Raw genomic sequence first — 144,179 nt, 5'->3', positions numbered from 1 at the left:
ACTGATATTGATATAAGAGCATGCTTCATTTTATCATGCTTTAAAAGTACAGTGGTACTTTGGTTCATGAACTTAATTCATTCCCTGATTCTGGGGAAGATGGCCTCATTTATGTTCATGCAGGGAAGATGGCCAGGGTCATGTTTGTCATCTGATGAGGCGTTCTCAAATGGAAGCACAATTTGGCACAATGTTTCTGTTTGCAAACAACTGTTCACGAACAGAAGCATTTGTGAATGGAGGTACCAGTGAATTTTTTTTTTATATAAATTGCCGATTTGTGATAAACTTGTACATTGCAAGACTATTGTGCAATTGTTCCAATAGTATGTGTCTACATGACACTGGCAATTCTCATAATATTTAAAGTTTTTCATTACTCTGTGGCCTATATTATGATCTTTTCTGTTACTGTTGTAACTGTGGGGGCTCCATGACTGGCAGCCATGTGAATCAGCAACCCTAATAACTGTTATATGTCTCTGACTGCTCCAGGAATCCCTTCTCTATTCCCTGAGATGACAATATTGAAATTAGGCCAACAAATCCCACAGTGACCCCTAAGTGTTCAAATGAAAGAGAATTGCATTCTGTAACTTCACATCAAAGGCTAGAAATGCTTAAGCACAGCAAATAACACATGTCCAAAACTGAGACTGAGTGACTGAAAGGGAGGCCTCGTGCATCTTTCAACAGTTAGCCAAGTTCTGACTGCCAGGAAAAGTTCTTGAAGGCAATTAACAGTGCAACTCCAGTGAATAGACAGGTGATAAGGAAGTGAAACACTTACTGAGATCGATAAAGTTTTAGTGGTATGGATAGAACGTCAAATTAGTCCCAAAGAGCTCTTTGTTTAAAGTTTAATCAAGAGCAAGTCCTAATTCTTCAACTCTATCAAGGCTCAGAGACAAGGAAGTTGCAGAAAAAAGGCTTGAAGCCAGCAGAGGTTGGTTCATAAGGTTTAAGAAAAGAAACTGTCTCCAGAACATGAAAATGTGTTAACAACGCTGATACAGAAGCTCCAGCAAGTTATCGAGATTTAGCTAAAATCATGGGATAGGGTGGCAAGACTAAACAATAGACTTTCAGTGTCGATAATGCCTAGATAATGCCATCTAGGACTTCATAGGTGGAGAGAAGATGCTAACGCCAATGCCTGGCTTCAAAGTTTCAAAGAACAGGCTGACTTGTGTGGTAGGGGCTAATGCAGCTGGTGACTTTCACTTGAAGCCAACACTCATTTACCAGTCCAAAACTCCTAGGGCTCTTAAAGATTACACTAAATTTACTCTGTCTGTGCTCTATAAATAAACCAACAAAGCCCAGATGACAGCACATCTGTTTACAACATGGTTTACTGAATATTTTAAGCCCACTATTGAGAGCTAATGCTCAGGAAAAAAGATTCTTTCCAAAATATTACCACTCATGGACAATGCAGTTACCCAAGAGCTCTGATGGAGATGTATACAAAGATTAATGGATTAACGTTGTTTTCATGCTTGCTAATGCAACATCCATTATGCAGTCCATTGATTGAGGAGTGACTTTGACATGCAAGTCTTAATATTTATGAAATACATTTCATAAACCTAAAGCTCCCATAGATAGTATATCCATCTGATGGATGTGGGCAAGTTAAACTGAAAAATGTCTGGAAAAAAATTCACCATTCTAAATGCCATAAAGAATGCGATGGCTTATGTCTAGATGTCCCCGCTAAAGCTTCATGCTCTCATAGGTGAGACTTGTGGGAGGTGACTGGATCATGGGTGTATGACACTCATCCCTGGATTAGTCCACTCATGGGTTTATAGCTGTGTGTGATGTTGGGAGGTAAAGCCTGCTAGGAAAAGATGGGCCACTGTGGGTGTGGCCTGGAACCATATTTATCCTTCTGCCTTCCTTTATCACTCTCTGCTTTCTGCTTGCCTTGCCACCAGTTCTTTCTCCTCAGTCATGAAAATCTGCCATGACTCCCCTGCCTCGGAACCAGGCAATTATGGACTGAAACCTCTACAAACTATGAACCTAAATAAACATCTCATCTTTAACTTGTGAGTGTCAGGCATTTTGTCCTGGCAATGAGAAAGTAACTAAAACAAAGAATATTTGTGGTTCATGGAAGAGGTTCAAAATATCAACATTCACAAAAGTTTGGAAGAAGTTGATTCCAAACCTCAAAGATGATGTTGAGGGATATAAGATTTCAGTGAAGGAAATAACTGTAGAGGTTTTAAAAACAACAAGACAACTAGAATTAGAAATGAATCCTGAAGATGTAACTGAACCAATGCAATCTCATGATAAAACTTTAAGGAATAAGGAGTTGCATCTCATGGATGAGCAGAGAAAGTAGCTTCTTGAGATGGAATCTACTCCTGTGAATGCTGTTAAAATGACAACAGAAGCTTTACATGAACCTAGGTGACAGAGCAGTGGCAGAGTTTGACTCTAATTCTGAAAGAAGTACTACTCTGAGAAAAACACTATAAGATAGTATGGTATGCTACCAAGAAATCTTTTGTGAAAGGAAGAGTCAATGGATGTAGCAAACTTCACTGTTTTCTCACTTTAAGAAACTGCCCCAGCCACCTTAACCTTTAGCAATTATGACCTTGATCAGTCAGAAACCATCAACATTGAAGCAAAACCATCCACCCACAAAACAATTACAATTTACTGTAGGTTCAGATAATCATTACCACTTTTAACAATTAAGTATTTTCAATTAAACTATGCACATTTAAATAAATGACACTACTGTGTACTTAATAAACTTGTAAAAGTAACTTTTATATGCACCAGAAATAAAGAAAAAAATAGTATGACTCACTTTTTTGTAAAATTTGCCTTACTGAAGTTGTCTGGAACCAAACTCATAATATTCTCAAGGTACACCTGGGTTATGCAACCCATAACATTTACAAAATTTTACTATCAAAACTTTCCAATCCAGAATCGTGTGTGTGTGTGTGTGTGTGTTTTGTATTTAGTCATTATATTTTACCAGTTTCCTTTAATATTCACTAGTTCTTTTTTCTCTCTCCTTTACTGTCTTTGAGAGTCTTAACTGTATGGTGACTTTCAAACTTACTCCATCTGAAGTTTCCATTTGAACAAATCTTTGAGAAACCATAGAATTTAATGCTGTGCTCCTATGATGGTCTGGATAGTGCTTTTCCTCCCAAGATATCTGTGTATTAATTTCTGAAACCTGTAAACATGTTACCTTACATAGTAAAAGGGACTTTTCAGATGTGATTATATTAAAGATAAGTTTGAGATGAGAAAATTGTCCTGTGTTCTCTCAGTGGGCTCTATGTCATTGCAGGGGTCCTTTTAAGAAGGAGGTACGAGGATCAGAGATGTGTTTACAGATATGGTGGTGGAAATGAGGTTTCAGAGACACAAAGAAGGGTTAATGGGTCATGCAGTGCAAGCAGCCTTTGAAGCTAAAAGAGTTAAGAAAAATTCTGATGCCTTGAAAAGAAACGCAGCCCTGGCCTTGTACTGACTTTAGACTTCTGAAAATAAATTTGCGTTGCTTTAACAAGCAAGCTTCTGGGTATATATTATAAGAAATCTGTACTAGGAAACCAATGTATCTCTTTTCAGTTAATTATAATAGGAATCATTTTACCTTAACCTTTCTTTGCATATTTGTACATATATATGCAGAATGATACCTTCTATGGACAAGGATCGACTCTTTTCCTAGTTGAACGTTGTATGGAATGTGAAGACAATTAAGATTGACATAGACTGTGTCATAGCAGAGAGCAGCAGTGTTTATGTAGCCTGGGGCAAGTCTGTGAAGCTGTATTATTAATCATACCAGATAAAAGCTATTTGTTTCTGATGTTCATTCCAAAATGGTATGGAGAAAATTTATTTGCCAGATCATAGTTGCATGCCATATATCAGGGACTCGTACTGATTTATTTCAATGAAAATATTATATCTGGAATAGAAGCTTCAATTGGAGTCACTCCCTTACCAAGTCATAATCTACAGTTTTCCTGTAAGATCCTTTTGCTTAGGCCAAACATGGGATAAGAGAGCTTAGATGGGGGTAAGACAGTTGTTAACACCCTTACATCTTTCCAATTTTGATGGTGATGCTAACTTCTAACGTTCTCCCAGGAATCCACTACTATTATGGTGTCTATCTTAAAAAGAGAGTTTCCATGTGTTTTTGTTTGGCTTTTCCTGTAATTATGCTCTTTCTATTGGTCAGAAATACAGTGTGAAGAATCTGCCAGCTGCCAATATGTCTTTTTCAATTTTATAGTCAGGAACCAAGGTCAAAGTACAAACTTGATCAAATTCCATGTATCACATGACCTTCCTAAGCCCACAGTTAAACCAGTGGAACTCAAAAGACGGTGTCTAGTAGTCTCTAAAATATCTATGTACTTGTTTTCCTTTGTGTATACTTATTTCATAAATAGCCAAAGGTCCCCTTGGAGAAATCTTGGGAAAATATTTACAGGTTATACTAATGACAAAATCACAAGGACTCCTCTCAAGGAGACAGCTCTAACTCAGAGCACTCTGGGATTGTAAACATGATTAGGTGTACTGGGTACTGGGTAAAAAAATATGATTCTTCATTGAGGTGACATAAGTCAGGTTCGTGGACACCAGAAATGGACCTTTTTCATGTTACACAGATCAAGATTTTAATGGGCTGCTTCTCTACTTCCTAAAGATCAGTTAGCCACTACAAAGCATTCTGAGTGAAGAATTCTGATTACCACTTTGTCCCTACTGCTTGTTACAATAAAAGCACCTACCTTTCCTACGTGATTCAGTATAGTTAATTGGCTCATTAATACTGCAGGATCCCAACACCTTTGCTGATATCTTTTTTATTTATTTATTTATTTATTTGGTTTTTCTCCGGTACTGGGAACTGAACTCACGACCTTGCGCTTGCCAGGCAGGCGCTTTTTGCCGCTGAGCTAAATCCCCAGCCCCTCACCTTTGCTGATATCAAAGTCCATCTCAATAGTACCTAGAATCTTCCACTGCCATAATGGGGTGACAGAAACCGCTACAGCTTAACTTTTCAAGTGTGCTAGAGCTCCTTCCACTAATATATTTCTCAATACCACAGAGAATGGTAGCTATCTGGACTTAATCTGCGAATCTACAATGTAGTGATGGAGAGGTGGTCACAAATATCAGTCTATTTCTGCATTCCTGTATCTCCAAACCTTTATCCTCCTTCTTCTACAATAACTTAGAGGAAGATCTAACATCTCAACTTCATTTTATATAGTTTCAGCTAACTCACCAAATAAATTATTAAAGCTACTTCCAATAACAAGCCAGAATACCTGACCGGAGCACTCATGTCAATAAGTTGAACCCAAGCTAAGGTTACTTTCACTTCCTTTGATCTACTTAGAATCCACCCCACACATAGTCTTTCAATTTAAATTCTATAAATTAGTAAAAACTTACAGGTATATTAGAATATAAGTTATTTCCTTCCTGGCCAGACTGCATTATTTGGCCTTCCTTTCCCCCAAATATACTGAGATCAAACTCCAGTCATGGGTTGAGAGCAACAAGGGGTCACTGTGGTGGTTTTATGAAGAATGGGCATTTAAGTAAAGCCATTACAAGATCTTTAAGCAAAAGAAAACTAGATTCCTCAGACACAGAAGGCTCACACTTTCAAGAGAGGCTCAGGATGAGGCAAAGTTTCCCTTAAGTCCAGCATTGTCCATTATTGTGGATCTATTCCATCCACATAAATGCTTAATTTTTTACATGAGAACCATGAGGAGGCTACCATACTTCTGCAACCTATATAATTAAATATCATATTTGATTTTTAATGACATTGACATATGGCTACAAAATTAAAGACTTTTAGAGTTCTCTCGCCATGACTTGAAGTAGAGGGAACACTTGGATCTCTGAGACACTTGCTTCAGTAGGAACATCAATCACAATTCATAATTTGAATAAACATGATGTCACTGCATTCTATAAGTTACTAACATCCCATTTTCCATTCCAGGAACGGAACACTGAGTTCAAGGCCAAGAGATTACCAAACCAATGTCAAAATTCTGTCTTTGAAGAACGGTTACCTGGGACAATATGGTTCAAATTTCTAATTCAGTCAGGCTCTAGTTAGGAGGTAAAAATCAGAATTTTTAAATGAAGTATTTAATATAAAGAATGGCTAATTGCATATGAAAGTTATTCACTAGGTACATTTCAACATACAAAAGGGAATATAACATTTTCATGAAGGGAGAAAATGGAGGAGGCAGCTACTACCTCTAATGTTGAGAGAACAAAAGGATTAGGTTAGAATTGATTTAAAAGCTTAGGTGAGTGGTCCCACGGACCTACTACCTGAGTAGGAAGCACTGTTCAACTGATGCCAGAGTACCTAGCTGCCAAAGAGTAGCATGTTGGAGATGGCACCAAAGCATTTGAAAGTGAGCCTGTCTCATGAACCTACTGTGGTTTCTGACATGCATCTTCACCCTAGTATGCTCAATACCTTGGACAAAGAATATTCCAGGACTTCTCTTTGTTTATAAAACAGGGGGCTGGGGATTTAGCTCAGCAGCAAAAGCGCCTGCCTCGCAAGCGCAAGGTCGTGAGTTCGGTTCCCAGTACCAGAGAAAAACCAAAAAAATAAAAAAAATAAAAAAATAAAAAAATAAAACAAATGCTAACTGTGTGTACAAAGAACAGCTAAAGTGAAGAATTACTACCCTCTTCTAACCACCAACAGAAAAAACAGATACAAATACGGCTAAGTTTTGTGTGGTATGTGAATCCTTGGAGATAATTGATGTCCTATCTAGCTGAAAATAGAGTTTCAAGGGATTAGGGTTTTATTGTCATCTATAAACAACATGTTTGCTTATTCTGTTATTACCCTTCAAGGCCAAAAGTCATTTTACATTCTTTAACCATTTTGGTTTTTAACAACCATTACTCTAAACATTGGGAAATTATACAAGTGACGTACCAAGATACAAGTGGTGATGGTCTTAAGAGATAACCAGAATAAACCATGCTCACTCCCTCCACTGTTGACAGTCTCATAAGAGCCACCAGCATCTCTCATTTAAGTAAATGATTTAGCCTCCAAACTACCCTCCATTTCTATATACTTTTCCTTTTGGTTTATTCTTAACACAGGCATCAGAGTGGTCAGTTTCAAAGCTAAGTCACAGTACAATTTTATTTTTCTGCTCAAAACATCCCAATGACTTCCTATGTTACTGAATAAAAAGTAAAGTAAAGGTAAGACCATTCAAAAATCTCACAAGACTCATATGCCCCCTTTCAGGCGGAATAATTCATCTTTTGCTCTTCTCTACTCACACACTGTACTAATCACGATGGCCTCAGTTAGATACTCCTGCACCTCAGGGGATTTCCCCATGTGGTTCTTTCTTTCTGGAATGCCCCCCTATATATTTGCTTGACTTTCTCCCTCATCACCTTCAAATTTTTAAACATTATCTTTTCAGTAACACTTTCCTATTGATTCTAAATTAAAATCCAACATATACACAGATACTCTTTCCTGCCCCTTTCTGCTTTATTACCTGATTCTTGCTAATTATATCCGATTCCCATAATCAGATTCTGATTACTATAATTGTTCATTGCTGAATGTTCAGCACCTTGCAGATGCCTGGCTTACAGTAGGTCACTGGCAAATACTTATCAAATTAATAACAAAGTGAATGAATGATATAAATATATCTAAATCATTGGCTCAGTGAAGACAATCCTATCTTAATCTTTTGTATCTGAATTCATTCCTCTGTAAAACAAAGGTCATAATATTGTGATCTCATTTATTGCTACATGGCTGTTGGCTGTGAATTTGTTTATAAAGACCTTTAATTTCTGAATAAAAGCCATCAACAGATGAGATGTTCATATTTAGAGGTAAAATTGTAGACAGTGTTGCTCTGGGAGTCAAAAGACTTGAGATCAAGGAATGGATGAGATACCTTGGGCAGTACTTGTACTTTCTGATAACATAATTAAGGCTGCCCTTTCTACCTTTTATATTACTGTGAATTTTGAAAAAAGGCATAATAGTGGGTATAAAATCAACATTAATTTTCTACTTTTTCCTTCCCTATCAGTTAAACCACAAAAGTTACAATGTTAATGCCAATAACATCAATAAAAGCTATTATTATTTTGCCTCCAGGTAGTTACCTTAGTTCTAAGATATTAAAGTGTGGGTAGATTAGATTAGATGGGCTGCTTTGCTTAACTAATGTTGTCACTATTGACTATGCTCACATCTAGCCATACATTACTATCAGTACAGCTGTGTCATTCCATATTTTTTCTTATACTACTTTAAAAAGTAGTCTAAAGTTTATGCTGTGATGATAATTGGTTCAGTGACAGTATCCTGTCACTAAATTACTTTTACCATTAACTCTCTGTGGGATAAAAGACTTGTTACACCTGATAACTGACCTTTAGGATCTCATGGTATCTGGGAAACCATATACAAAAAGATGTGCATGATAGATTGCTTTGTTGTACTAGAGTCCTTTTAAAGGTAGTGTGGTTATTTAATTACATATGGACAGGTTTACCTATGCTACATTACAGATTTAGTAGGATTTGCTCTTTGAGAGTCCTTTGAAAAATTCCATTGAGATTGGCACACCCCAAGAAATTTAATCTCATTTATAATCATTTTTCCTATTACTGGATATAAGATGGCAACTCTGCATTTTAAATAGACTTTGTACAAGTAATTGGCATTTGTTTCACTGGCAAAATCAAGTCAGGACCAATTCTCTGGCCAACACAGCAGGAAAGAGGTGGGGATAATGGAAAATGAATGCCTATCAGATCCGCGGTAGACCACAGGCACAGACTGAAAGTATACAACAATCATTTAGAGAAATCTTCCCAACATTATGGGGTTTTTTTAGCATTAAATCCTAGTAGGCAGTGTTGAAGAAATTTACTTCTCTGTGGTCCTAACAACCATAATAAGCCTGTGCGTTTTCAGTGTTTCAAACTTTTCAAAATGCCATTACACATATTTATGTAAACACAGGCACAGAGATGATAGTAGGCTTGCTGAAGTCTTCCGACTGATAAAAAACAGAGCTTGTGTTTCTATTATGAGAGACTAGGAGGGAAATCTGTTTTGCAGCTTTAATTCCAGGAGAACCTTAGTTTTTTATGATCTTCAAATGTAATCTCTTGGGAAAACCACTTTGCCTAGAGAATTTAACAATAGTAAACCAAACAATGTTCCAGGAATAAATGTTGGGTCTATTTTTAATACAGTGGTACGCACAAGGTTGGAGTAACCCTGCAGGAATGTGTTTTATGTGACGGGGAATAAATTGAACTTATTTGGTATTGTTTCCTTTTCTCCACAGCCTCATCATAGAGCCCCTCAGAACTATTTATGCTTATTAAGGCTCTGTCATCTGGTGCACTGGGAAGAAACAGGTACCAAAATCAAAAGAAGGCTACATAGAAACTTTCTCCTCTTCAAGGTTGAAACTGCTGCCTTATTCAGAGCACTTGGGGAACACCAGGGTGCCCATCTTTCCTTATGCAGAAACAGAGTACTCTCATAATTATAATAGTTACAACCTACAGTTTTCTGGATTAAAATCACAGAGGCTGAAATCACACAGGCTGATGTGTAGAATGAAAAAAAAAAAAAAAAAAAAAACGAGTTATGAGACTGGGACCCTAGAGTCATTTTTTCCCTCTGCTTGCTCTTAAGTGATTAAATTACTCTTATATCTCCATTTATTTTATTTTCCTGTAAAAAATGCAAAAGTGGGTGATGAATCCAAGCAATGCTTAGTTTAATTTATGATTGTAATATGACAATTTCCTAATTTTTTTTCTGGGAGACTATGAAACAGAAAGTGTTCAATTTGTGTAAAATTCACAGTAGGGGCAATTTTCTAAATTGGCCATTTGCTGTGAGGACAGAAGCAGAGTTTTGGTATCTCCTCACTGTCCATGCTCAGTGAAAACTTCTGGCACCTTCTGAGAACAATGACACATACCTGATATATTTCTGGTATTGTCGATGCCAAATTGTTAAAGATCAGTTCAAACTGGTTCTAGATGGCTCACTATATCCTGAACATGTCTGGGTATAATACTGACTGTATTCTGAAGTGTGGTTGGAGGTTGCTTCTTGAGACATGAGGGGTAAGCAAGGTAAAAAGGGGTCAAAAAAATCACAGAAGTGAATATCATCACATAGAAGCCATGTCTAAAACTGAATCCTTTGTCCTCACCCTGTTGAGATAAAGTGACTTCCACTTCATTAACTTATCAATCGGCACAATGATATGTTACATACAATTAATATTTTAAGAGTTATAAGAAGAGACAGTGAATATGACTAGCTCATCTGGAAAGTTCATAGAGAAGTAAAATTGTAGAAGCAACCTACAGCATAGGAGAAAATTCAGATAAAAATATAATAGAGTTTAAATGTAAAGGACAGCGTGAGCACAAATGCAATATACAGAATGTCTCTGTACACTGATCAAATTCAGAAATTTAACATCCTTACAACAACATTCTTATAAAATCTATGTTCCAATTTTGTGTCCTCTATATAATTTTTTCCTCTTGTTGACAATCTAATCTAAGATCCCTGGGTTAGCTATGCGTTATTATAACTACAGTATACTATACTATAAAAAATATCTGAAATATTCTATTTATAAAGAGTAAAGTCCTACTTTGGCTCACGGTTTCAGAATTTCCAGTCTATCATCAATTTTCCATGTTGCTCTGGGCCTGCGGTGAGGTAACATATTTTAGCAGAAGTACATGATGGAGCAAAATTGGTCACTTCACTGATAGGACACGAAAAAAGAAGATATGGGGGCTGGGGTCCCACAGTCTCCTTCATGGGCACACACCCAGTGATCTAAGACTTAATCAGCAGGCCCAGTATCTTTTTAAAGTTTCCACCATATCCCAAATAGCATCATGTATTGGGAACGAAGTGTCAAAATGAGCCTTTTGTGACATGTACAAATTATAGCATCCTACCCCTGGCCTCCAAAGTCTCACCTCCATCTCACAATACAAAATGCATTCAGTCCATCTCCAAAAGTCTTAGCTATTTTGGTATTGCTCAAAAGTCCAAATCCAAAGTGTCCACTCAGACTCAAGGAAAAGCTCAAGGTGTAAGACACTGTAAGAAATCAAGCAAGACCCTATCTCAAAATAAAAATAAAATTTAAAAAGGGGCTGAGGATGCAGCCTAATGCGATATACAGTTCTATGGGGAAAAAATACAAAAATAAGTTTTCCACTTCCAAAATCCAATGGCACGGGGGAGAAAGTGCTACTCCAAAAGACAAGAATCTTAGAGTACCAAAAAGGCATCAGACTGGCTGCGAATGTAGCTCAGAGGCACAGCGCCTGCCTGGCAAGCACAAGGTCCTGAGTTTGATATTCAGTACCAAAAAGAAGAAAAAAAGGCATCAGACAAAAGAAAGACTGAAACCCAGCAGGGCACACATTACATTCTATAGCTCTGTGTCTACCACCTGGGGCACACTGTGGCAGGATGTAGGCAATAAAGGCCTTGGGCTGTCCTGCTTCTATGCCCTGACTGCTAGGAGCTTCTTGCAGGAACTCTGATTCTTCCACACATTGCTTGGCCTCCCAGGCTTTCCCTTAAAACCTGAGTGGGAGCCTCCATGACCTCAAAAGCCTTGCAGTCTCTCATTCCATTTAGTTACCATGAGCCCACTTCCTTATCCTTTATAATTTTACTATTTTTGGAAAATGAAAGTCAGATTTTAGAATGCCCCTTAATGTAGATTTTAAAAAAACCTTTTCTGGTTGGATTTATGGATCTTGGACAGGAATTTTACATAGATGACATTTTTGTCCTTCTTAATGAATTCTATCAGGACATACATGACTGTTGACATTAACTTTGTCACATTCTGTGTCCCACTGTTGATGACATTAGCTTTAAGCATTGAATTAAAATGATGTCTGCGAAGTTTTTTCACTGGAAATTTAGTCTTCTTTCTCTTTGTCATTAACAAGTGGTTTGTAACAAGGAAATGTTGCAACAATCCTGTTCTTCATGGAACTTTCAGTAAGTAGTTTGACCACCCATTTTTAATCTGTGAGCAAGCTATTTTTTTGTCTTACCAATTCTCAGAGGGAGTCAGATTCTTCAGAAACTTCTGCATAAACAACAGTGTTACTTTAAAATAAATATTTAAAACAATCAATCAATATTCAGTTTTAGTCCAAATCTTTTATTTCTCTCCTCTAACCTTTTACTGGCCTCAAGTACAATGTTAAATAGAAGGGATAAGAACAAATTTCCTTGCAAAATTTGATCTTGTTTTTGATATTAGAGAGAAAATACTCAGTTATAGGATTTTCGTAAGTGTTCTTTATTAGTGGACACTCCACTTCACTCCTACTTTTCTGAATATTTCTTAATTATAAATGGGCACGGAGGGGCTGGGGTTTAGCTCAGCGGCACAGCGCCTGCCTGGCAAGCGCAAGGTCGTGAATTTGATTCCCGTTACTGGAAAACAAACAAATAAATAAATAAATAAATGGGCACTGAATTCTTAAATTTTAATTATCTATAAAGATGACCATATTTTCCCCCTTCTTTTATTAAAACAGTGAATTATTGGCTAATTATTCTCAGGCCACCTTTGCCTTCTTGAAATAAAATTCACTTGGTGTTCCTACATTTTCCAGTTTATGTCTTTTTTGATTCAATTTTTTCCTTAGGGGCATTTGCACCTATATTCATGAGAGATATGGATATAATATCTTTTTTGTTTATAATAAATAATTATGTCTTTCTGTTATTTACATTGTAGTTTTGTTGATCTCACAAAAGTAGATGTAAAGTCTTCCTCCTCTATTTCTAGGAGGTGTTTGTGTAAAATGTGAACATTACTGAATTAATCTAGGAGTTCTCCCTGGGGGAGGATTTTTGATAACAATGTCAATTTCTGCTTCAGTTATCCATTATATAACAAAGCAAACAAAAATTTAGTGACTTACAACAACAATTTATAGTACATATTTCTGTGAATTGGCTCGTTTTGTCTGGGCTCACTCATGAGGCTGAATTTGCCTGGAGGGCTGGCCGAGCAGTGAGCCCCGAAATGGCTTCACTTGAAAGCTCGTGAGTTGGTGCTGGCTAATGCCTCAGCCTTTCTCTTTCATGAGTTCTTCCATCCAGGTAAATCTCAGAAGAGTACTCCAAAAGATGGAAGTGAGCACTTCAAGGCAGGCTTCAGAAATTATGCACCTCACTTCTGCCACATTTTCTTGTTCAGAGCAAGTCATGGATTCAGAAGGATGGAGACATCTTGAATAGAAAGAGGGATATGAAGTCACTGAAGTCAGCTTTGCAAAGAATCTACTATAGCCATCTTAGGACAGAATAATGCATATGTACATGCTCTTTCAAACTTCCAAACTCTCTTACAAGGAGAGTATTAAATCAGGTTAAAGGTTAAAGTTCATGATTCTATTATATAAATTTGGTACAGATATAGATAAGACACTCTGGATAAAAGTTCTCAGGTATATCTACTGTGGTACTGCTCTCTTTAATTCAGACCTGTGAACTAAAATGACAGCATCTCTTCCTATGTATACAAGGTGTAAAGGGAGGATACTGGCTAGACATTCTTATTCAGAAGGGGAAAAATAAGAAATGCACAGTAATATTGCTCAGTAGCAGTTCTCACCTCCAGCCATACACATTGCTGATTCCTTCTATAAAAGTAGAAAATGTCCTTGGTTAGGGTCCAGTTCTAAACCCAAAAGTAGGCTCCTAACCCATTATTCTTCTCATCTGTCTTTCCTCCCTGGGTAACGGTTCTCAGACAGAAAGGAAGCATCTAATTTTTGCCTGCTGGATGGATAGGGTGTGGCTTACCAGACCTACCTACTTACCCCTCCCCCTTGCTTCCTTTTGTTTGTCCTCCCACACTAGTGGACTGGGACAGTTTGCTTCAGCGTCCCAGTCCTGGCCAAGTCACATCTCTCTGCAGCCAGTACAGGGGTAAATGAGAGTCAGATGCTTCTCCTCCATCTCATGCTGTGGCTATGTAGTGGTGTCTTCGCCGGCTATCAAACTAACTACCATTTTTCTCTTCAACATGAGTGCAGCCAGACAGGCAGCATGGTGGCCTTTACTCACTCCAGCCACTTCAGACTATACGATTGCATCTTGCAGAGTGGACAGGGCTGTCTGAAGTGCAGTGAAAGCCCGGCAATGTTCAGCCAAGAAGATAATATACTTCTAACGAAAGCCACAGGGATATTCATTCCTTCATTCAGCAGGTGTTTCATGGGAACCTACATTTTGCTGAACACTGTTTAAGTACTGAGGGAATCTGTGATAAGCAACAACAAAAAATCCCTGCCTCATTAAGCTTATGTCCCAGTGAGAGAAGAAAGTGAATAAAACATAAATAAAATAAAGCAAATCAGGCATTATAGGAGGGAAATAAAAGGAAAGACATGTAGCACTTGGGGATGTGAGGAAATTGATAGAGCTTCAGGGACAGTGGTCCAGGGTCTTTCACCTGATGACAAGAGAGAAGAAACCTGAATGGAATAGGAAGAAAACTATGAAGAGGTCTTGAGGAAAATGTTTCAATTAAAGATAACAGCAAGTACAAGTGAGAGTGGCAGGTGGGTTTCAAGAACAACAAGGAATCATGGGGCCTGGGCATTGTAAGCTAGGGGTAGGGCTGGAGAATATGAGATCAAAGAGGTCACAAAGAAAAAGGACACACTGGACCTTGGCAGATTCTTTTTTAACTGAAATAAAATTTATATGCAAATGGAATAAGACGTTTAGTGAAGAATTAGATAAATTTTGATGAGTATATTCATCTATATAATTATCATCTCAAGATATAGAATATTTCTATTATATCTATAAGTTCCTTCATTTCTACTTCTAGTCAATTTCCACTCTGCCTCCTGAAACAGTCTAATTTTCTTCTACATTGGATTCATTTCATCCATTCTAGAATTATATATCAAGGGAATCACAGAGTGTGTCATTCTTTTGGAAAAGCTTTTCTTGCTCAATATATTTTTGAGATTTATTCATGGCATGGCATGTTGTATTAGTCTAATCTTTTTCTTCACTGCTGATTAATTAGTATTCTAATGAAAAAATGCATCATAATTATCCCTTTTACTCTTGGTATTTATTTGAATTGTTTCCTGCTTCTATTGCAAATAAAGTGTTATGTACAAATCATTGTATTTACATCTCTTTTCATTTCTCTTGGGTAAATATGGAGTACTATAATATAAATGTTGCAAATATTTATATTTGGTATGCAGGACTCTAAGAAAGGTATATGTTTTAAAAATTTTAATTAGTATATGTGTGTAGCACATAATGTTTACATTCTTTATGGGAATTTGGTACATGTACATAACACACGCTAATTCCTTTTTTGTGGTATTTACACAAAACTCATGCTAAGACTTACTTGTTAATGCAGCAACATTGGAAAGTAAGGTCTAGTGGGAGGTTTTAGGACCTGGGAAGAGGAGTCCGTATGAATAGATTAATGCTGTCTGGTGGGAAGGAGGGAATTCTGGCTCTTAGAAGACTGTATTAATCACAACAAGGACAGATTCTTGTTTGGCTACCTCTACCTCATCTTTTTCTTGCTTCCTCTTTTGCCATGTGACATTTTTGCTGTTTAATTTCTATACAAGGCCCTCAGTAGAGTTAAGGAGATGTTTATACAATACCTTTGGACTCCAGGACTGTAAACCAAAGTAAACCTTTCTCCTTTACAAATAACCTGGGCTTGGGCATTGTGCAAAAGGGCTGGGGACCTAGCTCTATAAAAAGGCCTTGAGTTCAAGTCTTAGTACACCACCAAAATAATAATAATTGTTACTATTATTATTTCTTTGTGATAAAGGTTACGATAAAATTGTTCTTCTAATCTATATTAGACTATAGTTTTCCTGGTTGGCTGGGCCACATATATGCAACTCAAGGCCATATACCTTCATATCATTGGAATTTCAAACCAGTGTTGTAATTTAAATCAGATCACTAAATTGTGACTAAATTCATTTGCTAAATTAAAATGACTGAAATGATCAGGTTGACCAGATTTTATATGACCATTCCAGGCTATTCTCAGTTTAAGATAGAAAATGCTGACACAAATGGACATCCACATATGAAAATAAGTTAAAAATATTTACAATAGAAAAGGACCCAATGTTTTCACTGAGGATGAAGGTTTGGCTGATTGAAAACTTCGGCTGACCTTCAGGGGATATGATCAGTCACTATCAGGAAAATGAAGGGCCATTTAAGTACAGTATTTCCAGGAAATATTCTATGCTCAAGATTAAACTAGATGAATGTTCCATACATTATTAAGCACTTCAGGCTAGTTCTTTCCACATCATAGCTAAGTCTGGAAAAAGAAATGAGGAAACTTAATTGTGTGAGACTCTTCATTATGTAGAATGAGCCTTCACGAAAAATAACTTTTCTTTAAAATGTTTGATACTTGCCTCATAAATTTTCTAAAAGTTTTGCCTTAAACACCTGAGTTAGTTTCTTCATGAAGCTAGACAGATAATGGATCAACATGGCATGTTGTTTAAATATATCAAAAACTATTTATACTGTGGTCATTTTGTGGCATAAGTACATTCTGTGCACTGTTTGAGTGAAGTAGTTATAGAAACAGAAATAAATAGTGAATATTTGATTCCACTTAACTAATTTTTTTTTCTGAGCATGTGTTAAGCATTATGCAAGGCAGTGTAAACACAAATGAAGCAGATGTCCCTGAGCTTGAAAGGAACACACATGGAAGCGAGTTGTGAGACAAGACAAAGACAGCCATAAATGAATATTATACTCTAAGGTAAACTTTAAAACATAAGCTCTTTGAGAGTACTATCAGAAAATGAGAGGGTAGATTGTGCCTTAAATGTTTTCACTGAGTCCTTTTTATTTTATTTATTTATTTATTTATTTATTTATTTATTTATTTTTGTCATTTGAGACAGGGTCTTGCTATGCAGTTCAGGCTGGTCTTGAGCTCACTTTGTAGCCCAGGCTGGCTTCGAACTCACAACGATCCTCCTGCTTCAGCCTCCTGATTGCTGGGATTACAGGCATGTGAGTCTTAAAAGATGTTTAAAACTTGGGATGCATAGGGAATTTTAGATAAAAGAGACAGCATGGAAAAACACAGACAGGCAGGAAAGTGCATGTATATTGGTTTTCCAACTCTAAGAAAAACTTATAATTGGAGGCGAGACTTAATGAGATGTAAGTTTAGAAAGTTCCGCATGGGGAATATTGATGGAGAGCTGAATTTCCAGTTGGAGCTATTACTGTTTTCTGAAGGTTGAAGTAACATGGTTAAGTGGTTTTCAAGTTAAAAAAAAAAAAAAGATATTTCTGTAGCTATATTAGGGGTACTGCAGGCAGTCTCCACCGTCAGCTGCTCCTCACTAGGAATGGAAAGAGTGCTACTGTGTTTACCAAACATTTTGTAGTCAAAGGAGAAGAGATCCATTTGTTTGGGGGTCTTTATACACAGGAGGAGTATGTGCATGCACAGTGCTTTGAAAGAAACTCAGAGAATCTGGGAGGCAGAATATTACACTGGCTAAGGTAATGGACTATTGAATCAAAAAAGGCCTGCATCCTTATAGATGAACAGTATAACTTTGCTTAAGCACTTAAGATCTCTAAAATAGGGTTAAATACTTACTTCAGCCTTGTTAAGCATTGAATATAACTATATTATACAATATAGTTCTGGCCTATTGTACATGCACAGTAGCAGCGAGCAAACATTACTGCTGTCATCCTTTTCTCTATTGTTGTCAATTTGATACCTACCCCAACTCACAGAATAATTTGATAATAGCATTTACCAGAAGCAGCTTGGGGAAGATGTTTTCCACAGCCATGGTTCTGTATTTTTAACAAAGATCTAGGCACAGAACACAGAATTCTTCAAAGTCTGTTCCAAACTCCTTTCTCAGAAGTTACTTTGATGAACGAACATTTCCCATCTCTCTTGCTGTTTCCCCGTGTATTTAGCAATTCATTATGCTACTCCTGCTCAGGAACCATCTTTAAAGCATTTAATGAAGCAAAGTTAATCAAACATATTGTTCCCAACTGCTTGGAGTTTATTCTATAACAGCTTCTATGATTTGCAGAGAAAAGCTGGAAGGCTAACAAGTGATTTTTTATTTTACTTTTGATGGAGATTAAAAACATCAGCAGAAACAATGATATTAGCCAAAAATGAGAAAGTTAAAGCACTCAGAGGAGACAGTGAAGATAATCAGTCCTTGATTCCACTTTTGACTCACTGGGTACATGGTATCAAAAAGAATAAACAACCAAACATATTCACTGAAAAAAGTAAACCATGTGGGCAAGACTGCAGACTTGTTCAACTTAGCTAACACAGAAATCATTGCATGGCTTATTTAACTAGAAAGCTTTCTTACAAGAGCTCACCTATAACAAGTTCAAATATGACATGGAAGAGAGCATTGTCCCAGGCTGCACTGTTGTTGTTGGGGGCAGAGGCACTTGGATCCATAATGGACATCTAGAGCTCTGTTCCTTAAATACTTCCCTTTTCCCATACTCCACAGGGGCTCATCAACCTTGGATTCGTTCCTTCCTGCTTCCCATGCTATCTAGGTAAAGAATGGTGAGGATATAATGGAGAGAGAAGATCTGAGACATAAAATCTCAGGTTGCATTATTGAATGTGTTTTGCCGATAGATTTTCCCCCCAAAGAAGACAAAAGGATTCATATTTGCTAAAAAGTCATGAAATCCAATCACAACTTCTGAAACTTTGTAATTCTTCCAATTTTGTGGGGGAGCGGGAGGGCTTGTGGTCTTGTTCTTGTTGCTCTTCTCTAGTTTCCAAGCCTTATTATCTCCTATAGTTCCTCCTCCTGCATCATGAGTTCTACATCCTCATCTTCCCATTGACTCTTGAAGATAATTATGTACTTCCACAAGTAAACAACTTTTGCCCAGAACTCTCTTTTCCCTATAATGTGTAGAAATAATTTTCATTGGAAATTTCACAAGACTCCTGTTTCAAGAAATGTTTAGATATCTTTTTTATTTTAAACACTGCTATACGACTTTGCTCCTAACACCTCAGCACTGACATCACTTTGCTTTAATACTGGTTCTACATGCATAGTGTAAGATCCTAAAAACCAGGAACCAAGACTTTTATGTTATTACATCTTCTGAAATGCCTGACATAGCACAATTGAGAATGTAAACAGGAATCCTAGTTTTCCTACTTACTACCTGGATAAATTCAGGTATTTTACCTCTTGGGCTTTGTTCATAGATTTGTATAAATGGGTAAACAACACCAATTTCAATGGTCTGTTGTAAGAATCAACTATGACAATACATAACATGCACTTAACAGAGTACTTGATCTATTGCATATGCTCAATAAGCAGTAGTTTAAAAAAGGTTCTGTTCTCTGCCATTATGAGTTATAATAATTATACAGAAAAATCGTCTAGACTCTGCCCTTGACTTCACCTTCAATTTAAAATAAAACAGCCATTTGTGAAAAGGATCAAGGCACAAAATGACAAATCTAATGCACAGGAAGGACAGTTCTCACAGTGACATATTAGTGACCACCTCACTTGTGTGGACAATTTGCAATAAGTCTAGAATCACTTACTAATCCCCCTGGGATTTACCACAATGATAACTTTTCCAAAAACTGGAAAAGCTTTCTAAGATACATTAGCCATTTGAATAATTTTAAGAAAATGTTTGATAGGAAAATTTGAGTTTTGTTCTAGTAAATTGAATTGGTGAGCTTCCAAGGTTCTTAGCCCCATGATGTAGTGCTATTCTTATTCCTAACTATATTATCTGTGACATGGGTTACTTCTAATTTAAATCACTGTAATATATAGTGAGTAAGTATTAAGATTAACTATCAGGCAAACAAACCCAATTAAATTGGATTTAACTCTACTAACATAAATTATAAATCATTCATATGTGTATATATATATATATATATATATATATATATATATATGCCTCTATAGTCATAGATATTTAATTGCGACTGGATTGAAGTTTATATGTAATATGTAAAAAAAATTATATAATATGTAAGGAGGTTTTATGTATGTAATATGTAAAAAGGTCATAACGTTTTTGGTACAGCATTTCTCACTTTCCCTTCCAATAAAATGGTCATTTTCTCTCAATTGATCCCACTGCATATTCAAGCTAAGTGGATAGGAACTAATATTTACTCATTTTTTAAATCTTAGTCTTTGAATCTAGCACAATGTTGGCCCATAGTAAATGATCAATGAATGTATCTGTTTTTCCTACTTTATCACTAACTTGCTATATGATTCTGAGCTCATTATAATCTCTGTGGGCCTCGCTTCTTTTTCCTCCATGGAAAAGAGACATTAGACAATGGATTTGTCCTTAAGGCACTCATACATCTATCCATGGGACAATCCAAGACAGCAGCTCTCCACTTTCCTCTTGCTCATGTTACCACCCTCAGTACAGAGAGTGACTGTGTTAGTAAGAACAGAGATCAAAACACCTTTTTATTAGATCTGGATGAGTCCATTAAGCCCTTGAAACATGAAGGGAGTCAGATCTGCTTTGGTTTTAATATGGTTACAGACCGTGACTGAACCTCACCCTCTATTTTTTTAATGGACTGATTACCAAAGCCAGGGATCAAAGACTCCTGTTGTTTATCTTTACTCATTTACTTTAATGACTTCTGACACTCCATCAGAGTGTCCTAGAGGCCCAGGGGAAGTTTTGATTTCCATTCAAGATGACATGATAGAAAATTCAGCAGGCTCTATGTACATCCTATCTTGAACTTAACCAGGGAGAGGAACAAATAAGGAAAAGCACTATCCTTATTTAAAATGACCTATTGCTAATCCTTATTTTACAGATAAGGACCCTAATGCTCAGAAATACTAATTGGTTTCCTTGTTCAAGTAGAAAAGCAAAAATATCACAAAACAGAGTGTCTGGAAAAATACAGCTTGGTGAACACAAACTTTTAATTTCCATCCTCATTCATGTTTCTCTCAGAATCTCGGAGGCTAGTAACTCCTCCTTTCCCTACGACCCTAGCAGCTATAGAGGGGCCGAAAATAGAGTCACCTTTATTGACAGCTATTCAGTAAAACACAAAATGTAGTTTCTTGCTAAACCTAGATGTGAGAACATAATCATTTTAATGCCTCGTCCTAAATATGGACATTGACACCTGCCAGTGGGAAGAATCGTCAGTTTATTCATCTGAATGTCAAGAGAGAAAGAGAATGGTTCACCTCCAATACCTGAGCCAACAAATACCCCCATTTGCCTGCTTCATAAGGAGAGGAAGAGGTGAGAAAGTCCTATTCCCTCTTACTAAATAAGGAGCAGCAAATATAAGAGGTAGGGAGAGAAATACGCTCATATTGCCATTAAATTAAATAAATGTACCTTAAGTGAATTAACCCTCCAATAGGGCAGGAAGGGATCAAATGTCAAACTACCTACTCTTGTTGCTGAGTTGGAACAACAACACCTCTCCTAAAACAAATCTTGTTGATGTCAAGTATGGTGGGAATGGAGAAAGTCTCATGGTAGATGATGCAAGGGTAAAATTTCAAGATTTGGCCTTTGGAGAGGAAATGCCTTTTCATGCATACCTCACTACTTTTTAAAGATCTTGGCAAAAACTCTGAAAAAAATAAAAAATATTATTAGTGCTAAAATAGTGCCAGTTTTGGCTAAGCTCTGTTGAATCAGTAATTCAACACAAGAGCATCGGTAGAAAGGGCAAGAATAAATAACTTTTAAGGTTCTCCAAGCATTTGAATTTATGTTTTATAAAATTCCACCCATAAAAGGGAAAAATTGTAAAATTATGAACAAATTCTGTCCAGGCCTTACTCATTAACAAAGAAGTGTCTTAAATATAAAAAATTTGGATATTTGGAGGTTCTCAACAACCTATGGTTCAAATACTATGGAATTTTACTAAGAGAAAGACACTGTGCCAAAAACTAAATAGATTCTGTGCTGGACCTTACAAAGCTTAGAATCTGGAGCAGGAAGGTCTTAGTTACTTTCTTCATTGCTGAGATACAATACCCAACACCTGCAACTTAAAGCAGAGCTTTATTTTGGCTCACATTTCAGTCCATACTTGGTTGGTTCCAAGACAGGACAGCATGGCACAGGAGCACAGTGGAGGAATGGCAGACAGGAGAGAGAGAGACAGACAGACAGACATAGTGACAGAGAGACAGAGACAGAGATAAAGACAGAGACAGACAGAGACAGACACAAGAGGAGGACCAGGTAAGGAGATATACCCTTCAATGTCATGACCATAGTGTCCAGCCTCTCCCAACCAGACCTCACCTCCTAGGAGCAGATCAACTACAATATCCCCCAAATACACTCACTTTCCAAAAGCCCTGCCTATAAGTGCATGAAGATCTGGGGAGACATCTGGATATAAAACCTAACAAGCGCAAACAACACTGAAAGTTATCAGTAATACATGTTTGATTTGTTTTCCTCTATATTCATGTAAAACAGCACAAATATACACTAGATAAACTCAATCCTGCATCATGCCTACGAAGTGCCTTTGCTAACACCTTCCTCAGGCTGACATGCTCTTTCTTTGTGAAGAATATTGGTTCTTCACTAGAATTAAGATGACATGAAGGATTCCAGAACAAGCAAGAAAAGGTTGGTTCTGTCTTCAAGAATTTTTCAAACACATCAAAAGAGAATTATCTATACTTTTTCCCCCTCATTTTTAAAGTTCTAGAGGCACAATGAAGAAATTACAATGGAGAAAAGCATCATCTTGGAGGTCACCACTCTTAGTACTCTCAGGCCATACACACTTCATTTCTCTTGCTGATTCTTAAATGTGGTTGGATTCAGGGCTTGATCCTTGAACTTATCTTTTCTGTCTTTACTTACTCCAAAATATTCTCATCCAATCTCATAGCTTTCAATGCCATATGAATGTTATTAGCTCCTAGGCTTATAACTCTAGCCTAGATATATGCTATTTCTTTACAGTGGCAACCATCTGTGGTTTTAGTCTTCTGCAACCACTATGTCCAGGCTCTATAATTTTTTCACTCTGAGAATGTTATATAAATCACATCACACACTATACAGCCTTTTGAGATTACTGGTTTTTTGCTTTAGATAATTTCCTTGAAATCCACCCACATAACTGCACTTATCAATTGTTCATTCATTTCTGTGCTGTGTATGTAACACTGCTTATTTAAACATTTAGCCAGGTGTGGTGGCACATACCTGTAATGTAAGCACTCAAGAGTCTGAGGCAGGAAGGTTGCTTTGAACTCAAGGATAGTCTGGGTACAAAGAGAATTGAAGGCCAGCCTGAACTGCAGAGCAAAACCCTGTCTCAAAAAAAAAAAAAAAAAAAAAGACAAAAGAAAAACCCTTTCTATTTAAACATTTACCTACTGAAAGACATGTAAACTATTTCCAACCTCAGGCTATTACAAATAAAGCTTCTAAGGATACTCATATACACAGTCTTGTGTGTGAATATATTTCTATTTGTTTGGAATAAATACACAGGAGCGTGACTGTTGGGTTGAATGTCAAGTATATATTTAGTTTTTTAAGGAACTGTCAAACTATTTTCCAGTGTAGCTGTAGCATTTTACATTCTCATCAGCAATATGTGAGAGAGCTAGTTTCATCCTTGGTAACACTTAGCATCAAATTAAAAAAAAAAAAATAGCCATTCTAGAGTACATGTAATGGTATCTCATTGTGGGATAATTTCATTTCTTTAGTGATCAATTATGTTTGAATATATTTTTCTATTTGGTTTTTTTTTGTTTTGTTTTCCTTCCAGTACCAGGTATCGAACTCACAACCTTGCACTTGCCAGGCAGACACTTGCTACTGAACTAAATCTCCAGCCGCTGAATATATTTTCATGTGGCTATTTACTCTGTATTCTCGATGACTTGTCTTTGTATATATTTGCTCATTTTCCAATTACATTTTTCTTTTATTATTAAGTTTAGAGAATTCTTTTTATATTCTCCGAGTCTTTTATTAAATACATGGTTGGCAAATATTTTCTGTAGATTGTCTTTTCATAGTCTTTACAACATCTTTTACAGAATAGAAGTAAAAAGTTCATTTCTTTTACTCAGTCCAATATTTCTCAGTTGATTTGACCCAAATCACTTTTTGCCTTATAACTAGCATGTCCTACATCACAAGTATTCTGCAAACAAGAGTTAGAATGTCATTTTAGTCATTTCCTGACTTCTACTCCTAACATCTAAGTGTACCTGCCTGATGGATCCAATTTTCTCAGGGTTCTGCTTTCTACTACAAACCAGGAGATCAGGAACTACTTTGAAAACAAAATTTATGGCAGTGAGTGCTATGAGAATGAATCCTATTCCTGAGGTGCATATTACTATGAGACCTGTTTTCTGGAGACAGTGTAAACCAAATAAATAATGGAAGCAGGCAGGAATTTTAGTTTACATAGGAGCTGACTAGAGGGGAAAAAAAACTACATTCCTAACAGGGAAGCACTACATGTAGCTTCTAATCTCGGATTTACCACTAATTGTTTCTGTGACTTTGGATAGGCTACTCTACACTAGGCTTGAGTTTTCCTATCTGTAAAAATCTAGAGAATGGAACAAAATTAATTGCTACAATTCTAAGTCATATAAATACATCACCCTGGGACAGGGATATAACTTAGTGGCATAAGCACTTGCCTGGCAAGCCTGAGGTCATGAGTTCAATTCCCAGTACCAAAAAACAACAAACAAACAAACAAATAAATACATCACCCAATTGCAGATACGGATCTCATCTGTTATTTAAAAACGTGTTGTATGATTTTTATGGGGAACACTCAATGATAGGGACAATTTGAGCATAGAGTATGTTTAAATGATTCTGAAAATCCCACTGGAGCGAGCCAAATTTTGCACCAACTTCCTTATAAAGACACAGATGTTTTCTACTTCTTGTAGGATCAAAGAATTGAAGGAATCCTCAACTTCTCTAGGTTTCCTGTGTTAGAGTACTGGGAAGTCTACATACTGCTTCTCTGATTTTTTAAAATTTCTAATCTAAATCCACATTGAAAATCAGTGCTCAGGAATAAATTATTAAGAGGAGCATCATTCTTCCTAAAGTTAAGTGGGAGATAGGGGAAGGAGGGAACAGAAGTGAGAGAGAAAGAGGAAGAAGATGATGAGTAGGCTAGTGGTGATTAATTAGTCAGGAGGCAGATCCAAGAAGAAGAGTATCAGTAGGGCTGGTTTGTGATTAATTACAACAACATCTTGCTTAAAATGAATTTCACAAAGAAAAGTACATCTCCTAGGTGATTTGAGAATCAGTTCAAAAGATTCTTTTCTCCCAATCTGTCATCCCAAGAGTAAAGAACAAAAAATACTATACACATAAAATGGGAAGAGAAAGACAAAAGTAACAGCTCAACAATGCTGATATGCTGATACTAGAGGAGAGACCAGTACATACTTAAGTGCCTCTCTACAGATAATGAAGGTAAAGAGGAAAATTCAAATTGTTATTCAGAAAATCTACTTGCTTAATTCGATCAAAAATGTTTAACAATCTCAGATTTGAAAAGTAATCTGTCCAACCATCTTTTTCTTGTTTCTATGCTCAAATTCTTTTTCCAAGGTAGTCATTCATTTTCCCAAATTTCTTTTCCAAGATAATCATTCATCTTTGCATTTACCTAGAAGTTTTTTTGGCCTTTTACTATGGGCCATGTATTACTATAGATCTTGAGGAAATGACATTCTAGTGCAGTCTAGTTTAGCAGGGCAACAAAATGAACAGATAATGTGATTTTTTTTTCAAATATGTACTCTGGGTTATAGAAAGGAAAAAAGAAGGATGCCTATTTACCTGAGAAGTGGGAAATTCACAGAGGGAAGATTTGTGATTGGGGACTGTAAGGCTCAGAAAGGCTTTATAGTCAAAGAGGAGTTCCCTTAGGGGATCCCGTATTGCCAGTCTTGTTTTCTTGGAGGTAGAGAGCTGGTGAGGAGGGTGAGCCACCAGCTAAAGTGCACTTAAATCGGGAACTTGAGATTGCCAGCTTGTCACCAAAATCTTCCCCTTTCCAGTTCTATGTCATTTCTCATACCTTCAAAACTAATCCGGTTCCTTTTCTTTTTACTTATTTTGCTTTTTACCAAAGGGAGATACTTGAAAGCAACTTGGCAGGATGTCAGCCTTAGACAGTATCACACAATGTAACTACAGGTAACATTTCCAGGAAGGAAACAGGTTCAGAGAAAGAGAAAAATGCACAGTATTCTAACACAGCTGGGACTAAACTTCTAATCCAGCTCTCTTTTTCTTTTTTCCATCATCTTTTCTCACCCCCACCCCTTTGGGGCTATACTTATAATCTCCCTAGGGTGCCAGATAATACTTGTATATTCCAGCTATTTTCATTTTCACATAATTTTCCCATGAAGATTTTGTTGTTTCCTCTTTCAGACATGACCCGGGAACCTCAGGCTGGCCTCATCATCTGATCCCCGAGGCACCTTAAAAGACAGCGATCCCCAGAGAGATTTATGATTGGAGATTGTTGGGCTTCAGCTGCTACATTCCCACCAGCCGTGGCCGTCTCCACAGTACTAGAATATAAGCAAGCTCCATTCCATGTGCAGGGAAATATTTATGCCCCTAGCCAGTCTGGTTTCTTCCAATGCCATTTGCAACCTTTGTGGTTTGAATCTGTTAATAGAAAAATTAATTGTTGGTTTTGAATGTTACTGGACAAGAAACCCAACTAGTTTCTCAGGCCACTGTTCTGGGAAAATTTTAGCTTCAGAAAGATTATGTTTCAGACATTCTCTAGGAAACAACTTACAAAGTAAGGCCATTTTCAGAATATAGTTGTGGGTGGTAAGAGATGGATATAAATCAGGAATAAATAAAGACAGCTTAAACAAGTCAAGGTCCTTCTGTCTTTCCACAAGGGCTTATTCAGGATCCCAAAAGCGAAGCAGGTATTACAGGTACTACATTTATATGTGATTTGGGAAAATGAAAAGTTCTCATGTGGTAAAATGTTTCTCTCTCTACAGACATTCTTTCCAGTTTGACTAGAAGTTTCTCTATGAGATATATACCTTGAGATACTTAACTAAAACTCATCACTTTCTCTTTACAGGGAAAACAAAGAAATTATATAATACATATGATAATATAATTATAATACAATATGTATTATATTGTATATTATATAATATACACATATTATAATTATATATTATGTAATGCATATTATATAATTATAATATGTATTATATAATATATACATGCATAATGTTAGGCAATGAGCCAAGGTACTCTATGTATATTACATGATGATGATGGCTGTTTCATTTCTTGAACAAATATCTGAACTTGGTTTATGTCAAGCAGTGCAGTCAAAAAGTATTGTAAGACACAGTTTCAGCCTTCAAAGAGCTCATAGTCCTTGAGGAAAGACAGGACCAGGAACACCCACCCAGTACAGTGTAGTTAGTGATAATAATGGGAGAATCATTAGTATGACAAAAGAACTCAACACAGTTGGGGACATGGAGGGGTATAGGATGTTTGATTTCTAAAAGCTAGGACCTACTATATAACTGCTATGAACTGCAGCAGTTTTTTCCCCACTCACTAGTCTTATAGTAACTGAATGAGTTTTTCCGTCCAGTCTCTTGAGAAGCTAATTAGAAGGAAGGACTTCGAGGAGAGGAAAGGTGCAAAGGGTGAAGGGGGACCAACCAGTAAATACATCAGCAACTCTGAAGTGGCTAACGGAGAGCTGTGTTCGGGAGGCTCACAGGTGGGACAAGTGCCCTGAGCACTGGGCATTCATGGAACAGGCTGACTGTATCCTTTGACAAGAAGGGAAGTCTTAAATAAACGCTGGGGGAGGGAGGCCAAATGCGCACTCCAAAAGGGAACACTGAAAGCTTACTGAAAAGCTTACTTCCAAATATCCCTATGTTTCACTCTGTTCATAAAGCAATGGTACATTCAGTGTACACCATTTCCACTCCCATTTCGGCATGCAGTCCAGGCATATAGAAGGTATTTCAAAATCATTACCATTTACTCAATGCTTACACTATCATAATATGTTTAAATAATTACCATTAGATATATCTTTCAAACAACAACCTAGTCAGCCTGGGGTTCCTAATTTCCCTTTACAAAAATAAAATTGAGGCTCAAAGAAGTAGAGAAAAGCTAAATAATTTTCCCAAATTAAAATAGCTAGAAAAATCTAAAGCAGGAGTTCAAAACCAAATCTTATGCTTCTTTTTATGATGCCATAACATTTCATCAGTTTTGGAACTAGATATATTTGGATTTGAATTAATTAATAAAAATAAATTTTGTTCTTGTTTTGGGTTATTGTTTTTTTCCATTTGCTTGCAGTTTATTAATGAGGCCTTTGGTTGGTTTGTTGGTTGCCTTATGAATCCTATCTAAATATTTGCTTTACTCATTTCCCTATATGCTTACTTAAGAAAAATGTTCTCAGTACATTGAAAATATTGTTAGTGCCTCAGAGAACTGGATTTCAACTCAATTCAGTTCAATAATTTTACTGAGAAAATATGCATTTGAAACTAGGAAAGACCCTAGATAGCTTTCTTGCCTTGATTCAGATTTTTACTGTACTTGTCATCTTGCATGTCATGTATTTGCTTTTTTTAATATTACCCATCTTGTGCACCATGAGGTTTGTGAGATGAGAAACATCTTCGTTTTTGTTCAAAGATACATCCTTAGGAGCTATGTCATCCTAGAAACTTGTAGTGTTCTGCCAGTATCTGCTAAAATGACAGAGTGACCATTAAATACTAAATGAATAGGATGAGGCATAGGACAGTTACGGTTTCAGCAGATATACTAGGCATAAATGCATGAAACTGAAAAACAGGAGCTGAGGATTTAGCTCAGCAGCACAGGGCCTGCCTGGCAAGTGCGAGGTCGTGAGTTTGATTCCCGGTACTGGAAAAAAAAAAAAAAGAAAAAAAAAAAGGAAGAAACTGAAAAACAGCCTATGTGGCAGCTTAGCTAACATAAACCTGAAGCCTCACATCTGAAAGAATTTTAACTTTTATATTTTTTTAAGTCATCTTACATTTGATTTTAAGTCTGTATTTTTCTAGCGTGGCACAAACTTTATGTTTTCTTTTCTTTTCTCCAGTTTGAATCAAAGATGCAATGGGAAGTTTATGTAGCTGAGGCCTGTGGAAAGGATGCTATCTGGACTTTCACCTGTCCATGTTAGTCATCAATGAAATACCTTCTGGTCCCCCCTCAGTAGATCCTCTCTGCCCCTTCCTTCCCACACATACAGGCACAGGAATTCTGATGCTGCTTTTCAGCTGTCTCTTGAAGAATGACTTTGCCTAAGTGCATCTCCCCACTAGAATTTTGTCACCTTTCCCAGTCCCTGTGTAGAAAACCAGGTTCATCCTCTGTTCTTGGGACCACCACAGATCTCAAAGCAATTTCCCTGGGATTGTATTAAAGATAAAAGATCTAAGGCCTTTTTCTCTTTCAGATGGATAGAACTAATTCTAAACTCCCCTTTACAGCCTGGAGGATAGTTTTCTAATGTAGGATGGAAGACACCTGACTCTTCAACCATAGGTTTCACACACATTTTTTATTTCTTCCAATTCTTTCCTGAAAGGCTTTTAGAAAACAAAGTTAAAATTAAAAAAAAAAAAAAAACACAAAAAACTGACAAGCTTTTTGCCCTCCCTGGAATGATGAACATAGATAAAACTATGACTTATATAGAAAGGAAATGGGGAAATATCGAAGAAGAAAAGTTAATATTTGAAAAACATTTTACTATATATTTTCTTCTAGTAAATCTGCATTCTTATGAGGGAGAAAGGTGGAAAGGTGTTTCTTATCCAGTTGTTTGATCTCTTTTCTCTCCCCAAGATGGTTGGGGCTGAGTCTGTCCCTAATAGTGCTCTCAAAGAAAATATCTCTGAACAAAGCAATTTAAACATCAAAATTCTTTCTTCCCCTAAGCATCTACAAGGATCGGAGATTCTTATATTTCTTTGAGTAAATTTCACACTTGGCAGGGAGCAGCCTTTGATTCCACAAATGGGTCTCAGTGGCATCTGACTGCCGCTCACTTCTTTACTCAGCTTCCCCCCTATATGCCACCTAAACCCATACCTTATGGGAAGAAGAATCTCAGAAACTGGACCACCTGAATTTTACAGTTCAAATCCTTCTCAGAAAGTTTGGAGTGGAAGCAGCTTGTTCAATACATTTGCATTTCACTTATATCTGGGGTTCCACTTTTCTCTTGCCTTGCCATCTACTTAAAAACTTCAGAAAGAACTGGATGGTTCATATTTTATTGTTCACACCACTCAATGGGACAAGGATGTCTCATAACCTCTCAGGCATAAAAGTACTGATAATTGCTTAAGCAAAATGTTTCTAAAGCATCAACGTTTCTGTGATTAAGAATCAGAATCCCTGTCATGTTATAGAACATGAAGCTGTTTATTTCTTCTGGTTAACTCACTTTATCTATTAAAGCAGACAATAAACAATAAATAAAATTAATTCTTCTTTCCCATTTCCTATCATTTTTCATCTAGACTTTATCCATAACATAATGAGTAAAGTGAGATTGGTTTGGGAAGGGGTTGGGCTCCATCACTATCTAGTAGTAGTGTCTAGAATATAGCAGGTGCTAAGAATGGTTAACTGTTATACTTAGCCTAAGAACTAACTGAGGGGATGTCCATAATAATAAACGTAAGTACCCCAAACAATTTTTGGAGAGTTTGAAATGGAAAAAGCCAAGTTTAAGAATTTCAAGAAGCATTTGGAAGACTAAGGAAACAGTCTTCTTTTTTAGGGAAATGCCTTGTGGGCAGATTGTCATGGATGATCTAGGATAGATGTACCATGACTTCTTTTCAGAGCCACTTTACCTGATGTATCAGTCAGCTTTGTGCTACTGAGACCAAAGTATCTGAGAATAATAGTTATAAAGAGGGAAGAGTTTATTTTGGTGCAGAGAGTTCAGTCTATGGTCACTTGGAGCTGTTGCTTCCGGGTCCATGGTGAGGCACAACATTATGGCAAGGAGCAAGTAGTTGAGCACAACTGCTCATATGAGGGACAAGAGGCAGAGACACAGGGAAAGGGCATATGCTGGAGATGTAGGGGTTGCGGATAAGATAGCATCCCCACATCACTCCCCATGACACACTCCCTCAAGTGGTTCCACTCTTAACAGCTTATTCAGCTATGAACTGAAAAACAGATGAAACTGCTAATGAACATAATGCCATCATGACCCAACGGCTTCTCAGAAGCCCATTACCTGGCCTTTGAAGAACATTGTATATCCAAACCATCACACCTGACCTTCTTATCAAGGAATACTTGAAATTGTATCTCAAGAAGCACCTACAGTATGCCAGAGGGTAAGTTCTACACTGACCTTGGAGAAGGGAAGATCTGATTAATGTATGTGCATAGCCTTCTGCTTCCTTAGTACAAACTGGAGAAAATTCTTTCTTCTCTTTCACTAGAGACTTCTTGGAAAGAACCACTTACTCTACTAATCAGATTTAAATTTCACATTTACGATGTCATTTGTTTGGACTAAAGTACTTCTGTGAAACGTGTGCTCCAAGGGATAAATGTTTATCTCAGCTAAGAAAGCATGTTTTCCTGGAAAGAATTCGAGATCTACCGTTAAAAAATAGCACTGGTTCAGGGCACTGGTTCAGGGATCATTGTTTGACAAGTTTCAACTTAAATCTCTGTTTCTTTGTCTATAAAGTTACACTAATAGTCACTTCTACCCTCATAGGTTGTGAAGATTAAGTGAAATCTTCTCTGTGAGTAACATACATTGTAAGCTCCAAATTGAATAAAAGCTCACTGATTCATTATTTACACTATATCCTACACCACACCTGTCATCACTGAGCATTCTGTCATGATTCACATCTTTTTTGCTTCAGCTTACACAGAGATGACCCATGACTTCATCAGGCAAATGGATGTCCCTTTGACCTCAAAGTCTTTCTATTTCAATAATGCAAACACATAGCTGAATCTGGACCTTGGATTACCCTCATCTTTGCAACAGTAAATGCCAGTGTTCCCAGATCTGACAAATCATCTTCCACCCTTAGTCATCATATTTGCCAATACTGACCTGCTCTTCAATCTCACTGAACTTCTTTCTCAAATCTTTTTCTCTCTTCCCAGTTTATTACTCATTTATTTCCCTACCCAACCTAGATCCATGGTGAATCTCTCACCAGCGCTTCCAAGATACAGATCTTACCCATCTATATCTGCCATTCACCATCACTGACAAAACCACCCCCACGCCTTCTCCACTCAAGCATTTGAATGGATGAGATTTGGTAAATGATATTACATTTTTCTGTGTAACACTGCAGTTAGAAATGTGTTGTCTCCAGCTCAGCGAAATGCCCTATACTGTTTAACACTTTCCTACTACTGCTTAGGTTTTATAGAGAGCCCTTCCCAGTCCTCGTCAAGGCCCAGGTTTATATTTATAATCCAAAGAAAAGCTATTGGAATTCTAGCAAGTTAATTCCAATCTACCACTTCCAGTGCAATCAATCCATGGTGAAAATAAAAACACTAAGGCATATTTGTTGTTATGGGGAGCCAAGGGGCCCTAAGTCCAGCCACAATGACGGATATTGGGAACAAAGGCCTTGACCCAAGGCTGAACTCAGGTTTTATTCATTCATGAAGAAGGGAGTGGCTTGAGGATGAGTGACTGTGAGAACCCTGGGAAGTAGGTGAGTGAAATGAGCTGGGCTAGGTAGGAGGCCTGAAATCACCTCTGTAAATGCAGAGAGAAGAATAAGCTGAAAGAGTAATCTGCATAACACAACTGAGATAGTATCTAATGTTTTAGGGTTGGTGCTTCAGCTCTGATGTGTTATCTTTCAAGCCCCAGAAAACCATAGCCTCTATCTGAGGCTGGTGGCTCAATCCCAGCTGACAGCATGGAGCACTGGCTCACACATCCTGCCTCACTCGTGAGAACAACAGGGATTGGGGAAACACATCTGTCATCTTCAAAGACTACCTTCAGCACCTCAGCTAGACTGATATACATTGCTTAAAGCCAATTGAAGGGATAAGGAAAGGGTCCCAGCCAGCTCTGTACACATCAATACATGGAAATAGGGTTAGGCTCAGCCCAGACGGAGGAAACTGCCCCTCTTTCAAGGAGAGTAGTCCAGGTGGTCCTCCATAGGTTTCTCTTCTGTTCCTCACAGGGGACAGCCCTTCCCTCCTTTAAATTTCACAACACAAAATGTAAAGATGGATCCTTAGTCCATTGCTACAGAAATTTCAGTGATGATCATGTTTCTTAATTTTATAAAAAAAATAAAGCTATCAGACATGAACTTGTATCACCCTACCTCTGAGCCTGCAGAATTACAACTCATTCAAATACACTCATCCTTATTATTTCCACTTTTTTATCAAAGAAAGAGATTTCTCAATATCAATGTTAATTTCTTTGCTGTTTTCCACATCTGATATTCTGTTCCTGTATGGCAGCTTGTACCTTCATTATCCTCTTCTAAGCTGTGCATTTATTCTCCTTTCATGTTCTTACACCTTTCAATTAGGCTATAAACATGGCTGAGGCCATTTAATAGTAATAATAATAATAACCCTCAATCTTGCATCCTTTGCTAACTTTCCCCCATCTCCTCCTTTCATAGCTAAACGTCTCAAAAGATTACATATTCTTTTGTCTCCGCGACCCAATCGGGTTCTCTCCCTACTACACCACTGAAAGTGCTACTCATCTGCAAATCTATGGATGTTTTTCTGTTTCAATTTACTTTTGTTTCCTTTTCCTCTGAAAGCCTTCTACATAATTATCTTTCTTGTTGCTGTTGTTATTGTTACCTTACTGTATAATCACTTCTTTTCCTTTTCTTTCTTCTCATCTTCTTCCCTATTCATTTACATTAGTCCCTTTCCTGTGGCTGAGACCCAGTACTCCACACCCCAATTTGAAGGTAGAGGTTTATTTAGCTCACAGTTTCAGTGGGATCAGTCACTGTTTGGCAGGCGCCAAAGCAGAAATGCCATGATAGAAGGGTATGGTGGAAGAAAGCTGCTCACCCCATGGAGGCCAGGAAATGGAGAGAAAGGAGGAGCTGGGGACAAGAATACATCTTTCCAGATCACGCCCCCAGTGACCTACCTGGTATGACCTGGGCCCCACCTCTTAGTGAGAGGGAATTTAAAATTTTAGACAAAGGCCTGCTAAGAAAACCCACCAAGAATGCCCTCCAAACCCACTGGCCTTGTTTGAGCAAGTCTGATAATAAGACATCCTTTCTTTGTGTCACCCCTGTTTTTACTGCCTTTATGTAGCAGATGGCCTTACAATGTAACATGAGATGTTCTTTACTGCTTTTGTGTAACTGATAGCTTTAGGATGTAAGTTGAGATTCTCAGACCCCCTAACAAGCCATGATGTCACCCAACCCTCCAATCATATGTACCAAATATGCCTATATACCATCTCTACTCACTCTCCCTTTAAAAGCCCTGAAAACCTCGCTGGGTGGGACTCTGGCTCTTTGGGAGAAATCCTAGTCAGAAGCCCACCAGTGTAATAAACTGCCTCCTAAACCATCTTAGTACCACTTCTTCCTGTGTTTGGTCTGCTTTTCTGCAACAGTAACAGTACATTCAGGTATGAACTCATCAAAGGATTAATCTACTGATGAATATGGTACCACCATAATACAATTACCTTCCAAAGCCCCAACTTTGAATACATCAGACTTCTGATGCACATTTTAAATCTGAACCATAACAAAATTTAATAATTGATGTCAAGTATGGCAGTACACATCTACAATCCCACATATTCAAGAGGCTGGGGCAGGAAGGTCACAAGTTTGAGGCCAGCCTGGGCAGCTTAGTAAGACCCTGTCTCAAAGGAATATAAAAAGGGCCAGGGATATAGTTAAGTGGTAGAGCATCCTGGTTTCAATCCCTAGCACCTCAAAAAGTAAAATAAAGTAAAAGTTAATAATTCAAAAGGCTTCATATTGAGTAGTCATTTATTTTAGTTCTTTATGCATTCTTTGGGCTCAATCAATCCCAGAATATATGACTATGAAGATAAACTTCTAGCCCAAACTATCTCTGCACCGTAGACTCATCAGCCCAGCTGCTGTCAGGCTTTATCAGGAGACTGTAGCATGTAAGACAATATTGGTTTAATGTCAATCTTACTACCTAGCATCTGACATATCATCCACTCAGACAGATCTGCACCAACAGTTTCATTATAATCCTGGTGTTATGGTTTATATTTAGATGTTCCCCAAGAGTTTTATGCTCTCATAGGCAGGGTTCTTTTGGAAGAGGGCTGGACCACGGAGATACTACTGCTGACTTGCTGTTAGGAGGTAGGTCTTGTTCAGAGGAAGTAGAGGGTGCTCAAGGCATGACCTGGAAGCATATACTGGATCCTCCCTTTCCTCTGAGCTTCTGACCTCCACAATGTAAGCAGCTTTCCTCTGTCCTTCCATGATGCTGCCAACCATCAAGAGCTGCAGCTTCTGAAACATGAGCCAAAATAAGCTTTTCCTCCTTTAAGTTGCAGGTATCAGGTACGGTGTCTTAGAAACGGGAAAGTGACTAAGGGATTCAGTTTATGGCAAGACCTAGTGATCTAGGCAGGAAACTGGGAGTTGCTCTAGTCTCCTCCCTTCTACTTATCTGCTCATATTAAATCTTCCATCAAACCCTATAGATTTTAGTATTCCTCATATACGCCTCACAGCTACCTACGTGGTTCAGGCATGCATCATTTCTTTTTGGATTCTTACAATTATATAACCTGTCTTTAAAATGCTGGGCCTACATCTCTCAAATTCATTTTTCTCTACAAATTCTTATTCTATAGTTGATAGGCCACAGCATACTTTAATTTTCTCAGGTAGAAAGACTCACTGTCTCTTTTGCATAGCGAATTTTCTTTGTCTGGGCTTACATCATTACATCTTTGATATTTTATTGCAATTAGCACTTATCTCCTCTTCTAGATTGTAAGGGACAAGGAAGTAGAGGTGTATCTTACTCACTGATGTACTCCCAATACAGATGTCTAGAAAATTCCTAGTTCTCAATAAGTATTTTAAAAGAATAAGTGGAGGATTACATGAGTCTTAAGATGAACAGAATAATATGGTATAGTAAAAATAAGGTTAAAGTATATTTTGGGGGGTGGGAGAAGAATAGTTGTGAAAATGTGTGCTTCATAATTCTAAAAAAGTGCCATTCACACAGTTTTACATACTGAATGTTTTTATTTCACACAAATTCATATTTTGAAGCCCTATCTCAAAATGGTGGCATTTAGAGGCGAAGTTTTTGGAAGATATTTTGAGGCTTAAGGCAGATAATGAATACTGCAATGTACACCTCCAGACGGGATTAACACCCTTATGAGAGACACCAAAGAACATTGCTTTTCACATGGTATCAGCAAATGGAGAAAATAGCTGTCTGTAGGCCAGAAAGAGATCCTCATCCAGTATCTAGCAGCTAGCACTTGATCTTACTGAGGAAAACAAATGTCTGATGTTTAAGACCTTGAGACCATGGTATTTTGTAATGGCAGCATCAAGAGACAAAGGCATAGTGTTCTTGTTTTGGACTTGGAGCGTCTTTGGTCATCCCACTACAAGTTACTTATCCATACTCTGAATTCTTGCAGAGCCCTTCCTCTCACAATTTCTTACACTCACACACTGCACAGTGCACTTATCATCTACACTAAAAGCACCTGGAGGGCCAGCATTGAATCTGGTTAGGAATTGTGCTTTCAACAGTTTGGAGTTCACAATGTGCACAAACACACACACGGCACTCCTACTCTGAATCGTCTCTAAGTTGTAACATACACAGGTTAACATCACTGGAAGGTAACTGAATCATGTAAGAGAGAAGAAAACTAAAGGTTCAAGAGCATAGAATAAAAATCAAGCCTGTTTTCTGAATGTTTTTGTAGAAGTATTGTGAATGGTAGTCTGAAAAGAATATTTCTTAAATTACCTAAGTGGTGCCTACAGTCTATAAATTTCATTTACTTGCAGACATGCATGTGACCATATTTGGCAAATCAATCCAAGAGTTGAATATTAAATATTCTCCAAGAAAAAGTTTGTAACCAGATGATTTATATAAAAATAGCTATACTTTATCTGATTCCAGGGGTTCTCATTCCGCTAGTTATTATGAGTGAGATTTGTCAGACACTTTTCCCACTTCCTAAAATTTCCACGGCTTTATCAGATAACTGAAATGTTTTATTGGCTCAGCTCCTGTTAAGGAAAAAAATTTTAAATGAGACACTAAATATTTTGGTTGTAGGGTTATTAGTCCTATCTCCTTTAAAAAAAAAAAAAAACAGTTTTCCAGACATAAACAATACCTTCTATATGGGACAGAGCCATGGTTTTAACTATAGCTATTACTCACTGGCACAAGAAAACCATTACTCATTGGCACATGATCCTGAACCAAAGAATTTACCCTGAGAACTAGGGAGTCTTAGAGAGACATCAGAAGTCACTTCGCTTAATGTTTTCATTTTACAGAAACTGAGGCCCCTAGAGTTGAAGTGACTTGAATAAGGTCTACACTGACCATGTTGTTTATTTGTTGTATATGTGATGCTCTGACATTAGATAGCTTGATCTTGGAGATACTGGCCTAGCCAGAGCTAGCTAATTCTTAGATAAGGCAAACTGCCCTGGATATTGCCTTTAGTATATGACCTACCAACCAGAACCCATACCTCCAACTATCGGTTTTAGGAAACTTCTTCCTTCATGAAGATAAACTTCTCTACCACGAAGATTTTCAAGCCTGTTCTGACCATACTTGATTAAAACAACTCCTCACTGCACTTCTTACAAGTTCATATAGACTAGCAGTAAAAGATACATGCTAGGAACTCAGACTTCAGATAGCAAGACCTCTGTGTTTTCCACTACACCTAAAGCGGCATCTTTTGCAGTCCTATAATGATGAAATCAGGACATTTATCTGCGGACAAAGTAAGATCACAAAGATAAACTGCTGTTGGAATATAAATTTTAAAGAAGGTTCTATACAAAGTTACTGTTATTCTTGCTTCTAGGAATTTTAAAGAAATTTAGAAAATATGTTACTGCACATTAGTTCTGCTAAATGCAGGAATGGACTGACATGAAATTGGGCTGGTGCCACAGAAAGGCCTCTCAGTTTGCTCATCTGTGTTAACTTCTTCGCTAATGGGAATCTGTGGAAGTCACTGCGTGAAGCATAGTGCAAATAAGAGCATGAATGAGTCCAATCCTTGTTTCTAGGTACTTTCAGTCTGGAGAACATATGTACATACCAGAGTCAGAAGAGTATATTAGGGAAGACATGATAGGATTGCATGGGAAAGAAAAATCACTTATGGTTGCAATAATCAAAGAAGGCTTAATGCTCAAACAATAAATTCACATATTTCATAAACATACATCACGGGGTCATATGAGTACTTGCATTAGAAATCAATCTGGCTGTTTCACATACTTGCAAGAATGATGACATCCAAATGATGTCACCATAAGCTACCTGCATATGGCCTTGACATGTATGCATGGGATGAGGGAAATGTTTGTAGTTTGAGTGAAATGTTTGTAGTCAATGCCTGAGAAAATTAAGAGATGGTATCTCTTTCCTAATCATACCCAAGAAGGCATGACACTATATTTTGCTTGTTATTATTTTTCTTTTCTTTCATCATGTCGGAGATCAACACAGGGTCTTGTGTATGCTAAACAAGCTCAGTTTATTACTGAGCTACATCCCCACCCCCCAGTATTTATATTCTCAATACAGTTGTTTTTCTTGGCCTGTAAAAATTTTTTTTTTGTCTTTTTAAGACAGGGTCTCCCTATGCAATTTAGGCCGGGCCTGAACTCACTTTGTAGACCAGGCTGGTCTCAAACTCACAGCGATCCTCCTGCCTCAGCCTCTCGAGTGCTGGGATTACAGGCATGTGCCACAATGCCTGGCTTTTGCCTTTAAGAATTCACAAAGACTTTCAAGTTGACTCTTGTTGGTGGAAACTTTCAAAAGTGATACCCGTCTTGAGGAAAAATTACTGGGAAAATAAGCAATTGGTAACTATCCTGCAAAAATATATATATTTTAAATTTCTACAGTTTTCATCATTGGTGAAATTCATGTATTTGTTATTTAGATATTTCTCCTCCAAGGATAATAGAAGTTTCAAAATCCTTCAGGGAATTAACATTTAAATATACCATAAATTTGGCCTTTTGAAAGCAGAATTTATCAACATGGACAATGAGAAACAAAAAGAATGACTGTGTGACTGAGTCTTCATCTAAATATGTAAGCCAGACTTAACCAAAGACCTTGTTCTTTCTCTTCCTTGTGATATATATATTCTATGTTCTATATATATCTTTATTGAAGTATAATTTAAATGCTATAAATTTTATCCACTATAAGTGTACAACTCAATTTTTAGTAAATTTATCATTTTATTAACATGGTCAGTCTTAGAACTTTTTGTAATCACAAATTTTCTCTCAACCTTATTTGCAATGAAACTACTGTCTTACTGCCAAAGCCCCATTCCCACACTCTTAAATCAAATGCTCCTTTCTGCCTCTATGAACTTGACTTTTCTGGCCAGTTTATAAAAATGGAGGTGGGGCTGTGGGGAAAAGGAACCCTTCACTGTTGGTGGGAGTTATGTAGATTGATGCAACCCCTGTGGAAATCAGTGTGGACATTCCTCAAAAAAACTAGGACTAGAGATTCCATTAGACCCAGCTATGTCCCATCTTGGTATCTTCCCAAAAGAATTAAAAGCATTATACCACAGCAGTACATATATGCACACCCATGTTTATAGGGCACTGTTTGTAATAGATAAATCTTGGAAACAGCCCAAATGTGTATCAACCAATGAATGGATACAGATGTGATTTTTATACAATGGAGTACTACTCAGACATAAAGGATAAACTTGAGATATTTCTAGGTAAGTGGATGCACCATGACAATATACCACTAAATGAAATAAATCAGATATGTGGGTAAATACTGCATAGTTTCCCTGGTGTGAGAAACCAAAAGTGTAAATAAAGACCAAAATGTGTAACAGATATTGTGAAATAGAAAGAAAGTATTCAAAATGGGATGGGGAACTAGGCAGGAGAGAAGGGGAAAGGAAGGAAAATGAAAATAAATAAAAAGGAAAGAATGGAAACATAAAATATATAGATTTTATCTGGCGTCTTTTACTTAACATTATTCTCAAAGTTAATCCATTGTTATGGACTGAATGTTCTTGTATGCCCTAAACTCAGTATGTTGAAATCCTACCTTTCAATAGTACAGTATTGGAAGGAAAAGCTTTTGGGAAGTAATTAGGTTTAGGTAAGTTCTTAATAGTAGGCCTTTGATGATTGATTAATGTTGTTTTGAGTGGTGGGAGAATTAGTGCTCTTTTAAGAGAAAGAGACCACACTATACTCTGTCTGCCGTGCAATCATGAGAAAATTATTCTCTGCCAGCCAGGTAAAGTCCTCTGCAGATGCAGAATCTCTTGGCACCATAAACTTGGCCTTCCCAGCCTCCAGAACTATAAGAAATAAATTGACATCATTTAAGCCACTCACTCTGTGGTACCTTGTTATATCACAGTTCCGGTTGACTAAAACATCCATGTATTGTTCTTGTTCTTTTTACAACTGAGTAGTATTCCATTGTATGGACGGATCTTATTTCATTTACAGGATGATGGGCATTTGGATTGTTTCTAGCTATAGGCTGTTAAGAATAACATATTATGAATATTTACACATAAGTTCTTTTGTTGGCATATGCTTTCATTCCTCTTCCTTAGATTCCTAAGGGTAAAACTGCCTGGTCATGTAGTAAATTTGTATTTAATGTTTTTAGGAAACTATCTATACAATGCATGAGGGCTCCATCTGCTTCTCCTCACCAATATTGTCTGCTTTTCTTTATTATATAGCCTCTCTTGTGGGTATGTAGTGGTATCTCATTGAATTTTTAATTTTCATTTCCCTGACAATGAATGATGTACAAAATATTTTTTCATATGTCTCCCTGAGTAATTTGTCCTATTTCTGCCTTTAGCTAATTTAAAAAATTTCATTGTTTATCTTTTTTATTGAGTTATACGAATATGAATGCTAGATACAAGTAATTTTCAAATATGTAATTGGCAAATAGAGTTTCCCACTCTGAGATTTATTTTTCCTTTTTCTTCATTTTTTGTTTGTTTTCCGTTTGTGGTATTGGGATTCATGGTATTATTTGAAGGACAAGACTTTGTCTTTGTTTGTATTGAGAAAGGTGTCACTGCATGTTCTAGACCAGCCTTAATCTCACTAGGTAGACCAACTGGCCTCAAATTAGGCAGGATTCTTCTGCCTTACCTTCCCAAGTGCTGGGATTTACAGGTAGGTGCCACCATGTCTGGCTACAATACTTAATTTTAATGCAATCAAATTTGTCATTTGTCTTTTAAAACTTGTGCTTGTCTCATTTGAGGACTTTTTTGCTACTCCAGTACTATAAAAATGTTATATATTTTATGCTTGAGTTTTATGGTTTTAGTTTTTATAGTTAGGTCTACAGTATATTTTGAACCAATTTTTGCATAGGGCATAAACTCTTTAATATTATATTGTTATTATTATTGTATATTGTATGCAACTGTCCCATCACCAGTTGTTGAAAAACAGTATTTTCCTCTTTAGTTGTTCTACTTCCTGGCTCATGCTGTGACTTGCTCTACCACAAGCTGTTTGCTGCACTTGCAAGAGGCCCAAAGAAAATAGATTGCCTGATCTTGGACCCAACCCTTTGAATCTATGAGCTAAAACATCCTGTTTTGTTTATATCCATTGCCTTAGGTATTTCATTACAGTAACATCAAACATCAAGCTGACTAATACAATATCTTGTGCCTGGTTTTGCAAACATGGTAATAAAACCTCACAGTTGGGAAACGTTCCCTGTTTTCTGAAAGAGTTGATGGATTGATACAATTTCTTATCTTAACATTCAATAGAATTCAACAGATAAAAAACACTGGGTTCTGGGATTTATATTACAATTTTAAGTATTAATTCAACTTGTTTACCTGGTAGATAGCTATTGAGGTACTTTTTTTTTTAAATTAAATTTATAGTTTCTGTCTAAATGTCCTCCCAAAACCTCAAGTGGTCATTGGTGGGGCTTTTCAGAGATGCCTGGATCTAGTGTGATGCTGGAATCAAGGGTGTGTGTGACTACTAAATTAAGCCACTAATGAGCAATGGTTTGGTATAGTTCTGGGTAGGATTAAAGGTAGACCATAAAGGACAGAAAGGGCTGCTGTGATCACTTGCTTCTTGTTGATGTTGCTTCTTCACTACTTTGCTGCCTTTTTGCCTGCCAGGAATTGTCTTTCCCTTGTGATGCCCTTCTGCCATACCATCATGCCTCTGAGCCAACTATGAACGGAAACCACTACAAAATGAGTGACAACCAACATTTTCTCCTTTAACTTTGGGTTTGGGGTATGTTGTCTCAGCAGTGAGAAATGTAATTAACACAAGTATTAGATGTTCTAATTTGTTTTTTTAATTGTTCATGTTATTTAAATTGTCTAATTTGCCGGAACATTCATAATTGTTTCATAATCATTTCAATTTCTTTAGGACCAATATTGCTTTGCTTCTGACAGATTGTGCTTCTTTTACTTTTGTGTTCAGTCTAGCTAAGAGTTGTCAATTATGTTAGCCTTTTCAAAGAATCCATTTTTCCTCTTCTCAGGTTTTGACGTGCATCATTATTATTACTTTGTGTTTGATTCTACTTTTCTAATTTTTAGGGTATGAGCTTAAGGTTGTTGATGTGATATGTTGCTTCTTTTTTGATAACTGTTAGAAGCAAACCACTTTTCTCTAAACATGATTTGAGCTGTTTCTTATAAATTTTGATATGCCATTTGTTTCCATTCATTTAAAATATTTTGAAACTTTCTCTTGTGATTTCTTCTTTGAATCATGAGTTATTTACAAGCTTGACATTTAATTTTTAGATATTTGAACTTTTCCCAGATTTTTTCTATTGTGGATTATTATTTAATTTTATTGTGGTTAGGGAGAATAATTTATATAATTAAAAACAGTTTAAATGTATCAGGACCTATTTTGAGGACCAGCATATTATTCATCTGGAGAATGCTCCAAATGATCTTGAAAAGAAGATACCTTCTTAAGTCTTTGGATAGAGTGTTCTATAGATGTCAGTTATATTAAGTATTGGTTAATGGAGTTGTTCACATTTTCCTTATCCTGATTTACTACATAGTTTCTCCATCATTTATTGAAATATCCAGCTCTCATTGTTGTCTTATTCTCCTTTCACTTCAGCCAGTTCTTTTGCTTCATGTATTTTGAAAATGTTTGTATGGATACATTTAAAATTGTTATATATTTAGTCAGTATGAAACACCCTAGTGATACTTTAAATCCAGGGGCTCTCCTTGATTGTTCTATATGACTATCTATTTTAAAAATGTTTTTTTGAGTGGGTCAATGCTACAATACTTTTTTAATGTGACTTTTTGTTTTTTGAATATAATTTTCCTTTGAAGACTTTGTCTGCTACATTCAAAGTACTGAAACATTGTTTTTATACTGACTGCTATTTTTCCCTGTGTATGAGCCACACTGTTTCTTTGCATCTCTCTCAATTTTGCTTTTGTTGAAATTGGAGATTTTAGCCAATGTATTACATAGCAGAATGTTTGGATCCTGATCTTTTTTCCCCCTCTGAGGGTTTCACTTACTGTTTTGCTTGTTTAATAAGTAGAATGGACTAAAGAGAATCTGATTCCTTCAAATATGTGGCTGATGATGTCTTTAGAGTTTTTTCTTATTTTTATATTTAAGTCTGTCATCTAATGTTTATCATTATATTTGTACAGCTTAATGTTTAGCCAAAGACTGGTCAGGACTGTACTTAAACACTCAAGCCAGAAAGGCTGATGGACTTATAAAAGGGTTGATATAATAAAAAATATATTTGGTCTTTTTCCTTGCTTCTGGGAATAGACTCCTAACATCCTTGGTATTTCCTGCATGAAAGAGTGCCTCTATTATTTGTAATGAGCTCATTTTTGATCACCACATTTGAGATTATGCTGAGAAGATAACGGGGTAGTGCCCACATATTCTCACAACAGGGCTGATCACCAGAAAGACCAGGAGTTTAGAGGGTTGGAACTCCAGAGTGACTCAGTAAGATGCTGGGAAAGGAGAGGTGGTAGAGGATGAGTCTGGGGCTAGAAAAACCTCTTGAACAATGAAATGTGAAAGTACCATGTGGACAGAGGAGTCTGTGCTTAGATCCATTCCAAATAGAACCTTACGCACCTTTTCATCTTGGTCATTTGTACCCTAATTTCTAATAACCTGGTAAGGCAAATATAGTTCTGTGAGCTATTCTAGCATTGAACGTGAAGAAGGATGGCTCATAGTGCAACTGTACCTGCCTCCAGTTCTTCGAGAAGAAATTCACTAATTTGGGTCAATAACTGAAAACTTGTTTGCAGTTTCTTTTATTACCTTTAAGCTGCCTTACCTCCAGAGAGTTTGTCTATTTAGAAAGTGAGGTTGAAGAAAATGTAAGGGAGTCTCTTTCAGCCTTACCCTCCTTATAGTCCTGGAACCTGGTTTGTTGTTTGTTTTTTGAGATGCCAGGGACTGAATGCAGGGACTTGCACATCCTAGGCAAGGACTGTACTACTGAGCTACACTCCAAGACCAGGAAACCTGTCTTGTACAGGGATATTCTCCCACCTCTATGTCCTTCATGCCTCCCTGCTGCCTCTACTTCTTTCATAATACCCATACCCCTCACTGATTCTAATAAATAATTATGGATGAGCTTTCAGGACCATGTCCTTTACTTTTTAAGTAAATTTATAGACTGGTAGATGTCTGAAATAATGGTGATTCACTCTTGGTCTTTGAAACGGACCTTTTTCATCAATGTCACTGGATTACATGTTACAGCTGGAGGCTATCAGCATGAAGTTCCTGAGAAACTCTTGTAAGTCCTTTGGGCCAAAGATCCACCCACCAAATTCCTTGCATCTGCCTTCTGGATGGAAAAAACATCATGTATCTTTTTAACATGACTCTTCCAACATTATCAAAATTAACAGGATATTTAGTCACTCTATTTACATCTTTAGATAACTGTCCTGATGGCATCATATCCAGACAGCCATTCTCCAGAGCCTGATTACATTGCACAAGAGCTTTCACATTAGTTTCCCCAAATTATTAAAGAACTGAGTAGATTACCTTTACATTTTAAGGCTTTCTCTTGGATTTTTGTTCAGGTTAATGAAAGTGGAGTTTTATTCTAAACTTTTGCTGATTTACTTTCATTGAATTTCCTGAAGGGAGAACTTTTCGTCTTTTATTGTAATTTCAAGTTCCCAAAGCAACTTGTAATATTATCTGATCATCCTAATTGTATCATCTAAAACATAAAACCAGAAAGTACAGTAATTTTTCCCTTAGAAATCAGATCAATTTAAAAATATATAACTTCTAGCACTCCAGAGACTGAAGCAGGAGGATTCCTCTAAGTTGAAAGCCAACCTGGCTACACAGCAAGTTCAAGGCCAGCCTAAACTATATAGTGAGATCCTGTCTCAAAAAAAAAAAAAAAAAAAAAAAAAACCCTCAAAAATAATTTCCTGAAGATTTTTTTCCTGACCCAATACTTTGTACTTCCTTTCTAAGTAATAGCTACCATAGAACCTATAAATTTGTATCTAGGAAGGGATAAAACAGCTTGGAAATTACGTTCAACAGTTCTCTTCTGTTTTTAGATAAGTAATAATCTGCAAATGGATTCTGAGTATTTGGGAGAGGGCAGAATTGAAAGTCTAAGGTAAAGTTTTGGAAATGATGTAGAATAGAACAGTCATCACGTGTATGAAGTTTGAGGAAATAATGGAGATTTGGAAATCATCCCCTGCAAGATGGAGACTAACATTGCAAACTATCTGCGGCAGAAATGGGGATGACTTTAGAAATGTACACTATGTTTCAGCAAAAAGCTGAAGTTCACCTGTTACTAGATTCCATTTCTGTCCACTGTCTTTGACGCTGTGTTATACACCTATAAACTAGGCTGAATCCTGAATTTTTGCATCTGGCTAAGACTCTTCAAATTCATGCCTCACATTTTCTCTCATGCTTCTAACTTGGAATCATTAAGAAGGAAAACTGCCTCATTCCCAAGGCCCTTTAAGCTGAACCTGGATAACCTGATTAAAACTGCACAAAAATCACCACAGCAACTCATATGCAGACAACCTTCATGTATTTGTAACAATAAAGGTAGTGACATGCATTTATTTATTTATTTATTTAGCACTGGGAATTGTTGACTGCCAGGTCATTAGGAAATACCTCTACGCTTGGCTTTGCTTTTGTTTTATAAAAGAGAAATATTTCTACTTCTTAGTACTGGTATGTCTGTACAAGTTTTCATTTCATTTTTGAGTGACAATTATACTTGAGAACAACATGCAAGTTACAATACAAGAGACAAGGGTAAATGGAATAGAAATTTGAAATACATATTACTTATACATGTATATCACTTCATTTAGAGTAAGAGTAAAAGGATACATGTATACACATACATAGCAATAAAAAAATATATAAAATAATTAAATTCAAAATTAGTCTTACATAGGCTAAGTACATAACTCCTTAACTTGTGGCTATTTGTGGAAAAAAATAACTTGTACTATCTTAGTGTACGGTCCTGAGTTTGATTCCCAGTACAAAAAAAAAAAAAAAAAAAAGAACTCTCCAATGTGTGTGACACAAGCACACAATACAGAACTTGGCCGGTTTTCTCCCTTCACCCTGCCTCTGAAATTCGAAAACTGTTCTTCATGAGACTTATTTAGCCAAAAATGTTCTCTGTTGTCTTGTGGTAGGCACTGGAGAGATGCAAAAATAAGCTATATAGTACAGATCTTTGAACCATACACCTATGTAGACAGTGCAGTTGCACAATCTTGGAAAAACAAGTTATATTCATGTAAGAAGAAGAAATTCCCTTTGAGCAAGAGCTCAGTTTTTAAAATGCCAGTCTTCTTTCCTTTATCGGTATAGATTTTATATACTGAGGGGAAATGGCCGTGGGAAAAGCCAGCTGAAGTACCGCAACTTAAGGGCAGCTTTTCTTTTTCCATGCCTCTCCAAACTTACAGTTTCCGTAATACCAGAAGAGTGACAATGAGGAAGACAGAGAAATCTTGGAGGGCAAATGAAGGGAGTCTGTGGCAGGGCTCTTTGATTTTTTTCTTAGTTCTGTACTCAGGATAAGTATTTTGTAGCGCTTCCTTATTTTTGTTTATCTCAGTTGCCTTATTTATAAGATCATGATAATATCACATAAGATTATGATTTAATAATCAAGGAATACATGCAAAAATTACATCTGTTAGGTATTGCTCTTCTGTGTTAGCAGTGACCTGAAAACAAACACTAGAACATTTTCTCATGAAAGGAAGCTCTCTATACATTATTGTGAAGAAAATTTCTGAGAAATAAATCTGGAATCTATTTTCTAATGGTTATATTATAGCTTTGAGTAACAATTGCTACTTTATCATTTGATCAAGTAGATGTAATTGGGGCTGGGGATTTAGCTCATCGGCAAAGCGCCTGCCTGGCAAGCGCAAGGTCGTGAGTTCAGTTCCCGGTTCTGGAGAAAAACCAAAAAAAAAAACAAAAAACAAAAAAAAAAGTAGATGTAATTTTTTCCTACCTGAAAGATTCAAAAACACACTTCCTCCAGTGGTGCCTGTAGTATTCTCAGTTAAAATTTTACTGACATTATTTTTGGAATAATTAGTTTTGAGAGGTGGCAGAAATTAGCTCTCCTAAAATGATTCATATGTGTTTCCTTCATAAAAGGACACAAGGTACTCCAGAATATTAGGTCCTACTTCCAACTCTATTGGTTTACAGCAGGCTTCATATACCTTCATCTCATTCCCACAGTGACTGATGTTACCAAATTCCACGGTAGTATAAGGATTGCAGACAAAATGGAATGGAAGGTAACGGTCTTGCAATTCTTATCTCAGTATCACCTGGATGACAAAATATCCTCTTGTATGCACAGGCCAAACAAATGAGAGCTAAATTCTAAATCAACTTAGTCTCATTTTTCCCAGACATGGATTTGAAGATGTTTCTATCCTGTATATCACGGATCTTAATTCTAGGCTCTGTGATTTGCATTCCTCAGTTTCTCCATCTTATTTTAAATTCAAATTGTTTCCTAGTGTGAAGCAATAAGCAGGTTTTTAAGTTCTAAACCAAATCATTTGATAAAAACGTGTGATATGCCTGACCGTTCTATTCTTCCTTCACGTTGCAGTCTTAATTTTCTAGCAGCTTTTTAATACTGAAAGTACTCTAATAGTTAACAAGTGACAGCCATGACTGGCCTCTGCTGGATTCATGAGTCTCGTGGGAGTCCCAGCTTGGAGAAGGGGAAGGTCACCTTTATCTCACTGGAAGTAAATGAGAACCTCAGAAACAGAAATTCAGAATGTTAATAAAAACAAAGAAAGAAGCACTGCCAAATATATTACCCTAGCAAATTTCTCAAAGTCTAGTCTTTGGGGACTGCTACAATCACGTACATTTGCTTAAAGTCTGTCAGAATCCTACTGTGTCACAGCTGTGCACTTACCAAGTTTACTGAGTCCAAACACAAAGTATGAGGGTAAACCTAAGACACAACTCACATCGTGCTATGCACGGAAATAAACTTGAAAGCAAACCACAAACCTAGCGGGTAAAAAAAAAAGAAGGGAATAAGTACTTTTTCTTTAGCTGTAAATCTATTTTAAATGCTCAGTAATAGGGGTGGAAATGAAGTTTAAGAGAAAAAAAAAGAATAAAGGCAGGTACTGGTGATAATTCATTTCGAAAGAAAAATGCCAAAACAAGGAGATATTAACTGTAAACATACAATTTCAGCAATGGTGGTTATTTCAGACTTTGACAGGGAACAGAACACTTTGGATAACTGTTCCTCTAGGTGCTATTCTCAGAGAACAAATTTTCATCAATTGTCCTGGCCTACTTTTACATATACAAAAAGACAATTAAAGTACAATTGTAGGGGAAAATTCACACTGAGCTATGTACCAACGATTTTCTTTCACTTTGAGACAGGGTCTTGTTAAGTTACGCAGGCTCAGGTTCAACTTTTGACCTTCCTGCCTCATCCTTGAAGAATGCTGGGATTATAGGCGTGCACCACCACACCTGGCTCAGAAGTGCTTTCTACGCAGAACATCACAAACATTAATGTTTTGTTCTTTCTAATTGTAGCCCCCACAACTATGCTATCTTAAACTTCTTGCATTTTCTTCAAGAATATATTAGATTCCCTAACTTTCTGGTCATGTTTAATTATTAAAAATAGATTTTTCCAATTTATACAGGATGGGAGGAAGAAAAACCATGGCATGCTCTTCCACTCTTCCACGCTCTTCTTTCTATTTTCTCTAAAGTTGGGGGCAAGGAAGAGAGGCTGGAGAATGAGAAGTCAGCTTATGTAAACATCCATATGCCAAACGATGGTGCAAGGCGCTTTTGGAATCACGCTGGCTCGGAATGGCTATGTCCATTCTCAGTGGCTTCTGTTGGTACGGTGGTCTCTGTGAGGATAGAGTGCTTAATTTCTTGGAGAAGTGTTTAATTTTTCTAAAAATAATCTCCCTCAAGCCCTATGCTATATTTTTCCTAAGTGGGGGCTCTCTCTCAACCCGATAGCTGCATAAACTACTCTAGAGATCTTGTGCCCCACCCCAACCACTGTATCCTTCCTCAGGGAGCACTGGCTCTCTTTCAAGTATTATGTTTTTCCAATAAATTTTATTGTGTATTTTAAGGCATACGACATGATGTCCAAGTATTCCTTATTTTGTTGCCTTAAAGCCCTATGGTAGAGAGCTTCCTTCCTTTAGAATATGTAAACCAGAAACATGTACTTTCCCCCACATTCCTTGTTGAGCCCTCTCTAAGAAATCTCTCACCACGCTCCATTCTACTCCAAGAGAAAATCTACACGGGGGCCTATAGATTCGATAGATCAGCAAGGAATATGAAAAAAATCTGCTATCTGCATCTCATTTTACAATGATTGTCTGATGTATTCCCCTATCACTTGACTATCCTCTCAGCCAGCTGTTCCTAGGGACACTAGTCTTCCTTCAGCTGTCAAAAGAGGATACTACAAAACTATATAGCTCTAGAAGGCCCTCTGAATGCTGGTGTATAACTGCTTTCAGAACTGATATGGGCTTTGTCACAAAGGTCATTAAGAGCTGGCTATATATTTTAAACATTTTTCAACATTAGCCTACTAGCATACTATCGGCAACTTGACGATTGGGCACATTTTTAAATGGTTTCTAAACTGCTACTCTGGTTTCAGTTTTATCTTTGTACATTCACTCAGGTTTAGAATTCACAGACAATGCCAGTCAGGTAAAGTAGCATAAGCCTTATTTATTTCTATTGAGTGAACTTCCCTTGCCTCTATGAGGCTCAAAGTGTCACCAAGTCAATTAACTTTCTGCTTGTTCTCTGAAGATATCCAGACAGTGCTTTTTAAAGCTATTTCTAAGAAAATGAACCACATGTACTCAGCATGTTAATAAGTAATTAGTACTCTATTTTAAAAAGAGATATAAATCCACTGATTATATTTCGCTCCGAGGGGGCCTGGAACATTTGTCCTCCCTTGAACCCAGAGGCTATTTATAGATCCTGCCTGAAAGAATTCTGGCTTATGATACTGTGAACCAAGTTTGATGGGTTGAATTGTATCCTCCAAAAGAGACACATTGAAATTTTAACCCCCAAACTTCAGAATGTGATTATATTTGGACAGGGGGTCTTTATGCTATGGGCAGCTGAGTTGGATATAAATATTATAGGCAGTCAGACAGGGCCAGGCTCTCCAAGGAGAAAACATGAAAGATATATATGTTGTGGGCCAGACCTCAAGACAAAGGACTAAACAAATGCACCCACATACCTCCCTAGGGATGGACATCAGGGATTGATATTCTGAATTGGTAGTGATCACCTTGAAGAGTCCCTGACCCAACCCTTGACAGAAAAAGCCCCTGTTCTGTATTCACGCCCGCATGCTACATGACTCGCTTCCCCATTTGATCCCAGTTTAATCAATTTTACCTGAACAATTCCTACTGGCTGACTATAGTTTTATCCATTTTTCCCCTACCTTGGACCCACCTCACCTCGTGGTTGTGCTCTATAAAAGTCTCTAGAAAAGACAGTCAGGGGCAATCCACTCGGGCCCCTCTTCTGTCCCTCTCTTAGACAGAAGCTTTCTTTCCCTCAATAAATATATTCTGCTCTTAAACTCTGCTGTTCCTAAAATCCATTCTTCAATTTTAGAGAACACGAACTTGTCCCAGATATCATTCAGGTTGGGAGTTTTTATTTTTCTGTATCATTTATAAAACTTAAACTTAACATGAGGTCAAGTTAAAATGAGGTCATTTAGGTATGGCTTAATCCAATACGACTGGTAGGTTTCCTCATAAAGGAGAAATTTGGGACACTGTTGCAGGCTTTCGGCTCTGCACAACCTGCACCACCTCCAGTGTGGGCCTAAGCCTCAAATGATCCGTATGGGAGGCAAGAGAAGAGTGGCCAAGCTACCAAATCCTAGCTAGCTCTGCTCCTGGGTTCTCCGCAGCACAGGGAGGCAGAAGTGACAATCAAAAGACGGCCCTGACTGAAGCCGAGATCAATACCTAGGAGGAGAGTTTCACTCCAAGACTTAAGTGTTACCCTACCACAGAGACCAAGTGAGACAACCTTGGGCCAGGAGGATCACAGGGCCTATATACTGTGGTGGGAGGCAGATTTGGTGAGTATAATCTTCAGAAGGGGTGGACCGGAAGGAGATTGGCATACCATTGGTGGTATGCTTGAGCTTTTGAACCACTGCCTATATCCAGCGGCAGAAATTATTGTGTTTTCCCTGAAAATAAGATCTAACTGGAATGACCTAAATGCAGCCAGCCCTAACTGGGTCCTTACCATGGTGGTTGCCAGTGTCATGCGTAAGATTATATCTCACTATTCTGCTTGATGGCTATTCTATAATAAGCTGACTAGGGCTGGCTCCCCCCATTAGGTCTTATTTTCAGGGCTCGTTAGAGAGAATTTGGTAGTGGTTTTTAGGGTTTGTCAATATCTAGTTGATATTTGATACCACTGTTATCCCTAACTTTACTCTGGCCAAAGTGACATAGATGTGGCTGTCAATTAGTTTTCTTTGCATGCTAATATCTGGATTGCTTTATGATCTGGTTCATAAAGAATACTGTGTCTCACTCTCAAAGAAGTGGGCACTGAGCTAAAGTAGCTTCAAACCTGAGCACAAAAAAAAAAAAAAAAAAAAAAAAAAAAGAAACATGAATATACATGGCCACCAGATGTTTCTATAAATCACCAGCTCCCCCAAAACTAGCTCAGGGAGCATCCAAGGGGAGAAAATCATAAGCCATACAACAGAAAGGTTTCAAAGGGTATCAGTGGAAGCAAAACAATAAAGTGCTTGGTGAATTTAAAGAAGATACAGCTAATCAGATAATGACCCTAATAAAACAAATGATCAGCAAGTCTAGAGAAGACACAAGTAAAAATATAGTAGAGCTAAACATGAATTCCCAGCATAGAAAACAATTGGAGTCCACAAGAAATTCCAAACACAAACTCAGGTGATTAAAAATGCAGTTGACAGAGCAGGAGAAACAATCAATGTGAAGACAGAATATCAGATCTAGAGGACAGGGGTGCAGTGAATGATCAATTAATGATAGATACCTCAAAAACAATAATAGAACATGAAAAATAGATGCAGCAGATGCTAGATGACTCAAAGAAGATGAATATAAAATAATTGGAATTAATGAAAAACTAAAAGACAGCAAAAAAGGAACAAAAATAAAAGTAATAGCAGAAAACTTTCCAGATCTGGAACAAGAATTCAATGCAATAAGTGAGGCATGTAGACTTCTGACTAGCCATGATCAGAAAAAAACCATTCCACATCACATAATTAGTAAACTACTAGACATCCAACAGAAGAACACAATCTTAAAGGCTGCTAGAGAAAAGTAACAAGTCATGTATGCAGGAAAACCCATCAGAATTACAACAGAGTTCTCAATACAAAACTTAAAGGCAAGGACAGTCTGGAATGAAGTGTTTCAGATTCTAAAAGAAAACAACTTCCAACCCAGATTAATATATCCTGCAAAGTTATTTTTCAAAATTGATGGAGAAATAAGATATTTTCATGATTAAAGAGCACCTAAAGAAATTCACAACCACCAAATCAATGCTTCAAAAAATTCTCAAAAATATTCTAGTAGGAGACAATAAAACAATTCCAAAAGGTTCAATACAATGAGTGCATTAGCTAGCATTTTAGTCTAGCAGCTAAGTAGAAGGGAAAGAAATTAAAACAACAGGAAAATTATACAATGACAGGAATAAGTTAATACCTATCAATTATAATTATTAATGTAAATGGACTCTATTTGCCAATCAAAAAACAAAGATTAGCAGACTAGATTAAGAAACAAAATCCAATGGTATGCTGCATACAGGAAACAACATTTAACACAAAAGAAATTCATAGACTAAACCCAAGGGTTGGAAAATATTATTCCATGCAACAGAAACCTGAAAACAAGCAGGAGTAGCTATCCTATTTTCAGAAAAGTGAACTTCAAGCCAAAGCTGCTCAAAAGAGGCAAAGAAAAACATTACATATAAGTTAATGCAACCATTCCACAGGAAGAGATTAGAATTATAAACACATATGTACCAAACCACAGTGCACCCAACTTCAATGGATATAAACACAGTATTCCACCCAATAAGAGAATACACAATCTTTTTGGCCAAAACGTGGTATTTTCTACAAAACAGAGCACATATCAGCTAATAAACATGCCTAAGTAAATTGAAATAAATAAAAATTTTACTAAGCATATTATTAGATCACTGTGCAATGAAACTAGAAATCAACAGCAACAGTCTGGGTGTGGTGGTGCACACCTATAATCCCAGTACTCAGGAGGCTGAGGCAGGAGGATCCCTGTGAGTTCAAGGAGAGCCTGGGCTATAAAGTGAGTTCAAGGTCAGCCTGAAGTGCATAGTGAAACCCTGTCTCAAAAAGACCAAAAAAAAAAAAAAAAAGAAGAAATTGACAGCAAAAGAAACCACAGAAACGATGCAAACATATGAAAATTAAACAAAACACTGAATATTCAATGGATCACAGCAAATTAAGGAAGAAATAAGACAGTTCCTAGAATAAATAATAATGCCAGTGCAACACACTACAATTTATGTGACACAATGGAAGCCCTATGAGGAAGTGCAGAGCTGTGATTGCTCATATAAGAAAAACAAAAAGAAAGAAAGAAAGAAAGAAAGAAAGAAAGAAAGAAAGAAAGAAAGAAAGGTCAGAGTAGAAATGAATGGAGACAAAAAATGAAAGAAAGAGAAAGAAAGGAAGAAGATGAGAGAAAGGAAGGAAGGAAGATGAAAGAAAGAAAGAAAGAAAGAAAGAAAGAAAGAAAGAAAGAAAGAAAAAGAAAATGAACAAATGTATGAACTGATTCTTTGAAAGAATAAATAAAATAGACAAACTCTTACCCAATGTTACCCAAAAAAGGAAAGAAAAGACAACAAACTAATGCAATTAGAAATGGAAAGGGTAAAATCACAACAGGATCCAGAAAATTATTAGGAATTACTCCACAAACATATATGCCAAAAAATGGAGAACTCAGAAGAGAGATTCCTAGATACATATGAATTATGAAAATTGATCCAAGGAGGCTTTAAAGTCTTGAACAATCTAAAAGCAGAAATTTGATTGCAGTTATACATACAACCAAAGAATGCCATGTGATGTTGAAGAGAGAAATTGAGGTGGTTCATCTATTAGCAACTAATGACAAAGATTGCTAACAAACCACCAAAAGCTAAAGGAAAGGCATGACACAGATTTAATCTCATAACTCAGAAGAAACCAATCTTACTGGTAACTTGTATTTGTGCTTCTAGCTCCAGAACTGTGAGACAATGAATTTCTGTTATTTAGGCTACCTAACTTGTGGTACTTGTTACAGCAGCCCTAGCAAACTAATATACCATGTCCCTAGCAAACTAATATACCATGTCCTGTTTTCAAATTTGTCAATTTTTAAATTCACATATAAAGAGGAGTCACCTCATATTTTGGAGTAGCTCCTGTAAGGGTAAGGCTAAAACCTTATAGTAGAGAAAGAGCTACTGGGATTCTGATATGGTAAGCTGCTCAAATCATGATCTCCCCACTCAGCCCTATATCCTGCTCTCTATCTCTACCGGCTAACTGTTGCAAAATTTGGTATGATGCTAACCTTTCGAAATTCAAATTCTTGGATCCATTTGGCAGGGCAACTGAATCAGTTTCTCTGAATTTTGGAGGTTTAAATTAGCCCTTTGAAGTCGCTTTTCGAGTGATTTGGATGCTGGTGATGCATTAAGTTGAGAATAAACCAGACAGGCACACTCCCATGTAGTTTCAGATTCTACTTCTGTAAGTGAGTAGTCATCATTTTCTCTATCTCCTGTTTCTACTTCTTCCCCTTATCCCTTTCCTCAGATAGACATGGCACTGTCCAGTAAAAACTGATTCCAGTAGATCTTTTATTTATTCCCTTCTCTGAGATGAAATAGCTTTCTCTGAAATGATTCTAGGAGTCTATACATGCAAAGGGGTAAATAGAGAACTTAATGAAGCTGTTTAAACTTTGAAAATAAAAAAGTAAACTGTTCCCCCCACCCCGACACACAAAGAACCTAATCATCTAGAAAAAAAATCTTTATTTTACTAATTAGAAAACCAATACTTAAGCACTTTCTAGTCCAATGATCCTTTCATTTGGTTCCTTGCTGTTATGTTTGGTAGGAGCAAAAACTTGGGGATTAAAAGAGCACTACAACTTAATGGCCAATGAGATAGCCAAATGATGACATATGAAGACCTTAGCTTTAACAGTAATAAAAACAAGGGAGCTTTAGTATCACACAATTAATTCAATGATGAGATCTATAGCCAACAGCAATGTCTAGTAAATGATCAGAAACTCTTCATACTACTCACTGAATTATAATAGGATTTCAAAGGAAGGAAAAGAAATAAACTAATATTTATTGAATATGCTCACTGTACCTCTGCTTTATATTTATTATTTCATTTAGTGTTCACCACAACAGTCTAATTAACCATACTTTATAGAGGGGTAAGCTGAAATTTGAAAATGTTTAGGAACTTCCCCAGAAAATGATGAGGCAGACCCAGCAAGTATTATTAGCCAGTAATGCTCTGATTTTTAGATTATTTGAACAAGGATAAAAAAAATGTTAGGCACAGATACAAGACTGATAACCTTATACTTTGAGAAATAGGAACATTTTAAAAGTTACCATGTATTATCACAACCATCTTGAAAAAAGAAACAGTAACTTGACTTTATGTACTATTTTACATAGGAAAGATATAATATTAAATTAATAAATAAAATAAATGCAGCATTATAAAAAAAACTTACTTCACTGTCCTCATTTAAATTGACAAAGCTTCACCTGAGCCCAAAACAGGCTCAAGGGTGGACCCATGTCCACAGACCACTGCTATGTACAAAGTAACAAGGAGGCTCAGTTCCTGACTTTAAAGGTATTGAAATTTAACTTAGGTAACCAAAATTTACCTGCATAGAATGACTCTAAAGGAATATAAAATAGCATATATTCCTGTAATAGTATATAATCAACTAGTAAAGAAAAGTCTCTATGAGCTAGAGTAGATAGTAAAGAATTAGTGGGTTTTAGTTAAACTGAATTTGGGCAGGTTGGAAAATCAGGGGAAAAAAAGCAAATCATACAGAAGTGGAATACACTGAGGGTGACAGTGAGGAGACCAACTTGATTGCAACAAAGGAGATATTTTAAAGACATAGCAGATGATTATGTTAGACAAGAAAGGTAGATTGGGATAATGTGAGAATGGACAACCAGACTAACGAATCTAGATTTAAGCACATATAAGCAGCTTCTCACAGAGAAGAATCCAAAGTTAAAACATTACTTTGCAATGGTAAATAATCTTTCCTAACTTCTGAAACTATAATATCTTGTATGTACAAGTACTCAATGAACTCCTATTGGGCAGTATATTTATAACCCATCCTTTTTTTTTTTTGCAATATCTACCAAGACTGATTTACTTGGGCATTAGAATCTTAGTTTTAATTTTTACTCAACAATAGCCATCCACCTGTGCAGTTTGCCACTCTGCTTTTTATCTGTAAGCCTAAAATGAAAACATAACAGGAGTAAAATAAATGTCCACATCCCTCACAACACTATACCCCTTTTGTGGGTAAGGGAAAAACAGTGATTTAAGACAAATAATTCACTGTCAATCAGGGCAGCAATGTTCTCTTAAGAAAAGAGAGTCTGGCTCATTCCGAAGAGGGTAAGTCGAAGTTATGCTAATACTATGATTACAAATTTCCCACATACAGCAAATAGTGGTTTTCTTAAGGAAATTAATCCTCAGGGTGGAATAAATATCTTAAATGTGCTATGAATTAGACGATATTAATTCTAGAAGAAAATCTGCACAGCAACCAGTTGATGAATAGAAGAAGAAATAGCAATGAACAAATGGCTGAAGGTATATCTGTAAGACAAAGGAAGAAACTAAGAGAATCTAGAACTTTTCTCTTTTGTAGTGATGGTCCTAGAGAAATGGGCTGGGTCAGACTTTGGGCTTTCAAAGAATGGAAAAGGGTTAAAAGTGAGAAAATACATACATAAGGGATCTTCAAAGGCCTAGAATATTCTTGTGAGACTGCCATCCCACTCTGAGGACTACCGGAGACATAACTTCCTTGAACAACACAAGGGAATAAATGGTTATCAAAGAATCCAGTCAACTAAATCCTGCCCAAAGAACGGCTTAATCTTCACAGGTCTCTGTATTTTGTTTTGTTTGTCTGTTTGTTTTTTGAGACAGGGTCTCATTAAGTAGTTCAGACTGGCCTCCAACTTATGGCAATTCTCCTACCTCAGCCTTCTTAGTGCTGAGATTACAGGCATGTATCACCACACTAGGGAAGTAGTTGATGGTGAAGCCATGTAGAGATACAACTCTTGTTAGAAGGATTCAGGGATACAGTCTGTAGAAGATAGAAGTTTCAGAAAGAAATGTGAAAGTCATTAAAATCAACATCAGAGTTGTTTGTGCCAACTCTAACGAGAATATATAAAGGCAGGGAAGGAAGGTTCCTGCACATAAGTGCTTAGTAGTAGCTATCACAAAAGAGTACCAGAACCTCAAGCTTGCCCAGTCAATGAAACCCTACACAAAGAGTATTTCTATAATGACATCTACCCAATAATGGTCTGTTCACCTGAAACTAATGTCAATCATTATTAATCAATATGGCCAAGAATTATTGTTTTTAACTAGCTGATGTAACCATTTTTACCTTTAAAAACTTCCCCATGCCTCAACCTCTTTGATTATGCCCATCATTTACCTCAGCACACATATTTCCACTGCAATGCTCTGCCATGCCCAACTAAAAATCAGTATTCTTTGGAGAATTTCCCTTTTATTTGCTTCATTTTAGATGGATAAGTCTATCCACAGGTTACAAAATTAACACAGGTACTAATCAGTGTGTTATAAGATTAGGGAGCAGAGCAGAAAAGCTAAGAACAGAGCCTCAGTTACTTGATTCAGGCTTTGTTACCTTCATTTCCTAAATATATGTTCCTGAGCAAATTGTGTTTTCTTAAATAATGTGTTTTTGGCTTTTCAAATCAGTAATGAGAACAGAAATAACTTTATGTAGTTGTGAGAATTAAATGAAGTCATATATATGTGAGCTATCATTAATGTTATTTAAGTACATATGCAAAAGTTAGATAGAACTGATCTTAATGGATAAACTTAGGGTCTGGTAGTAATGTTAAATTTATATGGTTTTTATCAGTTATACAAACACCATTTCTAAGGTGTTTATCAGCCGAATCTGCTTAATGTGGTGAATAACTGACAGGTGCTTCCCTTTCAATAATTAAGGATAAAATAGATACTACTTATACATATATGGAAATGTGTAAACTCAAAAACAGTCTCATTTTTTAGAGAAAAGATCAGGAATTATGAAAAGATGTTGGGGACTTAGACGTGATTTTCTTCTAATGTTATATTAAATAGAGTCCATATTAGAGGATTCAATCTAGATAATAGCAGTCACAATTTTATATATAATCTATGGGAGTTATGATATCAGGATTATGACCAAAAAAGTAATTATCCAACTTTTGATTTATACTGTTATTATTGATTTCATTTTTTTTAACTGCCCTTCTGTTATGGTATAAATGCAATATCTCTCCATATTCATGTTCTCTACATGAACTGTATTAAAATATGAGAAATAACGTTGGGCGTTGTGGTGCATGGCTGTAATTCCAGCACTTTGGAGGCTGAGGCAGGAGGTGCACTATGAGTTTGAGGCCAGCCTGAGATATATAGTGAGTTCAACATCCGGCTGAAGTACAGAGGACTGAGACCTTGTCTCAAAAGAAATAAATTAATTAATTAATTAAAATTTAAAGATAAAATATGAGATTATATATAGCTTTATGTTGAAGTTGGGGAAAAGAAACTAGAGTTGTTGAATACAGCGTGACAATTTTTGGCTTTCTTGGATACGGGTTACAGCACATTACAAATTGGCAAAGGGTAGGTATTTTATGACTTCAAACTGAAAATTCCATTTGAGTCCTTAACAAAGACATGTTTAAGGCATTGCAAATGTATACCTCAATTCCCAAAGCCACTAAAATAAAGATGAGCGTAGCTGAGGAGTGAAGCAGATTAACAGGGCTAGAATGATTAATGGGTAAACAAAAAGCAGACAGCCACTATGAATTCAATGCTATTTTTCTACTTAGGAACTTTAAATATGTATTTTAAAGCCAATAAATTTAGAGTCTAATTTTTTCATCCAGAACATTGTGCTCAATGTTTATCACATTTTGTTTACTTATAAAAAGAAAACGAAACAAAATTGTGAGGTTAACGTTAACACAACAGCGCCACCCAGTGAATATTATGAGCAAAAAATGCTATTATTGTACAATTTCTTATTTTCTTTAAATATTGGTGTTTTTTTCAGTGTATTTATGAAATTATACACAATACTAACTCCAAAATAAAACAAACATTATACATTTATGCCTATGCATTCAAATTAAGTACAGCTAAGACATGCAAAGGATATTACAACACTAGTGAGTAAAGGTTCTTTTTTATATTAAACGTTACCTGAAATATCAGCAAGCCAAAAATGTTGGATGATAGAAGAGACATATCATTATTTCCTCTAATACGAAATGCTGCACAACACTATGATATTCATCTGCTTTCAGATATTTTATCTATACTTCATAATACATACTCTCAAAGATTTTTTTGACACAATATAAAATGTGTGTTTGTAATTTCACTTCAGATTGCTATTTATGGTTAGTCATCACTTTTAAAGACATTAATATATATTATTCACGATTCACATACGTGAAGTTAATGATGACATAAGCGATACCACATAAAACTTACAAATTAACGAATAATGTGACGTTGTCAAAATGCTAACATGACCTTGGATAGTACTATAACATCTTACTCTATACTGATCAGATTAAAGTTAGAGAAATATTTTCAGGTTTAAGTCTGTAAAAATAAAATGAACAGTTTCCTGTCATCTTTTATTTCTCACAAGAAATATAAGCAGACGATAAGGGAAGCAAAAAGAACCAAAGTACATTAAAATAAAAAGAAAGCTTTCTCCTGTTAGATATACCATGTTTAAAAGGTAGCATTTCATTTGAGCAACATAGAGTGGATATCCAGTATACACCGGGCATAGTATTAGATAGTACGTAATCAGAGATCATGAAAATCCACCCTGAACAGTGGTAGAGACAGACACAAAACAAATCATTTCAATATAATAAAAACTTCAACTTTTTTCATATGCAAAGAATCCACCTCAGATCTTTCTTCTTGAGTTTCAGAATTACACATGCAATTGCAGTGTACCTGGACAATGTCATATGTATATTCCACAAGTATCCTGATATACATATGTCCAAAACTGAACCACCAGTCACCTCCAAATGAGTTTGCCTCTTTTTCCAAAATCAGAAAATAGCACTCCATTTATCTAGATGCTGAGGCCTAATCCATTAATGTTTATCCAGTATCTGCAATATAGAAAGACAGGCTAACCTATGGATACATGAGAGCAAATAGTGTATTCTCTCCTTGCTAAAGCTTGTTTACAGAATGCCATCTTTTATTTCTTCCACTTATGTCCTTATAGTCTTATCAGTCACCATGTTCTACCATTAACTCTTCTAGGACCTATTTCCGAGTACACTGGTAGTATCCTAATAAAGGTTATCATCTTCTTTTCCTTGGATTACTTCAGTGATCTCCTAACTGGTTTTCCTCCCTCCAGTCTTGCCATTCTTCAAGTCCTTTTTCTCAGAGAAGTCTGATTTGTCATGTAAAATGACACTGATCATGTTGAAATTCTTCATACTTACTACCAGTATTATCCTTAAAAAAGAAATCTAAACTCCTTAATTTATCCAACAGTGTGCCTTATAACCTGGCCCCTGTTCACTCTCCAGCTCTGTCTAGAATTTAGTTCCAAAGTATATTTCCTTTCTATTCACGGACCTTCACCAATTTTGTGAACTATGTAGAAAACTTTTTTTCATGCTATAACTTGGTCATTTCTTTGGTCATATTCTCATACCTGGAGCCAATCAGACTGAACTGCTTGTTGATTTTTTTAAATTATTTGTTTTCCCATAACAATGTAAACTCTGTCAGGGCAGGTATTGGGTTGATTCTCAACGCATCTGTTTGCTCACTACTATTATCTTCAGTATATAGCTCACTGTTTCACACAAAAGTAGGGCTCAATTATTATTTTGGAATAAACGAGGTTCAAGGAGCAGGGGAAAAAAAATCAACTAAGATTGTGAAAAAAGGAAAGCCCTCTTGGAAGACTTCTAAAAAATAAAAGTAAAGTAACGATGAAGGAAAGAAAATAAGAATGGTCCAGATAGAGTCACCAAGAATATTTTTCAAAGATGATTTTAAAACAGTCTGATGAATGGGCAGTGTGTATGATGATAGGAATGGAAAAGTAACAGTGGCAAAATCATGGAGGGTCTAGCAGCCTACCAGGCTAAGGATTCAAACATAATTTTGGAGGTGATTAAAGAGGGGGTACAGACATTTAAGTAGAAAAGTAAACTGTTCGATGTCTAGTCGCAGATTTATATTTGAGACTAGACATTTTGCCATTGGGTGGGATCCAAGGAGGTCCTCCAAAGAGCAGGTAGGGAGCTCAACTCACCCCACCCACAGGGTAGGTTGTAAGTTCCCTGCTTCCAATTACAGATAAAGAATTTTCAGGACACATCACTAAGAGGCACTTAAGAAAGGTTTATTAGGTGGGATTTAGGAAGTATACACAGCAAGAATAGAGTATAAGTCTTCTTCTTCGAGATGAATTAATTATGGTCTGGGGTTAGGGGTTTTCTTGTGGTCCTAGTGTTAACTTCAAGATGTATGGATCTAGGATGTGTATTCACACTGTCTGCCAGGCCACCCATTTGGTGGGCTATGTAAGAATGCAATCTATTTGCATATGCTTGAAGTTTAGAGATCTGCTGCCCAGTTAATAGCTCTGCTTCCTTAAAGTTGGAGCTATGTGTGAGGAAATGCAATTTAAAGGTAAAAACTATTAGTCCAGCCCGAATTTATAGACATTGTGTTTTCCAGACCTTTAGGAATTCTTTTGAAGTGAGTTTCCTGGATGGAAAAATGCATTGTGACCTTGGGTAACTTTTGTGTCCTGAAACTGCAGTTTTCCTTAAAAGTACCATTTTAAAATTATGATTTTCCTTGTCTCCTTTTTACCTATGTTTATTTTTCTATCCTTCCTTAATAGTGGCTGCTTACAAGACAGACTTGGTTGTGTAGGTAGGGGTAGAATGGGTAGATGCAGTGACACAGAATTGATAATGGAAATGAAAGGATGAATTGCACAGTCTGAAGTAAAGGCAATTAAAGTCTGAAGCTCAAAGAAGACAGATATAGCAGTAGTATTAGGATCCAGGAGCAGATACATTAGGTTAAAACAATGAAAGCAGATGCTACACATGAGGAAGATACAGGCAAAAAACCTCAAGGTTGAAACTTTTGAGAAATACTGTTTAAAGGACAGGCAGAGAAAGAATCCACTAAGATGCATGATGCATGAGACCAGCAGAAAAAAAAAAAGGGAGCAATATAAAACAAGAGTCTGCTTAGTTGTATCGAATGTAGCAGAGAGGTCTAGAAAGAGAAGCCGTGAACAGCACCGGTGGAAGAAGTATATTCTATCTTCTCAGATAGACAAGAGCAAAGTAGATAAATGTGGCACTGAGGGAAGTATGGAAGCAGGACATTAAAGTATATACTGAATGAGTCTTTCATTTTCTCAAATAACTGGGAAGAAGGTACTGGAATCTATATGCAAATAAGTGAATGACTGAGGCCACGTAGAGCCCCATTTCAGTACTTCATCTATTCCTACTATGTTAAGTCAAATGAATCAACATTTTGTCTTTACTGATACATTAAAATAAAACAGAAATAAAAGTTGGAACCCCTGTCATTTAAAAGAGAGATTTTTCTTAAAGCACTAGTTAGCACAAGGATGCCATCTGCATTAAAGTCTCATTTGTAGGCCACCATGGTCTCACTGAGTGTCATGTCACTCAAAAATGCATTCAGTCTGTAGAGGTCTATCATCAGCCTTTAAAGAGCAATCTAGAAGAGGAACAGGTAATTAAAAAGAAAAGAAACAGTCACTAGCAAATAGCAGGAATATGTATTAAGTGCTTGAAAAATACCTTTTTAGACTGTTTTGGTCACCTTCAAGTAGAGAAGAGTTGAAAGGGGATGGAGATAGGTGATAAAGAGTTGTGAGAAATCACTGAAAGTTACAGGATAAGAAATTGACTAATGGTAACTTAAGGCACTGTACAGAACTGGGAAGTGCTGAGTTTGGATTCTAAGAATCTGTTTTATGTTATTTGATGCTACAGTCAAAAGGAATATAGACAGTCTTTAACTGATGATGGTTCTGCTTGAGTTTTCAACTTTACAATGGTACAAAAACAATACACATTCAATAGAAACCATACTTCAAATTTTGTTTGTTTGTTTGTTTTTTCCAGTACTGGGAATCAAACTCAGGACCTGGCGTGTGCCAGGCAGGCGCTGTGCCACTGAGCTAAATCCCCAGTCCCTCATACTTCAAATTTTGAATTTTTTCCTACACCAGCATTATGCCATAGAGTACCATCTGGGACTCAGCATCCAGTCAGCCACACTATCAAGAAGTGCAATGTTGGGGCTGCGAATATAGCTCCATGGCATAAGCACCTGCCTGGCAAGCACAAGATCCTGTGTTCAACTTCCAGTTCAAAAAAAAAAAAAAAAGAAGTGCAGTGATAATCTACAATATACTAGGTTGCTAAACTATCATGTTTGGTGGGCTAGTTGTATTACATACATTTATGACTTAAAATATTTTGAACTTACAGTGGGTTAACAACAAGTAACCCTGTTGTAGTCTGAGGAGCATCTTTGTATCACATTTTAATTTTCTGCAGTAGTTAGTGGCTTTACAGTGATGACAAAACTCTAGAAAGTCTAGGGTAAGAATTCTGCTATTTTATTCTTTACCACACACCAAATTTTGAAAAAGTTATATTTATTCTTTTAACTGAGATAATGTGAACGAACAACAGTTTTATTTAAATAATTTAAATTCTAAGAAAATCCTACTTAACCTATCAGTTATAGTGGCATTATTCTCTCAAATTTTTATTGTACATAAAGTATTTTCTTGCCCTGCTCTTTTCTTTTGTCAACTCATTTTGCTTTCATGAAATATTCTAATCTTGCCTTTCATATAGGTCTTTCATTTCTTGTCTAGACTCTCAACAACAGTTGAGGCATTTGTTGAGCATTTACCATTTGCAAGATAGTTTTACAATTAATAATGGGTGAAATACCATCTAATACTTATTGAGAGGTCAAAATTCTGTCAGGCACTTAAAAATTCATTTAATCTTCATGACACTTTATAAAGCAGATAGGTCTGTTATTACAATTTTAAACACACGGAAACCATCTCAGCTACTTTAAACGAGTTGCCTAAACTCACTTGGTAAGTGGGATGGTCTGACTTCGGAGACTGACTTCGCAGTTGTGTTCACAAGCACTAAACTAGGCTCTCCTTCCTGCTTCTAAGGAGTAATTAGCACATGCCAATGAGAAAGATCTTCTTGTCTTTTCCTCACTTCACTGTGTTTCACATTTTTTATAAACTTATTTTTCTACCTGCTTTTGGGTTTTATTAGATTCTGACTCAGACTTGTATCAGTAAGTAAACCTTGAAAAGGAAACTACTGAATATGAAATGTATTTTTATTCAGAACTAATATGGATTTCTGTATCAATAAGTGTAAATCTTTTACCCACATAAAAAAGCACCAGAAGGCTTGCCTATTTTCAACACAACTTTTCTCGCGGTATTTTTGACGTCATTCAGGTCAGACTCCATCCACAAGAATTAAATTCTCTGGTGCCCAAACCTAAATAAAACTTAAAGCATTTTCCTCTGGCAACACTCACTAGGTCTTCTGCAAGATGCTGACATATTAAATGCGGTGTTTTCACTTTGAGCTTTAAAATCCACGTTAAAAAAAAATACAGATTTCTGGGCCTCTTATCCCGAGACTAACTCATCCAGACCGGGGGGTGAGGGGCAGAGCCTGGAGGGGGCGATGTGCGCAGAGAAAAAAAGCTAAGATGGGGAGACCTGGAGGAATCGACTTCAGGAGGTGCCACTTTGAACAAATCGCCTTTCTCCCAGCTCAGTTTTCCTGACTGTGAACGCGAGAGGACTTCAGCACGGAAAGTGTTAGGTTCATTTCACTTCTCGTTCACCTAGGCAGACCCAGGTGATCGGTGTCCGTATCCTCGCCAGACTACTCTGACTACTGCGCGTGGCTTACGGCCAGTTACATAATATCTCTCTGTGACTTACGGCCCTCTTTTGACAGCATGATAATATCTATCCACTCCCGACCCCAGCGTTTTCATAAAGCTTGTATGAGATAACGTCTACAAGAGCATCTGCGAGCTCTAGGGTCTCTGCTTAACAAATACTGATGTTATTTTGCTGAGACTCTGACTTACCCTTGATTCGCTGATAGCCCCACGTTCCTTCTTTTCGGTCACCCTGTGCTTAAAGAAAGTCTCCTAACACCGTCCGCTCCTTTTTGCTCTGCACGTGGAACACCAGGTGCTCTCAGAGTTCTGGGGATGTTACTGAAGGAACGCCCACCCCTGACTCCGCCCCCAGCAGCGGCGCTGCCCCTTCCCGCGAAATTGTGGTTCCGACTAGAAACTAGGTCCTAAGGAACAACGGTTCCGCCTGCCTGGAGCCCTACATTCTCTCGCATACTTAGGCCCTACAGTCTTTGAGACTTTTGAGCCCTACCGGCACCCATCACGCAGTAGGCTGGGCAGAAAGAGGCGGGGCTTCCAGTGGAAGCGGCAGGTTTGAAAAGTGGAAACGGTTGGCGTTTGAGGATATTCGACTGTAACCACTCGGCGAATTACCCTTCTGGTCGGCTGCTGAGGCAGTAGGTGAGCACGAGCAGGCGCGGGCGGACCGGGGAGGGAGACAGAGGGGTCCTACAGCTTCTCAGGCCTCGGGAAACTGCCCCGAGTGTTTTCATAGCGCCCAGCACTGGGGACCAGGCGGGGGAAACCAGCGCCTGAAAAGTGGAGGGCCAGCCCCTAGCTCCTGTTCCGTCGATTTTAGTCCCCGAAAGACCCGAGGTCGATTTCTAAGACACTAATGGGTGTTATCTGTGTAGTGTGGACGGGGAAGAGAGAGACTCGACCTGAAGCAGGTTAATTTAAGCTTGTGTTTATGTATGTCTGGGAGAGTGATGTTAAGAGAGCTTGACTGGTTGCTTTTGCTCAACTTTCTGTGGATCTTCATTACTCAAATATTTCTTAGCCACATCCAAAATTATATGAACCAAGGGTGAAAAATACCATAATCCAAAAGTAAAGGATCGGACTGTCCTCGGGCGCTGTTTCCCCTCCTCCCCCTTGTATGAGTTCCAGGCGCATCTAATTTAACTGGTTGAGATATTGGGAGTTATTTCTGTTTACTTTTGTTTAATCTTTTCCTCTTGTAAATGTTAGGAACGTTTAGAAAAACGAAGCGTGTAAGGTTTAACAGATAATTCTTTCAATACCTGCTGTCCTCAACGTAAGGTATTGCAAATAAATGAGTCTCTGAGAGGAAATTAGCAGATAGTCTGTGCTACTGGCTAGACTACCAAATGGTCGTTTTACATATACGTACTGAGTGTGTGTATCTATGTATTTTATCCCATTTAAAAATTCGAATTATGTAGTTGAAAGTTCTCTTTCTGTGCGCGAGCGGGAACAACCATACACACATACCCACACACAGGAATACACTGAAACTGCATTTGTACTATGAAGGAATAACCGAATTTGGATATGGGAAATCGTCTGTCCCAAAATGAAACAACTTAGAGCGGATAGTTCATTAGATTATTCAAGATTTTAGAAACCAAGCACATAAATTTAAATTTGATGTGGTGGATAAGGTAATTCAAGTGTTTTTGTTCAAATGTTACACGATGCATTACGTGTTTTATAAGCATTAACCCAAGAACCAAGTGTATAGAACATTGCAGAGAGATGTGTGATAATAATTATGAAGATATATTACACCTACTCTTTCTGTTGTGATACTAAAATCTCTAATCCAGATGTTTATTTTGGAAAAGTAAACTGTTTTTGCAGTTTTTCCTTTTACCAACAGTTTTTAAATCTGTCTTAGATGAAAAAATACAATGCATGTGTAGGGAAGTGTTGTGTTTACTCTTGTCCTACTTGAAGGTTTGATAATATTAGTCTGTGAAATAAATAACAATAGAAGATTTAAAGGAAAAACACCAGAATTTATTATGTCTCTAAGTACAGAAGTATGAGAACCAAAGGGATAAACAAAAAGAGAGGTTTGTGCTTCTAGGGGGAAGGGCGGTAGCTACAGGGTTTGGAAGTATGAGGGGAAGATGTGTAGGGTGAGCAGGGTTATCTTTTGGGGGGGGGTTATCTTGTTATACTAAAAGCCTCCCAGGGGGCTGGGGATTTAGCTCAGCGACAAAGCGCCTGCCTGGCAAGCGCAAGGTCTTGAGTTCGGTTCCTGGTACCGGAGAAAAAACAAAAAAAAAAAATTAAAAGCCTCCCAGGTGACGGCCACCTCTGGTTGTCTGTGTGGGCCAGACCAAACTCATTCTCTCCCTGTGCATAAATCTTCCCTATGCAGAAACGACAGTGGCTGATAGAAAAGCTTCTGCCTGTTTTTACTGTTTACAAATGTAGAGAAGTATTTATAAATTTATTTTTACAAAATGACAGCTTTTGAGTGCTATTTCTGTGCCTGTAGAAGTATGCAGTTTCTCTCCAAAATCAACTGGAAATATACCAAAAGAATATATTTAGGATGGGATATTTCACTTTTCTACACATTTATGCTGGGAAAAGGGACACCTAACCATGTGAAGTATCCAAATCTAGATTCAAAATGATTTTGACTTTAAAATAAAGGTTTGCAATCAGAAAATTTAAGGTACACATAATAATAAGTTAAGAACATGGGGAAATCCTGGCTGATATAAGTGGATCACGTTGAAGAAGTTCTTAAGAGTTTCGTTGATCATAAGCATATATTTGTAAGTGCTACAACTATAGTTTAGGTCCGGAGGCCATTCTTGCTATATTAATAATCTGCCCTATGCCCACTAGATGGAGTGCTGTATTTAATTTTGACATTGCATTTTAAGAAGACATTGATAATATTTTAGAAGAGAGTAAGCAAGATCATGTGATATTGTGAAATATATATTTGATCTTTGTCTTTGAGTTGTTGATACACAACTAAAATCCTTGGAACCTGCAGAATGCTAAGTGTGTTTTTGTATACTAATGGTTGACTGATAGCTGGCAGCCTCTAACTACCAGAAGACAGGATGGTAATCTAAAAGATCCTGGCAAGTTTAGAGAGTTGGGACTCTCAAGCCCATGCTCCAATCTCTGGAAAGGGAGCTACTAAAAGTTAAGCTGATCATCCATGACCAGTCATCGCTACTTAATAAATCTTCCATAAAAGTCCAAACTGATCATGTTTGAGGAACCAAATGCCTGGAGATCCCTGGAGTTTGCATGCTCCATCCCCCATACCTTTCTGTATTCATCTTTTATCCAGTGTTCATCTCTTATAATATTGTTTATAATAAACAGTAAATGTGTTCATGAGTTCTGTGAGCTGCCCTAGCAAATTAATCGCCTTCAAGGAAAGGACAATGGGAACCCCAGTATATGGCATGTTTGTCAAAAACAGGAAAATAGCCTAGGACTTGCAATTGGCATATCAAGTGGGGGTGGCGGCAGTGTTGAGGACTATGTCCCTCAGCCTTGTGGACCTTAATAACTTGTGATACTGTCTCTAGGTAGTTAGTGTCAGAATTAGAGGATACTGGGCTGGACTGCATTATTCCTTGCTCCCTTGGTAGGTGGGGGGCCCAAGTTTTCTATGTTGATTGTTGAATAAGTAGAGTAAGAAAAAAAAAAATTTTTCCCCCCACACAGAGTATTTTCCAAATCAATGTCATACAAGGAGTGCTTAGATGGAAAGAAATTGAACTTAAACTGGAAGAAGAGAAGGCTTAGCAGAGACATAGCTTTCATCACATTTTTAAAAGAAGTGTCACATAAGCAGAGATTAATATATTTTATGTAGCTGCAATGACCAGAAATTGGACCAGCAGGTGAAAGCTACAACATATAGTTCTGTGCACTGTGAGGAAGGTTTATCTAATTATTAGAGCCTTGTGGAAGTTGGAGAAAGTTGCTTTGAGTTAGTGAATTCTGTGATGTTTTCAAGGGTTCAATCAGAACTAGGAAGTTATTTGACAGTCGTCTTGGAGAAAGGCCTCCTACATTTATTAGAGGCGAGGAACCTTGCCAAAGCTTCTTTTTAACCCTCATATTCTAGGAAACATTAGAGCCTAAGAAGTAGATTTCCAGGATTGCAGACCATTTTAGTTTGCAAAATTGAATATATTTATGTTGAGTCTTTGGGGTATGCTGCTTCACTGGGGAATGGGGGAATCTCTGGATAATTAAATAAGTATTTAAGTGAGTGATTGAGACATTGGCTGATATTACTGCTCATCTTGCTCTTAGTGTTGCTATTGCTATTAAGCACTTGTAGAGATAAGAAAAGAAAAGGGGCATAACTTACTGGAATCTCACAGTGTACCATCAGAGTTCTATAGCAGTCATTGCAATTGTCATAAGTATTACAACATAGGTAAATGCGTACTCAGCAAGAGTTTCTCATCCTCAGCCTTCTTGACATTTTGAACTGGATAATTCTTTGCTGGGAGAGGCTACTTAGTGCATTGCGTATTTAACAGCATCACTAGCCTCTGCTCACTAGATTCTAACAGCATTTCCGCTCCCCTTATAACAACCAAAAATGTATCCAAGCATTTCTAGATGGGCCCTAGAGGAAGGGGATATGAAATTGTGAGAACAACTACTTTAGGGGGCATAGATAGGAATAATTCACTATCTGAATACATTAGGGGCCTTTTTTGTTGTTTTGTTATTTTAAAATTCTTAGCTCTAGTGATAGAAATCCCTGCTAATTATATATATATTTAATCTTTTTTTTGGTAGCAGGAGTCGAACTTAGGACCTTGTGCTTGCCAAGCAGGCACTTGTGTCACTAAGCTATATCCCCAGCCTCTACTAATTATAGCCTCTATTCCTTCTCTCCTACTTATATCTTAAACTATATTAACCATCTCCCTATGTGTATATTAAATAGGATGTCAAATCAGGGTGCAATTTCATTATCCTATATTACTATTGTTTATATATAGCTTTTGCTGATGATGTTGCCTTATACTTTGCTTTGAGGATTAACCCTTGGATTGATCATGTAAATCACCTGGTTCCCAAATGTATAAAGAGAAATACATGATTTCCCAACTGCCTGTCAACCAAAGTCCTTCCATAATGGAAGAGAATGGCATTTGGAAAATTAGCATAAAATGAATGTATTACTTTGAAATAAAAGTTATTTTAGGTATATTTATATAGATTTACATATATATACATATATGTATCTATATGAAATCTCTGTCTTACTAAGATATTTGATGATAACTGGTACTACTATAAATAGTACAACCTTGACTTGTTCGTTTTGTTTTTCTGTTTATCAGTTTCCAGATAATGAAAACTACTGGTTGTATGTCTGATCTTTGTTTTTTCTTTCTTCAGACTAGAAGACATCCAATATGGAAACTTTGTCTTTTCCCAGATATAATGTAGCTGAGATTGTGGTTCATATTCGTAATAAATTCTTAACCGGAGCTGATGGTAAAAACCTCTCTAAGAATGATCTTTACCCAAATCCAAAGGTAAAATTTGGTTGTGCTTGCCCATGGATGTGGTATGTGAGAATAAAGTAAGCTATTAGGTATATGGTGTGACAAGAAAGACATGTATCCTATTTGATACAGGCCAGTCATTTTTAATCTAGAGAAAAATCTCTCACCTAATGTAATATTAAAGTAACGTTTGGTTTTTCTGTAGGGCAACCTCAACATTCCCATTAGAAATTCAGTTCTTTAACATCGATGTTTTCTTTAAAAAAAATGCGTTAAAACCATAGCTATAGGGGCTGGGGATTTAGCTCAGCTGCACAGCGCCTGCCTGGCAAGCTCAAGGTCTTGAGTTTGATTCCCGGTACCGGAAAAAAATAAATAAATAAATAAAACCATAGCTATATTAAAGTATATTAAATTTTTTATTATTATTGGGGTGGTGGTATGAGAGTATCATTTATTGGTAGGACTTGATGGAACTTATTCCAAGTGGTTTCCAACCACAAAAATTCCTAGAAGCAATCCTCTTTGGGAGCTTAGAGATTAATTTTCTTGCATTATGCCCTGGGAGGGACTTGTCTTGCTTTGACAGGTGTTGCTCTTTATATATTTAGTTATTAAATGCAAAAATGAGCTATTTATGTATCACAGAAAATCCCCAAGTTGCCTTCCAGTTCCCTGTGTTGGTCTTAAAGTGATAACTTAGGAAAACTTGATTTAATGATGTAGAACTAAAACTTTTTGATCTCAGTACTTTTTAACTCTTTAAGATGGAAGGTAAAGTAAATTCTAGGCCTTTAAGTACATTTTATTTTAGGAAAAGATTGCCACATTTTCTGTACATGTCGCCCTTTTTGCTCATTCAATACACTGTGCAGTGTATAGATTAGAATATATTCGCATGCCAGCATTTGTGAACTATTGATTTAGAATATTTTAAAAATCCTTAGTACCCCATTACATTTATACCCTTTATTCCAAATGTTCTCTTAAAGTTTAAATCTAAGAAAACCTTGGTTTCTAAGGCAGTAAACCAGTTTCTTTCAGTTTTTAAAAATATATCCTCATTCCCGGTATCGGAAAAAAACAAACAAACAAACAAAAAATATATGTGTATATATCCTTGGTGTTCCAACATTTCCACCCCATGCCTTACAGCCTGTTCTGAAAGACTACTTCTTTTGGCTAACATGGGTGGGGCTGCTTGAACTTGCTTTGGAAATACTTGCTTGCAACTTGTTAAGCAACACATCTTTACCATTTATTACATATGAACAAATTGTAAGTAGCATTGGGTGTTTGAAAATTTGGAATAATTTTGAAATATTTCAGCAGAGATTGAGTACTGTTGTTGCCCTTTTCTTCTTTGCATTCATTTACTATCTGGTATTGCTGAGAGATGCAGCATTAGAATCATGCATGAAAATATTAAAAGTTGTTTTTCTATTTTAGCCTGAAGTATTACACATGATTTACATGAGAGCCTTACAAATAGTATATGGAATTCGACTGGAGCATTTTTACATGGTGAGTTTACAATGAGGCAAAATAATCTTTCTGGGTTTTCTGTTGTTGTTGTTGTTTGTTTGTTTGTTTATTCCAGTTCTCCTGTTCACAATGCACATTGTCGTTTTGGACAAGAAGTTCTTGATTTTATTTTTAACAGATTCAAATACTTAAATGAAATTAATGTCAAATGCATAGGAATCTTAGACATAATAAGGGCTTATATGGATAGCTTTAGTAAGGTGAAAACTATAATAAAAGACCTACATGACACTTACAAATTATTGATGCTATGGAGTTGTTCACAGATTTATAGGTCTGTCTTCAGAGACTATAGTAAGCAATAGCAAAATGTTCATAGGTATTGTTCTCTTCTTAGGAAAGATTTTCAGATTAGAGTAGAATATATGCAGTAATATTGAAACAGTTGAAATGAGATAACTGAACTTTTAGCAAATTGGATATTTGTAGTAGGAAAGATCATTTTTATTAATCTGTTTTTGTTGTCGTGATCATTAAGGCATCATCTAAAGATGTTTTAAAAATGTAATATCTCTGGAATATCAGTAGTATGATTGCATATTGTTTAAAAATCAAGGAGTTTGCCACCTAGTTATTTTGAAACCTTGCTAAAGTTTACTTTTTTTGTCTATAAAATAGGGGTAGCACTTTCTAATAGGGTTGTTGTAAAAATTAAGAGAGAATGTATTCAAAATATCTAATATAGTGTCTGCTACTTAGTAAATACACAATTACCTTTTTAGTTTTTCATTTATTTAAAAATTTTATTAAGCACTTCTTTTTTTTTTTTTTTTTGTCTTTTTGAGACAGGATCTCGTTATGCAGTTCAGGCTGGCCTTGAGCTCACTTCGTAGCCCAGGCTGGTCTCATACTCACAACAGTCCTCTTGCCTCAGCCTCCTGAGTGCTGGGATTACAGGCGTGTACCACCACGCCTGGCTGTTATTAAGCACTTCTTGTGAACCTAACATTACTAATATTAATATCAACTCTGACTTTGTTCTAAGAGCTGTTAAGTTTTTTTCAAATTTAATGGTTATAAGTAAGTATAATTTGAGGTTAACTATAATTAAGACTTTTTATGATTGAAGATTTTTCTCATTTTGTCTAATCATTTCTCATTTTCTCATTTTGTGACTGTGTTTAGATGCCAGTTAACTCAGAAGTCATGTATCCACATATAATGGAGGGCTTTTTACCCGTCAGCAATTTATTTATTCATCTGTGAGTAAAGATTTATTTTTTTTAGTATACGTTCATATTTACATTAAGCTTCCTTAATGATATGATTTTCTTTGGGAAGTTCTGTCTTCTCGTTCTCTACATCTTCCCACATATACTCTAAATTTAAGTTCTACCAAACAGAATTGCCTCCAACTCTGACAATTCTCAGGACATAGGACACTTTCAGTTGAAGTTCTAACATGGTGTAAATCTAAAAGTTTACTAGCTTTATGCAGGATTTTGAGTTCTTAGGAGACCCTTAGTTCCTTCACGAGTATGTTATTTATTAAAATCTATAACTGTACCTTCGTATTTCAAGAACACTTATGTAGTATACATACTACATATGTTATGAAAAAATAGATTTTATGTTAGAAAAAATAGATTTTAATGCTATGAGATTATGCTTTGTAGTAGACTTCAGACTTGGTCCTTTAACATTGAGATGTATACCCAGAAATCTCTTTGAAAATTAGATGTTTGGGGGCTGGGGATTTAGCTCAGCGGCAAAAGCGCCTGCCTGGCAAGCGCAAGGTCGTGAGTTCGGTTCCCGGTACCGGAGAAAAACAAAAAAAAAAAAAAAAAAAAAAAAAAGAAAATTAGATGTTTATATTCTTGTGACTTTATATATAATTTGTAATATACTTTTTGATATTTATATTCAAGAGATTCATTCCTGCCCATCTGCCGGGTGAATGACTTTGAGATTGCTGATATTCTATATCCAAGTAAGTGAGAATTTAAAATAATTTTTAATTTCTAGATTCAATCTACCAGTTTACCTTCCCATTGATAAATATAAAAGAAAAACTTAATAGGAAATGGGTTTTAGAAAATATGTCCCATCTTTAATAATGAATTTTTACATATCCTATTACTGAAATTGTTTTCCTGTGTAGATCCACAGAAAAGTTTTTGATTAATTTTTCTGAACTTTAAAAAACATTGTTTAAAATATGGGAATACAAACACAAATAATATACAGATTTAATGTTGCATAATATATTAATCATACAATTTTATCAAATCAACAATTACTTTTTGCCATGAAGAAATTGTGTTTTATCACTAATAGTAGGTGTTTATTAGAATGTAAAATTTTCCTACCTTTACTTGCATGTTAAAATGCATTTGACTTTTAGTATTTATCCATCAAGTTATTTTGTTTTGAGAGATTTGGTGTGTTATTTTAAAATTTGTGTTTTATCCTCTTGTGGATCTCTTACTTTTTGTCTTGTGTTTTGACATATAACTTACATACAATAAAATCCACCAATTTTAAATGTAACTTGCATGATTTTTAACAAATGTGTATGTTATGTAAACACCTCCATAATCACAAGGAGTAAAACATTTTCCTGACCACCAAAAGTTCCTTCCTGTCCCTTTGCAGTAAGTCTCCTTTAGCTACCCCCATTCCTTGGCAACTGTTAACATGTCTTCAATTACTCAGTTTTGACTTTTTTGCAGTTTCACATAAATGAAATCACACATCCTGTACTCTTCTGTGTCTAGCTTCTTTAAGCCTAATGCTTTTGAAACTTATGTTCATTGCATTTATTAGTACTTTATTTCTTTTTACTTTCAGATATTCTCTTGTAAGTGTATAGCACAATTTTTTTAATCCATTCACCGACAATAGATATTTGAATTATTTTTAATATTGATCCAGTATAAATAAAGCTGTTGTGAACATTCTGGGATTCTTTACTTATGTTTACTTTAGGTTTTATTTTTTCTTTTCTTTCCATGAGTTTTTTGTTTGTTGCTTTTTTATTTTCACTATAAGCTGAGGTCAATAATTTGTAACCCTTCTTTGCTAAAATAAGAATTTAGTGTAAATTTTTTTTCTAGCCCTGCTTTAGCTGCATACTATAAGCCTTGACAGGTTGCATTTTCATTTTCATTCAGTTCAAAATATTTTCTAATTGTCCTTTTGATTTCCTGTTCACTCTCATATTATAACTGTATTGTCTACTTTCCAAAACATTTGGGGATTTTCCAGCAGTCTTTCTGTTACTGGTTTATAATTTAGTTCCTTTGTGACCAGGGAATAGACTTTGTATCATTTAAACACATTAAAATTTATTCAGACTTACTTTATAGGCCAAAATATGATTTGTATTTGTTTACTCTGATGACTGTAATAAAGTATTACCAACTTGGTGGCTGAAGATAACACACATTTATTCCCTTCTGATGGTAGAAGTCAGAAGTTCAGAGCTAGTTGTACTGAGCTGAATCCAAGGTGTTGTTAGGAGAGTACTTTCTCAAGAGCTTCTTTGAGGAGAAACCATTTCCTTGCCTTTTCTATCTTACAGAGCCACATTCCTTGCGCACCTTGGCTCATGGCTCCCTACTATCTTCAAAAGCAGCCACAGAATATCTTTAAATCTCTCTGCCTCCATTGTCACATTGTTTTCCATCTTCTGACTGTAGTGACATCTCTCTCTCCCTGCTTTACTTTTAAAACGATACATGTGATTGCATTTAGAGCCCACCTGGAAAATCCAAAATATCATATCCCCATGTCAAGATCTTTGATTATGTCTGCATAGCTCTAAAGCCACTCTTCTATAAATGCTGACATGTGTAGATTCTAAAGATTAGAACCTGAGTGTCTTTGGGTGCTGTTATACAGCATGCCACATGGTCTACCTTTGTTAGTGGTGCATATGCACTGAAAAGTGTGTATTCTGTGGTTGGGCATGGTCTTCTTTGATCCAGTTGTGTAATAGTGGTGAAGCTTTGTAGATCCACAGAGATTTTCTTCTAATTACTCTATTGAATTATTAATAGATGTAATCTTTAGCTATGCTTATTGATTTGTCTGTTTTGCCTTTTATTTTTTCTTTGTTTCTTATACCTGAAGCTCTAGTTTTGGAGACCTATACATTTAGAATTATATTCTTTGCATTAAACATTTTGTGCTTTGAGATATACTTTATTTGATCTTAGTATTGCTTTGTTGTTTGATTTTGTTTTTCCTGCTTAGATTTGTTCATGCTCTTGGACTTATTTATAGATTTTGTAAAATTTGAAAAGTTTTTGCTAGTCTGTAAAACTTTATTCTGTTCCTCCTTTTAGCAGAACACCACTTACACACTTGTTATGTTGCTTCTTTTGTCTGTCTGATCATAGATATTTAATTTAATTTTTTTTTTCCCTTTCTGGCCTTTATTTTAGATAGCTTCTGTTACTGTCTTTGATTTCACTAATTCTTTCTTCTCTATATCCAACTTGTGTTAATCCCATGTAGTAATAGTTTTTATTTCAGATATTTTTCAACTCTAAAAATTTGATGCGATTTTTTTTAAGAATCTTTCTTTTTGCTTTCGTAATTCTGATGTTTTTCTTTATCTTCCTGAATACCTAAAATATATTCCTGAAAGCTATTTTTACATGCTATTAGATCTACATCTATGTTATTTCTAGATATGCTTCTATTGATTTTTTTCTTCTTGTGATGCATATTATCCTGTTTCTTTGTATTTCTGGTCATTTTTGTTGAATGCTAGGTGTTGTAAATTTTACATTATTGGGTAACAGATTTTTAAAATTATTTTAAATATTTCTGGTTATTTTTATAGCAGTAGTTTCATATACTGATTAGTAATCAGAGGAGAATGTAAGTGGGCTCTTCTACAGACCTCCAGAACTCCTGCTTCTTACAGCTTGCACATAAATTCTAGTTTCTTTGGCCTCTCCAAACTAAACTCTACCTTCTCAATTCAGCAAGAGTTATCAGTTCTGTTTGTGTTCTCCCTGGCTGGGCAACAACCTGAAAACTCTTCCAAGTTGTGAGGTGATATATTGACAGTGTTCCCTCACTTGATTCTTTTGGGGATTATTATCACGTTGCCTGTGGTCTAATGTTGCAAGTTTCTTGCTTCATACATTTTTTCTGTTTTTCCACTTAAGATGAGAGGGTTAATCTGGTTCCGGTTATTGTGTCCAATAGTTATCTGTTTTTGTTTCTTATTAACACAAAGATAACCTTGACCCTTACGTTAAAAGAGATGTTGTGCACTTTGTTATAGTATATAGAGTTTTATATAACATAAAGTAATATAATGGGAAAGGATAAATTTTCATTTTTATATTACTGTGTGTCAAAGGTTGAATTCTGCCTTGCTTTATATTTTAGAAGCAAAACGGACAAGTCGATTTTTAAGTGGAATTATCAACTTTATTCACTTCAGAGAAGCATGCCGTGAGACATATATGGAATTTCTTTGGCAATATGTAAGATTTAAATATGTATATGTGTCACATATCAGATCATTAACATTATTTATAAGCTATTAATCAAGTTGCTACATGGCACTTAGAATTGCATTTGTTTTAATATTCTTATAAAGTTTCAGTCTGTAGTTAGTAGAAACCATGCAGTGGTACCTCGGTTCACAAACTTAATTCTTTCCACAATTCTGGTCACAAACTGAACTGAACAAGAACCAAATCAGATTTCCCCATAAGGTCAACATTGAACCTAACTATTGAATTTGATTTGGTTCTCGTTGCATTCAGTTTCTGACTGGAGTGTGGAAAGAATTAAGTTTGTGAAGTGAGTTACCACTGCACTTCAAATGGACATTTTCTTGTTAACACTGAGGGACTGGGTTTTTATTTTAATCTTGTAACTGAGGCCTTTTTTTCTATATTAGGAAATATTACAAAAGGAACAGTGATACCAATATTGACATTTTTTTTCTGGAGGTTTTATAGATAGTGTAGTACTCTTTAAATAACTGAGATATTTGCCTTTTAATTAAAGGCCTAATCGGACTGTTTGTATTATCCTTTTTGCCCAGTATTGAATTATATGACTCAGTGTATGTGAATCACTTTAACAGATAGAAACTCATTTTTCTTTCCTTCAGCAATTTAGAGAATTTGGGAAGATTATGGATCATTTGTATGACTTGTTTCCAGTTGTGTCCGTTTTTGTATGCTATACTCTTAGAAGCCACCGGAGTAATAGCAGACAATTAGCGCTTGAAGCTCCAGCTATACTGAGCTACATAAAGTGCTTCTTTACAAAAATCATGCTACCTCTCAAGCATCACAAATTCTTTTGTAAAGGTTACACATACTTGTGCGAACACATATATATACACACAGTTTTGTTTGGCTAATGATGCCTCATTTTTTTTTAATGGAAGAAAGGTAAAACAAAATTTCATAACAAAATAATAAAATAACAATAGTTAATATATTGCATATTGTTATCTTTATAGTAGTTATTGAGAATATAAGATATGGACATTAAAATTTTCTCCAATCGCTATTAGCACAAACCTTCTGTTTCAATGCACTAAGAAACACCAGTAGTAAAACTGACTTGCTATTTTACCTTTTTCTTTTCTGTCCTTTCCCTTTTCCCCCATCCTAGTTCCTTATTCCTTTTGAACAGTTCCTTCCCATGTCACAATATCTATTGTACATTTTAGACTTTATTTACTCTTTCAGTTTCTCACACCAGTGAAACAATATGATGTTTACACATGTGAATCTAATTTATTTCACTTATGAGTATGGCCTCAAGTTGCATCCATTTACCTATAAAAGTCTCGAGTTTATCCTTTGTGGCTGAGCAGTACTCCATTGTATAAAAATACCGCATCTTTTTTATCCATTCTTCCGTTGATGGCTCTTAGAGTTGATTTAGCTATTATAAATTATGCTGCTATAAACATGGGTACACATATATCACTGTGGTATGATGTTTTTAATTCTTCTGTGAAGATACCCCGACGAGGAATAGCTGGGTTGAATGGGACTTCTAATTCTAGCTTTTTGAGGAATCTCCACACAGATTTCCACAGTGTTTGTACCAGTCTGCACTCCCACCAGCAGTGGAGAAGGGTTCCTTTCTCACCACAACCCCTTCAGCATTTCTTGTTGGTTGATTTCTTGATGGCAGCCATTCTTTCAGGGGTGAGATGGAATCTCAGTGTTGTTTTAATTTGCCTTTCCTGAATGACCAGTGATGTTGAACATTTTTTCATATATTTATTTGCCATTTGTATTTCTTCATCTGAGAAATGCATATTCATCTCAGATGCCCATTTTTGGATTGAGTCTTTGAATTTGGGGGAAGGTTTGATTTTTGATTTTTTTCTTTCCCATTCTTTAAATATTCTAGAGAAGTCCTGTGACTTCATTTTTTAAAGTATAACTTAGACATCTCTGTGCAGCCCTCTATGGTTATCCTCCCCGGCTTTTGCCCTAGTTGGTTTAACTGTCACTAGTCTTTATTCCTGTTGTTACCAGTATTATGACAAGTTGTAGTTTTTTTTCATTCATATATCACCGTTCAAAGAGACAGAACTGTTTGAATTCAGAAACTATAAGTGAAGTCCTTTTGGAAACTCCCAGCACCTAGCACAGTGACTATATGGTTAGGGCTCAACATTTGTGTTAAGTAAGGAAATTCTTAATTTCATTGTCACCTCTATGTAAATTTCGTATTTCTGATGATGAAAATTGTAGAATGAATAAACATTTTGTAGTCTGTGTGATTTAAAAAACAAATTCATCCCTTTTCATATTGAAAAATGCTAATATGAGATTATTAAAATTGCCTTAATAGAAATCTTCTGTGGACAAAATGCAGCAGCTAAACACTGCACACCAGGAGGCATTAATGAAATTGGAGAGACTTGAGTAAGTGGGGGATTTACAAATAAATACAGCTTTGAAATGCGAAATGAAATGTTAGCAATGTATTAAAACCTTACAGTCCACCTTGTCTCTTTATTTTCCCTAATATATGGCAGAATATCTGTTTGTCTTTTCTAAAAGGAGAAAAACAATTTCTTCTTATATCTATCTCTTAATTATATTATTTTTGGTTACAGTGTTTTTGTTTGAAGACATTAACTTAGTTGCCTAACTTGTATCTGCAGAATGTATTTTATTTAGATGAGCAACAATGCTAGACTCTTTGTTCCATTAAATAGTTAATCTTGTTAAAATTTTTTACTCTTCCCAACTGTGTTTTCTTTTGGACTCAAAGGTTACATAGGGGACAGACTCATTCAGGTGTTATGACTCCTTGGCCTTCCTTAAATATATAGCAGCTCTTTAACTTACACTGAAGTTGTGTCCTAATGAATCCATCCTAAGCTGAAAATGTTGTTCAGTTGAAAACATTTAATACACCTCCCAAACAGCATAGGTTAGCCACACACAGTGTTGTAGAGAAAAGTTGTTTATCTTCGTGATCACCTGGCTTATTGGGAGCTACAGCTAAATGCCCAGTGTTACCACCTATCGCTAGCCTAGGAAAAGATAAAAATTCAAACTATGAAGTACAGTTTCTACTGAATGCCTGTTGTTTGTGCATTACTGTAAAATTGAAAAATCGTTAAGTAGAACCATCATACATTGAAGATCCTTTCTATTGACTTTTGAGCAGAAGGATTTGTTGATGTCTTTGAGGTTGCCTCTGATAGGTGAGAGCTTTTCTGACTTGTGTCTGATAAAAAATTGCTTTTGCAGTTAACAAAAAATTGAAAAGACTGGGGATGAGAGGCAGATACTAAAATTTAGCATGGTAAAAGACTATGATAAAGCAGGTCAAAAGCGACAAGCTAGGAGGATGTATGCACAGCACACAGTGCAAACTATTACCAGCTCTTAATAATAAAACCCATGTAGTACTCCTAATACACAAAGAATTCCTACAAACGGAAAGGAAAAGAGATAACTTATTAGGAATGTGGACAAAAATTAAAAGTAGAATTTACAAACCAATAAAAACAGATGACTAATGTATCAGGCAAAAACTAAAGTTAGAGCATTCATGTGAAAGAAATTCATATTAAACACGTGTATGTACCATTAGGAAGGAACCATAGAACAGAATAATACATGATACATGAGTAAGAGCTAAGAACCAGGGAAATTAGCATTTCCCTAGAGAAGGAATGCTATGTTTATTTTATTTGGAGTGAAGTTAGATAGGGTCGGTGTGTGCAGAGCTGAATGCATAGATTTGATGGTTGAAAATTGAAGGCTCTCAAATGAATTTTATTTTCTTTTTTAATAGAGGCCTGGTTATCTATTTGAAGTGGCCTTCATACCAAGGTATAAAATTTAGAAATAAAAAATTAGGTGCTCACCAGAGTTATTTGATGGCAGAGATTTTATTTTGGTCTTTCAAAGTTAAGAATAAGATAAATGTTATTTTAATCTATTTTGATTTGTTTAGTTCTGTTCCTGTTGAAGAGCAAGAAGAGTTCAAACAACTTACAGATGATATTCAGGAGCTGCAGCAATCACTGAATCAGGAGTTTCGTTCAAAAACGGTATCTGTCATAAAACATGTTAGAATTTAAAATAATATTGCAGCTATATAGGGACATGTAGTGGGCATAAGAGCATATATCTTTCAGTTATTAGACATGAAATTATACCTGTTTATGCCCTTATACTGAACATATCTTCCCTACTGAATATATTTCTCTCAACCATATACAAACATGATGGTTGGTTTTTGTTGCCAAACTTATGTGCAGTTTGGATGAATAGAACTTTTTAGGGTTCTCTGCTGTACATTGTCCTAGGCACTGTATCAGACCTTTGGAATATTTTAAAATTTAAGGGAAATAATAATCTCACCCTCTGTTACATACATGTTTCCTGAACCATGAACTCAAGGAGTTCACAATTTTAATGTTAGATCATTTTACTTTCTCTTTGTATCTTTGTGAAGCTGAGGGCATGGCATTTGCCATGGTAACAACCAAGTACTATGTGAAAATCAAAAGAGGAAATGAGACTTTCTGTGTCCCATCTGATTACAAGGTATATGAATGTATGCAGTGCCCAATATAGGTACACATATCTAATTAGTAAATGTGGTTATTTAACAATTCACTAAAACTTTTTTCATTCATTTTGTATTATTTTATCAAAGGGTTACAACATTTTTAGGGCAGAAATTATGCAGTTGTGTGGATTGTACTTAATAAAAGAATGCTTGTATGTTTATTTTGGCCTAGCCGCATCATGAATAGTTTGAGAATATCTGGCCTAACTCACTTAACTCTTGTTTCTTACCTTTATTTTATGAAAAAGCAGTAAGTGACTAAACTTTGAATCATTATAAAACATTTTTTTACTTTTTCCTGTAGATAGTTCTGCAAGAGGGAAATTCCCAAAAGAAATCAGATATCTCAGAGAAAGCTAAGCGTTTGGTGAGTATCTTTTCTGTTAACTGGTATTTCAAGTTGGACTGCAATGTCTGAAGGAGTATTTTAGCTGTGTGTTAAGATAATCAAACCTTTTTTTTCCTTTGAAATCAAACTATTTTAACTGTTTTCAATTTAAATGCATCACAGTTTTTTAAAATATCAAAACCACAGAAATTTGTAGAGAAAATAAGCAAACCATACAATCTGATATATAGTCTGCCAAAAATATATATGCACATTTCAGGAAAGAAAAAACTTATATAAGTATTTTAATAGTCAATTTATTGAGACACCATGAAAATCCTAACATGCATATGGGCAAAGCAGTTAATTAACCAAGAGTCAATGTCAGGTATATATTAAAATATTTGTACAAGTGTTTCTTTTCGTGCAGTGTACATATATCTTTTTGGTGGATGCTGTATATCATAGATTACTTCTCTAACGTACATATATCTGTGTAATTTTATATAACTGATATTTTATACTCAATATAGCTCAGATCCCCACTTAACAGTATCACTATGTAGTTATCATTAGTTTCAAATAGATCTTTCTATTAATGGCCACTTTATTGTATGTATGGCATTGTATATTTGTATATACTTTAATGTAGATCCTTTTATTCCCCTATTGACTTTTTACTTTTAATTCTTTGCTGTTTTAATAAATATATATGCATGTATATTTGTTAATATATACATACATGTGCATATGTTTAATTCTTTGCTGTTTTAATAAATATATATACATACGTATGTATATGCTGTATATCTCTGTTCATCAATTCTCCTTTTTATCAGAGAATAAATTTCTTAATTCAGGATTGTGAAGTGAAAGGAAAAAAAAATTTTAAATTGACCCATGTTGCCAAACTTACTTGGAGAAAAACACCAGTTTGCATCCTACCAGTAGACTGAGAGTACCCCTCCGTGACATCCTTGCTAAAACTAAATGTTTTTAGAATTTTACTAAATCTGTTATTCTTATAAGAAAAAAAGAAAGAGCACCTCATTTTAATTTGATTCCTTGAATTCTGGTGAATCTCACCATTTTAATGGTTTGTTATTTCTTATTTTGTGAGAAATATTTATTGCTATTTGTTTTATCTTCTTTATTATATTTATTTTTAAAGAAATTCTACAGGCTAGGGATTTTAGCCCTCAATTTGTCTTTCAAATTCATAATTAGAATGTTTATATTTTATGTATTAAAATTTATAGATATAGCCTTTATAGGTTTGGAGTTTAATCTGATGAAGAGAAAAGCCTGTCCCGTTAATGAAATTATTTATTAATGTTATATTTTCATATATACTCATTTCCATACAATTTTAATATTGAACTTCATATCCATTGGAAATTTACTTAGGTATTAACTATCCCTTATTTTTTTCTCTTTCTTTTTACTGGCAAGTACTTTATCTGAGTAGTACTCAGGATGGATTAATTTTATTATTCACTTTTTTTGGTTCTGTTTAAAACTAGGTTTAAAAAACAACTATAATATCTAGTTTAGGCTTTTAAAGAGAAAGAAATGTGATGAAAGTCTATACTACTATATGGAAAATGACCTCTAATTTTGTTGGGTATTAAAAGAGAGTAGGTAATATGGTGGTTTGCTGAATTCTAAGAATAAAGTAACAGACCACATGGAAATAATAGAAATGCCTTACTTCAAACATTTAGTTTTGGCCTAAATTAACTGATCAGAAGGTAAGAACTCCCTTCTTTTTTTTTAAGTTAAAAAATTTAGACAAATTATAGCAGCCAAGCAGTAATCCATTTCTGTCATAAAATAAATCATAGACACACAAAGAGAAAGAGGGAGAGAGAGCTATCAAATATGTATGAAAGGCCTCCTTTCCCAGCCACCTCACCTCAAAGTGACATTCTTCCACTTCCATGACATTTGTGTACACGTACAAAGCATACAGTCCTGTGACACTGCTTGGATGTGTTTTTGTAAAAATGTATTTGTGCTGTTTTTATACAAATGTATTTGCATTATATGTTGGCCTGTGAATTTGTTATTTTACTTAATATTTCTAAGAAATTTTCCATGTTAGTATATAGAGTGATAGTGTCCAGAAGCAGTGAGTTACAATATATCAACAAGTATTTGGGAAAGAGATGTATGTGAATTTTTGTAAATGTAATTTCAAACTTCAGCAAGATTTTAAGAAAATTCCTTAATTACACTTAAGTACCTTAATTCCTTAATTACCCTTAATTCCCTAAAATTATATGCACTTTTTTTTCTTAAAGATGCAAGGTAATGCTGTGTTGCTCAGATTGGTCTTGAACTTCTGGGCTCAAGCAGTCATCCTGCCTCAGCCTTTTGAATAGCTGGGACTATAGATGTGCTCTACTGCACATGGCTTCTTTTTTCTTTTTCTTCTAACTTTTATTAACTGATAGATAATCTTAAAAATTGTACATTTCACTGGAGTACTATATGTTTTGATACATGCATACACCAAACAATTTGATAATTGTTTATCTTACTGGAGTGAGGTGGTATATCATTGAGGCTTTTATTTGCATTTTTCTGAGGGTTAGTGACGTTTACCTTTTCTTTCATATGCCTGTTGGCCATTAGTATGTCTGTTAAGCAATGTTGGTTTAGGTCTGTTTGCCCAATTTTTATTTGGGTTACTTTTATTTTCTATTGAGTTTTTGGAGGGCCTTCTGTATTCTGAATATTAATTTTTTGTCAAATGCAGTTTGTGTATATTTTCTTCCAGTCTTTCGTCTCATTTCAGCTTTTGTTTCCTGTGCTTTTTGGGTCATCCAAAAAGTGCTTTCCCGTTCTGATATCTTCAAGTGTTTGTTATTTTCATCTAGTAGGTTTCATTCACTTTTAAAAGTCAGAAGAACAAAGAAATCTGTTTTGATTCAACAAATAAGTATTTAGCACTTTCTCAGTGCTACTACTTTGTTTAGATACTCAAAGAACAAGGGAACGTCACTACTTCAGGTTGTTCAGTTTGTTTAGAAATGCATTAAATGTGTAATTATAGTATTGCCTGTTATAGTATTGCGTGTACAGGAATTGTACTACTGATGGAAGGAAGAAATGTAGAGGGAACAGAAGTGGGATTTTCAGGGATCCCTAGAAGTGTAGCTTGCAGGCAGGAGTAGGACACTGATATTTTAGGAGGACCATACTGATCACAGAAACACTGTAATCACTTAAGGCCTCAATTGTCAGCTTCATAAGTTTAACCTTTGACCTGTAGAGAGATATAAGTGATGTGGTCAGAGTTTTATAACTCCCCCTCCACCCTTTCTCTGCAAACGTGAACTTAATTTTTTGTTCATTTCTAGTATTGAAATGCTAAGTCATTTTATTATCTTATCTGTTATATGAAAATGTTTTTCAATAGAATGAACTAAAATTGTCAGTGGTTACTTTGAAAGAAGTACAAGAGAGTTTAAAGACAAAAATTGTGGACTCTCCAGAGAAGGTAAAGAATTACAAAGAAAAAATGAAAGACACAGTGCAGAAGCTTAAAAATTCCAGGGTAAGTTTCTTTTTTATTTTAATGCTTTTCTATTAGCAAAATCTTGTTTAATCAGTTGATAATTTTCTGACTTTTGAATTATCTGTATTTCTCTTTCTCTTTATTTATTTTTTGATCCTGTCTCTAATTTATAGCTCTTTTTAGGTGTATGACATAAAGAATTATGAGTATAAGATATTTGTTCAACTATATTAGAGTTTGAGGCTTTGCTCTTAGTGACATAAGCAGAATTGCGTTTTTGTTACGAGATTGAGTTATTTCATTAAAAGAAAGGTCCTAAATAATTTTATGAATAATTAATCACATAATAATTATAAATCAATATGTATTATAAAAGAAAATAGGATGTGCATAGTATTTGCAATCAGGAGGTGTATGAGAAATCTGTATAACTTCTGATCAATTTTGCTATGCTTTTAAAATTAAAATCTATCTTAAAAGTAGTTTAAGAAAGAGGGAAAAGTGTAGGGTGCTTTGAAATAACATAATGGGAGAGTCTAATTTAGTATTGGAAGAAACTGATGAAAGTGGGAATTTGTGCTAACATTTGAAAAATGAGCAGGTTATGTCATTAAATCATACCTGAAGAAGTTTAGACAAAATAAGCAGCATATATGTTAATTCTGTAAGGTTGGAGGAAGATACACTCAAGACCACGAGTTACTATGTGAGATAACTTGAGAGAGATGGGACAAAATTAAATGTGATAGACAACATACCACTTTTTTTGAGATAATGTTTTTAAACTATTAAACAGCTTTTCTAATTTATACCTGAGCTTGTTATGTAGGTCATTCCTGGTAATTAAAAGTATTACATAAGAATAGACAAAAATTGCCAGGCATAATGGCATACACCTGAAATCCCTGCTACTCAGGAAGCTAAGGTGAGATGATTGCAAATCCCAGGATAGATGGGTACCTTAGTAAGACTGTGTTTCAAAATACAATAAAATAAAAAAGGGCTGGAAATGTAGCTTGGTGGTAGCTTGCTTGCCTATCATTGGTAAGGCCCCAGGTTCAATCTCCAATACTGGAACAGAAAGAAAAAAGAAGGCAGTGGCAATAAGGACAGAATTTAACAGGACAGAAATAGTTTTGAGTATTTACGAAGAATGGATGGTTTATTTAAAAACAGTTCTAGTTCAACTAGCTATTCATCTAGAAGAGTTGGTTGTATACCTTGCATCATTTATAGAAATAATCCTTACATTGATTGGAAATTTAAATTTAAGAATTTTAGAAGAACATTTATACAATCTTGAACTGTGAAAGATTTTTTAAATTAACTTTGGAAGCCCGAAAACTACAGAGAAAAGTACACATATTAGAACGAGCAGGATTTATAGCACATATGACAGGTAAGGGAATTATATCCATTATATGCAAAGAATGTTTAAAAATTAGTAGGAAAAATACAACAAAAGTGAATAATAATCACATTAGGCCTTTCACTGAAGAAAATCCAACTGGTTAATAAGGGAGGGCCAGGAGTGGGTTAGTGGGGACAAAGGAAGAAGTCTTTGTGCTGTTACGGAGTTGTAGTAAATATATGTTCATTTTGTAATTTTAGAAGAGGAATTAATCTTTGAAAAAGAATTAGCTATAGTAGCAGGTGTCATACAAATGAATAGGAGATTGTAAATGGATAATATGAATGTCCAAGCGTGATCAGAAGTAGTTTGCGAATTAAATGAACTCTTTTAATAGCATCATGAATAACCTTTAGCAGGTATTTCAGTGAGTAAGTTAGTAAAATTATGGCAGTTTTTCTTTGTTCAAGGATATCTGGCAATTAAAAGGCATAATTATATGTAAGTAGACACATGTCAGTAGTAGTCCTTTGTTACTGCCCTAGAAATTTAATTGTTCTTTGCTCTTAAGCTTTCAGTATTAAATGCAGAAATTATTTAAGAGCAAACAAATTGACATTATTGCCATTTCATAAAGGAAAGTATCAAACTGTGATCCCTATTTTTTTTTCTTTCAAAGCAAGAAGTGATGGAGAAGTATGAAATCTATAGAGACTCGGTTGACTGCCTGCCTTCCTGTCAGCAGGAGGTGCAGTTATATCAAAAGAAAATCCAGGAACTTGCAGATAATAGGGAAAAATTAACCAGTATCTTGAAGGAGGTTTGTATTGTGTGGAATTTTTATGTCTTTATCATGTAATTACTTACTATAGTTCTTTGGATTTGTTTTCACTTTTCGTTGCTATTTTCCTAAAGAAAAACAGGATTATTCTGCGACATAATAGATGAGCCAATGTATGCTAGGGAATAAGACACTTTTCTTTTTAAACATAGTAATAACAAAACCAATTTTAGCCTTCAGATCCAATGAATAATAACTAACATAGCACATTGCCATGTATATTTTGGAAAATGGTAAGGACTATTAAAACTTGTTTTAACAGTTGGAAATGATCTTTCATAATCAGGAAGCATAAAATCCCAATTTTATGCTACCCGACAGTGTACCTAAGATTCATGAAGAGATTTAAATTTTATGGCAGATTCTGCCTTGAGTAATGAGAGTTTTTCAGGGTACAAGTTTAAAAATCCTTTTTCAGTTTTTTATCCTCTTTAACCCAGACCATCCTCAGCATCACTAGTTACATTTGATAAACTTGTTTGAGAGAAGTGGGGATTTTCAGTAGGTGATGTTGCCAGTTATTCTCTCCCCAGTATGTAGTCTCCTTATCTGCCACCAAGAGTCACCAAAGAGTGAGATCTGCTTTTGTTCTAGTGTCTGCTCTCTTCTCTTTATTCTTGCTATCTTAGTTCAGGCTATGGCTATCGTCACCCTAGCCTCTTAGCAGATCTTACTATGTCCCTCTGTTCTAATCCCTGCTGACAGAATAACATGATAAAACTTGTTCATGTTTTTTCAGTACCCCTGGTATCTTTCTGTGATCTGCTTTGAACAGTCTGGATTTTTTGCTGGGCTTTCAGGGATTAAATTATGGTATCCCATTTCAAAGTTGTACTTTACTGTAGTCCAAACTTTTATTTTGTTTATAATTTTAAGTAGCTGTATTGATTTTAATTCCTTGTCATACAATGTAGAGCCTGCACTTGGAGGACCAAATTGAGAGTGGCGAGTCGGAACTGAAGAAATTGAAGACTGAGGAAAATTCATTCAAAAGACTAATGATTGTGAAAAAGGAAAAACTTGCCACGGCACAGTTCAAGATAAATAAGAAGCACGAGGATGTTAAGCAGTACAAACGAACAGTGATCGAGTATGAACTCATTTTGAATTTGGGTGTATTAGAAAGTAATTAGGAAAAGTTCATTTTTCCCCTCAAGATTTCTAAAGCACTGTTCTCTCAAGAAGGCATTCCACCTTTAGTTGACAAAAACAGATAAGCAATGAAACCTACCGTTCTCTGTCTAGGTTTAGGGATATTTTACTTATGAAGATTTTTTTTTTTCCTTTCTGAGATATCATAATTCCAATTTCTTTGTATAATTTCTCCAAAGGGTTCTAATACTGCAGCATATTTCAGTGTAACAGAGAGACAGTGGTTCAGAGTTGCAATACAGTCAATCATTTGGTCTGTCTTAGCATTTCTTTAGAGGAAAATATTTTTTTTTAATTCAAGAATCAATAATTTGCTAAACAGGGAGGTTATGTTTGTTTTACTTTTAGCCAATGTGTTGTAGGGGATTTCCGTGGTAGAGTCTTCCCACCTCAGTGCTATAAATGTGTTTTTAGAATATGTGCCTCTGATGTGTCTAGGATGTGATTCTTTTAGTCCTAAAGTGGATATCAGAGGTTGTCTGTTTCCTTTACATAGCCTCATGCAGATAAAGAAAAAGAGCAAAGCTTAAAGGTTTTGTATTATGAAATCACATTGCAGAATAATCATACTGATTCATGTTCCTACCTACAGTACATAAATGTGTATAACTGAAGAAATATAACTTAACAGTCTCCATTGTAAAGAAAATCTCTTGTGTGAAAGAGCTCGCTGGATGCCATGTTGGCATTATAGCACTGTACTTTGGGGTTTGCATTCATTTCCTTTTTTTTTTTTTTTTTTTGGTTTTTCTCCGGTACCGGGAACCGAACTCACGACCTTGCGCTTGCCAGGCAGGCGCTTTGCCGCTGAGCTAAATCCCCAGCCCCAGCTAAATCCCCAGCCCCTAGCTAAATCCCCAGCCCCCATTTCCTTTTATGTATTGACAAAAGTTTTCAGTTTGTCAAACACACAGTGACACATTCATTTTGGAATCAAAATTAGAATTGTTTACCTTTTTAGATGCTTAGGAAGAATTTTGTTAGCTGTTTCTGTTTTCCTTTAGGGATTGCAATAAAGTTCAGGAGAAAAGAGGTGCTGTCTTTGAGAGAGTAACAACGATTAATGAAGAAATCAAAAAAATTAAATTTGGAATTCAGCAGCTGAAAGATGTCACTGAAAGGGAAAAACTGAAGTCACAGGTGAGTATGTGTCTGTAAGAAATTAATTGCAAGTAATAGCATGGCTTTAAAAGGTAAGTCCTGTCACCTTCATTATGAAGTTTGTTTTTTAGTTAGAAATTGACTCCCGCAAGTCCTTTGCTTTTATTTCCACTTACAGTGCCTTTTCTGTTATCCTGTATGGTTAACATATTTATCACCTCCATTCCTTTTTTGTTACTTGCCTTTTTCCCCTGGAAGCATATAGCAGAATGTCACTGTTTCAGTAAAAGTAGTTGTTCCATAATGATTCTGAATTTATTAAATAAATGGACTTGAATAGTGATTTTTAGTAATTCCACTGAAATGTAACTGCATTTTTTTCCCTAATAAAAGGACCTCAGAATTATTTCCTAGCATCAATGTTAAATGAATTTGAGTTGTTAACTGGAAAAAAGAAAGAAAAAAAAATAGCTTAGACTTCCTTTGTGTTATGACACTTATTATTTTTGTTACTTCACATTACTGTATTTACCTTTTGCTTGCTTTCAGTATTTTCATCTTACTGCTCTCTAAATAATCTCGTGTAGTGAGAACAGATATCTTGCTCTCTACATCTTTCAAAATAACAGTATGTTGCCAAACATAAAACATTTACCTCTTTCTATTCTTTTAACTACCAATGTCTCAAATAGTCTATTCCTAATACATTTATTGCATCTCCACTGTCCCTTCAACTTTTGAGGTATGACTTATATATTCCAAGGTTTTTCTATTAGAACAGTTGCCTAAACTGCTTTGCCAGAAATCATGAAAAATAGCCATTGATCATGCAAAATCTCTTGGCCTCTTTTTTTCTCATTGTTCTTTATCTTGACTACATTAAAACTTTGCATCAAGGTTTCTGAAACACCTTGGTGGCTGATAACTGTTTAAACACTTGCCTGTCATGATCTTCCCTCATCTGTCTCAAGTCTGCAGAGATCCTAGCACCATGCTAAAAAAGCCACACTGCCCGATCCCCTTAGCTATCCCTGAGCACTCTTGTCTCCCCAAGACATGGTTAGCACTTGCATCTGTAACTAAGTATATACATAGTGAGTATTATCTCAAGCCTATCTTAAAGCAGGAAAGAGAGATGGGGGAGGGTTAGAAGAAGAAAAGTAAGAAAAAAAAAAAGGATTATGATTTCCCTTACTCTGTTCAGTATCCCATCCATCTTTTTTTTCTCTTCCTTTTCTTTCTGTATTCAAACTGCTTTTCTTTTCCTGCTTCTTAACTGAATTACGTGTTTATTTCTAAATAGGAGGGGGAGTAGATTTTAGGAATTATTTAATCCTACTTCTTAATTAAATCAAACCTGCAATTTTCTTTTGTTATCATACTGTCTAGTTACGGTTAGTTTGACCCATGCCTATCTTACATTTCTGTTAGTTTTGTGTATGTTACCATAACATTAAAAATTTCTTGGCAGTCATATATTATCTTAGCATGTCATGTCAAACCATGCTTAGAATGATGCCTTTATGTGTAATATCTTTTCCATAAGTATTTGTAAGACTAAAAGGTCATCTACACCAGGATGTTTCTTAAAATTGGCTCTGTGTTAGAGTTCAGCAAGGAAGTTTTAAGTGACCAAACCTCCAACTAAATACATTCAATTACCACCTGCAGCAATGGGGCCCATGGATCTTATTTTTAGCATGGCTTTTGGTAAGTTCTGTTTCAGTGTTATAAAGCTTATTACTACCCAAACTCTTCTGCTAGGACAGCATTAGTTCTTAAAAGATTATTTCTCATTTTGAATTTCAAATTTTCAATTTCTGTACTTTTGTGAACCCAGATCTCTCTGGAACAAATCTATACTCTTTTGCTTAACAGTCCTGCACACATTTGAAGATAATGATCATGGGTCTATTCAGTCTTCTCTTATTTGGGTTAATTAGCCCAAGTTTTCCAGCCTTACTTTATATAGCTTAGTTTTTAGATTCATTACTATCCTTTTTCCTATCTTTTCTTGTTTCCTTTCTGTCATTATACCATTTAAAATGTAGAACCTAGTATTAAACACAGTCTTCCAAAATAATGGTGTGACTAGCTTGAAATAACAGTGCTTCCATTAATGAAGCATAATATTGGGTTAGGTTTTTAGCAGCATCTTACCTTTAACCCATGTTGAGTTTATCATCTATTAAAACAGCCCTGTCTTTTTTACATCATTTCTGCCAAGTCTGACCTGGTAATCTAGTTGTACTTTAGGACAGAAAGCATAATCATATCTTCCATTATGCTATTCTACTATTTATGGTACTATCTATAGAAAGTACTCAGTAATATCTATTGATGAATTAATACCTACCAGTGAGGTAAATGGTTATACTAGCTGTGAACTCCATGGATATTGTATAATCTTAACTTTCTCTGATCTGCAAACTGAGATCATTAGACCAACACTGCCCAGTCAAACTTCCTGCAGTAATGAGAATGTTTTTCTGTACTGTTTTACTGTAGACACTAGGCACATGTGGGCCCTTGAGCCCTTGATTTATGTGAGGGACTACATTTTGAATTTGCCTTAAATGTAAATAGCTACATACAACTAGGTATTCCGTATTAAACAGTACAGAACTGGATTGTATGTGTGTGAATGTTGGAGCTGAAACCCAGTATCTTGTTCATGCTGGGAAAAATGCTCTACCAGTGATTTATACCCAAGCCCTAGCCTTTAGTTTTTAAAATATTTAATTTGAGTGAGGTTTTCACAATAAGACTTCATAAGAATTATTGTGACTACTATTATACAGGTTCTATATGGATAGAGAATTTAATTGGAAACTGTAGCATTTGTGAGGGATATGACCTCTGATCACTAAACATTTTGTAAAGGTTTGCTTAGGATTTCATATATTGTTTGTGTGAATGTATCACTGAAATTGGGCTTTCCTGTTCCCTTTATTTTTTGCAGCTCTGTCTGCATGATTGGCTCCTCCTTGAGAGGATATTTGTTCTCAAGAGAAAAGTGCTCCTCTGGGTATATTGAAATGATTAGTTCATCTATGTACACATTGTATGTCTTTATTTAGCTACACTTAGTTTTGATAGTTTTTTGCCAGTAGTATCTTTCTACCAAATTTATTCATCTTTCTTTTGAGTATGAATAAACATATACCCCAATAAAACTAGGGACTTAAATTGATCTATAGCTGCTGAATGTGCTGATATTTTTTATAGTGGCAATCACACAAGCTAGCAACTAATTCACCTTATTTTTCCTACAAGAGTTAAGAAATAAAGCTTTCAAAAATTTTTGATTTATTTTCCTAATGGTTCATTTTCTGTCATAGATGTAGTAATTTGGTGCTTGCTTAGGTCTTAGAAATGTAACCACACTCTTCTGTCTCTGTATTAGGATTTAATAACCACATTTGGATATCTGGAGAGTGTTTAAGATGTACATATACACCCATATAGAAATACATATATATGCTTAATATGGAGTTATAAGTAATAGCTCTCAAACTCTCAAACTTACATAGGTGGCAGAGGTACTAGAAATGGTGTTCTTTTTTGGAACACTGTAAATTCATACTAAATTGAATTATCTATGTAACGTATTCAAAATCAGGCAATGTCTAGAAATGGTGTTCTTTTTTGGAACACTGTAAATTCATACTAAATTGAATTATCTATGTAACTTATTCAAAATCAGGCAATGTCTACACTAGAGTTTACATAAAATAAACGTAGCAAAACTATAAGTTGAGGACAAATTTAATAGGAGATGTGCTCAAAATTGAGAACATTGTACCAGTATACTGCTTTTCATGTTCCACTGGAAAAGGGTTACTGTTTTATTTCAGTAATAAATATATTCTGTAACTTTCTGGAATGCTACTGTGTATTGTATCACGGTTTGAGAATTGTTTCGTCTAAGGAAAATGAATAATAAAAGGACATTACATTTGATAAATAAAGGAAATTGTGTACAAGCTAATGTATTTCTTGCTTTATTCAGTCTATAAAATTTGCTATGTCCATTTAAGAAGTTCTTAGCGTATCATACAGGTATATATGAAAGCCTGTTATTGCTCATAGTAGTACTACTTGATCAGCTTATTAGAATAACTCTCAGAATATTGATATATTTTTCAGTCTTATAGACTACCTCTTAAATGTATTTACTTATCTTTTAAATGGTGACTAGGATCAATTGCAGAGGTTTCCACAGTAAACTAGGTATTTTCCTAGTTTAACATGGAAAGATCCATAGTAAAGTTTCTTCCTGATTAATACAAGTATTTGTTTTTAATTTCTTGGCATCCTGGCCATTGTCACGTTTCTGCTTTGTTTACTCATAAGTAGCAGGCTGTTTGATGTGTTCATACAGTTTATGAATGAATTTTTAACAAAAATAAGCATACCTATAGGTGTGTCTGCATGAGTTTGAACTTTAAAATACTGTTAATAAATTTGATTGAAACTATTGGAATTCTTGTAATTCATTTCTAAACTAGGCTGTCACATGAAATAATTCTTATTCTGTTTCATCCTCCATTTAGGAAATATTTCTAAGCTTGAAAACTGCTGTGGAGAAATACCACGAAGGCATTGAAAAGGCAGTGGAGGAGTGTTATGCTCGGATAGATGAGAAAGCTGCTGAGCTGAAGAAGAGGATGTTCAGAATGTCAGCCTGATCAACACAGTTACGTGTCACCTCAGAAATAGCTTGCTGTTCTCTTAAGCTTTGCTTGGGAGGGAATAGTTAAGTTAATGTTGGTTCAGTCTGTTGTTACAGAGTCTTATAAGTGGCCATTTTGTAAGATGTGCATTCCATGTTAATTTTTTTTTTAATTTAAATTAGTTAAAAGCTATTTGTTGTGTATACTAGTTAGAGTAAAACAAAAACAGTTACTTTGAAATTAGTATTTTTTTCCTGTTCTTATCATGGCTGTTGTTACTTTATTGGCATGCAGAACTGTGGCAATATTGAGCCTCAGCTGTGCCCTAAGTTTTGTAATTGGACTCTGATTTGATTCTCGTAAGCAGCTCTATGTAGATAGTCCGTATATGTGCTGCTGAAGCAAGCACAAGGTAGATATTCTTATTACTACTTTATAAAGTAATTATGAAGCTCCCCAAAGATTAAATATCTGGGCCAAACTTGACTTAAACAGGTGTAATATGACTGAATCTCATATCTAAGACATTTTAACTCCCTGGACCTATCTCCATCGTTAGTTACTGCTCTTTCACAACCAAATTCCTGAAAATTATTCTATTCTTATGACTGTATCCATCATGGTATTGTGGCTTTGATCCATTTTTGTCTTCCTTACATTCTGCTTGTCTATCCAACGCTTTTTTTCCCTTTGTCTGAGGAACCCCACTCTCTTGGTTGTCTTAGTTCAATATTTGTTCCTTTAAATTTATTCTCCCAGAGAGCTTTGTTCTATTACCCCTTAAATGTTTGCTTTCTAGGCTGCTTCTCTCAGTGCTCATCCCAACCTCTATACGCCTTTGGAAACTTTTATTGATACCACTGGATTCAGTTGGGAATTAAATGTCAATATAACTGTTAGTAAATTTATGTACATTTTATTACATTTATGTTTCTTTCAGATTTCAGACTTGCATATCCCATAACCAGTAGGTGTTTTTAACCTATTTTGGCCATTTGGTGAAGCCTCTTGGACTCTGTCAGAATAATGTTTTGTGTGCATGAAATAAAATATGGGATCATAAGAGGAAATAATTAAAATCAGATATGATCAAATGTTTAAGAACATTGTGGTAAATTAGTATCAGTGACTATACTTTGGCTTTTGTTGGAAAAGGCGCTCATCCATCCTCTTATGCATTCACACCTGACTCCCTTGTATCCATTTGGATTTGCTTATCAAAAATTACAAGTGAATGTACCCAAGAATTTCACATTTCTCTTACTCATGTTTCAATTTACATCCTCATCATTTCAGTTTTCAGTCTCAAACACACTTACGTAGGCATGAGAGTATAGCAATCCAACATGAAAATTAAACTATATTAGCAGTGTATGCAGAGTCTTTTAGCTTCTCAAACTGTCCTCTGTGAATTCACAGGAACCATGGAATATGTTAAATTTCCAGTGGAAGCAGTCATATTTCACAAGGCAACATTGCAAACTACTAGTTCAACTTGGTTCACTGTTGCACCGTGCTATGTCCCTTCAGTGACATCTGTGAAGCTGGGTTTTTGGGGTTTTTTCTATGATAAACAAGTGTCTGAGAATCATGGAACAGGAAATGAAGGCTGCAATGTTTAATTGGATTCTAAGGGTTGAAAAATTGTGTAGTTTGCCCAATAGACATAGATGTCCAATTAGTAATTAGTTAAGAGTAAAATAAAAATATTATTTCAGTTTCTGTTTTTTGTTTTCTTATGCGATACTGGTTATTGGACCCTGGACTTTTGCACCTAGCTATACCCTTAGCTTCCCTTGTCCTTACTTAATTTTCAAACAGAGTCTCGCTAAGTTGTCCAGGACAGTTTAGAACTTAGGATCTTCCTACGTCAGGCTCCCAGAGTCCAAGTATTACAGGTATGAACCTGTCCAGCTAACTTACTTTTCTTATACATGCATAGTTAGGGCATAAATGCCAATTAAGGCATTTGGACTTTACTGCTTAATAAACAGAATTGCCAAGTATTTTTTCCTTGGGATCTTTCATTTACAGGATAAAGTAAGCATGCGTAAATTTCATGACCCTTCATAATCTAGCCTCTGGCCTTTTCTGTTAATGGCTTCTCAGGCAGTACTGGACGACTTCCGGTTTCCATACACTTCATCCGTCATGGTGTGTACCTTTTTTCCTTTTAGTTTACAGTGTCTCCTTTGTTCAACTACAAAATGCTTATTGTTCAAGATTCCTTCCAAACTCAGTTGTAATACTTTTTTTAAACTGTCAGTTTTTTCCTTCTTTAGTTATTTGTATTAAATGTTTAATCATTATATTGTACTCTTTATAGGTGTTTTCCACCTGTGTACACTTTGCATTTCTTGATGCTGGTGCCTGCATATTTTGCTATTTTTAGTCTAGAATAGTATCACACACCTGCTAGTCACCTAAATGTTTACCAGCCATGGTTCTCTCCCATGGCTAATAGAGCCATTTGTTTGTTGTCATGCTGGAAATTGTACCCAGGGCTTGCCCATGCTAGGCAAATGCTCTATTACTGCACTACGACCCCAACTCCAACGTGTATCTTAACCTAGTAAGAAACACTTATGCATTTTCTCACACCAAATATCAGTATAATATTCTGGTAGCTTGATATATTATCTGTTTTTGCCCCCAGTTTAAAAACTATGCAAAAGGCCCTTGGCTAAGTCCTTTAAAACTATGTGGGAAGTTTTGAAGTATAAATTATGAAATTTAGAGGGTTTTTTCTCAAAGCCTCCTTCACATATGACTATTTGGACCAAATAACCTCTTAAAGTTTCTTAATATAGGGAAATTAATACCTATGTTAGAGGAAGCACGTGGCACCAGGGGTATGGCATGTGCCCAGACCTGACTGTGAAGGAAATGCTGTGCAGGTACAGACTTTACTTATCTTTTATGAGTTCAGCTACTTAGCTATATGTAGAGCAAATATTTAATTTCAAGTTCAACTGACATATTTCAGAAAGCTAATCCATTTTATGACAAAGGAAGGGAAATTGAAATATGCCCCTCTCAGGCTAAAGTTAATACATCTGATTTTAGTTTAACGGGATGTTTCCTATTTTTAGTAAGACCAGAAAAGTTTTATATGAAATTCTATTTCAAATTCAGGCCTTGCCACCTATTTCAATTAAATCTGCACTCTCCCTGTGATTGAAATATGCTTCTCATCTTTCTATCCATATTGCCACCAGGGGGCATAACACAAACTTGCATAACTGATGCTAAAATAGCTATGGATCTTAAGGTTTCACCAAAGCTGAAAATTTTAAAGTGATAGTAACAATTAAAAAAACTTAATTGAAAGAATTTAGAGACAATCTGTTTAGAGTTGAAATATATTCCAGCTAATATCTTAAATTATTTTTAATTTTTTTATTACTTATACTGTTTGCAGTGCATAATGATTGGTACATGTACAGAACACATCCTGAGTCTTTCAAGTTTTTCTCCTCCTGTCACTCCCTCTCCCTCCATTTCTAGGTCCCCTTCCCATTTGCTAAAGATCTGTCTCCCCAATTCCTATTATCTAGCTTTTGTTTTGCTCTTTAAATTATTTATACTTTGGGTTTCTCATATAAGGGAAACCATGTGATATTTAAGCATATGTATCTGATTTATGCCAGTTAACACTGTCTCAAATGCACCTGTTGTCCTGTAAATGACTCAAAGGATGATTTCAAGGTTCTAATTCTGATCCTTTTCAAATTTATCTAAGCCATTCCATTGGTAGTTGGTTCGGGATTTCTAACCCAGATTCTTAAAACTGAATTTTCCTGACCAGAATTTGAGATACCATACAATGAAAAAGTCACTTAGAAAATGAGTCTGGGAGACCACCTGGCATTGATATCCCCATGATATTCTTTTTTTCTGATAACACTGCAAATAAATCTATACCACTGCTAACCTCGTCAAATCCATTATTACTTCCACCAGATAGATATTCCTAAAATACTTGTTCATCTTTCCATACTGCTCCACAAATCTTTGATACTAACTCATTTCAGGATAAGATCCAGACGGCAATATTTTGACAGAATGTAATGTAGTACAGTAGTTCTGAAAGTAGTGTGTGAAATTTGCCTAGAGTACTTGAACTTGCCACAGCCCCCAGAGATTTGATTTGGTAGGTCTCTGGGGTCCTATATTTGAAGTATACATACTTCTCAGTGATTCTAATAGCAGTAATCCTTGGAGATCCCTTTAAGAGGAAACTTCTGTGTGATTAAAAGTATAAACTACAATGAGTCCTCAATCCTTTTTGTAAAATGGAAATAACAAGTGTATCTCAAGCATAGAAGGATGGAGGTTAATTTTGGAAACAATTAGCATGGTTTCCATCACATAGGTAATAATCAAATGGTAGCTATTTCTGTTATAGATGAAACTTATAATGTTGTACTGGGAGCTAATTTGATTCATTTTGTATTTTCTGCACTTTGTCACAAACTAACATAGTGATGAATGGATGTTTGCTGAATTAAAGATCCTAGCCTTCGTGACCCAAATGAGCATAAGATCCTAAAGCCAAAAGTTCGGAAAGAAAACAATCAGCTTTATATTTATAATACAAAGAACAAAGACAGTGGCTTTATCCTGCCAAGAAGCAATAAAAGCAGGTATGCTCATGGAAAAGGTGCAAGCCTTCCTTGGCTCCACAGGGTGTCACTGCTGGCTCCTCTTTCCTGGTTAAGCACAGGTGTACAGATTGCAAGGCATTAGAAGCAGGATTTTCAAACTTCAGGATTCACCAGAATTACTTGGAGGATTAAATTAGATTACTACCTTAGAGTTTCTAATTCAACTGGCCTGGGGCAGGTTTCTAGAATTTGTACTTCAAGTTCCTAGGTGAAGCCAGTGTTACTGGTTCAGGGGTCACATTTAGAGAACCTTTGTGTTAGAGAAACATACCCACAACTAGGGTTGGGTTTTTCATCAGTCTATAGCAATGCTTCCCAAAGTTAGATGTGTTAAATTTGATGAGCTTACAAGTTACAAGAAAGGATGAGTTAGTAGGTCTGAGTGGGACCTGAGAGCCTGTATTTCTGAACACTCCTAGGTGATACCGATGCTGTTAGACCACAGCCCACATTGAGTACCAAAGGGTCCATAGGTGTCCCAACCTCTCAATCCCTGGTTCTACCTTCACATCACCAAATTCTTTGCCTTTCAAGATGGAGATGATAATGTAGAAGATTTGGTACAGCATCCAGTGCATATGAAGTGCTAGAACTTATGGTGGTGAGGTATTTAGTACAGTGGTTAAGAACGTGAGGTTTAAGGAAAGAAAAAAGAAGGAACATGAGGTTTGAAGGGACACACCTTTCCGTTCCATACATGCAAACTGCAAGCTCTGTGAACTGGGCCACAGTACGGAATGGCACAGAGCCTGGGGTTCCTCACTTTCAAGTTGAGGCATTTAGTAGCCTTTATTTCACAAGGTTGAAAGGATTAGACCACATAATAAATATAAAACACCTAGCACTCTATAAGTAGCTATTACCGCTGTCAAAATTTAAGAAACGGGCGACAAAAATGTCTGCAGCAGTGTAACATAAACTTATACATCATGGAAGAAATAGAATCTATCCAGAAAACAATACTGTACAGTACTCGTTGTGATCTACCCTCCAAACTAATAATGTTCATTTGTTGCTCTTAAGAAGTATCACTGGGCTCACGGACTCAGAAAATACTGAGATGCTTAAAGCCATGTTTTAAGACTGGATTTGTAGGAAAGTAATTACAGAAATATAATCCTTAGAAAGCAGTTACATTTTGTCCGGGAGGACAAATTTGTCCGTATATAAACAGGACAAATGTTTATATCTGTTGTGCTCTTTCAAGCCAGGGCTCCTAATTTAATTTGGAGCTATAGGACTCAGCACATAGTAGAAACAATATTCGGTGAACAAATGAAGAAGCCTTTCCACATTCAAATATCTGATTGGCTGTCCTGCATTAGTTTCTCCTATTTTTTTGTAGAAAGTTTTCTTTATTTCCATTGCCACGGAATATTCCACATTTCAGGAAACCCTTCAGTTCAGGGAAAACCGGGACAATTGCTCTCTATTGACATTTACTGTATATAAAGCTTGTTTCGCCCATCTTTTCTTATACCAGTGGCTGAGCTTTTTACTTTCAGAGAATTTAGGCTCCCTCTTTTTAATAACTCAATGGACATTTACTAAGAGTCCAATATACACAGAAGACAAGGTAAAAAAAATAAAATTCCTGCTCTCGAAAAGTATCCATAGAAACTATCAATTTTCAAAGACGCTCTTCATCTAGATATTATTAGCCTTCCCTGCCACCCAAATCCCTGTATTAATTCACTTGTGTAACTAATTGTTCTAATTGTTAGCAGTGTAAAACAATTATTCACACAATTTCTGAGGGTCAAGGCATCTAGGAGCAGTTTAGCTGGGTGCTCCTGGCTTAGGGAGTTGCATGAGATTGCAGTCAATCTGTCTGGCAGGGCTGCAGATATCTGAAAGCTTGGTTAGGGATATAGGGAGTGTTTTTAAGACAGTTCAGTCAAATGACTTGGCAAGAATGCTCATTTCCTGCTGACTTACCAGGAAGTCTCAGTTCCTCACTACACAGGCTTTATTGAGATGCTGGACATGGCAGCTAGCTTCTCCCAGAGGGGAAGGGGAGATAGATAGATGGGTAGATGTATGGATAGATAAATAGGTAGATAGATAGACAGATAGATAGATAGATACCACAATATCTTTATAACCTGACCTTCAAAGTAATATACCAACACTTCTACAATGCTTTATTAATCACATAGACCAATGTGGGAGGGAATCACACAAAGGTATGAAAACTGTATCAGTTCATTTTTCATTGCTAGCACAAAATATCTGAAGTCTGACACCATATAAATAAGAAGTTCATTTAGCTCACAGTTCTAGGGATTCAGGAGCATGGCCCCAGGACTTGCTTAACTGTGAGTGAAATCACAATGGTGGGAGCATATACAGAAACTACATGAAGAGACAGGAAATGAGGGAGTAGGAAGGACCTGTCTTGTTCTTTTGTAATAACTCTCATAGGAACTAATTAGGATCCCATGAGGATTATAAGATGATGCCACCAATGACCTATTCAACTTCTGCCGAGCCATTCCTCTTAAAGTTTCCTCACTCTCCACATTGCCACCCTGGTGACAAAGCTTCCAGCCCACAGCCCCTTGGCGGGCTCCTTCAAACTCTATCTAAACCATGGCAAATACAAAGAGGCAAGGCTTTGTGAGCAATGCGTGGGACTGGTCACTGCACTTCCAATCTTATATTGGAGGCTCAGACTTCCACATCTTCACCAACAGCATGAAAGAAGTGTTTAAGAGGAAATTAGGTTACCATTCTTTGGATTGGTCTGCTCCTACCACTATGAGACACTAATGTATTTCTTTTTTCTTGCTTGGAACCTTATACATGTCTAATGTGATCACAGCATGACTTAGTAGATGAGAAGTCATTATCTCCTGTGAAACAGATGGGAAACTTTGGCTCAGAGAGGTTTTTAGTGGCAACCAGTTGATTCACTTGCCCAAAAACCTAAAATGACTGCCAATGTCCTTATTAGTTCAAGTCTAATCTACTTCATTGGGATTCAAACACTCCTTAACCTGGACTATGTAATCTTGAATCAGATTTCTCTCTGATTCCTACATAGATTAGGACAATAGTGTGAGTTGCTTCCAAATAGTGTCTTTCAACTTTCAGCTTTCAATAAAAGTGAGTTGACATTTACTAGACACATTTCCAGAACTTAAAGGCCCACAGCGTAAACATTACAACCCAAGTGCAATTCGAGACTTAAATATGAAAACTTTGAGAAGCCCAGCTTGGCTCCTTAGCTCTAACTCCTACATAACAAAGAAAGTGTGGATCTTTTCCCATTCATATTTCTACTGTAGCAGTCTGGGATTACCACCATTCCACTTTCCCCATAGGTCTTAGTTCACTGCATTTTTTTTAATTTCTAGAACTCAAGACGAAGCTATTCTACATGAATTCAATGATTTAACAGCTTCAGATGATGTCCATAGGAGTTGGCTTTTCTCCCACAGGTAGCTGCAGAATAAGGTAGACCCTCCAAGGTAATCCTGTTTGCATCTACCTCCCCAGGAGACATAGCACTTCAAAATCTTCAAAATAAAAATCACTTGCCTAGGAGGTTAGGTATCTTTGCTGTTGTGAATGAGGACTAGGAATCATATCCAGAGTTGTAAGTATTCACTGTTACGTTTTTCTTAATTCTCCCAGCTAAAATGATTCCATGCTTTCTATTTTCCTCAAGATCTCAATTTTTTTTCTGGTTAAAAGTAAATTTCTAAGGAATTTTAAACATGGAACATGGAGTCCCAGGGCAGAAATCTTGATGTAGCATATATGAAGGCTTCATTTGAATTGATATTCCACCAAACCACAGTAACCCCTATCATTTCCAGTGTAACAAAAACTGTAATGTACTTAATTTCATGTTAATTACTCACATATTATCATTCTGGAAGTAAATATCTAGAAAATTAAGCACAGTTGTTTGTTTTTTAAATTTGGTTGAAATATTTAATAATATCTTTATATATTGATTAAACTTGAAGGCATTTCTATTTTCTTTTAGGAAAGGGATTTTATTTCAGAAATATACAAGGCTTCTACATTGTGAATAATGATGGATATTCAGATACCATCATTACATAATTTAAAAAAGAAAACATTAGTAGTGCAAAAGCCCTATGTATGGACCTCCATGATTACTATCAGATAAACATTATCTTGATCCCAAAATTTATTTCCATGAATTTCTTTATCATTTTACTGAATATGTGAAGTAATCCTTATGTGGTTTACATGTCTTAAATTTTGAATGGTTGCATTTTATATATTCTACAACTTACTGTTTGGCTCCACGGCAGCAACTTACCAATGAGGCCTTTGTTTTGTTGGCTGCTACTATGATCTACAGTACCTAGAAGAGTGCCTGCCACACAAAAGACAATCACGTACTCCTTGAACCTGCATTGTATTTATGAGCTATTCCATATTTAAATATGTATCTTTTTAAAATGTTCATTTCTGTATAGTATTAACTACATATTCCTGTTAAAGAATATTTAGGTTCTTTTCTATTTACTTTTGGCATTACAAATATGTGGTGCACTCTAAAAATTTTTAAATGCCTTTTTTATGCACACATGGTGAAATTCCACCAGCATACATACCAAAGCATTTAGTTAAGGTGTCTTCAAAGTGGCTTGCCATTTTACATTAGGACCAGCAGCATTTGTGTGTCCCAATTACTTTATGTATTTGGTGTCAGTTGGGATTATCAGACTTCTTAATATTTGCCAATGTGATGGATGTGAAATGATATTGCACTGTGGTTTTCATTTTTACTTTCCTCTTTACTAGTGAGGATAAACATATTTTCATATATTTATTGGCCATTCATGTTTCCTCTTTGGTGAATCACCTCTTCACATTTTCTGGCCATTTTTCCCACTTGGTTACTTTTTCTTTATCATTTTCCAAAATATATATTTTTAAACAATGCTAGATACTATCTGTTGTCAGTTTTGTCCTTTGCAAACATTTTCTATGGTGTGACATTTCACTTTTTTCTCACACAACACTTTTTTACAACTTTCAGGGCAGTTCTTGACCTGCTGAATTGTAACTTTAATCCACATAATCTATTATTAAAAGGTACTGGATTGTGCATTCTTTAAGGGCAAACTGTTTGTCATTCATGATTAAAGGCTTCGTGCCATGCTTTGTACTTATGAGAGTTCAGTACATCTTTTTTAAAATTTATTTTGTATGTTTAAAAAGGATAGAGCTGTTTTGCTCAGACAAAGTGAAAAGGGGCTTCTAGAGGCTACTTAGTGTACAGGTTGGTAAACCGCAGCCCATGGACCAATCCACTACCTGCTTTATAAATACGATTTTATTGGAACACAGCCACTCTCATTTGCTTGTGCTTTGCCTATGACTGTTTTCATGCTAAAATGGCAGAGTTGAGTAAATCTGACGAAATCATATGGCCCCCAAATTAAAAAAATAATTACTAGTTGGCCTTTTACAAAAGAAACTTGATCCCTGGACTAGTAGATAAGGATGAACACACAAGCATGCATGCTACAGTCATATGTCTGCCACTTTGAAAAAGAAAAGAAGCATCCAATCTCTTCTGTCATTTTTTAAAATCATTTTAACATTTACCACCTTATTTTGCAACTACCCATCTAATCCTATCTTTAAAGAATGATTAATAAAATATATAGAATGTTTAAACATAATGTGAACGAATGTAGGCCTTAAATAATGCCATCAGTACCTAAGTACTGTCATCATTCTGTGTCTTATTCATCCTGTTACAAATATAGAAATGGATCTTATTTCGTACTAATTTCTACCAACAATTGCCTCCTGGATTACCCGCTACTTAAAGGCGGGTGGAATGTCTTTGAACTCCTGTGTCACAGAACGCCCTCATCCTTCTCGCTCAGCATTCTTCTCACTATGATCACTCCATAAGTGTTGACTGATGACTGCTGGTATCATAGTGCATTATTTACCTGGTTGCATTTTGTAAGAAATAATTGGGGCAGACAGAGAGGAACTAAAATGGGGGTGGGTGGGGGGGTCGAGGCAAAGGAATAGAAGGAAGCAAGGAGGAAAAATGGCCCTCAAAGCAATCGCTAATTTATAACTTCTGGGACTGCTGAAACTGTTCTCAAATTTTGCAGCCTTTCACATTTTTGCAATTTTTCCATGTTCCTGCTGCTGTTCCAGTACCACAGATAAGAAGCCCTCAAATCTTGCTCTGTTCTGGAATAATGAGATTGGAAAGAAAAGATCTTTTTCATCTTTTCAGCATTAAAGAGAAAAAAAAACTAGTCAAAGCCCAGCAGTTCAACAAATATTACTCATGTCTTCGGCGAGAAGAAAAGGAGACTTTTGAATAAAAAAAATGGAAAAGATGAACACAAGAGGCATTGTTTGCATATCAGAAAAATTAATCTACATAGGAAAGTGTAAGAGCGTGCAATTCAGAAAGCAAAGAATTAGGACAGCCCAGCTGAGAATAATTTTCTAGCCAGTTAATTTAATTGCATAAATCATTCCTTTGTTAGCAATAAAGAGATATAATTAAAATGAGATTGCCTCTAGTTTCTATTCTCTAGAAACTAAAGGAATTGATTTTGGGCAAAGCATTCTTCCAAATACCAGATCGGCAAATTACATTTACCTTTTTAGGAAAGCTAAATTATTTTGCTGTAATATCATGATGAGTTTAATTAATTATAGATCTACCATATGATCTTAAAGAAATAATTTATTTAATGTTCTTAGAACAGAAGTTTACAATCATGTATGCATCCCTTTGGTAGATGGTGTGCAGATTTTCACAAACAGGTCAGAAGTTTAACAGGCAGCTGTCAGGAGGAATTTCAGACAGTATAACGATTGTTTGGGGTTTTGGTTAGCTGTCCTTGTTTAAAATAAAAAACGCCACCACTTAGTATTGCATAATTTAACTGAACTCATTTGGATTGGCTTTATTCTAAAATTGCTACTAGTAATTATTTGCTGTCTCTGAACCTTTGGGATTTGAAGAGCCTATAATTGTCTATTAAATGGGAGGAAATCAGATCAAAGAGGAATGCAGAAAGTCTCCCACTATAAAGCACAGGTCTGCTGATCAGTCAATTGAATGTCAGCGAGAATTGCAAGCTGTGACAGAGAAGAGGCTCATTTTTATGGTAATGAACTTGAATTTTAAAAAATGTACTAAACTCACATGCTTGCTCCAGATTTTTGAAGTTCATTGGCATTACTTGGCAACAGGGATTTGTACAGTGGTGGGAGGGATCTGCCAGCCCTTGGAAGGCCTGGGCACCAGAAAAACATGCCCCCACACACTAAGCCTGCATTTCTTCTCTCATGTCTGAGCCTCAGAGGGGAGTGACCCTCCCATTTCATGAACATGATTGTAATATGCTCCTATTCATTTTCATGCTAGGCAAAATGTTTGCTTTGGTTGAGCTTTACATGCTTTGATCTTTTAGAACACAAAGTACATGCCACCAGTTATCTGTAGTTTGTGAGAAGGCAACTAAAAGATACCAAAAGCCCAGGACTCAGGAGAAATTAGAAGTTCCCCACATGAGTTCTGCTGCTCAGTGGTCTCCTACTCCAGAGGTTGGACAATGAGGACAGACAGACTCTTTGTAAACCCCAACTCATTCCCTAGGAAGAACAGGTGCATCTGAGCTTCTTCTATTAAAAAGCCTGTGGAAGATTCTATCTCTACGGCATCATGGCTTCTGTAGAGATCTTCATGGGTACTGCTAGAGCAGGGTCCAGACTTTAGATCCCAAATGCCTTGTAGATCTTTCACCTAATGCCACCATGCACACTCTCACATGCTTTCCCTTGGCTGACTGCCTAACCCTGCGACAGTCTGGTCCCTCATTAACCCTACGATCTGGGAAAAGCTGGTGCTACCTCCTTTCCTATAGTTAACCCCGTGGCACCAAGAGCATTGACCGAGTGAAGCTATTAGTGGATCAAGAAAATCTGAAAATTCTGCTGAGGTTAACCAGCAAATAACCTGACTTATTTGGAAAATCTGGAAAGCAGAAGTAGTGTTAGTGAAATTAATGAGAACAATGAGGCTTCAGCCAGGAGTTTTAAGGATTTAAATAATTTTACATTGTTGGAATTAGAGATAGCTCACTATCCCAGAGTATTTTAAGTCTTATCACCTGATTCTGAAAAGTTCCTGGTAATTAATCCCAATCTTAGCATTTTAGGTCCTGTTTTTACATAATGTTTTTCTTGTTTTTTTAAAATGCCCATCAATAAGATGAAAATTGTGGACTTGCTCTAGCAATGATATGGTTTTGCTCCTACTTTCCAGTCCTAAGTTTATTCATGAGTGGTGCAAATAATTCCATTCGTTAACTGGATAAATCCCAAGGCACAATGTTCAGTTCCATGTACTTCACATGTATTGCCTGTCGTGAATGTACATATCAATACTACCTAGTGCAATAGAAATAGGATATCCTGGGACATTTTCTGAATGTTCTGAAACATTGTGACATTTGTCCTCATAAAATGGAGAGTCTCACGTGCCACTAACCTAGCTCATAGTGATCTTTGAGCCCGACAAACTTAGTGTGAGGGATATCAGCATGTGTAAGTGCAGTCTGTCTTTCCTACCTTAGAGTTTAGGTCCCACTTAGTTTCCTTACCTAGGCAAGGTGTTTGTGAGTTGATATTTAATTAAATAATTTTGTATCAATAGCCTATAAAGTTGTCGTTACTATAGTGCTTGAAAATAGATTCAAAATAACCACTAGCACACAAGTATTTTATGAAACCTAAAGAATTTTAGGTTCTTTATCCTTGCTAAATGCTAAGGGTTAATATGATGGTTAAGCTTAATTATCAACTTGATTGACTTGGGAGCTGTCTAGGAGATTAGTAAAGCACACTGGTTATGTTTGGGTGGATCATGGAAGTGAGTTCCCTGCTCCTTTCCTCTGGCACTCTTCCCCTGTGCTCTGCTTCTTCTCTGCTGCCATGAACTAAACAGATATGTTCCACCATGCCCTTCTCACCATGATACTTGTGCCATGAGGCCAGTTTGACCATTGATTGAACCCTCTGAAACCATGAGCCAATTAAGCAAATTAAAGTAAGCCAATTAAGCTTCTCCCTTAAGTAACTGGTATTGGGTATTTTATCACAGCAATGGAAAAGCTGACCAATATAGTTAATTACCTAAAACTACCCGTCTCTCCACTAGTGTTAGAAATTTCACCTACAACCTTGGGACTTCATTTCCTTTCCATACTATTCCAGACTATTACCATGCCTCTCTTCTATGTTTCCACATTATCATTATCTATCTTTGTTTATTGCAGTGTTTTATTATTTTTCCCCTATATCAATAATTCATTCAGCATCTGTGAGTGTCTTGGGCTCAGGAATAAAAGCTCATTCTGTATTTGATCTTGGACACCCAGCATAATACCTGGCACAGAGATGCTCAATTACTGATTTTTCATTGTTATTAACCAACACAGAGGGAAAACTCCCCACATACTTGTCCTCCTTGGTGTCTTGCTCATTCTTGGCTTCCTAAACACAATTCTTGTCAGAAAGTATGACTAATGCAGTATGCCTTGCCTAACAGAAGACATTTTGCACGCTTGGTATTTAATAACTTTTGCAGAATGAAAGTTATCATGCACTGTGACAGGCCTTTTAACAACTGCCAGGAGATGTGTTTAGAGGCTATCTAGTGTGCATAATATTGAGCACAGAAAACTGTCATGCTCCAAGAAGCTACAGCTTAGCACTCCTCAGAGCTGTAAACAAGGCCATTTTCATGATGCATCCTTTCCCTAGGCTTTAATTATCTGTCTTTCTGATGGCTTCCAAGTCCACCTGTCCAATAACACCTTTTTTCTAAGCCCCAGGCCCATGTGTATGTGACTGCTTTCTGGAAAACCCACTTGGATGTACTATGGGCACCTCAATCCCAACTCAACCAAAATGTAGCTCATAATTTTCATCTCATCTTCATAGAAAACTATACCACCAGGCACTCAGTTGTACAAGGCAGAAAAGATAGTCTTCCTTGATTTTTTTCTATCCCCCAGTCCAAAAACAGTTCAATCAACACATCTACAAATATTTTTTCTGGACCCAATATTTTTATCCTTTCTTTGGATCCATCTATGTTGTTTCTCTTCTCCAATCCAGATTCTACAGCAAAGCCACAAGAATCACAATTTTTAAAAAGCTTCTTAGCTGCCTAAAAGTCTTTCCTGTTTTTCCATTGCCCTCAGGATATAGCCTAAACTCCTAAACATGGCTTTCAAAGCACTTGATGATTTCTCTGTCACATGACAATCTTGCCATCCCAAAGTTTCTCATGGCTGCTACTTCTCAACATGCAGATTTTACCACAGGTGTAACCTCCTCAGAAATATGCTTTTGACCATGTTGAGTAAATAGCTCAATCCTCAACCCTCAGTGTTCCTATACCATGAAGAGTTTATTTGCAAATTAGATACCAGTAAGCACTTCCTCCTGAGACAGTGGATAAACACCCTCCTGTCACCCCAGCGTGTGCTCACCCAGTGAGGCAGAATGCTGATTTCACAGACAACGTGGATTGCTTGTGGCACCAAGCAGACAAATAGAGACGCTATTCCTAGGGTGGGAAGTAATTAGCACACATTTGGCAGAATACATTGGAAGAAGCAAACATCCTTAGTGGTACTCTTGGAAAACACTCAGGACCTGTAAAGCTGACAACAAACAATAAGCAATTACAGATAGATACTAAGAAAAATCTTCACAGAGTAATCAGGATCAGTATACATGGAAGCATTATCCTTGACAGACAATTCGAAACAATAATTTGTGTAATATGTGGGAGAATTTCCAAAACTAGAACTACAGAGGACAAATCTGGCTATCTCTACAACAGTGATTATTTTCCTCTTGGCTTTGCCAACTAAAGATTTTTTTTTCTAATTTCTTAATGAGGAAGGAGTACAATATGAATGTCCAAATTCTACTTTCTGGTTGTTTTAGTAGATAGATAGGAAGCTATTTCTAACTTAGTCATATTCCTTAAAGTGACTATTTTTATTTGTAGCTCACATTTTATATTTTCATAAAATTCTAATTTTTAAAGAATTCCCAAACCATTTCACATCTCACAGGGTAGTTGCCAATAATTAACAAATTGGTCCTCAAATTAACAAATTAATTTGTAGTTTTGCTTAAACAAGCTTATTTCGCTCTTGGTATGCTACATAAACTTCCATGGAATCACTTAGAAGGTAATGAAATTCGTCAAATGACTTGCCCAACCAAAGCATGCTAGAATGGTCTGATGGAATAAAATTCAGCAGAGGCTCACAAGGACAGGAGTCCTGCCTTTGTTCTGACGTAACTCTGCATGATTCTGGCGTATCACCCCACCCCTGTGTTCTCTTGCGCCTCTTAATAGTCCTGTAGTGTCTCTTAAGGACTTCACAATCTTCACAAGCCTTAAAATTAGGGTTGACATGAAATACAGGACCTTCAGTTAAAACTGATTTTTGGATAAGTGGTAAATATTTTACTTAATATTGTTTATCCTCTTCTTGTATTTGTTGTTTGTCTAAAATTCAAATTTGACTAGGCATCTTCTGTTTTTTATTTTCTAAAATCTGGCAACCCTAATTAAAATTCATTTACCATTAAAAGAGAAAATAGCATTTCTCTCAGTTTTCTATGTCCATTAACTTACAAACAGACAGTTCGAGGACAAAGTACACAGATGTTCACTGAGCACTTACCAAGTGGACATTGCTTCACCACACAATGTAAACACTAAATTGCTGAGGATGGGATGGGAAAAGTTGAGAATCTATAGGTTGAGAAAATAGTTTTGAAACTGGTGACTGGATTTCCAGCCATGATCAGTTGTCATTCATGCCTCCATCAGCCCAGTAGTTTAATGTTTTGCTGCATCTGATGTCTTTGATAGTCAGATACTCAAGAGAAACTTAGTTCTCAGGCATATAAGCTGCCTTCTCAGTTTAGGGGCCACACACTATATTATATACCACAGCACATGAGGGACAAAAGGGGACCTTTGATAAGACATAAACAACCAGCTGATTGATTCAATCTAGACATTGGTTTTAATTAAACACCTCATTGTAAAATACATAACATAGCCCACAGTTGATAGAACTGTGACAGATATATTGCAATTTTATAGCCCAAAATTTAATCAGCAGGTGCCAATTAATTCTGCTCTGAAAATATCCCATAGCAACATTGTTGCCCAGATTCTCTATGCTTCAAAATAGGAGTGAGAAAATCATTGGGGTTGCTGAGAAAAGAGATTGTCAACTTTTACTGTCACTTTCTAATTTTCTGTGAGTCTTGATCTCGGCTAACAGCAAACTCCTCCCCAGAAGCAGTGTCACATGACCATAACAATGGTTTAGAACTGTAAGAAAGAACCTCCATTCACAATTACCCCAAAAAATTACAATTGGTTTTCACCACAATCTCACCATATTTATTATTAAACTTTTTTAAAAAAATTACAAATTTGTCAAGAAATGAATCTCATTGCAGGTTTTTTCTGTTTTGTGATTGAAGTTGGACTGTTGTTCTTTTTTACTTGCTATTTGTATTTACTCTTGCCGATGATCTCCTTATGCACATTGTTTATTTTTCTGTCTTTTTATAGTAGTTGTACATTGGTATGTTCTATATATTAATAGCATATGCTACCAATAGCTACTATTTACTTAATGACTGCTAAGTAGTAAACACCACATACAAACTATTTTGTCTAAATCCTCTCAGCAATTTTTCAAGGTAAGTTCTCTATTTTTCTTTTTTAAGATGGAACAGCAGAAGCCTGGAGAAGTTTAGTGTCTCACTCAAAGTTATAAGTAAAAGACTCCGGCTCTAGGACCCATCTTGGTCCAGGGTCCAAGATGCTTTTTGCATCAACAGTTTGCAAGATGTTTTTAGTCTAGCTTATGGACATTATGAAGTCATTATCTATTTATAAGTTCACATGTCCTTCGCATTAGATTGTAACTTCTTATAGTTAGAATCACATCCTTATACCTCCCGTACCTAATTCACCAGATTTAATACATATTCCACAAATGTTTGTCAAACTGAAATTCTTTGCCTTCACATTGGCACCAATATCCTGGTGGCCAAAGTCTTTGAGTGTCATATATAACATATATAATAAGATTATCTTTCTCCCAACTAGATTTTATAAAATAATCAGTCTGAAGTGCATTAGAACTTTTACTTTGTCAATTTAGTTTTCCTAGAATCAGGTAGGAATTGATGCCAGCTTCATGATCCATAATCATGATTAAAAGCAAGTGCAAATAGAATTTCATTCTATGCTCTCAAAAAGTTAAGATCCTGATGTAGAAAACCATTCATAAACCTGCCCAGTGCTATTCCATATCATTAGAACTGGCCAAAAGCAAGTTGTTGAACCTATTTTCTCCTCCCTCTAAAAATTGTTTCTGGGTAATCCAACTGTTCTTTGAAACGTAGTTCCGTAAAAATGTAAATGTAGTCATCAAAGACAAAATCCATATGCAGTTTCCATGGCCTTCCTTATATATTTTATCATTTTGAAGATGAATCCAAAGCTGTGTTTAAAAGGATGTTAACAGAATGATACAGTGAGCTGGTGATACATTTTAAAGCACAAACTGTGAAATGCTGTAGTGTTTTCTGCTTTTAAATTCACTCTGGAAACGGGATGTAGTTCAGTAATAGACTACTTGCCTAGCCATGCAGGAGGGCCTGAGTTGGATTCCCAGCACTGAAAAATAATAATTTAATTAATTAATTGGTTCAGTTTTAAACTCTTAATTGTTCTGAATGCCAGATTGTACCTTCTCTTCCTGTGGAAGATATTCAAACCCCTTGATCAGAATAGAAAAAGTTCTAATTAGATTCATAAAAGGGAGCCTTTCTGATCCACATGCGTTGTCTATGGGTATAATTATGTCTCCTTGGAAACAGGAAGGATTGTGTCCATATATATTTGCACAGTGAAATAGTAACTAGGTTAACAAATGAGTTCTCATAGGCGCTTACTAAAATTTGTGTGTAATGCTTTCTAAAGCAAATCAAAATTAAATAAGCAGGATTCTTTCCTTTTCTGGTGGGACCCCCAGCTACCCTGGGAGCAGACTGACAGAACTGCTAGCTTCAGCCTGGGGAAGAGTTGAAATCGCCTGGAAATGCTGAGCCTGCCTTTGTAGGAATGTGCAGCACCTGGCACTAGTATTTTAAAACCCTCTAGAGAGAGTCACCAGTTTTTTTAAAAGCTGAGCAACAACTTGCTGGGCTCCAAACTAGGTCAGAGAACAGAGAAGGTGGAAACTTTCTGTTAAGATCAACTTCTCATTACATTTAATTACAATTCCAAAAACAAGATGGGTGGGGACATACTGACAGTGAAGGAATTAACTCTCTTAGACTCTGCACACAGGATTTCTCAAATGGACAAAGGCCACTGGGCTTTGAAATTCTGTAGTCTGTTTATTGATATCTTAAAAAATTCTCTTTTATGTTTTATCATAGGGATTACCAACCAGTAGAAAGAATTCTCCAGCAAATTTTTTTCTCTTAAAGATTAATATACTGTTGGCTCAAAAATATTGAAATAAATCAGTGCCATCAGCCTTAGTAGCTTAGAAAAAGATCCGACTACATCTGAATTTACTATATGATAAATTTGATACTTCAAAATGATGGCAAATAGGCAAGAGTCCACTCACCTATTCTCAGAAAACAAAAGCTAAATACCTTTCCTAAACTTTACGTAAAAATGAATGCCAAAAGAACTAAATGTGAATATTAAAGTTACAAAAATATCCCAGAAGTTCTTATGTTCTATTTTTCATGAGTCCTGCACATTTCCTTTACAGATTTATTTCTGAGTATTTTGGAGTTCCATTGATGTGTATGAATGGTGTTATGGCTTGTATCTAGATGTCCTCCCAAGTCTCATGTGAACATAGGTGGGGCTACAGGAGGTGGCTGCATCTAGGGTATGTGAGTGTGGATTAAGGGTGTGTGAATATGGATTAAAGATGTAATAACTGAATTAGTCTGCTGATTGGTTTAACATAGTTCTATGTATGGATGACGAGATGCCCTACCCTGGTTGTGGGTGGCACCACTCAAAAGGATGGGGGGCTTGCTGCTTTTTGCTTGCTGCCTTCTTGCCTGCCCTGACATGGACTATTTCACCTCTGCAATGATCTGTACCATGTTGCATCAACTATGGACTGAAACCTTTACAAATTGTGAACCAAAATAAACTTTTCCTCCTTTAACTTGTGAGTGTTGGATATTTTGTCTCAGCAACAAGAAAAGTAACTAAGATAACTGGGATGTCCTTTTCAATTATAGCTTTTATCTGACTTATTAGTACCAAATAAAACTGTTTATTAATCTTGTATCTAGCCCCTTACAAAATCCTCTTAATAGTTTAAATGGCTGCTTTTATTTTGGTTAAATCTCTTGATATATTTTATTTATTTTATTACCCATAAATTCTAGAATATTGTTTAACTGGTGATGACAGCAGGTACAGTATTTCTCACATTTTTTCACCTTTGTAGAAATACATCTACTGTTTCCCTATGTAATTTTGTTTATTATTGATTTCTACTTATTGTACTTTATTCTTTTTAGGCATTTTCATTTTATTGCTGCTTTAGTTAGATTTTTATTAATTATTGTTTACTTTCATTAAATATATTTTTACAGTTATAGTTCAATAATTCTTTTTCTTTCAAATAACATTTACAGATTAAAGGTGAAAGCCCTAGATAATTGTTGAGTTTTTAAAAAATCCTTTAAAAGTAACATAGTTGCTAGTACTTTGATTCTATCTAACCATGGAATAAATTCAACTTAGCCCTTTCTTTCTTTCTTTCTTTCTTTCTCTCTTTCTTTCTTTCTTTCTTTCTTTCTTTCTTTCTTTCTTTCTTTCTTTCTTTCTTCAGTACTAGTGATTGAACTCAGGGCCTTTACACTGAGCTATACCTCCAACTCTTTTAAATTATTTTTTACTTTCAGACACCATATCACTAAGTTGCCAACACTGACCTTGAACTTTCTGTCTTATGTCTCAGGTTCTCAGAGTATTGAGACTACAGGCATGCCCACCATACCTGGCTATGATTAATTTCTTTTTAATGCCTTATATGACTGTTTGTTAATGTTTTATTTGAATTTTATATTAAAATTCATAAGTCATATAGGTCCATAATTTCTACTTTGTGCCTGTTGGTACCTTTTTTAATACAAATCTGATGTTTATAATATGCTGGCTTCTTATTGGTCTGTAATATTTCCTATTTCATCTGGAAGAAATTTTGACCTTGTAGGTTTTCCTAGATACACATTCATTTCATCCAGATTTTTAAAATTAATTTTATACAATGTGTTTTATATTTCTTTTTTTTTTTTTTTTTTTGGTTTTTCTCCGGTACCGGGAACCGAACTCACGACCTTGTGCTTGCCAGGCAGGCGCTTTTGCCGCTGAGCTAAATCCCCAGCCCTGTATTTTATATTTCTAAAAAATTTTTAAAGTTTTACCCATATTTGTTTCTCTTCTGAATTTGTTTATTTTTATTTCTTTGTTATCTTTTATTTCTTCTTTGAAGTCATCGTTTACATTTTTTTTGCCATTATCTCTTTATTGTTGTGTTTTACTTATACTGCATTGTTTTTAAGACTGTAGAGTTGATTTTGTTTGTACCCAATTGCTTTCATATATATTTCCAAGTTAGATCAAATTTCTATATATCCACTGAAACAAATATATTATTTGTGTTAATCAATTATACTAAATTACTGAGCATCTATTGTGTGTTGGGTACCCTCTGAAGTGTGAAATTCACAGTAGCAACCAAAACAGACATCTTTAGACTTGTCTTTTTTTTCTTCAATTCTTAGTAATTTTAATGAGGTAAACTTTATATAAAAATCAACTGTTTTCACTAAACTATAAAATCAGATGAATTTTGACAGATACCTACATATATCCACAAAACCACAACCAAAGTCAGAATATGGAATATTTTCATCTTTTTCTAAGGTCCCCTCTTAATACAGCTATTCCTTACTCTGGTTCCAGACAACCACTGATCCCTCTTCTGTCACTGTAGATTACTTTGAATTTTCTGGAATGACCTATGAATAGAATCAGACAGTATATCTGTTTTGTGTTGGGGTATTTCCATTCAGCATGCTGATTTTTATTTCTTCTTATTCTTTTAACTAAGATCAAGCATAGCATGATGATTTCGGATGCATTCAAATTCCCTGTGTGACAACTCTTCATACCTAGTCACTGCTACGTCGTACTCTGATATATGAATATACCTAGTTTGTATATTGATTCAGTTATGAATGACCATTTGGATTATTGCTGGTGTTGCAAAAAATAAATCTTCTGTGAACTTTTGTTCACAAGTCTTCATGTAGATATGCATATTTTCATTTCTCTTGAGTGAACAATTAAGAGAAGAAACTCCTGGTCACAGGATAGTTACATGACATTAATCTTTACAGATAGCACACACTTGGATTTTGGCTTTGGAACCAACCATATTTCCCTATGGCAGTAGAATGTAATCCATATATGTCAACTGAACTATAAAGTTTCATGTATGTTATTTTTTAATGCTTACTCCCATTTTCTTACTTAAAATATATTTTTTCTTGATAATTTTTTACTGTCTAGTGTATATGTCCCCAAATGTGAACAATTACAGAATAATAATACCATTGAGAGAGTCCACAAAATGTAGTTTTCACAATCAAATAAATTTAGGAATTGCTTCCTAGAGATTTAGTGTTGTTATGTTTAGTTTTTTTAAGACTCAGAAAAGTCCCACTTGAAGTTCACCAATGGTTTCCTCTTCTTTTTAAAACAAATCCCAAATCCCTTTCATCACCCACAACTGCAGTACTCTGCCCCTGCCAGCCTCCTGACACTCTACCCTGATGAAATTCTGTGAATGGGCCACATTTCTTCTTATTTCAGGGCTTCACTACAACTATTCCTTCTCTCCCGAGATCTTTCCTCCACCTGGGCACCTGCATAATCCCACTTTATTCTTCTAGTTCCTGAAAATGTGTTATTTCATCAAAGAAACTTTCAAGACGATAGATGGATCCACATCGTATATTCTCTTAGTGACACATCTTGTATCTTTTCTCTATAACACTGCTTATAATGACAAATAATTATTTGTGTTGTTACTTAATTAATGGCTGTTTTCCTGGCTGGACTGCAAACTCCATAAAAGTAAAAGGTTATCTGTCTTATTCCTTAATAGAGCCATAGCATCTACCCATTCTAGGCAAACGGTGGGCACTCTATAAATTGTATGGAATGAATCAAGAATCTAAATTAGTTTATTTAATAGTGCATTTCTGTCTTGGTTACTTTTTTCTCGTTGCTGGGACAAAAATACCTGACACCTAAAATTAAGGAAGGAAAGGTTTATTTCACTTATAGTTTGTGGAGGTTTCAGTCCGTACTTGGAAAGTTACAAGGCAGAGTGGCACATGGCAGAGAGCTACAGCTCATGGCAGCAGAACACAGCAAAGCAACAAGCACAAAAGCCAGGAAATGGCCGCAAGCAGCCTCTTCCTCTCCCTTACATATGCAAACTATCCACTCCAGGGCGGGTGCACCTCTCACACCCATAATCAATCAAACTCTAAAAGCCTGCCCCATGGCTGCATGAGGCTTTGGGGGGATACATAGACACAAACCAGAACAATTTCCTAAGCATATTTGATATATACACACATATTATTGATATATTGTGTAATTGGTATTCAGTCAATAATCTGAGTTTAGTCTGTAATCACCTTACTACTGTTAGGAAGCAGCTGTGTGTGTACTGTATGTGTTGCTAGTACAAAGGATGATCAAAAAATACAGTGAATATTTAAATTAAGAGACATTACACATTACCATTGATCCCCCTCATAATATCTCCCTCTTCAAACACAATTATCCCATCATCCTTGCCACTTTCTGAAGCAGTTCCGAAAGCCCATTTCTGTGTGTGTCTTTACAAGCTGTGATCAACTATGTAGTGAATGCTGCTACTGAATGCCATCTGATAAAAGGTAGGCACATTAAAAAATTATGGTGTGTCCTCATCCACCTTATTCATCAGATTTGACACCATGCAATTTCTGGCTCTTCCCCCACATCAAAATGACCATGAAAGGTAAATACTTTTAGTCAATTCAGGACATTGAGACCACTATGCTAGCATAGCTGAAGACACTCATGAAAGAGGGTATCCACAGCTGCTTCAGAATGATAGGATTGGTGTGTTTTAAGCCAGGGTATATATTTTGACATAGATAAGTGGCAGTGTATATTTTGCTGTAATGAATTTTAAAAATTTAAACACTATTTTTGGTCATTTCTGTAATCACCTATTCACTCATTGGGTGTTGCTATGTTCTAAGCACTGTTGTGAAGATTCAGATTTCAACAAAATTTCAATGCCTGTGTGTTTGCCTTTTAATGGAGATTGTCAGCCAATAAATGTTTAAGAGTAAATAACATCAGATAATAATGAGTGGCATGAAATAGTATATGGCACAAGACCAAGGGATAGTTTTTGTGAAGCTTAATTTGTTCATTGTAGCATACTCTTCCCACAGTCTCACACACTCTTGTCTCCCAGATCTGAATGATTATGCACTTTTTATACAAATAAGCAAGAGTGAACACAAACTTTGAACACACATTTTACAGAAAAGGGATTCATCAAGCAAATACAAATATGAGGAGCTGTTTACCACCATTATGATTATTTAAGTATAAATCAAGACTGTAATGACCTACTATTCTATGTATACTTATAGGGAAACAATTGTTTAGAATCTACTGTTTTAAGTGTGAGAGAGTTTGTGGATAAAGGCCAAGGGATAAGAAGTGGGAGTTGTGTTTTAACCTGATGATCAGAGAAAATCCCTTCCATAAAGTAAGCTTCCAGTGAAGACCCAAAGACTAGTTTGTTGTACTACTTACCTAGGGCACAGCTGTCCTGATGGAGGAAACAGCAAGGACAAAATGCCTGACATGGGTTCTTGTTTGGCAAAGAGATGAGTGAAGCTCTGGCAAAAGACAGATTAGAAAAAGGTGGAATGTGAGGTCAGGACAGAGAGCTAAGGGGCACCTGTTCACGTAGTGCCAGTGAGAGATTTGGGTGAACTCTGATGAGATGGGATGGCACTGAGCAGACCAGGGACGCGATGTGATGTGTCTTACATAGGAAACATCTACAGGAGAAAGGAAACTTATTATTAGGAGTCTCTAGTTCAACAATCTATGTGAAAGGCATGGACTAGAGCGGTAATGGCAGAGGTGGTGAGAGATGGCTAGATTCTGGATATGTTGGTGTAGCAATGCCAGGATTTGCTAATGTGTCTGGTGTGGAAAACTGGGTACTTAGAACATGGGAGAAAATCCAAATTTGGTTTGATCGTTCTAAATTTGAGACTCTTCACTGAATATGGAACAGTGAAGTTGTAATTATTTTCTCTGTACTCAAAAGTTGTTATCTATTATCTAGCATTTGTTCTTTTCTCTATAACACTGGTTAAATAGGATTATGAAGAAGGAATCTAGTTTTTGTAATGGTTCTTTCAGATGAACAGATTTGAGGATTATTAATCTGGCATTTTTGGTTTTGATTAATTATGACCTTTAGTTTTACTAATTCCCTCCTGCTTTTTCTTAATTTTTTGTGCCTTTTTAAATGTCTTAATTACTAAGCTCCTTTGAAGTATTCATTCTTTAAAAGAAATAGTTTTATTTAAACATATGCATAATATACAATTATGATACATAAATAATTATATTTATTTCAATTAGTTACTAATATTTGAAATTACTTAAGTAACATTTACTAAAATTTTTGTCTGCATGGAGATTTAGTTATTTTTTTACCAGTTATATTATGAGGGTTACTCAGTTTTAGTCTAGAGATTATAATTTCAATTTTGACTTCCCTTTTTGATCAGTTGCTTTTGAGGAGGACCTTTTTCTTTTAGTGCTGGAAATTGAAGCCCAGGTCCTGGCACATGTTAGGTAACTGCTCCTCCACTGAGCTCTGCCCCCAGTCCTAGAGTACTTGCTAAAATTTCCAATGAATTAAGTTTTTACATCATTTTTCTTTATCTCCAGTTATACTAAAATAAATGTGGTGTACAAAATCTTTCCTCTGAGAATTGTTAAAATTTGCTTTATGGTAGCTACACAATAGATTTTTATATATATTCCATAGATACAAAATAAATTTATATTCTATTCTTAAAAATATATAAATTCACTCTATTTCTCTGCAACACACACAGACATGCACATGCATACACACAAACATATATACACACTTATACACACATAGCAAAGTGTTTTTGTGAAGCTTAGTTCATTGTAGCATACTCTTCCCATAGTCTCACACACTCTTGTCTCCTAGATCTGAATGATTATGCACTTTTTATACAAATAAGCAAGAGTGAACACAAACTTTGAACACACATTTTACAGAAAAGGGATTCATCAAGCAAATACAAATATGAGGAGCTGTTTACCACCATTATGATTATTTAAGTATAAATCAAGACTGTAATGACCTACTATTCTATGTATACTTATAGGGAAACAATTGTTTAGAATCCACTGTTTTAAGTGTGAGAGAGTTTGTGGATAAAAGCCATCATCGTACACAGTCCTATATACTTTTTAAAAAAGTGAAACACTGTCTTGTTAAATAGTCACATGTACTATATATCTAGATATAGACCCATGAGACACTGTTATATTTACAGCAAGAGACACGATACAAGAATTGTTCATAATAGTACCGGTTAACAAAATAAAAACTGTATTAAAACCCAAAAGTTAATCAATGGACAAAAGGAGGATGAACTGTGGCCCAGTGGTCTAGTCTACTGTAATCAGAAGGATGAACCACAGGGACACACAAACTGGATAAATCCTAGCAATAATATATCAGTGAAAAAGTAAATATGCAAAGATCTCAGATATAGAATTCCTTTGTATATTGTTAAGAATTGTGTGTGTGCCTATGGGAGATTTAGGAATATACAGATTGAAGGGAATTATATGAATAATATAATTGGAAAGCAAGTGTTTGATTAACAGAGGACTCAGTGATATTTATATCAGGTGGTAAAAGGGAGGGAAAAGACACTATGTTCAGATGTGCATTATTGTTGCTGTCTTCCTGGTTGTTTTGAGTAGGGTGTCCCAAGTGTTTATAAAATAATTAAAAATAGTGAATGAAATATTCAACAAAAGAAAAATGGGCAGTGAATGGATGATGACAAATTATCATCAACCAGAGATTATGAATAATCTATTTTTGTGAACCTGAAGTTAGATTAAAAAAAATAATAATAACAAATTGAGGTTTAAAAAAAAACCACACTATTTTTTTTTTACTTGCTTATTATCCTTAAACAATACTTTGGCATTAATGTGGACATTTTTTTGTGTTTGTATCCATCTGTCTGATACCTCTTTGCCCACCTCACTCTTTTCACTGTTCTTTAATAAATATGTTTTAAGTATATTTTCTGAAATGATGCTTCTAAAACTTTAATGGGCATATGAATCACTGGGGATCTTATTAAAATACACTTTCTGTTCAGAGGGTCTGGAGTGGGACCCGGGATTTTGCACTTCTACCAGGCTGCAGCTGATGCTGATATTGCTGGTTCCAGGAACTTTGAATAACAAGATCATAAACGATAGATAGCTGAGCTGTGCTTTTTAAACCAGGAAAGCCTCAGTGTCTATGTTAAGGAGAATTCAGCATATTCACAGTGATTAAACAATACTTATACTGAATTTTATAATCTTGCCATTCTACTTTACATTTCATACTTCAAATTTATTTTATGCTATTTGACTTAATTCATTTTTTTTCTTGTTTGGAGTTCTGAAATCATTTTCTATTCAACTCATGCTGCATTTCTCTTTTTCAGCACTTGTAATGGTTTTATTCAGCAAATATTTAATAAGTACCTAGAGTTGGGTTTTTTAATTGTATGTATATGCTATTCTATGAAAAGAAAATGCCAACTATTTCCTTCTTCTAAGACATTTGTTCATCCACTGACCTCCCTACCTGCAGTAATGTGGACCTTAAATAGCTCCCAAAGGTCCATGTGTTAAAGGTTTGGCTCCCAGGCTGGTGCTCTTGGGAGGCAGTGGAAATTTCAAGGGGTAGGATCTAATAGACGATCTTTAGGACTCAAGTTTCCTTTTCCTGGCCCTTCCCAGCCATGAAGTGAGTGGTTTTCTTCTATTAAGTTCTCCCAAAATGTGATATACTACAGGCCCCAAGTAACAGGGCCAATATATGGATGAACCCTATTAAGTTGTAAACCAAAAATCAACCTTCTATTTTTATACATTGATTATCTCAGGTATTTGTTACAGTAACAAAGGGCTGGTTAACACATCATTTCAATAAAATGAAATCTCTAAACTACTTTTTTTTTTTCTCTTTCCCCCATAAGTTAATTTCCTTATAATTTGTTCATCCATTATCATTTCTAAAACCCTTAGGTATTGTGGTGATAGTTTTTGTCTTTTATTTCAAAGAATTTTTAGGTCTTCCCTTACAGCATGCGTCTTCTATGCTAATAATTATAACTCAGTAGCAGTGCTGCTCATTGTCCATCACCTGTCATTATTCTTTTTGATTCAGTTATATGTATTGCAAGATTCATCCCTCATTTCACTTTCTTCACTTTTTTCTTCCTCTGACTTTGTAATTCATATGTTGTTTAAAGTTTTTCATTATAATTTTCTAGATAAGATATGTGTGTGGTGTATTTTTTTTTCCAAATTCTTGTATAACCTCCTCTTATCTTGATAGATGATTGCTATCTTGGCTGGAAATATAATTCTTGGGTCACATCTACTAAATATCAAATCTCAAAATATGCCTTTCAGGCTCAAGAAACTGTGCTTTTTTTCACTTGTCTTAGGTGCTCCTGGTATGGTTATTTCATTATTATTGTGTTCAAATTGCCATCTCTCTCCAGCAATTCGCATTAGGAACATATGCTGAGTTCTTGGATTTTTCTTCCTCTCCTTGAATATATTGTTTTATTCCTTTCCCAGTTCACTGTTCAGTTAGCTCTTAGGGTCCTGGGTCAGACACCTTCCATTCTCCATGGCATCAGTTTTGGTGATGAAGATGAAATTTCAGCATTTATCCCAGTAGGCCAGTGATACAAGGGTCAGTAGGATGCCTCTCAGTCACCTCAGTTTCAAAGGCCAGTAATCTTTAAACAAATACCACATACTTCTGCAGCTTCTCAGAGATTGCGGAGACAGGTTGGTTTTCTCAATACCACCTGCTCATGTTTGCTCTTTTTCATTTGTGTGTTCACCTAACAGGAAACTAAGTTCAGTGTAGGAGAGTCCTTGAGGTAGACGATTCTATATTTGGCCTATAGAGCATTCTATAGTGAATAATAAATTGTCAGTAATTCACCAAATGCCTCATTTCTATGGAGAAATTCAAGACTGTGTGGCCTGTCACTGGGTGGATTTCTCTTCTTACTTTTCTAATCTTAGTTCCTCTATTGCCTTTTTTCTCAGGTACCTAGCAAATTTACTCTTCTATATTCATGACTCAAAGAAGTTTCTGCATTTCTGCCTCGTTTATCCTTTCAGTCTGGCTACCATACTCCTCCTATCTGTGGTCATTCACATCCAAAGTATCACCAATACCAGGATCTTCACTTTTATCATTTCCAACCCAGACATTTATTTTAAGGTCTATGTGTCATGGCTACAGTGTAGCCTAATTGGACAAAGTCACCAGATTGTAATAAATTATGCCAAACATCCAAGTGTTCAGAGTTCTGACATGATATCAGAGTAGAACAGAACCTCCTATGACAATCCAGGTGTGGTGGCACCTGCCTATAACCCCAGTATTTAAGAGGCTGAGGCTAGAGGATTATGAGATTGAAGCCAGACTGGGCTACAGACAAGAACCTATTTCATCATACTCAAGTGAAATAAGTTGGCCACACATGTTTAAATATCTCATTGTTTCTCTGGTGTGAGAAACCAAAAGGGTAAATAAGGGCCAAAATGTATAATAGGTATTAGGAAATAGGAGGAAAATGTTCAAGTGGAAAGGGGCATAAAGGATGGGGAGGGCAAAGGAAGGAAAGGGATAAAAAGAGAATAGCTGGGGAAAAAATGGAAACAAACCTTTTGTAAATAGAAATGGGAAGAGGAATTGAAGGGAGGGGAGGGGATTGGGAACAAAAGAAGAATCAAGGTATATTATGTGCAGGTAGAAGTTCCCTATGATGAATGTGATCATTATGTATATCTAAAATATAGAATAAAGTCAACTTGAAGAATCCACAAAGAAGAATGAAGGAGAAAGAAGAAGGGGAGGAAGAGGAGCAGAAGAGGAAGAAGAAAAGGAAGAGGAAGGAGGAGAAAGAGAAAAAGGAGGAGAAAGAGGACGAGGAGGAGGAACCTATCTCAAAAATAAATCATGTGACAATTGTTTAGAGGAGTGCTTCTGCCAGTATCTTCAGGATTAAAAGTCCAGGACATTTTGCTGGTGTTGTACTATAAGGAGAACAAAAGTTAATGGTAGTATTTGGATAGAGGAACAATCTTCTCTCTTTTCCTTCTAAAGCAGTTGATATTATAAATTCTAATTATATTATATTAAATTAAATTCTAGATTTATATTAACAACAATCTAATAATCTAATATAAATATTAGATTAAATTCTAATTAGATTATAAAATTAGATTATATTTCTCTTTCCTTTTTTACCAGAAGGATCTGCATTAACCACTTTGTTAAGAAATTACAGTTACCATGACATTGGAGTAAAAACTATCTTAATCATCTGAGAAAATCCAACCCTTGGTGGATTAATTTATTCTTATAACAGTTGCATGAGCATCTATTCAGTAACTCTTCTGGCTCAGCCTCAATGGCTGTCACTTGGCTTTTCCATTTATGTCCACCCTTTGGTTCCAGTTCCTTAATTTTAACAGTTAGGGATGTTGGTCTAGTTTTTGCTTTTGTCACTCAGACTTCATAATTCTTTCCATTTTGTCACTCTTAATATTTATATGACATCCAGTGAGTGATTGATCTTCTCTAAGACCCTATGGTCGCTCACATTTGCTTATCATCAGCATATAGGGGGCAATCCTCAGATTTATGGCTGCCAATAAATACTGTTACCCAAAGTACAATTTCTTTTTTTTTCCGTGTGCTAATTTCTAATAACTCTTGTGCATGAGAGCAATTACTGACAAAAGTCAGCCTCTGTTAATAGAGTTTATCACACTTCATCATATATCCTTTGTCGTTGGAAGCATTTTGACAAGCCCAGGGTTAATTAAAACCAAGAAGACAATAAAATACACCTAATCAAACATTACAGGTACAGAAATCAATTAGCAGATTTATAGCACTTCGGAGGTTTCCATAATGTATAAAATTCAAAGAAACTGTCGCTTCCATTTCCTCAAGACAGTGTAATTAAATTTCTAATTGAAACTATTTTTCAGTAGGTAATGTACAATCCACCCAAGTTTGATTTGCATTAAAGTAGGGCCTGAAGAGGTTGAAAGAGCGTAGGAAATTAAAAAGATCATTGAGTCATTTCCCCTATTGTTATTTTGTCTAACTGAGAGTTGGGGAAAAGCTATATTGTATAAAAAAGGAGAGGAGGGAAAATGGTACATTGCATGATAAAGAGAACAAATGGAGGTTTTTTTATATCAAGGCCTTCTGGGGCTGAGGAGATAGCTCAGTGGCACAGCATCTCCCTGGCAAGTGCAAGGTCCTGAGTTCAATTCCCGGTACCCACCCCCTGCCCCGCACCCCCCCGCCAAAGAAAGGCCTTCTGTCTTTTTTTTTTTTTTTTTTTCCGGTACCAGGAATCGAACTCACGACTTGCACTTCCTAGGCAGGCGCTGTGCCGCTGAGCTAAATCCCCAGCCCCAGCCCTTCTGTCTTCACACAATGTAAAAATAAAAACTCTAAAAGAGAGGGAACATTGCAAATAACTCACTCCTTTTGTCAACACTGTTCAATCATTTATCTAACTTATTTGCTTTTTTACTTGAGTGTGTCTTTTGACTGGATTGATTGCCAACCATGTTTCTTTTGGTACCATGCAGATGTGATCATAAATTAAGGGTATCTTTTTGTAGTTTTTGTCTACTCAGCTTAGTGAAATGTGATGTCCACCACCATCCCTGTGACACATTTCAGTAGGAGGTGGATGGGAGAATCAGGCAGCAAGGAGCATTGTGCGTGGCTGCCTAAGTGTTAGGATTAGCTTACTTCCTTCTCTAGCTGAATGTTTTCTCCTTTAGACATTTCTCTGCCTCTGATTAATATTTTTTACATTACTGACAAATATCTCACTATTATTTGAACATAGAAATGACCAAAGTCTTTACTCTCCATATAGCTCAGTGGTAGGCAAATGCAAGGTCCTAAGTTCAATACCCTATACCAATAAAAATAATAATAAAAGAACTACAAAATGTTGTTGGAACTCTCATTGACAATTGTGGTAATATGCTTATATTTTAGACATGCTGAGGCAGCATAAGGTGAATAAAAGATTCTAATGTGGATAAACCAATTTTTAGTCACATAAAAGCAGATAGGATGATTTAGTTGTTCCTCTTTTTGAAGAACTTCATTTGAGTGTTAATGGATATTAAATGTATGACAAAATTGGGCCATAGTGCAGTGCTGGCTGATTTGCACTGCAAAATGTCCCTAGGTTAATGGTGGTGGTGTTAGCTGGACTTTCTCCAGTGTTGGGCAAATGCATCAGGAACTAGAACTGGAGTAAGACTTTCCATGTGAGCCATTCTCTTTTCCCTCAATTCTACACAAGTTCTCCTTCCTTGTTCCACTCCTTAGTGAACACTTGTTGAGGCTCTTAGGTCTTGTTCTTATTTTCCTCTCAAATGAGTGCAAGAGAGGAGACTGCAGGAAAATATTCGGTTTGATGATGTGAACAAACTTTAGTTTGCAAATAACACATCTCTATTTCATATTGAGTCCTTTCTCTTAACCTGGGACTCTGCTGCACTATCCCCTATTGTTCAGACTTGCTACTTCTTTTGGTATTCTCTAAAACTCTCGAAAAATGTCTTCTTCACAGCCCATTACGTCTGTTACTGTTCTCAAAGCCAGTGATAAAGTAGTCTGTTTCGTGAAGTAATCTGACAAAAATGTATTGTGCTTCAAACTCAACTGAGGTCAGTTTTCTCTGTTCATAGCACACAGGGTGGAAGAAATCTGCAGTTTCTCTTCTCCTTAGTGTCCTTTTGGCACCTATGAATATTACTTCCAAGCTGGCCATATGGAAGAGGAAAAGAGAATGGAGGGGCACTTGCAGAAGGTTTATTGTCCAGACGTTCAAGCGCTATATAATCCCCCTCTTTCCTGTTGGCTAGATCCCAGTGCCATAGTCACACGTAACTGCTTGAAAGGCTAGGAATACGATCTAGTTGTTTGTCCCAAAGGAAAAATGAATCAGTTTTGTTGTGCAGCCATCAATCCCTGCCATAGCCATCTAAAGTCTAAAACTCTAATTTCAACTCTTTTATTCTCCATAACAAGTCAAATCCTGGACCCAATCCTGCTTTTATTATTTAAAGTGCCCCTTATTGAATCTTTCCTCTAAGCCTAAAACTGTCACAGTGTCTAGGCCCTCATCACCTCCAGCTAGATTAGCATGCTGACTTTCTATTTATCTCCCAACCTCAGACTTTTCCCTTCCGTCCATCCTCCAGTTCCCCTTCACCCTTATTTTCCTTGTGTGGCAGCTTTCATTGCTCCATGTCACAGACCAAAGACTTCAGGAGCTCTCTTTTCTAATAGACCAAGTTTAATCTCTCCTGCATAGCTATTAAGAGCTAAAACAATTTAAAACTTTCTCTTCTTACTTCTGTCAACCTCGATCTCCTACTTCCATAAATTTCTACAATGTTTCTCTACCACTCAGATTATAAGAATTAATTATTCTGTCTTGTATTGTTTAAAATTATTTTATGTCTTTTTGGATCTTTCTTCCCCAGTATATTAGAGCTTCATGAGAAAAAAGGTGTTGTCTAGTATTCTTTAGTTTTGTCCCCCTTAAAGTCTAGCACATTGTTCAATGCCTACAAGCTCAGTATCTAATAAATACTTACTGGTGAATAGGCTAGCTTGGAGGGGAAATTAGTCATTGTACTGACTATATGAAATTTTATTCCCTAAAATTCTTAGGTGTCTTTGTAAATAATTGTTACAAGTTTCCCATTTATTTGTGGAAATCTATGCATCATTATAACTGCTACCAGAGTGTCTCAACATAACCGGGTGCAAGGTAGAGACAGTTAAAAGTCTGGGTAAACTCACTTCAATGCTGACTTTTACTCGTTCAGTTCTGATCCATGTTCCGAAAAGGTTCATGGTCCAGAAGGATGCTTACACACTGGGCAGAGGTCTTTAATGGCCCCAAAGAGTCCTGAACCCTGGTGCACATGCTCTGTGTGGTCTCCTTCCTGTGAGTACGAGTGGCCCTGTAAGATGGGCTATCACTCCCACAAATATGTACCTTATAAATAAACTGTCCTAACATAATTAAAATTCATAATCAGCTAAAGTAGAGTTAATCAGATGGAATGTGACCTGGAGGTCTGACTTGGTCAACTGACCCCCTAAAGGAGAATGCAAAGAGTTTTCTCTAGTGTGGACCTGGAAGAAAAAGGAAAGCCATGTTGTGAAATGGGTGTGGAGACCACATGGCTAAGATCTGAGGGTAACGTCTAAGAGGGAGGTCCCCAACTGACAGCCAGCAAGGATCAAGGCTCTCAGCCCCATGACTGTAACTGAATTCTGCTAACAGTAACCTGAATGAGCTTGGAAGAGGGTCCTGAGCTGGAGATGAAAATGTGGTTACCAACACCTGGATTTTGACCTTGTGAAACACAGCAGAGAACTTGGTGATTCCATGCCCATTGTTTTAAGATAATAAATATGTCTTGTTTCAAACCACTAAATATATGGTGATTTGTTACACAGCAATAGGAATTTAGTGCATACACTTCTTATATTATCTAATTACTGTGATACACTGTTATAGATGAATTTAATCATGTTGAGATCCTATACATTTTTAACATAAAGATTTGTATTAGTTTCAATATAAAATCTCATTGCAGATGAAATATTTTTGGCTTTGAAAATACCAGTGTGAAGATTTACTTGCAGTTTTCTGACGGTGAGTCAGTTAACATCTAACCTACCACAGGGAAGCATTGGTTGGCATTGCAGTTTATTTTCAAAGACTTCTGGAGATGATTCCACCCAATTATCAATGCTTTATTAGTGGGTCACTCCTTTTTCCCTCTGTTCTAGCATATAGATTGTGCTGACTTAACATTATCCTCTGGGTAGCCCACTGAGTTAATATTCCAGTCTTTGGAAGAGAGCCAAGTAGACTTTCTGCTTTTTAAAAAGGAAAGTGGTTTAAAGGAAGCTGCTGCTTAGCAAAGCCATTATTCTACTACAAAACAGGCATATTTCCAAAGCACATTAACAATGCTAATGACCAAACTAGCTCTGGATTTAGAAAGAGAGAATGAATGAAATTGTTTCATCTACGAAGCATCATGGTGAGGCAGAAAAAGCCCTAGAGTCATGAGTTAAGAGATAGGAGGGTGTCAGTTTTCTTATCAATAAAACGGGAGAATGAACTAAATAATTCTGAGTTCCCTTCTGTGTTTGAGATCAATGATTCACCTGTCTAATGCTAAAATGGGGAGGGGAAGTGAGGGATCTTAGAGAATGGGTAGAATGTTTAATGTCTATGTAAGAATATGAATGACTGGATAGACACTCTGAAGATGAGTGCCTACAGTAGGTTGTCTTCAGCACATCAGCAGTGCTGTGGCTTCCTGTTGTTGAAATTTCTTAACTGAAATGCCCCCTTCCTCTGGCCTTTTCCATCCTTTCATCCATCATTGCCTCACAGAGTCACTCTCTCCTTCTAAATTGAATTATTCTCTCTTTTTGAAATGCAGTTCATACTTTCTTGCCTGTGCTTGGCTTTGGTGGTACTGATATAACGGGGATGCTCAACCTTTCATTTTCCCTGACAAATCTTGTTCAGCCCTTAAAATCTAACCCCTAAACTACCTTTTCCATAAATCCTTCCCTGCTGGTTCTTTTCTCAACCAAGATGTGCCCAAGCTTTTTCTCTCTGGAGCCTCCCTCATTATCTTCTTTAGGCACAGCTCGCCTCCCTTCTGTGTTAGGTCTGTGTTTCTCATTCCTCAGACTGCAAACATGGAGACATTATAGGGAATGGAACTGAACAGTTCCTGAATCCAGGCCATAACCTGAAGGATACCTGTAGGTTGCTTGCTTGATACTGTCTTTTTGTGTGTGTGATTCCTTTTCCTGTTACCCAAGTAAAGCAAAAGCAAAAAGGCAGTTTCTTGATAACATAAATATGTTCTCAGAAGACCATCATGAGTATTATTCATGAGAATCAGGGGAGAAGATGCTAAGAAATTATCTGGGTCCCTTCATGAGGGTCTTCATGATCCTGATGGCTGCGCAGAGATAGAGGAAGGGATTTGGGAATGCTGGAGGACGGGTTTTCTTCTCCCTCTTTTGCAAAACACAACAGTGCTGAATGGCTTATCCTTGAAAATTGCTCAAGGCTACTATGATCCCTGAGGCAAAAGTAGCTTCTGAAAGAAGGGAACGCTGATGTGATTTGTTTCTTGTACGTTTTACTCCCAGATGGTGCCTCCAGCTTTACAGGATCTCAATAATGTTTTACTCCCATTTGGGTCATGGCTGATTTGCAGTGTTTCTCCTTTTATAATTTCCAAGATGAATATCCCTCTACAAGTTCCATTTCCCTTTTCTTCCAACTTGAAGCTGCAAAAGAATTAGGAATTTAGAAAAAAAATAGTTGTAAACAGTTAAAAGGAAATCACAAAGGTTTATAAGCAGAAGACATGGAAGAGAAAAACCCAAGGAAAGGAGAAAATGGGGGTTAGGAGGGAAAGTGAAGGATGCTATCAGTAAGATTCAAGATTATAGGAACCTGAGCTGTACTAAGTACTTGTCTATGATACTGAATTTAGTCATGGTGATGACTCAGAAAACTTAAATGATTTGCCCGAGATCTCATAATTAACCAATCATAGAGACAAGCTTTGGACCAAAACTTGTGAACTTCAGAGCCATGTGTTCTTTGTCATACCCTGCTGGGGAAGGTTGGATAGCAAATAGGCAACGGAGGGTCAAGTAGCGGGCTGGCTGGTAGACAGAGGGAGGCTGATGGGTGCACTTTCCTCTTCCTGAAGTTAAAACAGAATACCTGAGCTGGAAGACACATTAAGGTGAACTCTGACTTCCAGCTGTCCACTCGTGATACATGGTGGAAAACAACTGGCTAGGCTGTAAGAACTTAGTGCAAATGATATGCTTCTGTACCCATTTTCATAGTCTTTCCTGAGTACTGAAGAGTTGGGCACGTACAAGTGCTGTTTTAAGTGTTCTCTTCCTTTCTCTTATTCCTCTCCACCAAGCATGGAATTTTCACTTCTGAAAATCTAGACTGGCACATCCTTCCTAAATGGACCCTTGAGGTCAGGGTTCCCAGGCAAAGAGGTGATAGGGAGATGTCTCAGTGGAAAATAAGCACTGCAGTCAGTCTCAAGCTCTCATTTCTTGTTGATCATCTCAGGTCCTTAACGTCCTCCTAACACACATGCTGCCACCTATCTCAGCATTTCTTAGCAGCATAGAGTTTCAACTAAATCCTTTTTGAGTTGCTGGGGTCAGAATACAAGGAAAATAAAGGAAAGATAGTTTAATATGTTTATTCCTTTATTCTCTCAGTATCTATGCCCTGCTGTCGGAGAAATTAGGTGCCATCTCTGGACAAACCACAGTGTATTTTTGAGCAGTTTAGGATGCTGGAGTGACTGATATGAAGTAATTAATGAAATACACTGACCATGACCAAGGTAATAAATCCAGGGTGGAAAATAGGTGCTCAGAGTTTTCAGGAAAAGAAGAAGCAGTGTGAGCTGAATGAGGGCAAAGTAAGGAGGTGGAAGAAGCAAGAAAGGGGCTGGAAGGGGTCATCTTCCCTCCCAGAGCTCATGAACCTGGACACCAGACCGGGGCTGTTGATTAGGGTATCGTGGAGCCATAGTGAAATTTGCCGGAGAGATGACTTCAGTGCAGATAGAGGTAAATGATTAAGAGGCAGCATCCAGGGACTAAACCCAAGCCAGTGAAAGGCAGGCAGTGTACCCCAACAGCAGGGATGGCTGCACTGGAGGGGTCACTGTGGAGACTGGCCCAACAAGTTTACTTTTCCTTCTCAGAACCAAAACAGTGAGGAGCTTAATGTGTGCTCTGGAGCCAACCTGAGTTACTTTCAATCTAGGCTTCATGGTTTATCTTCCAAGAGTTCTTGTAATAGCTGCTTGGTCTTCTTTTTTTTTATATAGTTTCCTCATATATAAAATACTAATGATTATTATGACACCCCCCATAGAGTGGATTGTGATTCATTGAGTTAACTTAAAGTCCTGTAAGTGGTTCCTGGAACATGGTAAGTGATCAAACATACTACCTATTATTAGTTATTATAGACCGAGTATTCCTTATCTAAAAAACTTTGAACTAAAAATGCTCCAGATTTTGGAGTTTTCAGGTTTTGCAATTTTTTGTACAAACTTTACTGATTGAGCACCTCTAAGATGAAAACTTGAAATCTGAGATTCATTCAATGCTGACATGATATTTTAAAAGTTTCAGATTTTGAAGCACTTTGGACTTAGGACTTTTGGGTTAGGGATGCTCGACCTGTACGTGTTACTACCTCTCAAAACTCAGTTTGGAGTGCTTATTAACTTTTGAGAGTGATGCATATCATTCTCTTTATCTTTAGGCACTGCCTACTTAGCTTATTCCAGAAAAAAAAAAAAAAAAAAAAAAAAACTGAAGAGAGGGGGAAAAGAAGAAAAGCAAAAAAGAAACAAGAGGGACCAGAATAAGGTCCCTTGGTTCCATTTGTCAGTTCTGTGCACACACTTCTGTTTGGGTGCTGCTTCCCAATTTTCCTTAGTTTTCCTCAAGAATAATAATTGTTTTTTCTCCTCTCCATCCTAGAATCCAAATGTTCTTTTGCTTTTTTCCTGAAAGCAAAACTCCTAGGCTACATCCTTCGCAACTCCAGCAATGCGAGCATGCTTTTGTTACCAGCATTGGCAGCATTTCTGTTTCGTTTGTCTCCCTGCCTGTCAGCCGCACTTGGAGCTGCTCTGCTGTCGGAGATTGCAGGGAGCTGGCGGATTCCAGCCACCAGGCTTCTGTTATGAGCCAAACACAGAGAAAGGAGCCTTTCATTTGCTCCAGCCTCACAGTCAGGTACTCCCTGGTGGCTTCCTCACAAAACCTGGAGCTGCTCCCTGGAGTTTGCATTTGGTTTTTATAAGGCACGCTCCTGGCCATGGGTAGGAGAAGATGAGACCCCAAGTCAGTAGCTCTCTCTACAGCCACCACAGCTGCTTCTATGTGCAGCCCTTAGGACTCACTCGTTTGACCTGGTGCTCCCTAAAGCCAGCCTGAGTTCTTTATTAGTGAGCATGAAAAATGCTTCAATCATAGCACCAGATGGTACCCAAACCAATTTGGATTGTCAGCTGAGGCCTACTCATTTCCAAGGACTTTGTCTGACATCAGTGTTATTTCCCCCTGTGCCCGTCTAGCCCTAAGAGATGATCTTGTTCACATGATTTTTATGTGAAATACCGTCTTCCTCTACACAGGACCACACTCACTACTTCTTTCCATCTTTATTAATTCATTCAACAAGCTTTTACTGAGGACCTGCTGTGTGCAATAGGCATTTTAGGATATACCAAAGAGAAATTTATTTCTGTTCAACAACTATTTGTTGAGAATCTGCTAGGTACACGCCAGGCACTTTACTAAATGTTGGATATATAAAATCATGGAAATGAGGCACTTGCTTTAGAGAACTTGTAGTTTTAGAGAGATGTACAGTCAAATTGCTCAGTGAGTATGTAGGCAAGGTAGGTGACCACCCTCTTACATTTTTGTTACTTGAAGGACAGACAGTTTCATTGGATAGTCTATTTTTTCAATCTTCCTAAAGTTGGCAATAGCATAATATGTCGTCCACATTCCAGGTTGGACCACTAGCACAGAAGTAGATCATGATCATTAGGGCAACAAGTAGGGACAGTTGGTGGCTTGCCTCTTTGGACCTTGCTACTCAAAGAGTGGCCTTGAGCTCACACCGGTAGCGTCTCCCAGGGGCTTCTCGGGAATGCAAATCCTGTTCTAGACCTGATGGATTAGAATCTGCAGTTTTAATAAGATCCACAGGTGATTTCTATGCCCATTAAAATCTGAGAAACATGGCTCTGCTAGTTATTTGTTTCCCAGGTGTTCCATCATGAAGTGAGGTTCAGTGAAAGATCCCACATTTATTTATTTATTTTTTTACTGAATATTTCTCAAGTACCAAAATGTCAGTACTTGCTAGCTACATAATCACTTTATTTAAAAAGAAATGCAAGACTGTTCCTTACACATGTGTCCCTGAGTTTTGGGTCATAATATCCTGGCATGGAGGTTTCAGTTGGGTAGATGCCCATCAGGGTTTTACACCAAAGCAGCCATTGGTAGGCCACTGACATTTATAGTACTTTGGCAAGAAAACCCTGCAAGAGTTATGATTTATATTGCATAACCAATCCAGTCAAAGGCATTTCCTCAACAACTAGAAAGAATCAATGTTCACCACTGATACAACTAGAAAGAAAAACATCAAAGAAGAAAGCAGGAACCATCAAATTGAGAGTAGAGAGAGACTAGGAGAAAAAACACAGACAATACCACCATTTTTAAGGGTTTACTTACAAAATAACTGGAAACCTCATATATATAACCTTTAATCCTCACTCCACCACTGAAAGGCAAACCATACTACTGTATTTCTCGAAAGAGCCTCTAGGACTCAGAGAAGGATGACAGTTTATTTGTGACTGCTCAATCAGCAACAGGAAAACCAGAATCTGAACCTAGTTTTAACAGGTTTTGAAGCCCAGATGGGTCAATTGACAGATTATTTTCCTTCAGTTGATAGCCTGTGTTTTGGCTCTAATCTTGTCTTCGCAAAGAAGCATCTAATTCAGGCTCAGGGAACACAAGCTTTATGCAAACATCTTTAAGGAATCTGTAGACCCAGTAGGTAAGTGGAGAGAACTGACTAGGGGACAGAGTGAGATGTGAACATTTAGATGAGAGAAAAAAAAAAATCAGTGGATATGGCCCTGCAGATTTGTATGTGAGACAGGAGAAGTGCCTAGTAATTGTGTCTATACTCAAACAGTGGGTGGATAGGAAGAAGGTTGATCAAAGTCACTTTCTCCTGCCACCACTGGTGGGATGGAGAGGATTCTAGAAGCCATTTACTGCATAGACTTAGTCTCAGAGAAGGTAATGTTTTGATCAGTTGAGATATCTCAGCATCTGTAATGATATGTTCTAGGTACTATTGGTGCTCAACAAATATAGCTGTGTTTTCCTATATTTCTGTTTCCCTAAGAGCCAGGAGGTGCTTGGGGTTATTTCAGTGAAATACAGGCAGAGGTGATACAAGTCACTTCCCAGCCTGACTCTTAAATACATCCTTCAACTGCCTGTCGCTCTTCTTAAGTGATTTGAAGGTTGCATGTTCTAGAGAATAGACGTACAGATGGGGGAGAGCTGTCTCACGGACCAGGGACTTAACTATTCATGAAAGTTTAAAGTTTTTTCATTATCACAGCAAAGTCTAGCCTACTCTGACTAATATATTAACATTATTTTTTGTTTTTATTTTATATTGTTTTTCTCCCCCACTAGGCAGTCAGTACTACTAGGTTTGTTTGCCAGCGTAATTCCAACAAATCCTAACGTGTAGTATGTGCTTATAAATATTTGTTGAGTGAATAAATGAATTATTACATTATTTGGTACATTTTGCCCTGCATTTTAATTTTCCACACTCCAAGAGCATATTCCCTTTGGAAGGGGGCGCTTTCTCCTCAAAGTTGCTTTGATGTCATCTTTTCATAGAATTATCTGAATGTTTGAGGCAAGGTTTGGATAGGTTCTCCATCCCCACCTTTGCTCCTATTAGGAATCATTTTGAGGGTCAGGTCCCCTTTTTCTGGGGAAACCCCTGCTAAATGATACTAGTCCACCAAAAAGTCACAACACAGAGCTGCTCAGATATTTTCCTCTGCTTGTCTTTGACTGGAAATTTAGGATGTTTTTCTCAGAATACTGTCACAGATCTCTGCAGTTCATCCTCCATTTTGTTTGCTTATGTCCCTGTCCAATTATGTCAAAACTTCTAAGATTGAAAGACATCAAGCTCTGTTTTATACTAAACACTTCTCTTGTTCCTGAGGCTCAGATTTATACAAAATGATGGAAAACCACACAAAGTGATCTGGATTCAGGGCACATGAAGGGGCGCTTGCTGGGTGGTCCCCTTTTTTCTCTCTCCTTACATGTAAATTTTACCCACTTAGCTCCTCAATTGGAACAAGATGAGGATTTGTTTGTTCTGCAATTAACCGCTAAGTGAAACTTTTTAGAACTGTGGGCTTTAGAGACCAACATTTTCCACCAGGGCTCTGCCCCCTCCATCCATTTCTGCTAAATACTGAGAGATCTTTCTAGGGAGAGATCACACCTCCATAAAGTCTACTTGGAATCTGTTGCCTAATATTTTTCAACTTTGAAATGATAATATGGTAATATCAACATACATTTTTACTTGTAGCAAAGTGTTTGGTGCGCCTGGGAATGCATCCCTAATAAAACTGACTCATTCAGCAAGTAATACATATCCCAGTTTGAGTCCCAGCGAATTTATATATTTAGTCCAGAGAGAACTCATTTAACCAAAATTTGATAAATAATTTCAGAATTCATTCAGAGTAACTCTATAGTACTAGAGATGTATAAAGCTATTAACTATTTATGGCTATTTAAGATACTTTCTTACTTAAATATGAAATAAATACCTCATCACCGAGCATAGGGGTACAAAACCAAGCAAGTTTGTAAGAGAACCACCAAACAGTGTCACAAAGGTGGTATTATAGAAGCTGCTGGGTTTGAGATGGCAGCTGTCATCCTACCGATCAGGAGCTGTGTGACCCTGAACAAATCTGACAATGTCTTTGATGATCTGGTTTTGTAAATATGATTGAGTGGTCTCTGTCTATCTTTTACTCCTAAGGGTCTAAGGTTTTCTGGAAGGCTAAACACAAAATAAAGCAATAGTATGGAATTAACAGCAGTATAGATAGAATGAGGACCGAGCTGCTGGATCGGCTTCCATGCCCCTGATTTCTGTGTTTGTGGAGTCGCTTGCATGAAAGGTCCCTTTTCCTTCTCTATTTCACTTGTTCTCTCTCCCATTCCATCTCAGGTGGACTCAGGCTGCGGTGTTACTCAGTCTCTCAGTATTCACAGTGTTGATTCTGGGGGCCAAGGCCACTGCCAGCTCATCCTCACTTGCTTTTGGGACCTCAGGGTGTGAGTTCCTCTGGTTTGGGGAAGCAAGGAGACATGCCTCAGTTCCCCGGCCCAGAACCATCTTAACTTGATTCAGTCTCATTCTGACTTTTAAGAGAAAGTGGCTAGATGAGGGCAGCCAGACGGATTACATTTCTGCCAAACATAACTCCAACTTCCAGGGTTCAGCCCATAGTGCCTTAACAGCTAAGCAAGGAAGAAAACATAATCAGACTGTCCAGCTGCCTTCACAAGGCAGTCTAAAGCCTTTACATACAAATATGCCATCTACCTTAAACTTGGGGCCCCACAGAAGGAAGGAAAAATTACACATGGGCCGGGCTGGCTCAGAATGAAATTGCCGGTAGCACAGGCAGGAAGTGCTCTGTTTGGGCAGATGTATTTCTCTAGCTGCATCAGCAGGGCCATTCCCATTTCTCATTTAGATCCACCTTGTGTGGAACAGATCCTCTATTCCATCTCCCTCATCCCTGTGCTCACCCCATCACCTGCTCCCTGTTAAGAATGGGAAATGGCTCTCCTAGTCCCCTCCCACCCATTGGGAAGGTTTGCCATAGAAATCATTTGAACAGTTGAGAAATTCAGCCAAGTGGCACCACATGTGGCAGAATCTGTCTCTGTTTTTCTGCACAGTGGGGGTTTAAACATTTCAGGGGGTTCATTCCTATATAGCTCACAGAGCAGATATTTGGCAGGGAGAAGCAACACTTAAATGGTCAACCAAATTCCAGCCTGTATTGATTATATCATTCAGAGATTTTTTTTTTCTTTTTGGCTTAAATATACACCATGGCATCACGAATACACAGCTGCAGGGACAGTGCCAAATGGCTCAGCCGGCTGTACACACTGCCATCGGCGGAAAACCGTTTTTCTTTTCTCCTGCTTCAGGTGTTATCATCAGGAGCCATGTGGATACTCCGCCGGCCAAGCAGCCACCTCTCCAGCACATCCACAAAAGCAACGCGCTGGGAGCTGGGCTCTGCCTCCCCGTAGGGAGCTGCGTGTGAGGACCCACGTGGGGAAGGGAGGAAGGGAGGATGCAGTGCAATCTATCCCACTGGTTCTCAGAGAGTAATTGTGAGAAATAAATGCTATGTTCCTGGGCAGGGCTGTGATCACAGCAGTGTACATGAGACACTGTTTCTTTTTTAACTCTAGTAAGAATCATGGAAAGTGCGGTAGTTAAGATTTTGACACCACTTTTGCGGGAACAACTCCCAGCTGCCTCAGTTGTACAACTGAAGAACTTTGAATTCCATGATGGAGCGTGGGTGGTTACATAAATGTAATAGATATAGGAAGAGTATTATGAACTTAATGAGATAATTCAAGAATAATCCAGGAGGTATATAACCAGACTATACCTACACTTATTTTTTTTTAGAATCTGATGGCATTTGCTTATAAAAATTTATTATGGTAACATACATTGAAAGTGGTACCTGTTTCTTAGTAGACCTTAAGTGTAGAATATAGTCTTGTTAGCTGTAGGTGCAGTGATGTGTGCAGATCTCTACAACACATTCATCTTCCATATCTTAAATTTTGTAACCACTGACTAGCTACACCTCTACTTAAAAGTGTCTGTTGTTCCTTGTTTTATGAAGAATGAATTTCCAATCTTCTCATACAAGATAAGACTCCAGCCCTCACTGGGGAGTCTCCTCTTCTGCCTCCATACTCGTGTGCTATGCTTTGCTCACACAAAGTCATTTGTTCAATCCTCAGACAAGACAAGCACCTCACCAGACAGGGTGGTGCACGGTTAAAATTCTAGCACTCTGGCAGGTTCAAGCCCAGCCTGGGCAACTTATTTTCTTAATGAGTGCTTGTCTTAAAAAAAGAAAAGGGAGGCCTGGGGAGCAAACAGTGCTTTGGCTTTTGTGTGTTTTCCTCTCCACCAAGAACCCCCAACCCTTTCTTTTCTGGGAATACCCACACATCCGCCCCATCATGGCCCTCACATGGTTTCTTCCTACCCAGTCCCGGTTGGCTTTCCCTAGCTGGCCCCCTCCTCTGAGCGTCTCCCCGCCCTGTGTACCCTGAGTCGCATGGAGCCCATTCCCACCTTGGTATCTGCTGACTTCCCTTTGGGTATTCCCAGCATCTAAAGCAGTGCCTGGCACACAGTCATTGTTAAGTGAATGTTTGTTAAGTTATTTGAAAAAACATTTAAAGTTAAATAGTGTGTATATCCTCAGTGGAAAAAATGCAAATAACAGGGTGTACAAAATCAAAAAATGAAAATTCCCTGCCTTTGCTGTGTGTTTGTACATCTCTCTGCGTGTATCTGTAAACAGGCCTGTGCATCTGTACGCATTTGTTTGTGTACGCATGCAAGTACATATTATGTATCTCCATAAGATAGTAATGTATCAGAGTCATCTTTTGGTGTCAGTACTTGCAGATGTTCATCATTCTTACCAAAATTATAGTATTTATTTTAACACTAATAAGACAAAGTGGGTAGACATAATGTGCTGTAGAAGCCCAGAGGGTTAGAATGTCACCAGGGACCAGGAATGGCCAGAGAAGGATCAATAGAAGAGAAGGGACTTGAGTTTGGCCCAGAAGGAGGGACAGGATTTGGATTTTGGCGAGGAGAGGGGTGGAGGTGGGGGAAGTGGTTTTCCTTCCGGAAACATTAGGGAAAAAGGCAAACGTACTGTGTCTGGAGTGGCAAGGAGGTGGTCAGCTGTGCCACAAGGTCAGCACAACGTTCGTAAGTGCATCGGTCATCCGGGGAGTTTGCGTTTCTCCCGCAGGTGACGTTGTGATGTAAGGGGTGTTCTGGTGAAGCTGTGACTCAGGGATGTTGCCTGGTAGGGCTTGGTATGTAGTACGGCCTGCGGAGCAAGAGGACAGAGGCAGGAGTTTGGGCTGGACCCTCTGACTTTCCTCAGCGGTGACAGTGAGGGAAGCAGGGGGCACTGACTGTTGTTGAGAATCAGCTCTGTGCCCCATACCATGATAGACATCCTCCTCTGTTGTGTCCCTCACCCCTCTCATCCACACTGCAGGAAGGCTGTCGTCAGACACAGCTCACGGAGGAGGGCAGAGGAGGCCCTGCACATGGCCCAAAGTCAGTGGTTTTGAGTATTGAGATCACATTTTTTTTAAATTTCAAACCTCTTGCTGTGCTATGCATGTGCGAAGCCTACTGCAGCGAGCCAGGAGCTGGGAGGGTGGTGGAGGAGAGCTAGGGAAAGACGAAGGGGGAGGTGGCTGCAGACATAAGGGCTGTGAACAGCGTCTTAAAGAGAGGATGTGAAGTGGCTCAGGGGTCCTGGAGGGACCCACCGTGGGGACTTCGTGGCTAGAACACTGCCTTTGACATTCTCTCCACCAGGATTTTGTTTGGGTTTCAGGCTTTGAAAGAGATGAGTTCTGGGTGAAGCTTCATCAAGGGAAGGAAGATCTAAGCTTTCAAATTCTAACACAAATATATTTTTTACTTCCTCATCCTTTCCACCCACCCCAAAGTGTGCTGAATTTTCCTCTACTGAAACTCCCTATTTCTAATGCCACAGTTGGCGTGTGGCCGGTGCTCTAACAGTGTTCCATTTGGAATCATGTTTAGCAAAGTCTCCTTGTAGTGACTGGAGTTATCCAACCAGAATGATGACATCAGGGACACTCACACAAAAGCAGGACATGGTTAGGACCTTCTTCTCCCTGCTTCTAATGGAACCTTCAGAAGGACCAAGTGGAAGGGTCATCTCCAGTATTTCATTTCCCTGAACTTCTTTTGTTCAACTTCACCTGCAGCTAGCATTCATACCTCTAGAGGGCACTGTTTGCCCGGAAATGAAGTTCTCAAGTTTCTATCACCTTTTCCCTCTGGGGGTCTATTGTTTTTGCTGTACAGTACTTCGTTTTCTCCCAGAAAGGTTTTCTCTCCTTTTGTGCCTGTGTTTTTGTGTGAGTGTGCGTTTCTCCTTTAAAAGTGAATTTAGTGTGTATGAACATGGCAGATAATTACTCTGAC

The 144,179-nt window shown here is 36.6% G+C and overlaps 1 protein-coding gene across 3 annotated transcripts; it reads left to right on the top strand.

The window, feature by feature from the left end:
- The first annotated feature begins 67,097 nt into the window (after nt 1-67,097).
- Nucleotides 67,098-126,933, top strand: Nuf2 (NUF2, NDC80 kinetochore complex component). 3 transcript variants are annotated; one of them, XM_005398255.2, is made up of 15 exons: nt 67,098-67,381; nt 72,137-72,276; nt 73,696-73,770; nt 74,917-74,993; nt 75,660-75,721; nt 79,141-79,238; nt 81,589-81,662; nt 83,212-83,308; nt 84,137-84,199; nt 87,585-87,722; nt 89,714-89,854; nt 90,790-90,965; nt 92,032-92,167; nt 96,685-96,827; nt 126,886-126,933. In XM_005398255.2, exons 2-14 carry the CDS (start codon nt 72,154-72,156, stop codon nt 96,817-96,819), a joined length of 1,395 nt encoding a protein of 464 aa, XP_005398312.1. In that variant the 5' UTR covers nt 67,098-67,381; nt 72,137-72,153; the 3' UTR covers nt 96,820-96,827; nt 126,886-126,933. The 3 variants fall into 3 exon arrangements, with proteins under 3 accessions (XP_005398312.1, XP_013376910.1, XP_013376909.1); XM_013521456.1 differs by lacking the exon at nt 126,886-126,933 and adding an exon at nt 98,224-98,526; XM_013521455.1 differs by lacking the exon at nt 126,886-126,933 and having other exon boundaries at nt 67,099-67,381; nt 96,685-98,526.
- Nucleotides 126,934-144,179: the final 17,246 nt, after the last annotated feature.

The sequence above is a fragment of the Chinchilla lanigera genome, unplaced genomic scaffold, assembly GCF_000276665.1.
Source record: "Chinchilla lanigera isolate Chin_1 unplaced genomic scaffold, ChiLan1.0 scaffold00061, whole genome shotgun sequence".
Lineage (NCBI taxonomy): Eukaryota > Metazoa > Chordata > Mammalia > Rodentia > Chinchillidae > Chinchilla > Chinchilla lanigera.
Note: the sequence above shows the minus strand (reverse complement) of the source record. Positions and strands in the feature narration are given on the sequence as shown.

Bases quoted from the DNA above. Each gene is read 5' to 3' on its own strand.
- Nuf2 (XM_005398255.2), top strand. From the start codon at position 72,154: ATGGAAACTTTGTCTTTTCCCAGATATAATGTAGCTGAGATTGTGGTT. The intron at 89,855-90,789 runs GTTTGTATTGTG...CATACAATGTAG, and splicing joins TAACCAGTATCTTGAAGGAG to AGCCTGCACTTGGAGGACCA. The intron at 92,168-96,684 runs GTGAGTATGTGT...TCCTCCATTTAG, and splicing joins GGGAAAAACTGAAGTCACAG to GAAATATTTCTAAGCTTGAA.